Here is a 139,513-nt window from a genome sequence, read left to right on the forward strand (position 1 = left end):
CTGTAGTTTGTGTTTATTTGATTTAAAAAAAAAATAATTATTGTTATTATATTATTATAAATTAATAATTAATTAAGAAAAAATTTAATATGAGTCATATTTAATTAGAATAATAACTAGCTATTATTATAATAGTAAAATATTATTATATTATGATTTTATCAACTAGTAATACATATTATGTAAACGTAATTATTAAATTTAGAAATATTAATAATATCTAGAATTATTATATTTACGTTTTCAATTACTAACTTATTAAGTAAATCTTAATGTAAATTAAAATTATGGATCGTCCTATTATTACTGTTAACTAAAAATCTTATTGAACTTTATTAAGTCAATTAGTTCATTCACTTATTACGTCAATCAGTTAATTGAATTTAATTGATTCATATGAATTCAAGATTTTAGTAATTTTTCTAAATATTTTCAAGCACATAATAAGTAATCTATTAAAAATCATATACCTTGAAATCACATTCCTAAGTCGTATTCCTTAAAATCACATCCCATGAATCACATTTCATAGAATTACATTCCCAAAAAACATAATCCTCAACTTTAAAACAGCAATTTTAATTAGTTGATACAAAAATTAACTCTATATCCATTATAAATAAATAAAGATGAAACACTTAATATTTATCCCGGCCAGGGGTCCATAAATTTTTAGAAAATCCTGTAATCGACTTTTTACATGCATAAATCCTAGTAGTATTACTAACATTTAGGGTCTGGTCTATTCACTATGTTTGAGGTGGGCTATTAGAAAATAATAATGATGATTATAATGTTGAATTTATGTTTGATTAGTTCCAAATTCCAATGTTTTCAAAAGCAGTGGAAGAATTAGTGAAGCACATATATAACTCATTAGTGGATACTTAAATTAAGAAGACCATATATATTTTTATTGTGAAGATAATTTGTTATATTCACTAGCTAGTAGTATTACTGAAACTCAAACCAACTCCAACATATATACATAAAACTAGTACTCCATGAAATTAGCTGAGACCAAAAGAAAAGAAATATACTATGAAAGTTTGAATTTCAAGTTATGTGGAGTATGAATTTCTGGTTTCATTAAAACAAAATTCTTAATTAAGCAGAATCCACCATATAACTAGAGATAATCTTCAACAGAAATATTGAAATATATGTCTCCGATGATTCATGAGCATGAACTCCTGTGTAAGACCAAGCGGGCGTCGGTGGCTAATCCAGCGTCCGAGGCCGCTCTCTGCACGGAGCGGGGCGACAACCCGATACCGACACCTGGGGGCAACTGCAGCGTCTGGAAATTGAGATTCTGCAGCGACGAGTTCCCTCGCAGGCAGTAGAATGCCACGTCGTGTGCCACCGCGGCCGCCTCCGCGGTGGCATAGGAGCCCAGCCACAGTCGCTCTTGGGTGCCGGGGACCCTTATCTCCGACACCCATTTCCCCCACTTGCGCCGCCGCACGCCCTTGTACTTCCTCTCACACTCCTCTGATGATGAACTGCTCATTTTCTTTTTCTTTTCCTTTATGGAGTATAACAAAAAAAGAAAATAAAAGATTTGGTTGCATTCTGACTTGAATGTTGGGACTTTTATATTAGGTTGAAATATTGAAAGTCAACGATTTTCATAGTATAGTTAAATTTATTTTGAGGTGTAGTAACAAGTCAAGATTTTCAACGGTCAAAGTAAATCTTTTTTAAATTAATATCTTGAGCCCACTTGTGACCAAAATTTATGCACTGCTATGTATCAACTTGAAGAAATATTAATTCATTACTTCATCCAATCCATCAATTATTAATCGAAGGTTCCTACTATTGCTCATGATTACATATCGTGTTTATTTGTAGTATTTCATATTTAGTTGTCACTTTTTTCTCAAATATTTAATAATTCTTGCCCCGTCTTCTTAGCAGTGCTAAAATTAGACTGTTTCTGAAAATAATCTTATTTAATTTACGTTTAATGAAGTTATTGTTTATTGGTTAAGGAAGATACCAAATGTAACCCAAAATAGTGATATAGTCGTATTATGGTTTAATTTGAAATGGAGTCACGTGCTGCAATTTGGCAATATAAAACAATAGTGACGTCCTGGGTCAAAATGTAGACTTGCCCATATACTACGGAGTATGTGGTAATTTCCGTCATGCGTGACATCATTTCATTTGGTCGGCCGTAGAAGCATCATTTCGTTTCCGTCATGCGTGACATCATTTCATTATGTTGATGTAAATGTGGTTTTCATCAGTTTTGACTTTTGACGGGGTACAACGAATAACTAACTAGCTAGATCAAAGGAAACATTGTGAATGATTGCAATAATAAGTAATAACTCAGCTTCTTAACTGTGGTGTCAATGTCATTAATTCTCAAGAGCCCATATGGGTTGCATGCACCTTGTCTTGAACAGATACCATTATAATCGCTTAGTAATTATAAGATGAAGTGACCTTAAGGTTTATTAAAAAACGACCCACCAAAATTGTTTGTTTAGCTTCAACTCTTCAACAACAAATATTCTCGATCATCGATATACTATATAATATGAACCTTGTATTCCATCCCAAACCTATAAACACTTTTCATCCATAAAATTCAATATCATACACAGCCAAAAGTCCTCGCACTACAAGAAAAATTAGATATGACATCAGTTTTGTAACTATAAACGGTCAGCCAAGAAAGGGAAGCTCTGCAGCAGCCAAGTAACTCCTCTGATCACAACCTGCAAATATTCAGACATTTTAAGTGAAAATAGATTAGAATTTGGGTGTTTAGCTGAACTGCTTTATGGTTCATTAGTAATGGCAAGTATATTTGACATTCCCAAAACCTCTCTATAATTAACCGGTGCCTAATAGTATTTTATAATGGCTGTTGATTGAGTTAGAAAAGGCGTACCAAGGCCGTCTCTCCAGGCTTGATGGCAGGTTCCACAGCATCCCTTCCGAATCTGTGTCCACACCATATTCAAATCTTGGTCGAATAAAACAACAAACAGATTCTATATTTTCTTCTGAAAATTAGCCAGAAATATTCATGTTCTTCACTTGCATATGTATATGAATGATAGCCATCCAAAGCTTATATATATAGTCTTCCGCTTCCACACATACTAGAATAGTGTAGCTAATGCATTTGAAAAGGTAAAATGGATAAACGAATCTCCTAATGTACGATCATTCACTCGAGGAAAAATGTGGCCTAATATGTCATAAACAACTTCTAGGCTTGAGCATCTTTAGCAAAGCCTATTAACATCATTTCTAATAAGCCATCACAAAAATCAAAACAACCAAATTCACTCACACTATTTGTCTCTGCCCATTAATCACATCCAATCGATAGAAGCTGCATCCTCTGCTAAAGGGAAAAGGTTTTCCCTTCCATTCTGTTGCAATTTAACCTCAGGAACTCCGAAATATCAAAAGCATATGAGCAAAATGAAAAAAATAGTACTAGTAATATTATATTGCAAGTTACCAAGATGCCAAGTTACTCCTACAGCAGAGGTGTCTTCCTCAGATATATCGTCAATTGCAAACTGTAAATCCCCACTGATGGAATCACTAAACTGTTTGAAGAAATCAAGGATTGCCTGCGGAGATTATTGATGCTTTATATTTTAAGACCAAGCATGGAAAATGTTAAAACTAAAAGTGAAGATGACTTTTTTTTGTAGCTAGTTAGTACAGTGATTAATAGTATAACATCGTATGAATCTACTACCACCAAAAAAAGCATATGTCCTACTTTCTATTATGCTGTAAATTTAATGCTGAAATGAAATCCTTGTATTTTTATCTGTCAAAAATTGAATAAATTATAATCGGATTTAAGCTAAAATTAGGCCATTTCACAGATAATTGTTACAGAAATTAAAAAAAAAAAAGCTTCTAATCAGACTAAACCTAATTAAGAATTCCACTATAACAAAGAGGCGTCAATCTCCAATTTCATTATCATATCATTTGATTGAAAAGTGAAATTTTGGTAACCTTACGGCCGGAAAAAGGGTGAGAGAAGATGAGATCTTCGTAGACGCAATTGAGAGCGATGAGATCCTCCACCGACGATAAATCGCGGCGGTTAATGCCGTCGTAGAACTTCCTGACGGTGGTGGCCGCGGAATCTAGCTCAACGGTGATGGTCGGGGTACTCCAGCGGAGCACTGGTCGCCTGGTAGGTCGACTGCCGGAAGAAAGAGCAGAGCTTCCATAAGCGTGTGAAATCGTGGCGGAAGTTTGTGTTTGGTGGTGAGGGAGATAAGAAGCGACGGTTGGTATTGAGCGAATCATAGCTTCCGACTTCAAAGCTCAACTGTTTTGAGTCTTGAGATTGACCTATTTTTAATAAGAATATTAATAATTGGTCCATAATTATCACACTATCCATTTGGAATTAAGCACTCTGATTTCCACTTTAGCGCATATGCAATCATATAATTCACCTTTTATTATAAAATTAATATTTATAGATGAGACTCACATATTTTTTTTTTAAATAATCTTATTTTGATAAGTATTTTGGAATATGGACAAAAATAGTTTCATTTCTACAAATGGAAATTTCTGTTTTATATTTTATTCACTTTTTCTTCTTTTTCATACTATACTCACTTTTTCTTCATCTCTCTCTTACTTTACTTGATTTTTTTTTTCTTTTTTTCTAATTTTACTAATTTTTCATTAAAACATGTATCATCCACATCACAAATGAGATTATTTTTTTATGGATGAAAGGAGTATTTTCCCTAAACCCTATTTCTTAAAACTAAGATTGAACTAAATTGTGACTTCTAATAGCGAAAGAAAGGAGTATTAGTATATATTTATTCGTAAAGTTGATCGTCCAACCTCACTCACTGCAACACCCTCCTTTGTCAGCGGATTTTAATGTGCATATAGGTAGTAAGTTAAAGAAAAAATGTCGCGCGAGCATGGAGCGGTCTCAGCACACTCCTTGGCATATGGCCCGACACAAATTATGTAATCTAGATACTTAACTCCTACTACTATACTTAACCTGCTTTGCCAAATAAATCACAAAGATAGTAAGTGATGCTTTGTCCCATACTTTTTAAAATTGAAACAACAAAGAATTTCACAATTATCTCATCGTCATTTTTCCGATCGTCATTTTTCCGATAGTACACGTGATGATGTGCCACTGTTGCTAAGTAAACCAAACGACATCAACACATGGCACCACCGTTTTGTCCACAGTTATAAATTTGGTTCTGAATTTCAAAAACTTTGATTTATATTCCAGTTTTGAAAAATATAGGATAATGAGAATTTCACTATTCTTCATTATTTTTTGGCACTTTGCCATTTCATATATATGGAGTAAACAATTTTTTATTTAAAATTTTCTTATCCATTTCTTCACCAGAAGTTACATTAAATTCTTTTCTAAATCACCATTGAAATATGACTGATTACTACGAGCGGAGAAATATTTCAATTGCAAACACCAAACAAGATATAAAACCAAGATTGCACTATAATACCAAATTGATCAATAGATTCAATGATCATTCCACTAGCACATTATATTATGCATACTACCAATAAATATTGCCTTAGATTTCAAGGATTAATATGAGTAATTAAATTAAACTGGGATAATTTATAACAAACCAAACTAGTTCAATGGTTTTTAACAACTTTCGGTGGTCTTAAAATTAAAAAAAGAAAAGAAAAGAAGAGAGTACTCAGTAGATATCATAGGGAAGACACAGCACAAAATCCCATCATGTTCAAACCTCCTAAAAAAAATACAAATCCAAACCAAAACTGCTGCTCAATGTTCTTAACGATTGGCCTTGGCCACCCTCTCAATTTCATCCTTCTTCTTGATGGCATAGCTGCAGGTAAACAGAAAAATGGTGGTCAGCTGATGACAACACATGTATAGACAAACATAGGATAACTGTGAGTCTGTGACTATCCATTCTAACCTGTTAGATGATCCTTTAGCGGCATTGATGAGTTCATCAGCAAGACATTCAGCGATGGTTTTGACGTTCCTGAAGGAACTCTCTCTGGCACCAGTTGTCAGGAGGTATATAGCCTGATTAACACGACGAAGAGGTGAAATATCAACTGCTTGGCGTCTTACAACACCAGCAGAACCAATCCTGGTCGCATCTTCTCTTGGCCCACTACGAAGGAAAATAGAAGTGAACACCCACGTTTAGCCAAAACAAAAGACTATAATCTGTGGAATGAAGGACATATCTTTATGAATGATAGGAGCAATGAGCAATCTGACTGTTTTTATACCTGTTGATGACAGCATCAACAATGATTTGAATTGGGTTCTGGTCAGTTAGCAAGTGGATGATCTCCATTGCATGCTTGATAATGCGGACGGCCATGAGCTTCTTGCCATTGTTTCTTCCGTGCATCATGAGGGAGTTGGTCAGCCTTTCAACAATGGGGCACTGAGCCTTTCTGAACCGCCGAGCTTGGTACCTCCCAGCAGTGTGGGGCATGTAAATAGGGCGCTTTGAAGCAGTTGCAGTAATGTAATCCTCCACAGAAATGTCACTAACCTATATATCACATTTAAAAGGCTAAATTTCATAATTGCATTTGAGCTATAACTATCTTGCAACTAGGCATCTCGATATTGAACTTGTTTATCTCCACCAAACATCTTGTTATATTACATAATCATACAAATTCTGAGATTCACTGCAAAATTAATCACATGGACAGGCCAGCTACGCAGATTTAGCACAAACAGCAACAATCGAATTACTTCTTCAGCCAAATAATAGTAGTACTACTACTAACCAGTGGCGGAGCCACGCTGGGGCCTGGGGGGCCCTTGGGCCCCTCAGCCATTATACAATTACCTATATATTATATATGCATAAAGCTATGTTCAAATATGCTTCTAGCTCAGCTGGATCCTTTGTTCGCCTACCATCTGCGAGTCCAGAGATCGAAACCAGTTAAGGTCGGATTGTCTTGCATTTTTTATATGTATTTCTCTTTTATGTTTAATTCTCTATTAAGTTTTATAATAAAATGTGAGTGAAGTGAGTTAGTGGTTAAAAATGAGGTGTGACTCTTAATTGGGGACGGACCGAAATGAAAAAGTGTGATTCTTAATCGGAGATGAAGGGAGTATATTTATATCTATTCTCTTTCATTTAAAATTTAAAAACATACATATATCTAAGAATAAAATTATCCTTTAACCTCATAAATATGTGAAAAATAACATATATAGCATCGTTAATTTTATTGATAGGTTTTGATGATTTTCTCTTTTTATAGTTTCTATTGTTCATATTTTAATTATTTTTACTATATGTTCTCTTATCGATTCCTCCTATTGTTTATGTGGCTATGCCTCATCGGCTTTGGACTATATTACACCAAAAAAATTAAGTAATTATCTATAAGAAATTCGGGCCCCCCATTCGAAAATTTCTGGCTACGCCACTGCTACTAACCATTCTGCCTAAATTCTAATCAATAGCAAAAGAAACGTGGAGAAAAGCTACAGGAATCAACATCGTAAATCAAAAATCAATTACGCAATAAAAAATTATATCAAAGCAACGATCCGGCATAACCTACTAAAGGGGAATACAGACGGAGTACTATCATACCAACCATTCTGATGAAAATCGCAAGCAAGGAAATACCAATAATTCAACGCACTGTAAGTTAATGAACATGAAAAGATCGAATCGAATGGAATAAAATATGAAAACAAAGGAGAAAAGGTTACCTCAACACCGTCGTAAGACCAGCGGTTGAAGAGCATGATCTCGCTGCCGCTTTTTTCCTGACCTTCATCCACTACGGCGGGGACGGCGGCGACCTCCATGGCGTTGGATCTCTGTGCGGCGGCGGGGGAGGGAGCGTATGAGAACGTAAAACCTAGCTTTGGGCTTATTTTGGATTTATAGCTATTCTTCTATGGGCTTCTCTTCAATTTGTGATGACGTGGTTTGGGCTTACACTAGATTTGGGATAGTAAATAGTTTATAGGACATATAAATTAAAACTGAATAATTTACCTTCATTACACTGTGCCGGTGATAGTACTGATATAGTTAGGTCACTTTCGTTTTTGATGTTTATTGGGTTTTCTTGGATTGATGGATTAGAATGAACTTGTTGGATAGATTAATAAGTTGAATAATATATAGTAGTACAAATTTATATTGAAATCTCACTTCACCAACAAATATTTAATACAAAAGATCAAAACAACTTAAGCAAAATCTCTGAACACAAACTCTCTTCACCAAACAATATTTTTGAGCTCATATTCTCTGTCCCTCATACATGATTTACAAGCATTCACCTTCATTTCTCCCTCCTCCCAGTGCCCACCTCTCAGTCTACGAGAAGGCGTGATTTTTAAGGACTCATACGACATGATCAAACGGGACAAGAATGAGGGAGAGGTACATTGGTATGAGGAGAAGGAAATAAGACTTGTAGGTTGGGGAGTTGGCGGCCACGGCCTATGATGTCTACCTGAGAGCCTTGAGCAGATGGATGATGGCAAGCCAGCTCGCTACGACTCTAGCTTTCTCATTAATTTGTGTTGCTAACAGAGCAATGGTGAAAATTGTTGAACAAATCTGCACAACAAAATTCTATGCTTTCTCCAGGTTCAATTCTTAAGAAATCAAATAATATTCGTATTTGCGGCAAGACTAATCAAACATTCTTTATATTCACATAAACAGAGAGATCAAGCTTGAATATTCGAACATATAAAGCTTGAGGCTCCGCTCATCTACACACAGCTCTACCAAAACTCACAAAGTGAGGATTGAATACAAACTTGGAGTGTCTGCTTTCCAAGTCTCAAGCTATATTTGTTTCACAATTTTCGCATCTCCACCATGTCTACAAGAGCACTCATGATACGACCTTTTTCCAAGCTTTATATCGTATTGGTAGAGGTCTTATCAATGCTGCTATTATCGTCTTGGCTGCCACCATTCGATCAAGAATTGGTGGTACTGGTATGAGGCCTCCTCATCTCAGCATGACTCCTTGGCTTGCCCCCATAATATTTTCTAATTACTCCCTTAATATGAAGATGGAACAAATTCTGATCGGGCTAGAATTTGATACAAATCACATTCTAACTAACTCACTTGTCATCTTCGTAGCTGCACCCTTTCTTCCCAAGAAAAGGGGCAATTTTTTAAATAGGTTCTTTCAAAAGCCCAAAAAACTTACTGCTACAAGCAAATTGACCTTTTTTAAGCATATAGTAAGAGCAATAATAATAGAAACTCAAGCTCAAATCTTTCTAATGATTTATACTACTACTACTAGTAGATATGATAAATGATTTGTTTATTTAAATGTTTAGTCAACTAAAGCAATCAAAATGGATTATAAAATATGAGAAATATATAAGTTAACAAAAGAAAATGAACAAAAGACCAAAAAAAGAAAATTGGAGAAAAGAAGAAAAACAGAAAAATGTGAGAAAAGGAAACAATTCAACAGCATATAGTCATTGTCGGTCTTCACAAACAAACCCTACAAATTTGTCTCTATGGCGTCGTTTGAGGAAGCGCCGCCTGGAAACAAGGCCGTCGGAGAGAAGATTTTCAAGACCAAGTGCGCTCAGTGCCACACCGTCGATAAAGGAGCTGGCCACAAACAAGGTACTACACACTCTCTTTCTCAGCTTCTTTGCTTCCGATTCTACATCTCATCACATTTTTCTTAATGGATGTTGTTTATTGTATATATAAATTACCGTTTCTTTGGTTGGGTTTGGAGAGATCTTGTGTTGTATTCCTATTTTGAGCTAGCTATTGCCTATTGGGATTGTTAATTACTCCTACTATGTCAAGTTAGTTGGAATCTAGAAAACATCAATGAATTAGCTGCAACTTCGCAGATACATATTTTAGGATGATTGTACACTGAAAATCTATTGTTTTTTGGTGGTTTGGGTTTATATGCTGTTATTGCTACATTATGCTCACTAAATGTGGCATTTCTAAGACCTGTAGGCTGTCTTCTTTAAAAGGTTTTAGTTCAAAGATTGATAAACGAATGATACTGGATTAAAAGGCTTCAATTTGCAGGGCCTAATCTGAATGGTCTCTTCGGAAGGCAGTCTGGAACTACAGCTGGTTACTCCTACTCTGCTGCTAACAAGAACATGGCTGTCATTTGGGAAGACAAGACTCTCTATGATTACTTGTTGAATCCCAAAAAGGTGACTTTGTTTGGAAAATCGACATATTATTCTATGATGTTGTTTGTTAATATCCATGCCAAAACCATATCTTTTCATTGGTTTCCTTCATTGTTAATGGGATTGTGTTACTAATTAGATCACTTGGGACAAACTTTTTTCTTGTTTTGTTTCTGGCTTCTTTTCACTAATGCATCTTGCTATCCATATGGTCACTTGGTGTTTTCTGTTTTATGATACCTGTTGTTAGTTAGTCAAGTGTTCCTTCATGAATTCAGCTAAGCAAATGCAAACTAAGGCCTAAACAGAATGAGAATTCGCATTCGAAACCTTAGGGGTTGACTTCTCCATCTTTCCTTTTGACTAACCTAGCATTGCCCTTCTCATACTCAACTTGAGTCATCTTTTTTCATCTGATATCTCTTTCATCTTGTCCCTGCAGTATATCCCCGGCACTAAGATGGTTTTCCCAGGATTGAAGAAGCCTCAGGACCGTGCAGATCTCATTGCGTACCTCAAGGAGTCCACAGCTTAAGCGCCCAGCACTTTCCACACTTTTGTCATTTTGCAGTTGAGAGCCACAATTTACCTCTATTGAGTTGCGTAAAAACACAATACTCTCAAATAAATAATTCTTTGGACTACTTTTTGTTATCCCTAAGGCCCTAGTTTGAAGACCCTCCTGTAAGAGGTAATAGTTTGTCAGATGGAAATAAATCTGAGTAGATTATGTTTTATGCCCATCTAGCGTTATTAAAGGTTCAAAACAATGTTTGTTAGAACATTCTTTTCAATAGCAGCATTTACTTTGCTCTGTAAATATTTCATTATCACTTGTTACTTTCGTGATTAAATGCAAATTAATTCAACGAGTTGATCTTAAATTAATTCTTACTTTAATTTTTGTATATATATATATTTAGGAGTAGAATTTGTTGAGAAAGGAAATACTATGAAATTGATTCGGAGAAATCAATTCCAGATTAAAAATTGAATAGGCTATATAAATAGTCTTTTAGTTCAAGATAAATTGCAAGGGAGATATGATTCAGTTGGGCATAATGCAGCAACATTGAGTTTTACATAACAAAAAGGCAGAGTTTCATCCAACAACACATGATTCTCACTGCTGCTTGTTGAGGCGAAAAGCCAACGGCCTTGTTGATCAGTGTAGACCACGAAGAATTCCATGGAAATAGCCCCCAGTCATGACTAGCGAAACAAAAGAGACCACGCCAGTTGGAAAGATCTTCCCTGACTTCTTGAAACGCAGTCCCATCACTCCAAGAAGAGAAGCGGAGAGAAGAAGACCAACTGAAGACGCGAGAAAAGGGTTTGATGGAAGCATGGCGTACACAAAAAGCAGCACTGATGCTGACACTCCACCCGCAATTAGTGACTTCTGGCTTCCACCCTTGAGATATCCCATTGCTCCACCGAATCCAACTAAGGCAGCGTAGCCTAGTGTCAGTTTCTGGGACATCGACATGCCTCCCTTTTTCTCATGGCTTTGATCTTCATTTTGCCCATCTCCATTATCACCATTATTGTCACCACCTCCACCACCACCACCGTTGTCACCACCTCCACCAATGCTGTCATCAGATCCACCAGAGTCAGGTAGAATATCAACGCCTTCCCCAGCTGAATCAACTGTAAAGGTGGTAGGCACCTTGGAGTCAGAGACGACTCCAGCCACAGTCCTCCAAGAACACTGGTTCCGCCCACCGTTAGACAGGTGAGTGATGGGTGTAGTTACTGATAGCGATGACCGGCTGAAACAGGTGAAAAGATGATGATTCCTTGAAGAGCAGAGTGGTGACCGGGGTAGTAACAGCAGAGTCGACTGAGAAAATGCCAAGAGTTCTCCCATGTTGATTAAGGTATCTATGTCAGTATACTTGTCTCCAAAACTGTGTCGAAGAAATTATCGTGCAATCAGGAAGATGTTTCCGCGGGATTTGTGGTTTTTGCTAATTCTACAAAAATCAACCTGCTATTCACTACCTGCAGTTCCACACAACTGGACGAATCAGATAAGGTAATTCCACACAGATATTATTGATGCAGTTTTCATGAAGATAGGAGAAATGGAGAGGAGCACATTTGCAAGTCTTAGATTTAATCACCGTCGTCTACATGAACACTAAGAATATACTTTAACAACTTCAATACTTGGCAGTTGCCAAAGATCATGAAACACCAAAACTACGAAAGACAAGAAAACTGAAAGCAGAGATCAAGAACGCAAAGGACATACTTCATTTTGTTCCTAAAACCACGTCATTTTTAAGAACCAGTTCATGGTCTACGACACCATATAAAGGAGAATAATCTAAAATAACATTGATGAAACTTTGGTTGAACCAATGAAGAACAAGACTACAATCTATAATAGATCATCATGTACAAGAACAAAAGTAACTCAAAAAGTAAGAATGCAATTCAAAAGATGAGACAAAAATCAAATGAAGCATAACAACACTTAGCAAAAGGGCAATTACCCTGCCATTCATAGCCTTGAGTGCATTTTTAGCATCTATCTCACGTGCATATTTGATAAAACCGAAACCTTTAGGCCTTTGGGTCCTAGGATCTTTGACAAGCCTTACTGCAACATTAACATACATAATCCTAAGAAATATCTTCAGAAAAACAACCAATTCTTCAAAAATAGGTTTATCAATAACCTACACATATCAAAGACACGGTTGTTATGAAGTGAGACATAAATATAACAAATTTGTACCTTGTTCAATTAAGCCAAAGGGCGAGAATAGCTTCTCCAATTCTCCAGTTGTAATGTAAAACGACAACCCTAGTGACCAAATTAAGATGGAGATGATCAACGCAGAATAAATCAAAATCGAAAAAGCAATGAATAAGACATACTGCTTACAAACAGCTCTGAAGAAACTCTTCTAGCCATCCGATTTCGGTACTGCCATAATTTTGTGCAAAGTCAATTTGAGGTTAGGGTTTGTCAATTTATAATTATATTCTACTATGATGTATTTGACATATGTGTAAACAATGGGGGTTGGAACATAAATATATAGAGTTGAGAGAGTGAAACAAATAAAGAAGTACGCATCAGTCCATTTATTTAAGATTTAAGATTAAAGATGCAGACCTCAAGCGATCCGACCCGGAAACCGGATTCGTTCCGGGTGGGGCAGCGGGTGCACTTCGCTGGGCAGCCTAGAAGAGTCGGAACGGTGAGGTACGTGGGCCCCGTGGAGGGTTACGGCGGTGATTGGGTGGGAGTCGATTGGGACGAAGACGGCCAAGGCAAGCACGACGGATCGCACAATGGAGTCAGATACTTCACGGCGAGGGGCCTCCATACGGCGTCGTTCGTGCGATCTCACAATCTCAGCTCCGGCGTCTCGCTCTTGGAAGCACTGGAAACTCGCTATCGAGCTCAATCGACTAAAGAGGAAGAAGGTATGTCGCTCAACTGAAAGGAAGTTCCAAGTGCATTTGCTAATCAAAATGCTAACTTGTTTTGTGCATAAATTAAAGTAGACTTAGTATTTCCAGAGGTGAAGCCTTTATTTTATCTATAGGATGATGACTTGAATGAAAAATAAGATCCAAGTTCAAAACTTTGCTCATACCTGGAAATGTGGTTTGAATTTTTATTTGGTAATTGCAGCATGAATTGAGCAATATTTCTGTAATCGAACAAGTTAATGTGGTTTACTTATTGTCTTGTCACTACTGTGTTATGTTTGAAGGTCTTTTGATATTTAATCCACTTCAATTTTATCAACTTTGTCGTTTGATTTTTAACTTTAATATTCTTGTGAAATATCTTCTGAAACTGTTGCTGTTAGATGAGATGTATGTCCTTTCTGCAAGAAACAAAAAGGTGACCATTGAGCTTCTTGGGAAACACCAAATCGAAGACAAATTTAGTCGGTTTGAGGAGTTGACTACTGCATCCTTGGCTTATTTGGGGGTCAGTTTTCCTGGACCCAGGGACAAGATCAGTTCGACATTACCTAGTAAGTTGTTATTTCTTGAATATGGCCCCTTTTGGCCTATGTTGTGATTCCTATTAATCTGACACTGCCTGAAGTCATCTTTTATTCACTCAGAGACTCCTATATTTTTATGGCTGTGTATAGATTATCCTATATATCTCGATATGTCTGCGTCTTTGTAATACTATATTTGTTGGGTTTGTATATTTCCTCGGCAGATCTTAAAGAGCTGGACTTGACTGGAAATCTACTTTCTGATTGGAATGTATGTGCTCCTTTCCCGTTACACTATGCACCTATCAATTAGTCAGATGTGGTTAATAAGTTAGGGGATTCCTTGTATTGTCAATATTTTTGAGACTTTTTCTTACATGGTCTTATGCGGTACACAATCGATGATACTCCTGCTTTTTTAAATTCGCATTGTTGGATAAAAGTCATTTATTGGCTGTCATCGCAGGATATCAGCATCATCTGTGAAGGATTGCCTACTCTAACCGCACTTAATCTATCCAATGATTCCATGTCACCTGTTATACATTGCATGCCCCAACTAAGCAACATTCGCATTTTAGTCTTGAACCGAACTGGAGTCCTTTGGGATCAGGTAATGCTTTGAAGTTTGGTGTTTTCAAAAAAATTCTAACTCAATTGAATCATTTATAAGCATGATTCGTGTAAAATTCCAGATGGAAGCTCTAAAGGATGCACTCCCGCAAGTGGAAGAGCTACATCTCATGGGAAATCATTTAAGAAAAATAACGGTAAGCAGTTATTACACTACATTGCGCTGCAAGAAAGTTTTATCTTTCAAGTATGCCATATGTCTGTCATTATTATTCAGGATTACCAATATACATTGGTTTGTTTTATTTCTTTGTTTCTTCCCTTATTTCCAATAATATATTTTGTTTACTGTCCATTGTCCAGCCAATGTCTTCAGATTTTGTCCAAGGTTTTGATACCCTACGACTGCTTAACCTTGATAACAACTGCATATCAACTTGGGATGAAATCGTAAAATTCTCCCAGTTACACAGGTAGTGAGGATGAAGGAGTGCTCAGATTTTTTATTTTTTTTAATTTTAATAGAAATTGCAAAGTCTGCTTTGTTACTAAGATTACCTGAGGTTTCTATGTTTAGACTGGAGCAGCTCTTTTTGAACAACAATAATTTGAATCATATCTCATACCCTGATTGTGGTAAATTGGATAAACCATCCAATGAATGTGGCAATGGGTCTGAAGAAAGGAGTAGTATACCTTTCAAGAGTTTGTGTAGCCTTTATCTTGGTACAATCATTAAATTCTATAATGCATACTCTCTTTCATTAGTACCTTTTTCATTCAGAAGGGTCTTATTCCTCACTGTTTTCAGGGGGCAACAACATTGAAGACCTGGCATCTGTTGATTCACTCAACTCATTCCCTAACTTGATGGTGAGCATTACTTTTCTGGACAATATATCCTTAAAGATTGTGAAATGGTCGGAAAACTTGTAGGATCTAGTGAAAAATGATCGGAAAACTTCTAGGAGCTTGTGAATAATCGTTTGGTTTTGCTCATGAGCAATCTACTCTTGAATGTTCATATCAGTGCAGCTCATTCGCTTCACAGTTATTGATGTTTTCTGCGCAGGATTTTAGTCCGTTTAATCTTCTGCCAAGATAATATTTGTTCATTCGTTGTGAAATACACGTCCTTGATGGTAATTGCTATATATTCTGTATAGGATATTAGACTTTCTGGGAATCCAGTTGCAGATGTAGGGAAAGGTGGAGTTGCTATATTTGTCATTGTTGCTCGTATAGCAAAAATGAAAATGCTTAATGGAAGTGAGGTTAGCTCCAGATACTTAGTTCTTCGCTTTTATTTTGTTTCTTGGGTGACAGAAGGGTGGGGATCTCTTGTAATTAATGGTCATGTCTGTACATCTCTTTGTTCCAGGTTGGTCCTCGAGAACGAAAGGACTCTGAAATTAGGTATCATTTTCCCCCAAAGTTCTTGTCATGCGTCACATAATTGCTAGTGGTTTAAAATGTTGGAGAGCATTTTATTATAAGTTACACAAAAGGTGCTTTGTGTAAGGAGTACAATTAAGAGCTTGAACACTGAGAAAGCATCCCCTTTTGGCTTGCATTATACTATTCGGTATTGTTTTACGTGCAGGTACGTTCGTTTGGTCATGTCAAAATGTAATGGTGACCTGGAAGAAATTAGGAGACTCCATCCCAGGTAAACATCAGTTTAGCAAGCTCTTACAAATCCTGCTAGTTTAAGGAAAATCGGTTATACAGTTTTTTTGGTTTGTGCTCTTTATCACATTTCAGATATCCTGAAACAATTTGTTTCGTTATCCGAGGCACCTGTTATCTACACTTATTTTTTCCATACATAATGCTTGACAATCAATCGTAATGGAATAATGGAAGAAAGTTGAACAATGGCTACAGAGCTGAACTTGCAATTTATCAGTGGCATTTCATCTTAAATTAGTTGTCTGGTGAATCCAATTTTATGAACCTGATAAGCAGGTTTTATGAGCTTAAAAAGATCCATGGACTTGATGATGAAAGACCAACAACAGAGGCATCGGGCCCTCAAAAGATGGCTTCTGGATTGATTTGTATGACCCTTTTATTATGAATAATCTTTATGATATGAATTCTATTCTGAAGTTTAAATGTGCCAATGCAGCTATTACGTTGAAATGTGTTGGAGCATCGATGGGCGAGAAGACCCCTCTTGTTAAAAAGCTGCCTTCTACTGCCACGGTGATAGCTCTACTACCAGTTTCTCACAGACTTCTTCCCCTTTAATGAGATTTCTTAAGTTAAAAATGCATGCACACTTTTGAACAGGTTGGAAAGCTGAAGAACTTATGCTTGAGTTTCTTCAAGTTGAAATCCGTCAAACCTATACTTTTTCTTAAAGAAGAGGTTCGTGAAATTGAACAATTGCCTTAGTTCCCTTTTTCTTCCTTCAAATTCAATATTCCATTCACTGTTACTGTTCTCTCTGTTCAAGTATTTGCAAGAGCATGTCATTTGACAATTTTCAACTATTCATAGCGAATTGTTCACCACAGGAACGTCTGATTCAATGCAACCTCCTTTGCGTGGATCATGTGTGGTCTACTGATCTTATAGAACCAGTTTCTTAGCAATATATATTTGTGGTTTTGCAGGGTTCACCCTTACCTATATTGCTTGAAGATGATATGGCAACCCTTGTTGAGCTTGGGGTTGGCAATGATTCCACCATTCTTGTAGACGAGCTGTCCTAATGTTCATTTGTGCAAATGATCAACAACCCATTCTCAAAATCGAGAAAGCAGTGTCTTCCTCAAATAGGTCGAGGGTCCGCTCTTTGTTTGGGAAGCAATGGTTCTTTTTTGCTGCAACCCCACGAGTGAAATTTATTGTTCGAAGTTCTTTGCTCATCCTACCAACATATAGTATGATACTATTCGTTTCCATTATCAATAATATACTTGAGTAAAGGTTAAAATTGGTCCTGAACATATGTCCATTTTATGATTTTGGTCTTAGACTTTATCTTTTGAATTTTTTGGTCATGTACATTTCAAATCGGATCACAATTGGTCCTCCGTTAACAATTCCGTCAATTTTTAACAGTCAACCATTTTAATCCCTATTTTGACCAACTTAAGCATGTTAATTATGATTACCATCCCCTAATTCATCTTCCTCAATAATCCTAACCCCAAATTGATGAGAGAGGGCGGCGACAATTGAGGCGGTGCATAGAGGTGATGGCGGCGGAATCAGGGCGAGAGAGAGACGGAGGGATGCGACGCTGCGCGCACAGTAGCAGCGACGGCGGCGTGGACAGGTCCGAGAGAGGGAGAGATTAGGGGGAGCGGGAGAAAGAGGGAGAAAGGAAGGGGAGACGGAGAAGAGAAGAGGGGAAGACGGAGGAGAGAAGAGGACCGCCGCCGGAGGCGATGGCGGACGGCAGCGCTGGAGGGCGACGGCAGCAGCAGGTAGTGAGCATGAGGAGCTTCTCTCTCATCGATTTGGGGTTAGGATTATTGAGGAAGGCTCGCCCAGTAAAAGCCCTCTGGTGATGAGCGTCGAGTTCAATTTAGTCGGGAATCAAAACCCTAGATTCTTCATCCACTTCAAGCCCGAGTTGGGTGATTTCTCGCTGAAGAAATCACACTCGTCGGCCTCTGTGAAGAATCTGGGCGAGAAATTGAACGCCGGCCGCGAGGATTTCGTGGATAGCAACTATTTTAACGGGAACGGATTCTTCCCGGCGGCAGAGTCGAAGAAGGCAGGGATGGTGGTGGACGGGCTACTAAAGGGTGCTGAACTGACCACAAGGACGTCGGTGCCACTGTGAGATTTCGCGATGGTGAATCACAATTAACATGCTAAAGTTAGGTCAAAATAGGGATTAAAATGGTTGACTGTTGAGTTATTAATGGATGACCAATTGTGATCCGATTTGAAATGTACAGAACCAAAAAATTCAAAAGATAAAGTTTAGGACTAAAATCGTAAAATGAACATATGTTCAGGACGAGTTTTGACCTTTACTCTATATACTTTCAATCAACATTATTGTTTGGTTTATCATAAGAATTCAAACGATTGAGGTATGCAAGTAAATCTGATGCTATATTGAGTGAAGTGAAATGATTTAACAAAATTGAACCTTGGTTGAATCAAAGTCCTTTCTTTTTTTGCAACCCTAATTTTCAGAGAATTCAAAAAATGGAAAAAATGCCTCATCTCGGAAGCCCCAAATAGAACAACACAAGAGAGCATGGACTTGAAACAGAATGAAACTCTACAGGTGGAAAGGCTGAGTTACACAAATGCTTAAAATATATTGCCACAATAAAAATCAATAAATTATGAATCGAAATAGGAAATAGACTCAACGGCCATTTGCTTTAATGTCAAATTTTGCAGAATCTCTATAACATGGAGCCTACCAGAGAAGGGACTTCCAGTAGCAAGACGAAAGTAATCAGAACGACAATTGATTACATGTTTTAACTAATCATAAGATCAAATATATGAGCATTACTGGTACTGGATTGCACTGTTTGGAAGTCAGCAAGTTACTACAGCTATCGAGTCCACTCTAAAATACCTCCCTCACTCTCTTCCTGATTTCACTAACCAAAATTCAGCGATGTGCACCGTACATCTGACTAGAATCATATTGTTGATATGCAGCCTGGGGTGACGCACTCTTTCCATAAGCAGCTGCTGCTGGAGGCACATTTCCATAGCCACCAGACTGATCGTACGTAGGCTGAGTTTGAGCATAACCAGACTGTCCAGTAGCAGTTGCGGGATAAGCTGCTGTGGCTGGGGCAGCAGCACCATAGGCCTGATCTGTCGGGCCTTGGTACCCGTAGGTTGTATTATTGGCAGCTGGTTGCTCGGTATAACCAGGTTGAGCTGTGGGGTACGAACCGTAACCTGTTGCTGCAGGTGCTGATTGAGAATATGCAGGTGGCTGTTGAGCTCCTGGCTGACCATACCCAGGCTGACCACCTTGAGGAGGATATGCAGAAGCAGATGCTGTGGCAGGTGGATGGCCATACCCATCAGTGGTACCCCCGTATGGAGGATAGCTTTGTTGCATAGGTGCATTTGACCCATAGTGGTAAGACTGCTGAGATGGCATGTTCTGACCGTATGGTTGAGTGGCTGAACCAGGACCTTGGTAAGGCACTTCTCCAGGTTGATTAGGCCTAGGTTGAGTATAGGGCTGAGAATGAGGTGCTTGTCCGTACATGGGTGGCTTACCGTACTGGTCCTGATTACCATAACCTGAGTGTGCACCACCTGGAGCATACGGTGTTGGCTGAGAGTTCATGTGGCCATAATGTTGTGCTGAAGCAGGATGATCATATTTAGCCTCATTATACCCATGTCCATAGTGCTGTGAAGGAGCTTGAGGGTAAGGGGCTGAATGAGTGTAATCTGGGCCATGCTGCTGCCCGTAATTGTAATTGCCCTGATAAATGAAGGGTCACCAAATAGGTCACAGTCCAGGAGGTACTGATACCAAATAGATATAAGACATCAGCCAAAAATATATAAATAGCACCAACCTGAGGAGGTCCATGCATAGATGCTGGAGGTCTTTGCTCCCAGCTTGGACCGAAGTTGCCTCTTGGAGCCTGTGGGGGAGCGTAGTTACCATATGATGGAGGATATTGTGAACTCTGAGAAGGATATTGTCCTCTTTGTGGGTAGTCGTAACCAGAGAAATGGGCATGATGAGAGCCCCTTGGTCCCCATTGTTGAGCAATAGGCCCACGTGGACGATATCCCTGCTGGTTGTATCCTCCGGAGAGAGGTGATGGTCTTACAGTCTAAGCATAGAAATTGAGTAAGAATAAATAAGTAGCATAAAAAATGATAGAATAACCCAGAAGATCACCCCAGAAAAACGTAATTGCAAGCTGCAATAGCTCATAATACATGTTTAAGCTAAACAGCGTCAGAGGCTTAAACAGTAACAAAAACAAGTGACATAATTAATCAATGAACGTAAAGTGCTCTGGATTCACAAGAGCTCAATCATAATAACAAAACAGAAAATAGCAAAGATGCAACAATTACATATGTGGTCATATACAAAAATCCAATCTAAACCTTTTCAGCAGTTTGTAACTTGGGAATCATTTATCTTCCATCGGTGTTTATGGTGTACAAAGTCCCCAAATATCTTATAACCTTATTTCTAAGTTCACTACAGAAATTGCTGAGCCTTGAAGAAGCCAACCATGTGATTCACAATTAACAAGAAGAAGAAAGCTTTTCCTTCAAGAGAACTAATTCTGACAATGGTTAAAATGTGTAGACAGGCACACTATTCAGTAATCACTAAAAACTTGTGTAGGAGCAAACCAGTCTTCACTTAGAATTCAGAAACAGGTCAGCTTTAAAAAAAGTAAAAAAGAAGTAAATAACTCTAGCTGGGGAACTCATTTATAATCATGTCACAGACTCACAGGAATTCTCAAACAATTTAAAGGACAATATCAAAAGAGATTTCATCTTGAGCTTAAAAAAACTGACAGATGAACACAAAGCAGAATGATAAGTCTAAACATTTAGCCTAGTTACCAATAACCCATTAAGCACATATAAAAATGACAGATTTCATGTTCTCTAATACACCAAGTGGAATTGATTTCATTGTATAGATCCAAACTACTTCACAAAGACAATTTCACTATGTGAGTGAGGCATTGTTTTCCAATAAGTCCAAAAAATATGATATAAGGCATGCCATATAGCCTCACTAGTAGTATTATTATCAGCCTCTTAAGTCTCAAAGCAATCTTACCAACTATAAACATCCTGCAATGTCGAGGTTTAATGCTTGGTACCTCTCTTCTGGTGACGCAAGAGAATAGTGGTTGTTATTGGTACACCAAGAAGGCAATGCGAACTGGAAGTGAAAAGAAAAGCCAAATCTGCATTTTTTAAGTCATCCAATTCGAAAAATTGGCACCTTCAAGACAGATAAATCATGGCAACGGAAATCTTATTCTGAATTGCATCAGTTTAAGATGCAAAACCCTCTCAATTACACTCTAAGTGGGTCCAATGAAACCATCTACAGGTTGCTTTGATGCCCAATTTATTTATCAATGGCATGACATCAAAGTTTATTTAGATCAAACAAACATAGCAAATTCTACAAAGCATATGTTAAGACTGAAACATGTGGGCATCATGTATAACCCACAACCAATTATAGTTTTACTAAATTATCACCCATAAAGTAAGTCAATCTGTAATAGAAAGCAAATACTATAATATTCTCTGAAGAACTATATTAAAGGAAATAGGAAGCAGCCAGGAATGTCCAGTTATCTATCACACTACATTCTACTACGAAGGCCTTAACATTGGATTATAAAAACACTAGGTAGTACACACAGCCAAAAGTATTATTGATGAAAGATTCAACAATAAAATAAAGATAATCCATGCCGAAGAGATTTACTATGCAGACATACTAATGTTCGATATTGTACCAAGACAACATAGTTGCATAGAAAGTTACATAAATATGTGAAAGAAATATACATAAAATAGGTCATTATGCCACCCAGTTCAGAACAAGCACAACATGCAAAAATGGCACTTAGTAATTCCACATGCTTATTCAGGGATAACAGTTCCTGCCGGGCATTAAGTGGAGAGAAATCAACATGCACCAGTCTAAATGAAAGCTCATAAAAGAAGAAGAAACATCTACACAAACCTGATTCATAACTTCTTTAATCATTTCTCTTGCAGTCTCAATCTGCTTCTTGTTACCAGTCACACGGACCATCTTCTCACTAGATTGGTCTTCAGCACCATTTGGTTGAATTAGCTGCAGACAAAAATAGACTTAAACTTTTGGCTACAACAAGTGAACCAAAACTATCGAAAGTTATACAATACTCCCTCCGTCCCACTCTAAGTGGAGCATTTCTGTTCCGGCACGGGATTTTAGTGTTGTTTTGTGAGTTAAGTGGAGAGAATAAAGTAAGAGAGAGGGAAAAAGTAGAGAGAGTGATGTTTCTAATTTTAGAAATGTGTCATTTAGAGTGAGACATCCCAAAAAGGAAAATGATTCACTTAGAGTGGGACATCCCAAAAAGGAAAATGATTCACTTAGAGTGGGACAAAGGGAGTAACTATTACCTGAATGCGAGCTCCAGATCTTGTTTGCAAGTTTCTGATTGTTTCTCCACCCTTCCCAATGATTAAACCGACCTAAAGTAGCAGTACATAGATTAGTAACTCATTTCCACAAGTATAGTACATAGATATAAAACATATGCACACACATAAGTAGTGTGCATGTAGAAAAAGAGATAGCAGATAAGAGATCAAGAACAAACCTTTTCAATTGGGACTTGAATTTCAAGTTGCTCGCCACCACTGGCAGCCTGAACTGTGCTGAATCCTCGAGCAACAAGTGAGGGAGACCCTCCAGCATCAGCCTAACAGCACAGAATCAGTTCCAAATTCATGTCTTAGAGCCCAGGAATACAAGAAATAATTTCAAGAAAATCAAACAGTAAATACAACAAAACCCAACCTCTGCAATCACGTCCTTTATCAACCTTTCTGCCCGGTTTATACTTTCCAAGGTTCCAACTAGTTCCAAAGGCCTAGATACAGCTCGTGGATCGGCATCAGCATCCCTCACAATCTGAATTTTCGCACCAGAATTATCCTGCAGGGAACGGATTGTATCTCCTGCCTTACCTATAAGAACTCCAACCTGAAAAACAAAGATAAGCAAGCACGTTTTAGAGGCCTCTAAAATATATTAATTGCAGCTATACAGAACTCAACTATTTTTTTGACAAATTTCAGAATCGTCTTCAACATTTTGCAGACATACCGGGGTAAAAAAAACATTTGATACACACTGGGAGATAGACAGAATGCGCTAGTAAATCAGATAGAGGTGCAACTGTGCAAGACGTTCAAATTAGCTCTCATGGTTTAAATACTTATTGAGATAGATTTCTTTTATCAAAGAAGGTCAAACACTCAAACCGTAAAACAGAAACACTCATCAACACCCTGAACAAGTATCCACGACAATGTAAAAACACAGAGAGCAGGCTATGGCTTAGAAACTGATGGGACAATGCAAGACACAGAGTATAAATAGTAAACTGCACCGTTTATTTACCTTGTCATTAGGAACCTCCATTTTGCGCGACAGTATTGTATCTGAACCTGGCTGCCTGTCAGCAGACTCAACTGGAACATCCCCTTCTCTCGGAAGACTGGATGGCTCTTCTTCAGATTCTGCATTTGGTTGTTCAGCTTCTCCAACACTTCCAACATCAGTTTTCTCATTGTCATTAGGAGCTGTTTCTTCAGTGGCTGTCTCAATTGGCTCTTCAACAAGTTCTTGGGCCTCAATAGACTGGACGTTAATATCCTCAATTTCAGGCAGCTCAGACTCTTCTTTAGGTTCGTCTTCTTTCTCCTCTTTAGGTTCCTCCTCAGGATCCTCTTCCTCTTCAGGTTCATCTTCCATGTGTCCATTTTGTGGAACTGCTAAGAAGTTATACGAATACAGTCAGAAAAGTCTCCATTTCAACTTTTTTTGAAAGATAGAAGCTCAGCATCCCCTATATCAAACATAGTAGCACCTATTGTAAACAGATTGTAGTCATATAGTTTCAAAAGTAAAAACTTCACTGTAATATTTTTAGAAAAAAAATATAAATGAATTAGGAAATGTAACATTAGACTGTGTATCAAAAGCATACGCGCGCACACACACATACTAACACCTCGCAAGCCTACATAGCTGAAAAATGAAGAAAACAGCAGAATCTCACAACAGAGAAACCAATCAGCAAAAACCACCACCTGATTCATCAGCTTCGGCAACATTATCCCCATTGCTCTCCAAACGGGGCCGTTTAGTCTCAGATTCATCCACACCGCCATTCCCCTCCTCCTGCGACCCGTTCTTCACCGCGTCGCTGTTCTCAGACTCCGTAACAACCTCAGGAGCGTCAAAATCTTCGAGCTTCCTCTTGTGGCCATCTCCGGCGGATGCTACGGGGCTAGCTTCTGACGGCGTGATCACACTCTCATCCGCCATAGATGGATTTTGCTTCTCTCCACAGATCAGATAACCAGTTCCGATTAGGGTTTCCACTTGTTCGCTGCCAAATTGCTACGCGGGTGAATCGGGGATTAATAATTTTTTTTAATTTTTATTATCTCCACGCATTTCACTTTTATATTTTCTTGATACGGGTATTTGGGCTTAGGCCATCACTTGATTCACATGGGCCGGATTTTTATGCATACATATAATCAATAGTCGAGTTTGAAAGCTTTCCAATTCAAATTTCGGACAAATATTCAATTTTTTTAGATAATATAAATCCAAACTGATTCAAAATGTGAAATTTCAATTGATCAACAATATTTATGAAATGAAATTTGATAGGTCGTTGATCATTCATAAGTCGAATAAAAAAATACAGTAAATACTACCCCACATCACGTGAAGAACTATGGAATACTACTACTTTAATTTTTTTTTGGATTGGGGGACCTTTCTTTTTCCTAGTGTTTATATCACGAGATTCAGCCTCCAAAATTGTCATCCATCACCTATGTTACTTATCTCTATTTCAAATTCCCATATCTTCGAATGAATCTTCCCTGTGTTAGTAATAAATGTATATGTATACTATAAGGTTAACTAAATGAAGAATTATTTTCAGTCATTCAATCACGAAGATATATTGTGAATGTATGCAACACCTATGTTGAATCCTGGAACAAATAATTCCATTCTTTAAGTGTGGTTTGATATATATAGTACGTTTATTACATTGTTAGAGAAAATAAGAACAATTAAAAAACTATTACGTTTTTACATAGTTCATATAATAATCTCATTACTAGCTAGTTTGGAACCTTGGTTTATGGCATTATGCGTCTCTCACTCTATACACGTCATACGATTTCTCAGTCACATATTTATGGTCAAGTTATAAAATATGTTCATGTCACGTAACGTCAATCAATCACGATATTATGTGATTGTAAGAGACATGTCTATTCTACAATAGAAAGTATTGCATGTGAAAAAGATTACGATTCTCGTACCCTAATTTGTCATAGGTTTGTACGTTGTAATAATATATCACCCCATTTTTGTTGCTGCATGGAACATGTAAAATCAAAATATGACCTATCAATTATTGTATGTGAAAACATTAATGATGGAGTAAAATGCGGGGGTCAATAAATTATAAATCTATGCCACTTTTTATTTTCAATACAAGTCTAAAATATACTCACTCTCCGTCCCACTCTAAGTGAACTATTTTTCTTTTATGGATGTCTCACTCTAAATGACACATTTTTGTAAATAGAAACATCACTCTATCTACTTTTTCCTCTCTCTTACTGTGTTCTCTTCATTTAACTCACAAAACAACACTCCATAAAATTCCGTGCCGAAATAGAAATGCTCCACTTAAAGTGGGACAAAAGGAGTAATTAACATGAAGAATAGATTTGTGATATCATGAAATTGTTTTGGTAAGAATAAACAAAATTAATTATATTAATTAAAAAAGTCACGTATTACAACTTTACTTATTTTATTTTAATAATTTAGCAAGTGAGCAAATGTAATTTTTTATATATAAATTTCATACTATACAGTAAAATAAACGTATGGAATATTAATTTTTTAAAACAATAATGATATTGATTTATATTAACATATTTTCCAAAATTCACAATTTATACATACATCACAAAAAGAAAAATTACACGATTTCATCTAACTAATGTGAAGCCAAAGTCCAACAAGAACTGTCGATTTGATAAAACAAAGAAAAAATTATGAACATTACAAACTCCATAGTAGAAATTAAGGGGAAAAAAAACGAAATTTCGAAATCACTTTACAAAGCTGTATAAATCAAGCCATCACAGCAAACTTACTACATGTCTTTGACATGAAAGAGATTAGGGTTCTTGACAACGATGTCGTACATATAAACGGTGCTGAACTTGTTGAAGTCTTTGGGGAGAGAAATGAGGTCAATGGAGGAGTGTTTGTGGAACTGGTAGAGGTCGGGGTCGCCACCGTAGTACCTCTCCCACCCCAAATTCCGAAGAATTTGGTCAAGAGATTTGTACGAGGACACCACTTGCCCAGACGGTAGGTGCACCAACACCTTCTGCTTGGAGGCACCGCGCTTACCCTCAACATAGTCGGACCCGGGATTCTCCACGAGCTGCATCACCCCGTTGTTCTTGAAAACCCAGACGCCAGCCATGTCTCAACTTAGATGGTTGGAAATAAAAATTATGGTGTTTGGAGAAGTTGAAGTAAATTGTGATGTTTTGAAGTGAAGGGTTGGAAGGGTATTTATATATGCGATGAAGAAGAGGGGGTGGGTTAATTTTGATGGTGGAATGAAAAAGATGTGTAATGTTGATAGGTTTTGGGTAATATAGATATTGTGGGATCCATTACATTTTTATGTATAGATGTTTCTTCTATTCTTATTTTTTAGGAGAATCTATGGTTCGATTGTAGGCTTTTTCATTTTACTTTCTCTTTATAAGTTCATATTGGAGAATCTAAGGAGTGGGGGTACAATATTCGCACGCATTATGTTTGGAAAATATGTGTATTAATTATTATACATATATATATCTATTGGGGTGACCACTTACATCACATGTCCCACACGTGAAGGGGGGTTAAGAGAGGAATTTTTGTGATTGTTACTTTTTGATCAAAGTGAAATAAGACAAGTCATGTGTGAACTCAATTTTTGTTGTGGACATACATCACTACCATAGATAATGTATATTAAAAAATTTACTTTTTACATTAATCTCATGAGCTTCGGCACTTTAGGATGTTATTATTTTTGATTTTTTGATATTCAACATACTTGGCGAGTAACAACGAATGTACTGATCCACTAAAACGTGTTTGAAGACACTACCAACTAGGGGTGTCGAAACGGGTAGCGGGTAACGGGTATTCCCGAACCCGACCCGATACCCGTCGGGTAACGGGTACCCGATACCCGATGGAGTCGGGTAACGGGGCGGGATCGGGTATGACTATTTTGGATTTTGATACCCGCTCGGGTAACCCGTTAGTCCCGACATACCCGATATGTATATTAATATTTTATAATTTTTATTTTTAATTTTAATATTTGGTGACTTTTGGTTATAATTATTTACTACTTTTGATGAAAGTGAGACATTGTTGGTTACTTTGTTAATTTTTCATATTTAGTTGTTTGAATGGTGATTTGAATTTAGGAGTTTGGATTTTTTGGCATTCTAATTGAATTTGAATTTACATATTTACAGGTGGTAATTTGTAATATGAAAATTTGAAGCAGATATTTCAATTTCTTTAAAAAAAATATAAGTTTTTAATTCCTTATTTACAGTATGTAAACAATATAGAAGGGGAAATTAAGCATTTTAACTTAAAATTTTGGAAACACACGAAGGCAAATATTACAATTACATTGCATGCTTCATCTCAATTCTCAGCAAAATTAATTAATAAAGTTAAAGGGTTAAAGTGAGAATCTACTACATTCAACAAGTAGTATTTTGTAAAATATTATAAACTATACAAATAAATTAAAAAAAAAAAGAAGATTTGGAAGAAAAAAAAAATTGGCTTCGGGTCGGGTACCCGCGGTGTCGGGTGCGGGATACCCGACTCGGGTATCGGGTAATACCCGACTCACTGCGGGACGGGTATCGGGACAAAGTTTTCGGCCAAAGTCGGGTGCGGGTACCCGACTCGTCGGGTGCGGGTACCCGCGGGTACCCGTTTCGACACCCCTACTACCAACGTATAATCTATACTTTCTGATCATATATACTCCCTATGTTCCATGTTAATCTTCTGTACATTACTCTCTCTTTTACTTTACTATTTTTGCATTTAAACTATTTATTACTACTATTAATTTTCCAAAACGAGTGCAGAAAATGAAAAACATCTATTAAGACGGAACGAAGGGAGTAGTTAGCAACACACAAACATGTGTGATATGTTTATCCCAAATACATTACAAATCGTGTGCCTCCCACACTTGTACTCGTTAGAGAGTTCTTCATCCTAACTTGATCTATACCTTTCATAATAAATAGATATGAACATCATGCGTTGTCCCATAGTAAAAATCAGTCGAGTTTATTAGAAGTGTCGATAACTTACCAGTCATAGAATAAAGACAAATTTGGCCTACTAGCTAGCATATGACATGGATATACAAGATGTGAACACAAAAAAGATCTTAAAATTAAATTGATGCCATCAATATAAAAGAATTAATGTTCATCCGATATGTTTTACAAGAGGACCACAAACCAGCTTTCAAATCTATCACGTTGGTGCTTAAGTTATCTATGTTGTGGGAAAATTAAATACAGGCCTATGGCTCACATGTCATCACATGGAGATGTGTGGTTTTAATGGTCCTTCCCTCATCCATATATATGCATTGTTTGAACAACAACCAACTTTTATTACTAACAATGTCTCTTTAATTCCCATCAATCAATCATAGAATAAGTCAATTAAGGGCATTTCGTTCGAAAGATTATATTTAATGATGGAATATACATTATTTTTAGATAATCATAATCGTATAATAATAAATCATAGTCACCCCCTTCAACTAAAATAATATCAACTTCAAATTAACGGAAAATAAAGAAATAAGAGACATTTAAGTAAATTAGTAGGTATGTGCTCATGTTGGAATCGTGACCAGTCAAAGGGTTTTGACCGGGTCGTACATGTGAAGGAACATTTAATTTGTGAAATTAAATGATATAAGACCGATCTACATTCGGAGAACATGATTGTGGTACATTCATTTTCTCTAAACTGATTCCCGGTGAGTAAAAAATAATGGATTAAAGTTAATCATAAAAATAGAGCTATAAGAAAAATCAATGGATTAATTATAGAATAAAGGCCAAAATTGGTTCTGAACATATGACCATTTTACGTTTTTGGTCCTAAACATTATCTTTTGGATTTTGTGGTCCTGAACATATGGAAATTTGATCATTTTGGTCCTCCGTCAACATTTCCATTAAAAACTAACGGTCAACAGATTTAATATCGATTTTGACCAAATTAAACTTTTAATTCTGATTTTTTAATCCTTAATTAATTCTCTAATTATTTTTACACTTCAATCTCATCTTCTTCCTTTCTCTCATTTTTCATCTTCTTCCTCTCAAACTCTAAAGGAGAGAAGATAATAACATGGCCGATAAAAGTGATCAAAATTAAATACTAATATTAAAAGCAATTAATGGTGTGGTAAAGAACAAAGATTTTGAGGGGAAGGGAGTCTTCGACTTGGATTTTGTGGTAAAGAACAAAGATTTCATCACTGATTTCGTCAAAAAAGGTAGCTTCCTCATGGAGCCTACATCTGTGCTGGATTCTGCGAGAATTCGGAGCTCGCCTACTTCCTCTTCAACTCTGTCTTCATCTCTCAGCGGAGGTGGTGGAGCTTCTTCTACCGACACGGTCGGCGTGGCGGCTGTTTCGGACACTAAATGGCAGCAAGACTCCACCACTACCACCAGCTCCAATGCAACTGACTCCGACCTCCTCCCCGTTCCGCCGTCTCTAGAGATCCGAGGCAACCCGGAGAAATTCGCCATGGAGGACTGGGAGGGCGTGCTGTCGGAGTCTCCCAGCCAGGAACATGCATTCCTCCGCTATGTCACGGCTGATGTGGACGATCCTGCAATGGGGAATCTGACTAAGTTAGTCCAATTTGGCGGAGGCGCCGCCGCGGATTTCGATTTTAGCGGCGGCGGCGGCGGCTTTGGTGTGGTGGATCAAGGGTTCGGCGGGGAGCAATTTGGGGGAAGCAGCTTCACGCCCTCGCTCCCAATTTTCCCAAATACCAACAGATCCAGCGTTGAGAAGAATGGTTTGATTCCAATCCCATTTCTTCGAACCCTAATTTTAAATTTCCCCCAAATTTGATGAATTCATCTTCGGTTTCAAACAATCTCGGTGCAACAACGCTCCATCATCCGATTGCAGAAAGATGAGAGGAAGGAAGAAGATGAAATTGAAGTGTAAAAATAATTAGAAAATTAATTAGGGATTAAAAAATTAGAATTAAAAGTTTAATTTGGTCAAAATCGATATTAAACCTGTTGACCGTTAGTTTTTAACGGAAATGTTGACGGAGGACCAAAATGATCAAATTTCCATATGTTCAGGACCACAAAATCCAAAAGATAATGTTTAGGACAAAAAACGTAAAATGACCATATTCAGGACCAATTTTGACATTTACTCTTAATTATATCACATTGGTGGTGAGAGCCTCATGAAACATGTACTCTCTCTCTCTCAGTTCCTAACAATTTGTCACTATTTGATCTAGCACGAGTTTTATAAAATATAATAGAAAGTGGTTGAAAAAATTAGTGACACGTGAGTGCTATTTTTATATATTAATTTTATAATACAATGTGAGTGTGAATGAGTTAGTGGAGTTTGAGGACAACTACCAAAAATGGTAAAAGTGAAATGTGACAAATTTTTAGGGCCAAACAAAAATGGAAATAAGTGACAAATTTTCTGGGATGGAGGGAGTATTCAATACGCTAAATTATTAAGTATATGTAATAATTATAGTGGAGTAAGATGGATGGTAGAAACCAAACGTGCGCCGCCGCCCGCCCAACCGGGGCCGCGGACGCAAGCCACGTGGCCGTGTGCAGTGTGTCACGTGCGTCGTGTGCCTAGAGCTTGGATCTTGGCTATTGGTCGTTGGATTGGTAAAAGTGATGAAGCCAACCTATAAATCTTTCTTGGTAAACTTCAATTGCTTTTTGTATAGGAATCTGATGCTGTTAAAGCTTGCCAGTATTTTATGTAATAGGCATCAAGTATATATTGTAGTACTAAAAAATTATAGCTAAAGACGAAAGAGGCATTCTTTTTTGGTAGGGGATTCAGAGGAAAACTTCCACTACTTAGAGATATTAATGAAATAAATCATAAGATTATGCAATATGCATGAAGTTATTGGTAATAAAATAGTACCGCCAAAATTGTGATCAATTCCCTTTAATTTCTCATTAGCTTTAGCCTAAAGAAGCATTTTTTTTCGTAGGCATTCAAATGGAAACTTCCCTCCTACTTAGAGATAGATATAGAGATAGGGATGAAATAAAATGAGATTGCTATAAAATAATTCAGATAAATAAACTCTATTCTTTAGCAATAGTTTGCAATCCAATCAATATATATCTAGGTCTTCTTTTTACTGTGCGAATGTTGGAGTGATTTGTAAAAATGTTTGACTTTTGAAATCGCAAGATGCAAAAAAAGCCCAATGTTTCAAAAAATAATTAAAATATGACATGTGTTCAAGTTTATGGCACTCGAAATGATGAGTTGGAACGTTAGAATTCTAACACGTTTCATATTTTTAAATTTTTTAAAAAATGTAGTTGTTTACAAAATAGTTCTTCTTTCAGCGATCGAAATAAATTTACCGAAGCATTACATTATGGTATTTTTGCATATTTTAGGGTACAAAATGTCAATATATACTTAGAACTCACGTTTCTCGAACTCACGTTTCTCGGACAAGCAGGTTGTTTTCCACCTCTCACATAGATGATCAGCGGCGAAGCCAGGATTTTAATCTTGGGGCCCAAATTATTGTGAAAATTTATTGAATTATTTCAGTGTCAACGACATAGAAACAACTCGAACATGAGTAATAAAGAGTTGTGCGCAGGAGATAGATAATGATATAGAAATTAAAGAATGAGTAATAGAAATTAGAGATACAGAGACAATGTCGACATCAAAATAATCACTCCCTCCGTCCTACACTAAGTGACACATTTTTTCTTTTTGAGATGCCCCACTTTAAGTGACACATTTCTAAATATAGAACTCTCTACTTCTTACTCTCTCTTACTTTTATTCTCTCTACTTTACTCAAAAAAAAACAACACTACATAGAATCTCACGCTGAATTAGAAATGTTCCACTTAAAGTGGGATGGAGGGAGTATAAAATAGTTTTTTTTTATATAATAAAGAGCATAGTATATAAATTGATTTTGCTAATATTATATACTGGAGTAGTATTTATTTATGTGATTAAAGAACTATTTTTTATTTTAGTTTGTTAATAATAAAGAGCATATTGTTAATAATATTATATGCCGTACTCTATTTTACATAATTATGATTATATAAAATAAACAAAATTACCCAATGTTTAAATCGAATTAATCATTAATGAAGCCAAGAGAGGATACAAGCACACATAGAAAACAATCCAATTAAAAATCAGGAGTACTTGAACCTTGGATCTATAGGTTCCAAGTACGAAATCCAAACCAACTGTTGCATATATGTATTATATATAGGGAAAGGGGGGCACCGTAGCTCCGCCGGTGTATGATAATGGTGATTTTTTTCTGGTGGTAGTGAAATTTTAACACATCTTGAGTCACTCATTAGGGTACTCTTTTTCCTATTGGAATTTCTTTTTCATGGGGTTTTCTTCAATTTTTTACAAGAGGTTTTAACGAGGCCTGCCCACACTAGGTTACGGTGGGTGTCTGAGGACGGTGCTCTCTTAAATGCATCGATTTTGTTGTTCTTATGTATCTTCCATGGGCTTGCACATATTATTTTGGTATGCTTAGTCTCCTTGTAATATCGTATATGGGATTTTTTTTTGTTTTTGCATGGAGCATGCTTAAATATATAACAATTATTGTACGTGGAAACATTAATTATAGAGTAAAATGTGGGGGTCAATATTTATGACACTTTGTCTATCAATAAAATATAAAATTAAATAATAAATTAATATTGTGTGTGTTTTTTTTAATAATGTTATTTTAATAGTAGTATATGATTTTCAAATTCATAACACATCAGAAACATAATACGATTCCATCTAACTAAACTAACCGGAAGTCGAAATAAAATTAAATAATAAATTAATAGTATTGTGTTTTTTTTTAAATAATGTTATTTTAATAGTAGTATATGATTTTCAAATTCATAACGCATAAGAAACATAATACGATTCCATCTAACTAAACTAACCGGAAGTCGAAATCCAACAAGTGGTGTCGATTTGATGAAACAATTACAAATTATGATCATTACAAACTTCTATCTATCCTAGAAATCACACTTCAAGATCAAATAATTGTTCTTTACAAAGATACATAATTCTACCCATCACACCAAACCACGAAACCCACAAAAAAAAAAGAAAAAATACACATTTTTCTGAGAGAATCTGAAAGCCTAGGAAGAATGGAAGCTACATGTCCTTGACATGAAAGAGATTAGGGTTCTTGACAACGATGTCGTACATGTAAACAGAGCTGAACTTGTTGAAATCTTTGGGGAGAGAGATGAGGTCGATGGAGGAGTGTTTGTGGAACTGATAGAGGTCGGGGTCACCACCGTAGTACCTCTCCCACCCCAAATTTCGAAGAATTTGGTCGAGGGATTTGTACGAGGACACCACCTGCCCAGTTGGAAGGTGCACCAGAACCTTCCGCTTGGAGCCACACTTACTCTCAGCACAGTCGGCCCCAGGGTTCTCTACGAGCTGCATAACCCCGTTGTTCTTGAAAACCCAGACGCCAGCCATGTCTCAACTTATATGGTTGGAAATAAAAATTATGGTGTTTGGAGAAGTTGAAGTAAATTGTGATGTTTTGAAGTGGAGGGTTGGAAGAGTATTTATATGTGTGATGAGGGAGAGGGATCGAAAGAGAGATAATTTGGATATTGGAATGAAAAGGATGTGTAATGTTGATAGGGTTTTGTGTAATAAAACCTAGATAGATATCGTGGGACCCATTACATTTTTATGTTTGGTACACGAACAATATGGATGTTTCTTACATTCTTTTTTATAGGAGAATCTATTGCTTGATTGTGGGCTTTTTCAATTTCTTTCTCTTCAAAAGTTCGTATATATTGGAGAATCTGTATATATTGGAGAATCTAGGGAGTGGGAGAACAATATTCTCATGCACTATTATTATTATAGCTAGACCAAATGCAATAAATGTTTGGAAAATATATGTGTGTAGATTGTTGTGACCACTTACATCACATGCCCCACACGTGAAGGGGGGTTAGGAGAGGAATTTTGTGATTGTTACTCTTTGATCAAAGTGAATAAGGCTTGTCATTGTGAACTTTTCTATGTGGATATATATTGGTGGTGATTATTTGTGCATTGATTTTTATACCTCAAGTTTCAAGAACTCTTTTTTTTTTTCATGTTGACATGCATCACCTCAATAGATTATATGTATTTTATTTTACTTTTCATATTAATACCATAAGCTTCAATACAGGGGCGATTTTATATTTTATGATATTAATAACTTGGCGAGCAACAAAAATGTATTGGTTACACTAGCTATGATTAATCTACACTTCCTCATATGTAGATAACAACACACACATATGCGATATGTTTATCCCAAAAATTCATTATGAATTGTGTGCCTTCCATAATAGATCGATATGAACATATATCATGAGTTGTCCCGTAATAAAACCTGTTGAGTTTATCAGGATTGTCGAAAACTTATCAGCATGGAATAATAACAAGATCAAAATCTATCCTACTAGCACATGACATGGACACAGAGGATGTGATCACAAAAAGATCCTAAAATTGATGTAATGTCTATATATAAAGAAAGTTCATCCAATATGAATCAGGTAGAGAGGAGAGGACCACAAACCAGCTTTCAAATCTAGCACATTGGTGTTGAAGTTATATATATACATGCTGTGAGAAAATTAAATATTGGGCTATGGGCTCACATGTTATCACATGGATATGTGTGGTTTTAATGGTCCTTCCCTCATGTCTCTTTTATTCCCATCAATCATGGTATATACTTCAATTTGATAGCGAGGACTACATTGCACGTTCGAGATCTTCTGTTACAATCCAATTCTCATACTCTCATATAGAGAATGAGTCATATTATAGTTGTGCTGTAAAGTGAGATCGTACAGATGTTTGTAAAATGAGTGATGTGTTTGTTGCAAACTACTATGATTATCTTGCAATATTGACTTACATTCATGGTATTTCATGATTCTTTTAACGCATAAATCAACTAGTTTGTCCGTCTTCTTCCACTTAATATTACTTTCAATATAAATTTATAATTATGTTGCTGTCAGGTTTGGGTTGGGCAAAAAAATGCCATGTATGTATTCTCAACTCCGTGCCAATAGGATGATCCCTTTTTATACATTTTTAGGTATAATCATGAACAAATTATAAAGAAAGAATCAAATGCATCCACAAAGGAGATGCTTGAGTGGCAGATATTACTATAGATTATGAAGCCATCCATTCAAATAATTTCGGTTTGGTGCCAACTGCCAACCTATAAATCTTCCATGGTACATTATATTTTATCATGTGTCATATTTACAATTTTTGACAAAATGGTTCATAGAAAAGAAAAAAAAAAACAGTCCGGATCGGGAGGGAGAGAGTACCTATCATCAAAGCTAAATGGAGACGATTTATGAAAACTTGAGGACCTAGAAAAACATACTCCATTAAGGCATTTAAGGCCAAGAGGTATTTGAAGCCCAAAAAAATACGAAGTTGGTGTAAAAGTAAAGGTTTTATATTTGTGTAGATTTTCAATTAATAATTACTCCATTATTTAAGTACTTTATTATTCATTACTACTTAGCTAAATTGGTTAAAAAATCTTTAAAAAATCACATCCGAACCAACGAAGTAACAATTACTACTTTTTCAATAAATAAGCATTAAAGATGCTAATAAAATCACAATTTAAATTATAGTATTACATATGCCAAAAAAAATTTGTATTACAACTTAATTTATATCTATGCTTACTTAATTAGTAAGTGTTTAGGAGCTAACTCATTAACCACAATTCACAAGAGACTTAATCCATGTGATACATCGGATAATACTATTAGACTGAGAGTGGAACATCAAATACGTCGGATGATATCAAGTAGCTGACTGGTTCACTAAAGATAGTCTTATTTTACATGTAGATTTTCTTTTATTTTAATTCCACCTAGAGAGGTAGTTAAATTGCTTTTTGCAGATGTTATTGGTGTTTCTTTTTCAAGATTTGTTAGACATTCGTAATTTAATTTAAAGGGTTACGGCCCTCTTTAGCACCAAAAAAAAAATTCACAAGGATATAAAAGGTTTTTTTGACCCATTATCTTGAATGCTATCTTACTCCACCAAGCACCGTTGCTTGTTACACTGTCTAGGATCAACCATGCTAACTTATGGTGCATAGAGTTATCATATAATTGCTACCAAATATGCACTAAATAAATGATTGAATTTGATTTTCGAATCTTGAGATGAATCTCATCCAAGACTCCTCATGCTAATAAAAAGGTAATGTGGAAAAATGATGATACACCGTCATAGGGCACAACAATTTATCTATCTCCCTTATTTAAGAGAAGATATATAGAGAGAGCGGTACATAATTTTTTTTTTTTATGAATTAGTACCCAATTTACAGTTCATCTATCAATATTTTGATGCTTCTTTACTCGATATCTTTCACGGCATCCTGCATGACAACACAAACACATGTATCAGACGTGTCGGGATCCATCAGAGAGCACTCTTATCCGAGTCAATCATGCTCGTATAATGGCGTATTTGTAATTTTGGTAGTGTTTGGATCCGGATCTTGAGCCATAGACCACAATTTAGTAGGGTTACCTTGGCCAGTCGTGTTACATACGTTGCTGCGAACGCTGTCACTAATAGCCCAATCCCGAGTGTCCACAGCTGACCGTTCCCTCCACTTAACCCTCCTACCCCAGACTCCTCTTGCTGGACAAGCAAAAAGTCGGGTCGTTAGCTCGTGAACAAGCACGAAGAAATTAATCAATCTTGAACTCCAACATTTTTTAGGAGATAATTGATAAATAGTTGCAGTATGATTCTATCCTTGTCAGTAAAAATAGAAGCATAATCCCAAAATCTTGGATTGAGAAAACACGAGCAAACTTCACATGTGATACAAAAATTAAAGAGATAAACGCCCTTAAGGTTAGAGACTCACAAGTATTGCTCGACCAAACGCGCCAGCACTCACGTACGCCCATGTTCCAGGGAGCATACCTAACCAACTGCAAGAACAGGACTTCACGTCAAGACATATTTAATGGTTACTGTACTAAAATCACATGCCGTCTGCTCAAGAAAAAATCGAAGAAGCTATATTCTTCATAATAGACCCAAACATGCTAAGGTTTGATTTCATCTACAATAATTTCTCAGTTAATCAGCAATATTCACATCACTAAATAACTAGAAGATTATTGCAGCTTAGCTAATGTAAGTTTCGGTCTAATGGACGTTCTCACTTAATGTCTAATAGGACAAGAATATGTATAATGTGTCGAACAGACAATATCCGTTATCACTTATCACACTCATTGTACGCAGTATTATGAGCCATTTCACATTCACTTCCAAGAAAATGCATTAGTTTCAACAGCATAAAGAAGTACGTGAAAACTGAAAAAGAAAAAGGAGCTGACCTTGCTAAGACATATGGAACGAACTTGACTGATGTAAGTCCATAGAGGTAATTTCCAAGAGAGAATGGAAGCAGCGGACTCAAACGGAGAAGAGTAACAACCTTAAAACCGTTTTCCCCAATAGCTTTGTCTATTGCAAGAAATTTCTTGTTTCCTTTGACTAGCTTTAGAATTCGTTCACGAGCAAAATATCTGGCAATTAGGAATGCAACGCTGGCTGCCACCTGAAATGGAAGTAAGACGGCTTAATACTCAGTTTGCAGCATTACCCTTTCTATCTATCCAAGCTATTTGAAACTCACTGTGCCACTAATAGAGACGATAATGGTCCCAGTAAACGTGCCGAAAAGAAGACCGGCGGACATAGTCAATGGAATGGCTGGTATTGCAAGTATCTACACCACAGAAAATAATAACTCGCATAAATTCATTGTGAATTTCAGACTCTGACTCATGTGCAGGAACTGATGGTTCCAAGAGTCGAACAAACAATAAAGGTCATCCATAACATATATCAAGATTTGACGCCAGTATTTGCAGATCAAGATAACATAAGAAACGAACATTGAAGTAGTTAGAAGCAACAAATGCTCAACATGATATCTGGTTTCTTACTTCTAACCCGGCATAAACTGCAACGAAAAGGGCATATCCAGCTGCACCGTAACCTGTAATAGTAAACAACAACACATTAGAATCAAATACATTGTTTTTTAAACAAACAGATGAGGGTAACAATAGAGTGGATTTATTCAAGATTTACAAAGACGAAACTGATTATATAGCCCGTATAAGAAACTAGAGTTCGAATGGAAGAGTGTCAGTTATAGCAAGCAATAGCTAATTCTATACAAGTGCCTTACAATTGATAAACACAATTTTCTACAAAACTAGATGAAACTAATGGGATTGGAATAATACTCCTTAGTCATAATTCAAATACAGTAGGCCACATAAATTTAACAACTACAAGAAGTAATTGAAATATATTGATTTGGTAAATAATGAGCACAACATGAAAATTGCAATCCGAAATTCAAATTCTTGTATTCTGATTTCTGAACCTCGTATATTTAAATGTGAAGAATCTAACTTAGGGCCATCTGAAGTAATCCTCATTCCAATACTGAATCACAATGCTCATCTCAAACTAATCATAACAATGATCAAACTTCCAATCACATGCATCATTGCCAGATCAAACACATCTCACTATTCACAAGCATATGTCAAATCAAGAAAGCCTCAATTTCCCCAAACTCGTTAACGGTTACTTCCTACAACAGCCATTAGGGCTGAGATTGCTCTCCCATAAAGCAAAAAATTCCAATTCTAAATCACAATGCTCATCTCAAACTAATGTTCACAATGATCTATCAAACCTCCAACACACGTAACCAGTTAGCATGCATCATTGCCATCTTCAGACAAATCCCATTTTTCATAAGCATCATTTTCCCCAAATTTGTTCACGATTTATTTCTACAGCAGCCCTTCGAGCTGAGATTTCTCTGCCAACCACAGATATCAAGCAAAAGATCCAATCTTGAGCCTACAACCCAATTACTACTACTAATTATGAAAAAACAACAAACAAGGCTCGACAATCCCACCTTCAATGAAGCCAGAAAACTGGGTCAAGAAAGCATTGATCTGCTCTCTGTACACATACCCAACAACCCCAAATCCACCAACGACGCCCACAAGCAGAAGCCCAGCCAAGATTGTGCCTTTAATCGCGCCAGCGTCGTCTCCGCTTCCGCCATCCTCCTCCGCCGCATCGCCGTCCCTATTCTCATCATTCTCGCTCCTGGGGTTGAAATTCAAGAATCTCCTAAGGCTCTGTGGAGCTGTGTTGGGAGTCTTGGGGAGTGTTTGCTGCTGTGATTTCTTGGTTTCTCTTAGTGAAGAACATGGCTTCAGAAAATGGAAGCGTTTCGGCTTGAAACCCAATAGAGAGAAGCAAAAATTGGGTCTTTTTCTAGGAGCTGCGGCGGAGGCGGATGGAGAGGTGGAAGAGGAGAGGCTGACGCACGGCGGTCTTGGCGGCGCTGTTCTAGTTAAAGCAATGGAGGGCATTTTATGGGAAGGAGGTGGGAAATGGGAATGAGTGGTGATGAAGATTAAGGATAACACAAAATTGGGATGTAGATTTTTTATTTTCTTTATGTTTGTGGGAGTTGGATTAATGATCTTTGTTGCAGTTTTTGAGAGTTTGAGCTTTGTAAGATTGTTCGTTACAGAATCTACCAGTGGTATCTCTTCTGATTCTCTTACGCATTGGTTTATAGATTTTGAGGGAAAATCGAGTGATCTGCAAATTGAGTGGATACAAGAGATTGTGATCAGTATTGACGCACGTGTAGTCTAGTACACATTTTTCAATCTAGATTTGGGATTTTGACATTTTTGTAAATGTTCAACCATAAATTTGACATGAATTAGTAATAGGTACAGGCAGCTTTGTTAAATTTTCTTCCCCTTCGCAGTAATAATACTAATTGAAGAAAAAACGAGATATGTCAAACTTGCCTGTGCCGTTTCCGGTATCTACTACTAATAGAAATCAAGGAGAGACAACTAACAAGCAATGAAATATACTGCAGGTACAAAAAAATTCAAGAACTCTGTGAGAGAATCATATCATAAGAAAGAGAGATCAATACTGTGAAAAATATCCAGGCCAGGTACTAATTTAGCCTACATTCCCATCAGTATGTGATCCAGTGTTTCCTTTAGGCCGATCAGTCGGGATGGGAGTCGATTCCATCTTGCTACTTCTTGCCGGCGCCATAGTAACTAGTTTTGCATTATTTACAGAAGACTTGAATTTTTGCATTTGATGAGTGAGTGTGGCTTGAAGAGATTTGGGTGAGAGCAATTCTGGTCTTTCGAGGACTTCCAGTGTCGAACTCCCAACAAAGTTTACCTGTTGAAGAGCATATATGAATTTATCAGTTATCGATTTTTTAAAAGAAAAGCAAGATTTTGCAACAAAAATGACATTGTATATATGCAGTTCAAAAAAGGAATGTAGTAACGTTATATCGAGGGGGGTCAGAAGTCTATCAACAAAGTGAAGCTGATTATGAAGCGGATTAGAGAAAGTTCTGCAGCGTGAGATACGAAACAGGAATGCTAGTGTGTGATGTGAGAACTCTTTTACCAGGACCAACTAAGCAACAATCGCATCCAAATTCCAAGCCATGCCACACAGAGTGGACGGAGAGGAGTTGATCCTAATAATAAAATTGATGCTGGAATTACAGAGACCAATGGATGAGAGAGTATTCAACTACATATATAGGAATTCAGTACCCCATCATCAAGGCCAAGAAGAACCAGCTGGATAAACAATTTCACTGTTTTGCCTGAGACACAGAGCAGTAGCCTTAGCCGAGACATGACGAAACTTGAAAGTGAAACGAAGCCAAGAGAAGAGAGGGTGCTTTGCATTATCATGACACAGCAAGAAGATACTTCAGGAAGAATAGGATGCATGGACTAGAGCTCTTTTTATTTGCAAAAAATACAAACTTGTTTTCATGTGCCAATTTCTTTTTCTTGGCAATTAACCGTTATTATTTTATTGAACAAGGCTGCTTTTCTCCATTCTACATTAATCACACCTCTGATTTAGCATAGAAGAATGGTCTCTTCATGCCGATACAAATGATAAAGCATAATCCAATGCTTGCAGCTTCTTAGTCTAAGGGGATTGATCAGCATACTCTTTCAATAATCAACTCTGATTTCAGAGCGAACTAGACTTGGTTCCTCCACATTATTGGCCTTCGTTTCCTCACCACCCGAAGTAAACGACACTAAATCAAGCTCTAAATTCTCAGAGTTATCTTGACAAAAGAATACACTACCACCTTGACTGCACAGATGACCTATGATTTGGACATCATAACACTTATCAGTAATTCTCAAATTTCCCAATTACCTCTTAAATATATCATAATAAAACCTTTATTATTGGAAAAGCCTACCATTTAAATATGGAAGAATGAGGAATACCCATAATAACACCCCAACTGCAATGAAAGCCGTTTACTTCAGCAAGTAATCAGCCAAATCTAAAATGGGAAATAGCTATAATAACACCCCAAACTTCTACCAAATAAAACTCCAAATTATATTTACTTCAGCAAGCAATCAACCAAACAAAGGAAGCAAATATGGAGATTTGGGTTCTTACCGTTTCAGATGCCTTCTGAATCAATGTTTTTGCTAGAGGAATGACGCAGAACCTTCAAACGCAAATAAAAAACACCCAAATTTAAGTATTCTCTATCAGAAGTGAGCTCGAAATAAATTACTCATGAAATTACAGATTAATTTGTCTCGTAACCAAATAACATTTAGATGATTTTCAACAAGAAATATGAAAATTCATACATTCCGCGGCCACCAGATAAGGCTTCCACAGATGGCTCTTTCCACTCATCCAATCTGTAATTCAATTAATAGTGAGTATACTTCGACTGTAACAAAAACCGTAAGTAATTTATTACGACTTACATCCAACCGTAGCGACGGTCGAACAAGAGGCGTTTGGGAGGCGGTAAGGAAGCGGCAGCGACATTCACGGCGGCCGTCGGCATTTTTCTTCCAGCTGAAAACTAGGACTACTATAATTTTTATTTATTTTTATTTTTTACAAACCCTTTAATTAGAAATTACACTCAGCTATCTAAAGTTTTAGGATTTGTTTGGTTTGACAAATATGGTTTCTCAAGAAAAGGGATGGCTCTTGTTAGTGATTACCTTTTCATGGCAAGAGAGAAATATTTCTATTGTTTGGTTTGACTTTTATGGTTTCTATAGTTTATAATCGGATGTTTGGTTTGGATTTTAGGCAATTAAGAATAGCATGTAATACCATAAATGTCCTCATATATTTTTCTTATTTCCAATATTATCCTCATCTAACCCTAGAAATAAATTTAGTGATGCCCCGCCAAATTTCACAGCCTCCTCGCCATCTCTTCATCAAGATTTCGCCTCTTCGCAGGCTTGAGTATCGATTTCACTTCAATTTGCTGGAGAACCCGAGAAATCACATTTGTTGGTTCTCTCTTCGCGGTAATTCTGTTCTTGGCCAATTTTTAACTCTGATTTTCCCATTTTGTGAAGAGGTATACACAATAATAATATTGTTACCTTGAATGACGACGCACTGATTTCTCCTTGTATGACATTATTTCTGTAGATGACATCAAAGAGATCCCAACTGAGCTTGGAGAATTCCCAAAGCACTCAACGTATGTAGCCTACTTCATATCTCTTTATTCTCTTGTGTTAATTTGAGCTTTGCCCTACCTATATTGGTTTTACTCTCTTCATTTTAATTTCTACAAACTTTGCTTGTTGCTGTCTTGTTCGGCTTTAAAGAGATCAATGCTCATTTGGGACGTGTGAGGAAGCCGAAAGGAGATCGCACTAGGCGAAGCTGGACTGAACGAGAGGAGGAGGCCCTCGTCGTACATCTGAACGAGCTTGTTGCTACTGGCTGGAAGTCGGACAATGGGTTTCGAACTGGCTTCCTTACAAAGCTCGAAGATGCCATGCGCATTCAATTTCCCACAGCTAATATCAAAGGAACGCCGCACATCATGTCCAGACTTTCAGCGTGGAAAAAAAGCTCCGGGTTGTTGGAGAAAATTCTAAACAGGAGCGGCGTAGGGTTTAATTCGAAGGGGGACTACAAATTTGAGTGCGATGACGATCAATGGGACCAAATTGTGAAGGTTAGTTCTCTTATTGAATATATAATTGTTGTGTTGCAATGTGAATTATGACTTTAGGCAGTAGATAGAGTGTTTATGAAATGTGGCAACTGGATTGCACTTGCTACTTGTTGTTTTTTGGATATGTTAATATTATTTTTAGATTGCCGACTATATATTAATGATTGCATAAGGAATTGTGTAGTGATTAAATTTGATATGCATGCTAGGTGAAGTTACACGAAATTATTACTTCTCCAATGAGATGTTTGTTGAATAATTTATATTTAATGTTTCATGCATTGGTGATGGGTGTCACTGTGGGATTACATATGAAGAACCATGATTTGCTGATGGGTAGGTTGATATATGCAGGCTGAGCCTGAAGCTCGTTTCATGAGGGAGAAAGGCTGGCCGTTATGGCCGTATTGGCAAATCATATTTGGTAAAGATCGTGCTGTATTTGGATTTCATGGACAATGTGCCAGTGTCGACCTTAGGAGTAGTTGTGTGTAATGACATTTGTGATCTGTAGAACTTCTAAAGTATTTTGTCTGACTTTAACTTGTAATATACTATGTTTCTATGATAATGGTGTAGTTCAAATTATGCGGTGTATTTCAATTGTCATTAATTCCTGATTTCAAATGTCTGATAACTCAGTGACCATCATTTGGTGAATTTCAATTGTCATTAATTTATGATTGCAAATGTCTGATAACTTAGTGACCACCATTTGATATCAGAGTATCTGATATCAAATGTTAGAGATATAAATTGTATTTTCGAGCATGAACGAGTTGCAACTTAATGTGATTTTTAATATAAAAAGATCTTCATCTTATAATGCGGCAACCATCTTAAAAAAAGCATATGGATTTACATCAATCTTCCTTCTAATGCATTACGAATTTATTTTGTTTTTAATATTTGTACCGAACCTCGTTATGTATTTAAATCAAGCCTTCTCTATTGTGTTTGAAATCTGGACGCGAGATTAAAATGAAGATCAAGATATAGTTATTGAAGAATGCATAGTGGAAATAGAGAAATGTTCAAGAGTAAAGATCACAACAGTCTTCCTATTAAACACATGAATACTAAAACTCAAATCCAACTAAGCATCTCATTTGCAACTTTAATCCGAGAGAAAATCATCGTACCCCAATTTTTTCAAAAAGAAATTGTAAAATAAAATAAAATTATCAAACTTTATTTGCAATTTTTTTATGGGCAATGCAAGTATAGAAGTTTAAAACTTAGCGACCACAATGTGGTTGCAAATTATCCGGGTTGCCCCAAATCATTTGTTGCTTGCAAATCAAAGGGAAATCTTTGGAGTCTTCATCAACCCATGTCCATGGCCCAAACCCCCGATAAGAGTTTCTAGAGGATAAAAGGGACATCTCCCCCCGGACATAGTTGTGTAAAAAGAAACATGCACTAATTATCAATTTGCACCTTGAGGGGGAAGATGGGCTTCGGGTAGCCCCTCGCATTTGAGGAAGTCGTTCAAAAAATTTTTGCGCTTTGTATGGTTTTTCGCTCAACGGGGTTCGGGGCCCCGGTCGGGCCCTTCTTTTAGGGGGTATCTAACCCTCGGTAAGGTGTCAAAATCCTTTTATTGGCATAACCATTGTCACAAAAGGGAATAATTCCCCGGGTTGGGAATGGAATTTGTTTAGAAAAAAAATTCCAAAATTTAAATAAATATTTACCGAAAGATTGGAGACAATACCATTGGGGCTCCGGACCATGAGGTCGGTTTACCGCTCCCCAAAAGTAGGCTCCCCAGTCCCTCCCCACCCCCACGTTAAATCGTATCTCATCGCGCAAAGTATTCGTTGTTATCGTCCCCCGTTTTCCCAAATCGAGGTTTTTGGGCATTAGGAACCAAAATGCTAATAGCGTGCGGGGGAAAACATCCCCCAAAAAAATTTAAAGTATATAAAAAAAGCAAATGATCCGATTGCGATGAATGTATATTAACTAATTTAAATTATAAACAATACCTTGAAGTGTTTCCATCTCAAACGACACGCTGGACGGGTCGGGGTTCACAATGAATAACGTGTCTTTTTTTGATACGGAGAACTTCGTTACATAGAGGAAATGTTTGGGAAAAAAGGGAATCTAGTGATACGATTTTTTTTTTTGGTGTGCTAGTATCTTGGAATAGGCCAATTGTTCTTCAATATAAAAATTCTCACGAAGAGTTCCAAGCTATCGGGATAGGAAAATCACCAAACGCTTCCCTTCCCTTCTAAGGGACATCCGGTTTCTAAAAAATAACCCTTTTGATATGACTTGTAAGTCTACCCCTTTCCCTCGCTATAAAAAACAAATATTTCCTTTTTTTATTGAGAACGCTTTTGGGAGATCAAAAAAATGATCAAAATATAATAATTTTTCATTATCTCTTTAACATCTGCCAAAGGTCTTTCGATTTTTGGGGATCCTCTAAAAAATATGAGTAGACGGTTAAACCCCCTTCAAAAAAATTTACACACAAAAACAGGATATCAACCGGTTATCAAATTTTTTTCTTTGATAATCCATGTTTTGTTTCTTGATTTGTAGATAATTAAAACTCCAAATATGAAAACATCACAAAAATGAATAATAGGGAAAAGAATAAATAAAAAAAGAGTTATCGGGAAAAAGCTTTTCGATTAACACACAAGCATCATAGCTTAAAAAAACGCAAAACGATTATGCACAAAGACATCATAATTAAAAATTGATCCGAAAATTCTCCCTTTAACAATTAAATCGGGAAAAATATGGTTTTTACGGAAGCACAACTTCAATTAGGGAAGTTCACAAATATGATTTGAAATTTAGGAAAAAAGGGTATTTAATTCGATTGTAAAATGCATATATGATCTTTTGAGGGGGAATAATTGGGGTTTAAAAATTTCTAACCCCCAAACCCCCCAACTCCCCCTACTATGAATCAAAAAGGTATTTGACAAACCAAACATGAGAAAAGGTTTGTTTTTGGGCATTTAATACTCCTATTTGCCAAACCAAACATCTCCTTAATGTATTGCAAAACAACCCGATACAAATTTTGAAATAATTAAATTTTAGTCCCAAATCCTTCTTCCCGCCAAAGTGCGTATATATAGTTTCATTTTGGTCGCGGATTGCATCTTCTCTGCTTCGTCGAATGCCAATCTGCCGCAATCATGAATCCTGAGACAGATTACAGAGAATCAACACCTTCGCAACTATCAAATAACGGTGATTTGCTTTCTATTTACCGTATCGCGTTTGATAATCTGATTCCTGCATAATTTATGTTTTATTTGATTTTGTTCCGTTTTGGATTTTTTTTTAATTCTCGCATAGATATTCTTCCAGTGTTAGAAATTCTGGTTTTGTCTTTGGATCTGACGCTTATACACTAAATCAGCTTGGATTTCGAAATGTTGCTGCTGTCAGCTCAATTTTCGAAAATGCAGTAGAATTTATTATCAGCGATTGTGAGGAAATGGTTAGGTTATGCCTATTTCCTGCTCCTTCCAAATATAACTGGATGTAAAATCACACATTTTTAACAAAAAATATATGAGTACATAGATCTTATTATTATGAATCCAGCTTTTTGAGTTCGTCTTCTGATTGTCGGTGATTGGATTTCAATGTGGTGAAGGTTGCAATGGCGTTTGTATCATGAACACAACATGGAAAGATGAGCAGCATCCATCCTTTATCAGCTTCATCTCTTCGTTCCTCACTGAGAATTCTTTTAGACTGAATTTTGTGTCGATTGCTCCAGTACTCTCTTTTTCTCTAGCTCATGGATACCTCCGTATGCACCATGCTTAGGTTTAATGTTGCTTCATTTTCAGGATTTCATCTTCAACTGTGGAGGCGTGTCCGTTGCCTTTATATTCGTGGCCAGCTGGGATTCTGGCTGCACTGAATCCATCTTCAGCAAGTGAATAATGTTCACCTTCCAAATAATCAAGAAAAGAAGATGCAATCTTCTAAATTTTGTTATAAAATTGATTCTTATGAGGTTTCGTCTGCTGCTTGATGCAGAATTCAGAAGTTAAAGGAACAGTTTGCCCATTTCTATGTGGTTGTTACCCTCCCAACCAAGGACCAGAATGACTATTTCATACGCTCATATTTCAAGTTAGTTAATTCTCGGCTCATTCCAAACTATTTCAAGCTTTGTTAAGTACGTTCTTGGCTGAGAAATCTGCATTTTGTTTTTCAGACATGGCATGGAGTTTGGTAGGCCGACTTTCATCCCCGTGCAGGATTTGGAGATGGGATTCGAGAAGATCGTAAAGATAGCACATGCTCGTGGAGGTGAGATCGTTAATTAAGCATCGTTATTCAGGATCTTGAATTGTACATTTATCTAAGGCATGTTCTTGCAGTTTGTAAGAAACATGATGCTATAGCAAAACTGAAAACTGAGGTTCGTTGATCAATCCTTTTTCTTGTTACTGTTAATCGTTAAGAAGTCATGTCATCTGCATTGCATGCTTAAAAAATTGTTCATGTGAATTTAGAGGGAGAAGTCAGTTCAATCCATGGATGTCTACATCAAAGTGGTTACATCTATCCCTGGGATTGATAGCCATGATGCCATTGCGGTAATAATACAATTTGCTGATGATTTTCCCCTTTTCCATCCTTTGTTTGTTGTGGTATAAAAATGAGTTCCGATCTGCAGCTGAATCAAGCCATTGGTTCCATTGAAGCAATAGCAAAGGCATCAAAGGAGCACATTGTGGAGAACACCGATCTTTCAACTGAAAAGGCTGAAACTATTACCAGGTTTTTCAGAGACCCGAAATATTACCTTGGTATCAAAATGAAGTGATCATGCTGTAGTTTGTATATCTACCAGCTGAATTGAGGTTTCATGACTGCAATTTCTGCAGCAATACCGTTTTCATTTCGCATAATATCATGGTGTACATGAGAATTCATATTGCTGTCAAGAAAATAATCAACTTTTGCAAAGAGAGAATTAGCCAGACATACAACCCCATTCCTCTAGGATACCTCAACTATCTTAGTCATCGTTGAATACAAGTTACTTAGTACTTGCTCTTAAAAGCATCAAACATCACTATGAAGACTTACTCAACATGATCTGCTTATGAAGTTACAGTAGTTATGCCACTCATTGAGGCCACGAAAACTCATGGGAATAGGGTTTAGGGCTCGGGCTTGGACAGGGAAGAGATACAAAAAGGCAGGCATAAACTGGTTTAATTATAACCCTTCATCCAGTTCAAGATCAGCTGTCATTGAACTTACGATGGTGCACCAAGATATGATGCAAGGCGCAATATGTCGCTGAATACTCCACCAGCCGTCACCTCAGCTCCAGCACCAGGGCCACGAACAATCAGTGGCTGCTTCTCGTACCTCTGAGTTGAGAATGCTATTATGTTGTCAGATCCAGAAAGTTGGGCAAACGGATGCTCCTTCTTATATCTCCGCAGCTCAACTGTTCCTTTCTGGTTGACGACATCCACTACTCCAACGTATCTCAAGACCTTCAAATATTTCAAATCATGAGTGCATCAACCGGGAGGTGTGGCAGCAGAAGGAGATATATAGTTTCTTATTTCTTTCTTATATCCACCAAATCGCTGCAGGGTCACTCATCACCCAGAAACATTGGTACCCCTCACTAGGTGTTATTTTATGATTCAAGAGTTTTGCATGTTTTCTGAATATAAAGTATAAAAGTGCTTACTTCTCCAGTAGCTTCAGCCTCCTGCCTTTGCTTCGCGAGGTCTGGATCGTACTTATGGAGCTGCTCCATAAACTCCTCAGCCGATGCAACATCCTGGCACAAGGCATTAGAAAACCGAATCAGAGATACAGACTAGTGGTCGAGCCTCGTTAATTAAGTTTGTTCATGCCTTCAGTTGGTCCGGCACTAGACTCTGAATGGGAATGTCTGATAGTTCCAGCTTCAATCCAGATTCTCGGGCAAGGATTATCACCTGTGCCATTAAAAATCTCACTGGAGTTGCAGAAAAGAAATGAAACTAGTAGCAAAGGTAAAACGGGTAGCCCTCCGAGGAGAATTTGTTGTCTGAGGATTTTCTATTAATTTTTAGAGTTTAAAGACAATACCTTTCTAGCAACATCTGTCCCAGATAAATCGTCTCTTGGATCAGGTTCGGTATAACCTGCCTCTTTTGCCTCCTTCACCACTTCACTAAATGCTCGTGCACCCTCGAAGTTGTTAAATATGTAACTTAAAGTCCCACTGTATGAACACATTGTAAAGTAAAGTCAGTCCATAGAAACTTACAAATAGCCCGAAGCGTTCTCTTAGCTAACGAACTGAGAGATGACTGATGCCAAACTGCCTTGAAATAAAAGCTACAGAGGGAGCATGTCGAACACTAACCTAAAAATGCCTTCAATTTGTAATATTTTATCCCCAGTTTCAAGGAGTCCTTGCAAAGTGCTAATGATTGGTAAACCAGCTCCAACAGTTGCTTCGTAAAAGTAATGAGTGTACGACTGTCGTTGAAGAGTTCTCAGCTTCAAATACTACAAGATTACTATCCTTTTTCAAATGACAGAGGACCCGTGATATGTTTTCAAACAAATTAAGTACTTCAAACAATGAGGTAAACCTTCCAACATCAAAGAATGAATTCAATGAACACGAGATTATCTGCAACCGTCACTAAGGATTATGTAATCACACTACAAAACACTTACATTTTCTTTAAGCAGGCATGATGAAACTTTCATAGCAGTTCCTATACTTGCAGAAAATGTAAGTACCTGAGAAAGACGACCAGCACTCAAAGCCTCACGAAATCTAGACTCTAACGCTGCAGCAACAGCCCTGACTTCTTTTTCAGGCACAGCAAAACACACAGAATGCTCACTACTGGCCTGTGTTGAAGGATTCATGAGATCCTCAATAAAAAGCTAACATTTGCATCGGAGAAAGAAGTGAGTAAAACTACCTGGGATATCATAATCACATTTGCTCCGACGTCTTTCACAGCGCTAAAAATAGCACTAGCAGTACCTGGAACCCCAGCCATTCCAGTTCTGCAGAATAGAATTGTGACTAAGTGCCATGTAACAACAATGGAAGAACGAGCCGAGCATTGACTAAATAGTCCACAATTATCATAATTCTGTGAACGGAAAACTCACCCTTCAACATTTACAAGGGCCAAATTGTCGATTGTTGCAAACCCTTTAACAGCAGATCCCAACCCATCTTCACATTCATTGTCAGCAGGTCGGCAGATTGTTGTCCCCAGTGCAGAGAGGTTGAAAATATTTCTTATCACAATTGGAATGTCGTATTTCATGACAGGAATGATTGTTCGAGGGTGTAAAACATTTGCTCCAAAGTATGACTGCATATATGAAATTGGTTAATATATTGTTGATACATCGCCGAAACCTAGTACTCATTACTGGAAAAGTCTTACCATTTCCCATGCCTCCTGATAAGACAACTTGTTCAAAACCACAGCCTCACTAACTGCCATGGACGATGAAAAAAGAGGATATTACTGAAATGCCTTGAAATTCAGTGCACTATTATGAAAGAATTTATGTCCTCGACAAATTAAGTATGCAGATAATTAGTACATACCTTTTCTGGGATCTGCGCTGTAGACACCATCCACATCTGTCCAGATTGTGACTTGACGTGCTTTGAACAGGGCACCCATGATGGCAGCAGAAAAGTCGCTTCCGTCTCGCTTCAAAGTTGTGGGAATATTCTCAGGTGTACTGGCAATAAAACCAGTCGCAACAATTATGTCAGATGAATTTTTGGAGTACCACTTATCTAGTCTTCGACCTGACTCCACGTAATCTGGGTCAACTTGATCAGAACTTGTAGGGTTTACTATGAGGACATCTCTAGTGTCCATGCAAGCACATTTTAACCCACTCTACAAGAACCAAGCAATTACCATTAAGAAAAATCTACTAGAAAGTGAAAAAACTCATAAAATTAAATGCTTAGAAGATAAAGAGCACCTTTCTGATAACCGAAGACAGTAACTCTGCAGACCATAACTCACCATATCCAGCCACAAAGTCGGAAAAAGATTCAGTTGCGTGACCAGCTGCAGTACATCAAGAATTCTGGTCAATACTCGTGCAAGAATGAAGCAATGGGATCAAATGCAACTCAAACATCAAGAAAGGTCATCTCAGTGAGTGAAAGCAAATAAAGAAGAATGTATGCTTGAAACGTACATTATAACATGTGTAGCAATGCATATGCCACAAAATAAAATTACTACTTAATTCTTTCTTCCATTAGCAAGAGTGTAATTCGATAACATTGATAACTACGACTTTTGAGTAGTGCTTTTCTAGTATAGGTGAGACAGAGTAATTTGGTTTATAAGATCAAATCACATATTCCGCTTTTTGTTAGGGGAAGGAAACCGGAAATATCAAGTTGAGTTTGATCATTTCAGCTGAAAGTGTTGGGTGTTATCGACAAACATACATACCAATGTATATTGCACGCAGCATTGCCTTCAGGTTATTTACATCCTCATGCAACCGTGCCAAGAATTTATTCAGATCATCTCCCTTGAGCAGATCAGTTGCTGTCAACTGGTGCTTCTCCAGAACAGCATCCATGGCTGTTACATAGGAATCATCCCGAGCCTGAGCCTTTTGTATGAGATCGTACATCATATCCGTCACCTTTGACATTGCAGACACGACAACCAGTTTTCTCTGCGACTCATCCTTCACAACAATGTTTGCAACATTTTGTATTCTTTCAGAAGTTCCAACACAGGTGCCCCCAAATTTATGAATGGACCAAGTGTCACCTTTTGGAACTCTAACTTGCTCGACAGCATCGTCCAGTAAAACATCTAGGAATTCGGACATCTAATCAGTACTACAAGATACAGGCTCATGAGTTCTAGTAAAGCATTTCTGATTGCAAAAATTTAGAGAAACCTGCACTATTGACTGAAGCAAACAGATTAAAATTCGACGAGTCCCTTCCTTGTAACTGAGAACTGCAACTCACTCTGTGACAAAAAGCCCCAAATTTATCCTCACGAGTTGGGTTAGATAAATTAGAACCAAATGGCACAAAAATATCACCACAAAATTCCAACTTGGCAACTCAAGAAATTTAATTCAACATCAGCAATACAAAACGCACAACCTAAAACTGAAAAGCGTAAATTTTATCAACACTGTAAAGACATCATTTTTCATCCATTTTCTAAAGAGTTATTACTCTAAATACAGCTGTGGCATCAAACACTGCAAGCCCACATAGAATTCGGCCATTAATTGAAAAATCGATCATTCATAAAAGCTAGGAATTCAATAATTGGAGCTTATAGTAGTTGCATGAGTTGGCATACAACATATCACTGCAGAATCGTACACGAGATTTTTAAAAAAAGGGGGCCCATTGATTGAGAATCGAGTTTAGTGGTTGATACCTGAAAATGGGGGCGCGGTGGGGGAAAGAGAAAGGGTAGATCTTGTTGAGCGTTGTGATGGAATTCTTGGGCTTAGGAACAAGAGACGGTACGGAATAGGATGGAGAGAGGGAAGAGGCGAACGCCATTGTTGACGATTGATTTGCAGAGCCACAGCGCCCAATGAGTGTGTAGCGGCTGATTATATGAGATGTGGCGAAAATGAAAATATCAGCTCAAATCAGTGAGGATTGCTAATATTATACATTTTGTTTGTTTCTAATACGTAATTATTGGAATTTTTAATTTTACTATTTAAATCAAAGCTAAAATAGATCTATTCAAAGCACGATTATGAGCAAACACATAAATATACTCCTGAAATATAAGTGGATATAGGAAGTCGTGTTGTTGAGATCTCTTTAGCTGTAAAGATCTTTGGATTTTCTCCATTTTAATTTCCATTTGAATTAAAGGTAGAAGATTCGGGGGTTATCAAATGATACATAGTGCGATACAGTCAAAACAAAGTATTCTAGTAAAAAGAGATTTGCTCTTTCTTTCTACAATTTTAAATAAATAAATAAAATAATAAATTGAGTTTTGATTTTTATAAATCTTGTGAAATTAAAAATTTTAATAACATATTTAATGTATTATAATCAAACTAAATATATAAATCGAAATGAACAATACTAAATATACGTCAAACGAGAGCGATGCTCACACAAGGTATGTAGCATATCATTACTCATATTTTAAATTACGTAAACAGATGAAAATATGTTAGTCTACAACATAATCCAATACCTCGTTCTTTCCCAAAAACAGCATAAATATAGAATTAAATTCATAAAACTAGTACATAAATACGTACATACACGATGACAAGTACCTATAAAACAATGCCAATCATGTGTTTTTATGAAAACTGAATTTTGTTAACTATAATTAACTATTTAAAAATATCTCAAAGCTTCAAATTCATAAAATATCTTGATTTAAATTATTTTTTTACGAAACACATATCAAATTAAAGGTAATTTTATATAAGGATTCTAACAAGATCCTAATTGAATAAGTATGTTTTAATTATAAATTTTGATAGTTTTATTTAAATTTTTAATATTTTCGACTTTCATATTCATGTCAACACATAATACATATAATGTTAATCATATATGCATGCTCAATGTCAATCAAATTTAGTTGACATATTCAAGGCATTTAGTTGACGTTATTCTTGTTACGGGTTGATATTGTGAGAATGACAAAAGCTACCATGTACTATAAGGGATGATGAAAATGTCATTATCAAATTAATTAATACAAATTGAATTTTCACATGGCACCACCATATACCACTAGATCTTTTAAATCTAATGTATAGAAGAAATTGGTAGTAGTTAGCAATTACTCCATCCATCCTACTTAAAATGTCCATATTGTTGAATGGCGCGAGATTTTAGGAAGAGTTGTTAGGTAGTACGTAGAAGGAAAAAAGAAACTGAATATTTTAGTGAGAGAAACTTTATTTCTAAATATAGAAAATGAACAATCTCAAGTGGGGTGAAAGAATAGTAAATAGTTACCAATTAATCATATTTCTATGTAATTAAATCGTATATACAGACTTGATAAAAATATGTGGGTAAGCCCAAAAATCCAATAAATAGCATAACATAGTGCTTAATTAATAGTCTAACACCTCAATAAAAGCCCAACAAATCATCATTCCCTTTTGATTTGGCCTGAGCTAGATTAGCCACGGAATAAAATCATGTCATTTTGGATATATAGAAATATCTTTTCGGATTGTTTTTCCTTTATAAACAACTAAAAAATTGGATACTTAGCCCCAATTCCATCTACAAAGAACCTATAAATATTTCAAAAAATGATAAATGGGAATTACACAGTTTGGTATATTGATTTCATGTGAATTAAAATTGGCCCACCTGGCCCATTGTCATGCTAATTATGGATTACCGACAAACAGTTTAATTAATGCATTTAGCGAATTATACTTCATCCTAGGCTTAAACTCAAAATCGATTAAGGTCCATTAATAGAATTAAAATTGTGTTGACATTGGAATTCCATGAAACTGAATTTTAATGAATTATTTTTAATTTATTTAAAAAAAAATCGTCTGATAAAATTAAATAATTGGTCTGGAAATTGAAATGATATTCTAATTCCAAATATTTTGTTTGCCATGTGAAAAATCAATCAAAATAGCTATGTAATTTTGGCTCAAAATTTCTGATTGTTGTTGACTCTACTTTATCTGGTCAATTTGGGATGTGAAACAAAATACAAAAAAAAAACTTGAATAGAAATGGAAAGTGAATTAATTTTGGTAAAAGTCGTTCAGATTATTTATAATAATATTATAACACTGTACCTGAGCCATGCAAATCAAACAGTCGACATGACAAATTTGCCACCTATTTGGCTTTTAGCAGACAAATGAAATAAAGAGATATAATTGATGTGGTCAATTAAAATAAATAAATCATGACTTAATTTGATTTTGACAGGTGGAATAATGGCCTATCAGCCACCAGCCTCTCTCTAGGTTAACCAAATTTAATTACTGATTTATCATAGTTCTATAGAACTGATTGATCATGTTAAATAGTACTAAATACTATAGTTGCTACGAATTTTAATGCAATAAAATAAGAAAAAAGTTTTTAAAAAAGTATAATTAGTAAAAAATTAAACACATTTTATTATAAATAAATAGATATAGTACTATAAAAAGTATTAATGCTACTGTACAATCCTCTTGAATTAATAGTATTAAAACTTGTCCCAAGCTCGAGAGGTAGCTCATTTTGTATTAATGTCAAATAAAAAACGTTAAAATCACCATTTATTCCTATCTATGAAGGCTGCTTCGATATATTTTTCTGAATACCAAAATCCACTAAATTATAGTCTATCGAGCACACCATATTAAGGCCAGTTTATTTAAGTATGCGATTGTCAACTTGAAGAAACACAATAATAAAAAAAGGATGATAAGGAAGGCTAGCCAAATTTTAGTCTGTTACATAAACTTTAAATTACAAAGTTTAATTATTATTAATAAAAAAAGGATGATAAGGAAGAATATCTAGTTTGGATTTATTCCAATCTTTCTCAACAAATAAAGAAGCTTCTCTCTTCCACTCTCTCTCTCATCTCCTTAGTGATAAAAAATCATTCCCTCTCTTTCTCAATCTCTCCTCCCAAATTTTGATTCCACTGAGCATCAATGGATACTGTTGAGGCCGCAATTGAAATCCAAGACTGGGAGCTTCTCCAAACCAACTCGGACACAGAGGCGGCGCCGGTGACCTCCTCGGCTGCCTCGTTCGACGCAATTGACTCCACCGCCTTGATTCAGGCCAATTATTTCGCATCGGACCCTCACGATCGTTGCGAGGTGCCTGTGGATGATGGTGATTCGGTTGGGGATGGTAGCCCTAGCTGGAATGATCCGTTGTTGGGGGAGTATTCGCTCCACCGCCCTAACAAGGAGCCATCCGAATTTTGGCCGGATTCTGGCAGTGAGAGGTCTGGAGATCAGAAATTAGGCGAATTGGAGGGGGGAAACGAGTTAGGGTTTCGCGAAATTGAGGAAGACGCTAAATATGAGGCGATTGAGGTGAAAGGGGAGGATTTGGGGGATTCCGGCGTGGAATCGGTTGGAGTTGACGGCGATTCTGCTGAAATCGGCGATGTTTCCGAGATGAGCAGAGTTGATGGCGAGTCTGCTAAAATTAGCGATGTTTCTGAGGTGAGTGTGGAAGGAGACGTGGATATGCGCGCTGATTCGCAGGTTTCGAGCGATGAGATTGAGGGGATTGAAAGCGGAGGTGAAGTTGTTGACGTTGCGGCCGGGATGAAAAACGGCGGTGGTGAGCTTGAGAAGAGCGGCGTAGTGTGGTGGAAGATGCCAATGGAGTTTCTGAAGTACTGTATGATGAGAATGAATCCTGTTTGGACTGTCCCGGTCGCTGCTGCTTTTTTGGGGTTTGTGATTTTAGGCCGCAGGTTGTATAAGATGAAGAGGAAGTCTAAGGGGTTGAAGATCAATGTTGCTGTTGATGATAAGGTCAGTGTTCTTTTATGGACTGATATTATAGTCATCTTGCAGTTTATAAATCGTGTTAACTCGATTCTGGATTATGTCTTTTGCTTGTGTTGAAGCTTAATAGTTCAATGTTCAATATGAATTGTGAAGATAATTATGTGATATGCGTATATTGATAGGTGGAGTTAGTGAAATCTGTAGAAATGTTATTATGTTGGATTTTAGTTTAGAAGCTCCTTGGTTGCTAAGATGTTTGTTGCTCAAGATGGAGAGGTGTCAAGAATGCTAGTTGAGTACATCTATTGTGCATTGGTCTGATTCTGTGGTTTAGTTGCGTTATTACGTAGACTATACAGATTGAATGAAAGTTTGAGACATCGTGTGTTTGAATTGGTATCCCAAAGCTGGACATTTGATCCTCATAATTTGAAGCACATATTGATATTTTGGCTAACATAACTTATAACAATTGTCTAAGAATTTTACGAGAGTGTGCCCACCTCTTTAGGTATACTATAGGATTATTTTCTGCTTAAGTGAAGCTACTTGAGAAATCAGCTCAGTTATTTTTGACCGAGGAAATAAACGTTAGTCTAAGTGGATCAATGTTTGGTTGGATTTTTTTGAATGTAAAAGTCCATATGATATAACCATAATGAGAGTCCTTAACTTGATATAGAAAAATTGCTTAGTTATTGGCTAAGCAAAAGACTGTAAAGCCTGAGAATTGAGAAACATGGTTTAGTTTGGATTGTATGGATACTTTAGGTGCAGACGGTTAAACCCCTTTTTTTTAATCAGTTCTGACCTTTCAGGGGAGATGTATGGGTTAAGTCTCGTGATGTGTATTAAGCTTCTGACTATAACTTAATTAGTACTAGTATATCTTTGCTTTATAACCCAGGTATTGATCTGTCGTCTTTCAGTGTCAGCTACATCTATATAGTAAAATATATTGATTGAGTGAATTTGTTCCACGTATGGAGTTGCACTTATGGACAAGATGCATTTCCTTTTTTGGATAGAGTCCCACATCCAAGAGATCTGAGGTGTTTAAGTGGATAGATGTGTTAGTTGGTCAAATGATGGATTCAATCTCGTCCATTTGTTTCTATGGAATTTGGATGCATGAGTTGTATTAAGATGAAGTACAAAATAAGCATTTAAATCAATTTTGACATCTCAACAAGTTACACATACATTGAATGCCAACTTGAGTTTCTGGTAAATACGAAGGTGACCCGTTACATGTTTTTACCCGGTATAAAACAATGTGTGTCTCTCTATCTATATGCTATCATTTTTTCAATTTTATTCTGCAGAAGGCATCTCAGGTGATGAGCCGCGCCGCTCGTCTGAATGAAGCTTTCTCAGTCGTGAAACTGGTCCCAGTGATCCGCCCTGCACTGCCGTCTGTTGGCTCCACTAGCAGCTGGTCCGTGATGAGCATAAGATGAGGAGCCTAGGAAATTTTTATACTTGAAAGAAGTCATCGATGTTGAGCTTACGCTTAGATGCCAGTATATTTCTAGTTTATATCGTGTGCTAATATTAGTTTTCCTTTTACCTGTTTGCCATAAAAAGCTTCTGTTCCATTGGCTATGTATCTAAGACTCAAATGGCTTGGTTATTAAATCTGTTTTCTCAACAATGCTTTACAAATATCTGTAAGTCGTGTTGTTCGTTCCTCGCTTTTGACATTGGTGTGTTTGATACATGGGAAAAACCAAGAAAGTGTGATGAATAGCAAATAAAGACTTAACAAATTACTTCAAAATGTAGAAGTATGTTAGTATTCACAAGAAGCACCAAAGTAAAGTTTATTTGAAGGCAGCACGAAAACGGCTAGCCTCCACTTATAGGAGGTATGATAGCCAATTCATCTCGATCTTTAACAACGACGGACTCAAGGGCGTACTCCTCGTTTAGAGCAAGTACCATACAGTTACGGATCTCTTCAAGTCCAGGAAACTTGGACATAAGCTTATTCAAACAATCATGCGCGGTGGTACCTGGTGAAACTTCCAAAGACATGTCTGCCATTCCAGTTAGATCTCTTGCTCGGGCAAAGAACAACACCTTAACCTTAATAAACGCATCATCCTTTCCTCCTACTGCGTTATCCATCTTTTTGGATAGACTTTCAAAGCTGTTGGTAGACATTTCTGTCGAGAAAGATCAATTTCATTAGCAATGCACAGGTTCACTGAAACACATATTTAGAAATAGAGAGGTCGAATGGGAAATGTCTGTCTGGAGAAAAATAGTTTCGCTAGCAACTTCATTACTCCCTCTCCGGACAGGTTTGCAATAGTATATGATACAGCAGAAACTCACAAAAGCAACATCAAATAAGAAGAAATCTGTTGATTCTTACAAGAATAGCATGTTGCCCTAACGACCGAGCATTCTTAAATTGATCTAGTTTCTCTAAGTAGGCTATCACAACCTTGTCTGAACTTCTAGAAGAGCAACTAAACAAGTAGGCTATCAATTATGAAATTGGAACTTATGACCTTTATATATGAAGTTGCTGCTAACCTCACTCACTCCATTTAGCAGCATAACAAACGGAGGGCAGTACGTAAAGACTGCACTCCTCGGATTTTCAGAAAATCTACCCTTTGGTGAAGATACTCCACCAAATTATAGTAACCCCCCTTTCAGAATCTTATGTTCTTGACTATGCTGATTGTTCTTCATATTCTCGAATTCAGCCCGATCTATTTAGTCACCACACACCAATTACTAAAAGTTGAAATACTTGAGCATTGGAAAATCTGGAAATTCTCAAGTGATAACTACCCATTTTGGAATTGAGCCCAAACACAAGTTCCAAGCTTTTGAAGATGATAACATTGAACAAATACACAAGTTTAGCTCAGTAAGTAAGAAAGTTACGTGATGTTATAGTCATTACAAAAGGCAGATCCTTAAACTGAAAAGCACTAATTCATTAACCAAGCATCGTTTTGAAGGATAGCCATCCTAGTTACAATAAAGGGGGAAAAATTCTTATGCATCACCACTGAAAGTTCCAATAATGAAAAACCCAGATTCAAGATTTGAATTTGATACTTCCAATTTCTGCAATAATAAATCAGACTAAAAACACGACGACTTTTTCAGCTACAAAATCAGAATACCCATTTGAGAATTTGCAGAATCAACTGATGAAAAAATCAAAAGGAGAAAAAAGCCGTGCAAAAGGAGCAAAAAACAAGATAAAAATCGTACCTTTACGAATTCACCTCCGATAATCCCCCATTTTCAACCCTCAGTAATCAACAAATGAATAAGTGATGAGGAAATTTATGGCTGAGCTGTCAGTTAAATGTAAGGCTTGTTTGTTATTATCACAAGTCTTGGTAGTTAGATGCAAAACTCAGATAATTTGGGAAGTGATATGCAATTTGTCTTTTGTCTAGATCTTTACAGTAGAAAAAGCAGAATTTGATTCTACATAGGAGTATTAAAATTCATTTATTCATGAATTTGTTAATCGATTATACACATGAATCTTCAATTAAACCAGTATAGAGCATTCAGACTTAAGTAGAACCTTCAATTACATATGCACATCTTCAATAAATCTCAAGTAATATATTGAGAAAGAGCAAATTATGAATCTTTTTGGATTTTTAATAGGTCCGAACTTGAAAATCATTTATATGAATTTTAAACAAGCAGGACTCAAGTTCAAACTCGAAGACTAGACTGAATACCACACAAATTGAGCTCAAACCAAGTGATTGGTAGCAACCAGGGGCGGATCTACGTATATTGAAAGAGGGGCAATTGCTCCACCTCATGTTTTCCATCTCATGCATTATATACCTATTTTAAATTAATTTCTTTTAATCTTTTATTAAATGCACCACCTTAAAAGTGTAAAATTCTTTCATATGTAAATTTGCCCCTTTCCTACAAATTTCTATCTCCGCCTCTGATAGCAACCGAGGTCGAAGATTAAGACATAAGCTCGAGCCGGTCAGTGTTCGATTCGACACAACGGGTTTACGAGTTTACGGCACTCTCACGTAAACTGTTTTCCAGAACAAACTAATGCTATGCAGCCCACAGAATCCCATGGAGTTGAATTCAATTATTCAAAGATGACAACTCGTTGTCTAATCTTTTAATCATTTCAAAACCTTATGCAGACAAGATATGCCCGAAATTGACTTGCCTTTACTATCAACTCCAACTTCCAAGTGTGCCATTACTAAAAAGATGCGTGTATCATTTTTATAGTGTCTCTACTCACAAAGCCATGTGATTTTGGCATTAATGGCATTGATCCACAATACTCTATTCAATTCAATCCAATAAATCCCACTCTATTTATAGCAACTCCATACCACCAATTTCATTTCACATATCCAAACCCATCACAATGCATCGCTCGCTAGTACTCACCGCTTCCCTCCTTGTACTCTCCCTCCTCCGCCTCGCCCCGGCCGCGTCCGCGGCCGCCTGCCACCCGGACGACGAATCCGGGCTCCTCGGGTTCAAGTCGGGCATCACGGCCGACCCGTCCGGCATGCTAGCCTCGTGGAAAAAGGGCTCCGACTGCTGCCAATGGTTCGGCATCACCTGCCTGACGGGCCCCCGCGTCACGGCCCTATCCCTCGTGGGCCGGCCCGGAAACCTCACCACCTCCCTATCCGGTAAAATCTCCCCCTCTCTCTCCAAACTCAAATTCCTAGACAGCATCTATCTCCAAGATCTCAACAACCTCACCGGCCCGTTTCCCGATTTCATATTCACCCTCCCCAATTTCCTCATCATCTACATCGAAAACAACAAATTATCCGGCCCGATCCCGGCCCGAATCGGCAATTTGACCCAATTAATCGCATTCAGCGTCGAAGGAAACCGTTTCTCCGGCCCGATTCCGAGCTCCCTGGGAAACCTAGGCCAGCTGTCTCAGCTCAAACTCGGCGGAAACCGCCTCTCCGGCGCAATTCCGGCCACACTCAGCAGGCTGAGCAACCTCACCCTGCTGAGCCTGGACCGGAACCAACTATCCGGGCCAATCCCGGATATATTCCCGGGCCTCACCAGCCTCATAAGCCTAAGCTTCTCCCACAACAAATTAACCGGGAAAATTCCCAACAGCCTTTCAATTTTAGCGCCAAAATTAAGATTTCTCGAGCTCGGCCACAACTCGCTATCCGGAGCTATCCCGGGCTTTCTCGGAAAGTTTCAGGCCCTTGATACGCTGGATCTTTCCTGGAACAATTATACCGGGCCTGTCCCCAAATCTTTTGCAAATCTCACCAAAATTTTCAATCTTGATCTGTCCCACAACAGATTAACCGATCCATTTCCAGCTATGAATGTGAAAGGCATCGAATCGTTAGATTTATCCCACAATTTATTCAATTTGGGCTCGATTCCGAAGTGGGTGATCTCGTCTCCGATTATCTACTCTCTGAAGCTGGCGAAATGCGGGCTCAAGATAAAGCTAGATGATTTTCGGCCCGTGCAGACTTATTTTTACGACTACATCGATTTATCCGAGAACGAGATAACCGGAAGCCCGGTTCAGCTGGTGAACCGGACCGATTATTTGGTGGGTTTCTATGCTTCGGGTAATAAGTTGAGGTTCGATTTGGGGAGTTTAAGGTTTTCGAAGAGGCTAAGGTACTTGGATTTGTCGAGAAATATGATTTATGGGAAAGTGCCTAAGGCCGTCTCGGGTCTGTCCAAGTTGAATGTTAGTAGTAACCAATTGTGTGGGGCGTTGCCGCCGAACAAGTTCCCGGCAGCTTCGTTTGCCGGGAATAAATGCCTCTGCGGCTCTCCATTGGCGCCGTGCAAAGCTTAAGAAATGTGTAGTTGAGTGAGTTATGACCGATTATCTGTGTATAATAAGAGTGCATGAGTTTATTGTTCATGTAATTTTAATCCCTTGTTCTATCTTTGTTATGGAAGAAATTAACAAATGTTTTCTATGAGTATTTAGATTATTAAAATAGCACGATCAACATTAATAATATGCAAGGCAATCATTTCTTAGTTCATTTTAATATGTAACGAAGTCCTAATTTTGGATTGGATTGTTGCAATATAGTCACAAAGAAGCTGCATCATCGAATTATCCATTACAAAATTGACCATAATTACTCATGATATTTTTATGCGGAAAATGAAGTAGAGTGCTTTCAACAAAGGATCAAAATAGTGGGAACCATCCATTTTGCCATGATTGTTGTCTCACACTACTATTCCACTGTAATTAAATATTAGTAGTACAATCATACGTAGTGTGCACCAATTAATTTATTAGGAATTTATAGACAGTGTTCAATTTTCATTTTTTTTTATAATTTATTTTTGGAACTCTCATTTTTTTGGACTTAAAAACAAATAATGAACACTTCATCCGTTTATGAAAAATAATCTTAGCTATAAATGAGTACAAATTTTAATGTAAACATTGATGAAATAAGTGAGAGAGACAGAGAGTAAAATTTTTTGAAGTACTACTCATGAAAAAGAGATCCACATCCAACTCATAAAGATAAAAATGTTCCATAATTAAATTCTACTTATAAACTAATTTTGATGAATGGATCCAAGTAGACTATTTATTTACCCATGAGATACATTTTCCATCAACTAAGTATATTTACTCATATGGCATACTAAGATATTAGGATGCCACCCCCCTTAAAATAACATCATATCACCATTTCTAGCCAATTATTTGTACGCGTGAACGAATAATAAGCTGTCACGTGGCAAAAAAAAAAAAACTGAAAAAAAATTTGCTGGTCTTTATACATCAATATTTCTTGTCCAGCAATATTCAACATACTATTTCAATGTCATTTCCAAAATATAATGCCTGTACCTAGTATTCGTAAGATTGCTGTGTTGACTAATGTCACGGTGTCATTTTAAGAGGGGTTGTCATTTTAACACAAACCTTGACTCATATTGAAAACAGAAATTGAATCAATCCAAGTTCCACACCACCGACATAAGGAAAATGAAATCCACGATAAAATACAAAATGTGGAGTACATATTTAATAACAAAAGAAAGTGGGCTAAAATACATAAAACCTAAAAGTTGAGGGACCAAAAATCAGATAACCGAACTACCCCACAAAATTCCAACGTGGCATTCGGTTCCATTTATCATTTTGTTTTCGACGCCATGTAGAAAAATCAATTACACAAGTCTTCTTCTTCTTCCTTCAACAGCAAGAGAGAGAGAGGGTGAGATCTGAGCTCCGATCATCCCCAAATTCCAATCCTTCTCTCCAAAACCGCCGCCGCCGCCGCTTCTTCCACCGCCAATTTCATCCCCGAACTACCCTTGCCAAAAACCCCCAAATTCCAGAAATGTCCCTAAATATGAAAACCTTGACGCAGGCCTTCGCGAAGGCGTCGGCCGTGATCGAGAAGACCGTGCAAACCACAGTGCAGGAAGTGACCGGCCTCCCCAGGGCGATGCAGGAATACGACCTCCTCGATCAGATCGGATCGGCGGGGCCCGGCCTCGCCTGGAAATTGTACTCCGCCAAGTCACGAGACGGCCACGCGCCGGCGGTCTACCCTACCGTGTGCGTTTGGGTGCTGGACAAAAAGGCGCTTTCGGAGGCTCGGCAGCGGGCCGGGCTGTCCAAGGCTGCGGAGGATTCGTTTCTGGATGTGATTCGGGCCGATGCGGCCCGGCTCGTGAGGCTGAGGCACCCTGGGGTAGTGCACGTGGTCCAGGCGCTGGATGAGAGTAAGAGTACGATGGCCATGGTCACGGAGCCGCTGTTTGCGTCGGCAGCCAATGCGCTGGGGAATGTGGAGAATATCGCCACAGTTCCTAAGGAGCTCAAGGGGATGGTATGGTCTTCAATTGCAGCAATTTAGGTTTTCCTGAAGTTGAGGATTAGTTTTTTTGAGTTTGGATTGTCGTATTGGGTATTTCAGCTGGATAATGGATGCTAATTTGGAAATACTACTAATTAATTTTTGGCTAGGTGTTCTTTACGGAAGAAGAGAGGATTTTTTAACGACACTAAATGTGATGAGAGAATTGAATAAATTTTGTTGCTTAGTACTCATTTCAGTCATTTGCACTATCAACTCCGTTAAATTATCCCTTTTTTATTGCACTTTTCCAATTGGTAGTTTAAATATAGTTGCAATTCAGGAACGTGTTCATACTTGTGCTATTTCTTGCGAGTTCTGATTGATAGACTGTATCTGGTGCAGGAAATGGGAATATTGGAGATTAAGCATGGTCTGCTCCAGATTGCAGAGACATTAGATTTTCTTCATAATAATGCACATCTTATCCACCGGGCTATATCTCCGGAGGTAGTTTCTTCAATACAGTATAATACAAATGACTTCCATTCATTGTGTTTGTAGGATTGTCATTTATTTTCTGTTAATTTAAAATTTCGTCTTTTGAGTTTGTGGAATAGAAGAAGTTATAACCGTCAGTGTATACCAGTACGATTTTTAGAGGCATCTCTTTGATATGCAGTTTTCATTTCTTGGCGCTATATGGAGGCATAGAATTGAATTTTGTGTTGTACCATACACAGTCTAACATGTGCTTCTTTGTCATTTTTGCCTCCTCTATACCTCTGTTTCTGAAATTGGCCAGGAACCTAACTTGTTGCGACTTATAAATTATATAATTCAGTATATATATTCTGATAAAGTAAGGTTCATCTTTTAATGCTTGCTTCCAATTAAATAGCTTGTGATGTAAACATGTCCTACATGTCATGGTTATAAAACACTCTGTAGAAAGTTTTCCATGACGAACTGGTTGATATTTTAAATCATTTGTGTACTAATTGCCTGTTCACTTGGCATCGGTGCCATCCTGTCTCGGGCGGCTACATTGTGCCTATGGTTAAACTGATGTTCTTTCTCTATGTGGCAGACTATCCTTATTACGTCTAATGGAGCTTGGAAGCTTGGTGGCTTTGGTTTTTCCATTTCAGCTGATCAGTCTTCCAGTGATTCTGCTAGTGTGCAAGCATTCCATTACGCTGTGAGTCATCAATTTTTGTTAATTTTTGGCAAATATGGATATTATTTTCAACTCTCTTGTGGATTATGTTTATCTGCTGTGTTCTATGCACTCTCTAGATATATTATATGCAGTATTTTGTGCTTTTAGTTGGCTTGTATTCCACCATTTTTATAATATTCTTGTCTTATGAAAGAATATTTATATATGAGGATCTACTTCTAGTAGTTACTTGGTGATATTGCCCATAAAACAAGTAAAAGAATTAAAAAATAAATATGGCTTTACAGCATTCTCAATCTCTTAATTGTAGCTATCCTAGCAAAAAACTCCATGAATGCAATTATTATATATCTGCAGTTCTGCACTGCCAGGGTTCCACCTCCATGATGCCTTTTGTTGATAATACTCTCATAGGAATTAAAACTTTGTTCGACATCAGGCATTGTTTTATTGTTGGAGTAATTTAGAAGGCATAAACTGAGAATCTACCCTGATCCATTTTCTTAGAGTATTCTCTATATTGTTGTCCACTTGACCCAGTTTTTCGTATTGCAATTGCTAGTGCTCTTCTACTAATATTTGCTTCCTTTTGTTTTGAGGACTGTCTGGATTATTGCGAGTTTGAATCATGCATTACTGAATTCTTAACTGGCTTTGCTAACAGGAATACGATGTAGAAGATTCTATACTGCCCTTGCAGCCATCAATAAACTACACTGCCCCCCAACTGGTACGGAGTAAACAGCTTCGGTTGGGACTGCTGCTGATATTTTCAGTTTTGCATGCCTTGCCTACCACTTGGTGGCTCGGAAACCGTTATTTGATTGTAACAACAATGTGAAGATGGTAAGTTTTACTATCTTTGAACTTTGGCAATGCTGCATTGCTGATTGTTTGTTATGAGCTTTGACATCAGGAAATAGATGCTCCTTTTTAAGTTTTGATGTTTTCCTGCTAATATCATGTGCTTTTATTTACATCTCATTCTGCACATCTTCTGATTTTGATATAAAACCTTTATTAAGGAATAAGAAAATATCTGCCTCTATACGTAACTTGGTCAGGACTGAGTATATCATCTCTACTATGTTAAGCATGTAGTTATATATTCTGGTTTTCTAGGATGCTGCACTGCCTCTCCTGGCCACTTATATATCAAAAAAATGAAATTAGGGATGCTGTGTTTTTGTCTTTGTCTTTGTAAGTTTTATAGGTTTTTCCAGACATTTTGGGGTTTTCCACAAGCATGTGCTTGTTTAGAGAATAATTTTTCTTGGCTGGTTGCTTTTTGGCAGTACATGAATAGTTTAACGTACCTGACAAATGAGGCATTTACAAAAATTCCCAGGGGGCTAGTCCCAGATTTGCAGAGAATGCTCTCAACAAATGAGGCTTCAAGGCCAACTGCATTGGATTTCACAGGTTAGGATTTTACTCTGTTTGGTTATAGTTGTTTAGTATATCAACAAAATCTCTGATGGTGAATGTTAAGGTGCTAGATATCATTTTTTATTTGTTGTTTCAGGGCATGCTGACAGTACAGTGTATGTAAAAATTTCATGCATTACTTGATTTGTTTTATCAAATATCCCGCTCTTATTTGCAATTGCAGGTTCATCTTTTTTTCGTGAGGATACAAGGTTGCGTGCTCTTCGCTTTTGGATCACTTGCTTGTATGTAATCCATTATTTACCTCAGCTTGGACTTGGTATTAAAAGTTACATAGTAGAAGTTTTTTAATTTGGAATTTTCTCTGACTACTTCCAGGAGAGAGATAACATGCAGAAAACTGAATTTCTTAAAGCTTTATCCGATATGTGGAAAGATTTGAACCCCGTGTTTTGCGGTACAAGGTTTGAATATTTTATTTCCTTCAATTCTATTCAATTTGGAAAAATCTGTTATTGTATGTTGATATAGATCAAGTAGATATAGATCAAGTAATGCATTATACTTCATAGAGAATCAGATGTTGACTAATTTAAGTTTTTTAACCTTAAATTTACACTTCATTATAAGTCATGGTATCTGTCTTATGGTTTCTTTAACATGATGTCAGAAGTAAGCTCTGTCTTCCTTTTAATATGGGTGTACTTAGTTTTTCAAAATGTTTTTTGTTTGGACAAGTTAAAAAATTTATCCTTGGATTGCATTCTGTACACAGGTTCTCCCCACTTTGTGCTGAACTCCGAAAATTTTGGGGATGCAACCTATGATTCTGCCTATGGTTCTGACAATAGCGGAGTCACAGGTACAGTATTAATTCATCATTTTATTCTGAAGCCTTTGGCATGATTTATTTCTGTTTTGGAATTAGATTTGATTTTTCCTTTGCATGATGAATTTGTGACTTGAATAATCATTTAGCATCAGGCTCGAGACTATAGGCTTATGTTGTAAAATTTATTGTAGGACAAAATGACTTTGAGCAATCAACCTACCAGCTCTTGTACCTGTCTTTAGTGCAGCTGCTGGTGAGACATTATTGCTGCTTGTCAAGCATGCTGAGCTTATTATCCACAAGGTAGCAAATATCTACTAAACTACCATTTATGCACCACATCACTATTATCGAATCTTTTTGCTTATACCCTGAAAGATAAATTTATTACTAATTTCTTCTTTACACCTGGCAGGCTAGTCAGGAGCACCTTGTTTCACATATTCTTCCGATGCTTGTTCGAGCTTATGATGATACGGATGCTCGCTTGCAAGAGGAAGTTCTCAAAAAGACTGTTTCACTTGCAAAACAACTAGATGTTCAGGTAATTGATTTCTGGAAGTGCTCTTTGTTTCAGTTGCTTTTCCCAATGGAACTATTCACAATTTTTATCTCTTCATTTCTTTTTCCATCTTGCAGCTGGTGACGAAGCTATCCTGCCCCGTGTTCATGGTTTGGCCCTCAGAACAACTGTTGCAGCGGTATGTGATGTCGGTGAATGTTTTGTATTCCAACTACAGGAAATTTTAGCTTGTTAGACTCTACTGGACACAGATTCACAAGTTTTTATTCAAATTGCAGGTGAGAGTGAATGCCCTCTTATGTTTAAGTGACATGGTTCAGTTACTAGATAAGAATGCTGTTTTAGAAATCTTGCAAACTATTCAACGATGCACAGCTGTTGATCATTCTGCTCCAACGCTTTTGTGTACCCTTGGGGTTGAAATGCAATTTTGAAGCAGGTCTGTGTTTTTCACTGTCTTGGTGGATCTTGAATGAATTTATCAATACAGTACTCTTAATCTTACCTCCGTAAATTTACTCTTTGTACCAGTATGGAGTTGAATTGTAGCGGTGCATGTTCTTCCACTACTAATACCTCTTCTCACCACCCAACAATTGAATGTACAGCAGTTTGTAAGTATATGCTTTTCATCAAGGATGTATTAAGGTAAGATTGCCATCTTTTGTGTAGCTATGCTCACCTTCGAAGTTTCCTTTTTCTTTGTCTTCAGTTAACACCACTGCTGGTTAACTTGCTACTATGCAACTATGCAGTTTAAATTTTACTCGACTTTCCTCCTGTCTCTTTATAGGAGAATAGAAGAAAAACGAGGAGTAACCTTAACACAGTCTGGACAGGCGGAACCAAAACAATCACCTACAGTTGAAGGACTGCTATCAGGACAAACGAATAAACCTGTTCCCCTAGTGCTCCATCTAATACAAAGCGCAGTTCAGCATGGGATGAAGACGGGATACCGAATAGGAGCTGCAACTGCCCCGCAGTCGTCATCTGCAGCATCAGCTGCCCAGTCTGCAGTACCGAATCAGCCTCCGCAGAGCAACTTATCCTTGAAATCATCTGCTCCTTCCACTCAGCAACCAACATCTTCATGCCCTCCAGTTGATGTTGAATGGCCTCCCAAAAATTCATCAAACGTTTGCAGCTCAATTTGGTGGCTTGGACATTCTAAACGGAAACAAAGGCACCCCCAGATTCGAACTTGGATGATATAGATCCTTTTGCTAACTGGCCCCCCGGCCTAGTGGCACCACAATAATCCCGGCCCATGAACAATGGCTCCACGACATCATCAGTGAATAAATATGGGCTCAACAGCAGTTCAACATCTGCCAATGGTTCGAACACTCAATCCCCATCTTGGGCATTCAGCATGCCGACCCAGAATCAAGGAATCACTTCATCACCAAGCATTGGAAGTAGCAATGGTGGACTGAGTTCACAATCACTCTTGGGCAGGTGAAGCAAAACCACGGCGTTTAGGTTCTTCCAGTCAGAAGGCAGCAAATTTGGATTCAATATTTGCTTCCAACAAGAATGAGCATACTGCACTAAGGCTCGCTCCACCTCCTGCAACTGCTGTTGGCAGAGGGCGAGGTAGGGGGAAATCGAGGGCAAACGGCCAAACGAAGTCTAAAACCGATCAACCCCCCTCTATTGGACTTGCTGAATCTATACATACAACCACGCCTGCTCTGTCTCTGTAGTTGGTGTTCAAGGTTCAGATCCTTCGTCATTGTCTGCCGCGGCTTGAAGAGTTCCCTCTTTTTGTGCTTGATGCGTATTTTCCTCGAAATGGTGAGGTTTTTGTTGTTCAATAGCATGTAACCGAGTTTGTAGCATAGTGTGGGATAGACACCTTTCTAGAAAGTTCTTTTTTCTTTTTCCTTGGGGGTGGAATGAAATTCATTTATCGTTGATAATTCTTTTTATTCTTAGAAACTGGCAACTCCCATTAATGGGGACTATAAAAAATAAGTTGAGGTCATATTGTTGTTGTGTATATGTGTGGATCACTTTGGAAACTGTCAAATTTTGATTTACTCTACTATTGAAACAATATTAATTAGTGATTTGATGATTTTTTTTTGCTTAAAACTCTTTAGTTCAGTATGTATGTATTGTACTCAACTCAAATCTTTAATGTTATTAACTCAAATCTTTAATGTTATTATTATAGGCTCTTGTCTATAAAAATATAAAAGGAGAGTTTTGAGGATATTCACGTAAATACTATTTTAATTAAAAGCTATTTATTGATTAAAATTATTATTAGTTAGTGAGAAGTTATTTAAAGTTAATATGGAGTTAATGGGTGGTTATATCAATCATTATTATCTATAATAATTTATGTATACTTACTACTCGTATCCGAAGAAGCCCGAGGTGGCCATGTTTTGCTCATGAAGCCACCATAAGATTGATGATCAGGAAAGGCAAAGGCGAGCAATATGTCTGCAAGGTGTTTGATGCCCCGAATCTTCCCGAGGCCGAAGCAATATCCTTTCTCTCGCTTCTACATTTAATAAATTTCCATTTCTAATCTCATATATTTGAATTCCGATTTAGAACAATGTGGGTTTTCTTAACAAACAAGTTTATATCTCCAGGTGTAATTGTAACGCTAAGGATTGAGGCAAATACCGTATCTTTATGTTTTATTGATATTTGATTAGTTTCTATACTATGAAACATAAATGCTTTATTCAAACTTAATATGCTTTTGGTTAGGCTTCAGAGAGCAAACGAGGTACCTGAGGCGAAGATACGACAATTTGGCGACAACTAACGAGATTTTTCCAAGGCCAGAGTGAGAAGTGAAGGAGCATCACAATACTTCGTACAAATTGGAAGGAGAAGAGAGATATGATGAGACTTGAACATGAGCCGCCAGAAGATGTAAGCATTTAACCCTATTTTCAATTTTTATTGTATTGTTCGAATGAGTTAAAATTGAGTGATTATAGGGCCATCTTTTGTATAATTATTTATGCTTCTAAAATTAATATTGTAATTTGTCTATCAAGTGAGTTTTGCTCTCTCCATCCCCCTCTTTCTCTTTTAATTCATTTACTATATAAGTTTAATTTTATTTTAGCATTTTTTTTTATTTTTCAATATAGCAATTTTATTTTAATAATTTATTTATTTTTAAATTACATATAATTTTATTGTTTCTCATTTTAGTTACTACGAAAAAATTAAAATATGTCGTGCAACGCACACGGTGATACTAGTTTCTTTAAATCTAAACTTCAATCATTATATAAACACAACAATCATAGCAATATGAACTTTTCATCCCTTTCATTTCACAGGGTAATATGACCAAACAATGAACCTGTTATCACAAAACATGTGATCCAAAATCAAACCCCAATCTAGATACATCAGTTCCCAAAACCTTTTCATGGCGTTCCACGACGATGGGCCGGCTTGAACCCATGCGACGGGCCATGAGTCCCATTGGCAGCCAACGCACCCAAGGCATGAGCTTGCCTCGACATGATCCCAGCCGTTGATGTGCTCTGCGATAAGACGATCTCGACCCATCACCGCATGATTCCATCCCTTCCGCCATCACCTGCCAAACCAAGCTTCCACTCATTGTACCTCCATTTTGTGCATATCTATACACATCTCTGTACACATTTCCAATGTATGTGTCTCTCTTATTCAAAGTATACCCTGGATCTTTGCTTGATTTCCCAAACTCAGCAAGCACCAATGGCTTCTTCAATGTGTTTTTGCATCTTGCCAATGATTGAACAACCAGCTCTGCATGAATCTCACTTGTTCATCCTCACTTTTCCCACTTAGCCTGCAACAAAATATTCTATAAAGTTAATGGCCACATTCTCATTTTTTTCATGTGGCAAAAGGAAATTCTATCCATGTAGACAAATTATAGCCATTTTTACAAGTATATAATCATCGAATTTCCCGTATAGGGGTGTTACTACTCGATAATTTTATTTAGGGAAAATTGCTAAAAAAAACATAAAGTTTGGTCAAATTGTCGGCCTCGTAAATTTTAAAAATTGCAAGTTATGAACTTAACGTGACACGTGCATGTATAAAATTTAAACGCCGTCGTTGAGTAGTTGAACATTTTGGCCACATAGTATTTTCATTTGCAACCTCATTAATAAATTTCCTCAAATCTGAGATTATATGAGACAATTGAGAAAATGCGGAGTATATTGCCTAATTTTTAAAAATTGAAATTTGGCCCAAAAAAATTTGACCAAACTTAATGTTTCTATAGCAATTTGACCTATTATTTACATGACTAGTAAAGATGAAATGTGAGAAAACCTAAATTAAGAAAGTGTAGTAACAAACCAGATATCAGGATAAGCATGGATGGTGGCGAAGTCGATGTCTTTAACAAGATGGTTAGAAATGAAATCAGTCCCAACTTGAATATTATTAGGATTGGCTTGTTTTCTTTCTGGCACACTGTCTCCATAGAAACCTTCCATTCCTATCTCCAGCAAGTGTTTGTTGTCAATCGATTTCACGAAACTTGCCATTTCTTCAACCATCCCTATTCGATATCGAGAAATTCATGAATTAGGGTTTTGTCTTTTTTTTTCAGTCAATTCTTCGTTTGTCCCACAATAAATGTCTCATTTCGTATATAATATATTTACGATTACTCACGTTTACTGTTTTCCCGGGGTGGTCGGTTTCGCAACGGGCTCGCTTTATGAGTTCCCACGCCATGATTGTGGGTTCATCCTTGTAAGCAACCCTAGTAATGGTGTTTAATCTTGTCATCACTGTCTGCAAAAGAGATGAATTCATATTCAAAAGATTAAAAAGAATTCTCAATTTTAAACATTCCTTTATACTATATGGTGCATTATTTTTTGAATTAATATCTAAAATAACTTACTTACCTTAATGTGATTTTTGTAGTAATCTTTAATGATTTGATTTGTGTAAAAATCATCATCTCCACTGATTGTTGCTCCTGCATTTTTTGCCCATTGAGCATACTGTGGTCTACCTCCATAATCTTTGTAATTATTCACGAAGCTAAGAATGAGACGAATTCCATATTTCTTTGCTTCGGAAATAATAAAATCCAATCCCTGCAACATTTACACTCGTTAGTATTATTAATTATCTCGACGAAGGAAATTATTAATTTATCTAGACAAAGTCTAGGTCAAAAGGAAATTATTAATTTTTGTATTTAGACACAAATGTAGATCCACTAAAATTAAAGACCATTGCTAATTAAGGATAGTTATTAATTTAATTAAAGATAATAAGTTGTCTTTATTCTTGGTGTTGCAAATGGAAGTGTTTCAAAAAATAAAAAATTAGGTAGCTTTTATTTGCGTCCTAAATTTTTATATATTTTTTAAAAAATTCAATGCAAGTAATTAGCTCGTATATTGTAATCATGAATACCCGAAAGACATGTTTATCGTAGGTTCCCGGGAAATTTGGAGGGCGCGATCGCCTCCGTCCGCAAAGCCCAAGTCCGGCAGACACTCGAGACCGGCGGCGGAGGCATCCCGGAGAGCGGCGGAGACCTTGGCGGTCGTTGACGCTCGGAGGAGAGGTACATCATCCAATAGGAGTTGAATCCATTAAAGAGAAATGGAGATCCATCTATAACTAACTGGACCCACTTATTCCTACAAAAGATTGAAGTGGAACTGTGCCTTGGCAGACAATAGTCCTCACTGACAACATTAACATGCCTACAATCAAACCAATGGACCCCATTTTGGACGATGTTCTAAATCGTCACAAAGAAGAACGAAATATATAGAGAGACAACTCAATTAACAAGGAAGAAAAAATGGAAAACTTGAGTGTAAGTGTATCTTACGATTAATCTAATATAGACAAAGAAAATAGGGAAATAATTGTAAGAAGGAAAGCTAATTAACTACAATTATGTATATTGGGAAATCTAATTTGTATAAGAAAATCCAATTAATGCCGATTAATTAATATTTGGTCATAACTTTCCTACTAAGAAATAACTATTAAAATTGAATAATTAAACAAACTTTAATTTTCATCTATAATGAAAAATGAGAGAGGATTAAACTCACAATATTCTTGCCCATTAAAAAACGTGCCTTGCAATTCATCCAATATAGACAAATTAAATAAGGAAATATGTATAATTAATTAGACAATCAGGCAAATTGAAAATCTAATTTGTAGAAGAAAATTCAATTAATTCAAATTAATTAATGTTTGGTCAAAAACTTTCCTACTAAATAAATTACTATCTATAAAACAATTAAACCAGCCTTAATTAATTTCATCAAAAAAACCAATTTTTTGGGGTTCAATTCATTTTCTTAAAACAATTTATTCATAATGAAGGTGTGGACATGTGGCGTGTGGCAGATAGTTAATTTTATTAATCTCAAATTGGATACGAAATTTGGAATGGCTAAACTAAATCGTGACTTTGTCACGTTTGTTTGTTTGTTTAATTCACGTTTTCAACATTTTCTTTACTTGGGAAGTAAATACTATCATTATAATTTGATTTAGTGAGTCCCTTCCTCCCAATAACTTAAATTAAATTCTCAGTTATTACGCAATATACATTGATCACTACCCGTTAAATTATCAGTCAATTACTATTGTTATTATATTTTCGCAAATTAATATTCTATCCGTTCCAAAAAATAGAGCATGTTCGCTAGTCGCTAGCCAGTTTTTTTTATAATGTACAATGACCATCATCACATTCACATGTCACATGTGCTCTTTCTAACCAACTCAATACATAAATATTTTTTCTAAAATATTTATTGGAGAAAATCAGAGAATATATGATTTGCCTATGTACTTATTAATAAAGACTAATTTTTTAACTTCTAACTATTGAACACAAATCTTATACACTATCACAAATGTTAAAAGTTAATATTAAACTAAGCAAATAAATAAAATGTTGAAAAGATCTACACCTATTAAGCAAAGGAATCATAGGGTAATGATGATTTCATCAACTCTTCTTCACTTTTAGTTAGTTAGTTCTATGTTTATTCGAATTAAGCTTTATTTAATTGAACCCAACATTTTCAAATAAAAAACTAGAAAAGAAAATATAATAGGATAATGATTCTTAATGAATCATAATAATAAATCCTACTAATGACTATGATAATATACTAGTCATCGCAGCTTGTTAACCAACCTCCACGTGTCTACGCCTTTATCATTTTTTTTGTAAAATCAGGAAAATAAAAAGAAGAACAACAGAGAACAATGAATTGAATTAGATGAGTTGGGTTGAATCCCAAGTTGGCAAAAATGAAAACTAAAACTTAGGAAAAGAAGGTACTAGCCTAACTAATCAAGTTAAGACTTTTAATTTTTAATTTAATCTAGAGATAGTTAGTTAACACGTCTCTTTACATTATACTAGTAGTAGAAGTTTGAACCACTAAGCAACGTAGAAGTTCTGATTTCACACAATTACGTAATATTCATTGTATCTCATTATACTTAGAACATTATTTGGGACACAAAATTTACAGAAAAAAGTGATATACATAATTTAAGTGAAGATATAATAAAATATACAATAACAAAGAGTAAAAGGAATTTATGTTTCTTTTTTACTAAAAATGGATGAACTATAATAAAAGAAAGAAATATGATTCAATTATGATGAAGAAAAGAAAAATATAAAAATAACACATCTTTTTTTAATTTAATTATATTCAATGCCGACATGAGTTTATACATAGTACTAATTGGCTTCTTGAATTTTCTCCTAACTATTTCTTACGCACACGATACATGAACTTTCCAATTAGAGTCGGCCACACATACTTACATATGTTCAATTTAGTGCTAAATTTCCTAGTCCACGTGCATCCACACAATTGGTCACGTACTATAAGGTCGGCCAACAATTCTCAATTTTTAAATTCAACTCTTACAATAGTACTATTATTATTGATATATAGCTTGTCTTAATTATTATCCAATCCACTCTACCCTTCTTCATTAAAATAGTCTAAAATGGGGTCAATAACTACTTGGATTCTAGCCATGTTCCTATTGTTGGAAGCTCAATTTTGCCACGGCCGCATGCTTCCTTCAAGTCTAGATTTTGTGGGAAGCAATTTCCTTCTCCAAGGCTCACCGTTTCTCTTCAATGGCTTCAATTCCTATTGGATGATGAACGTAGCCTCCGACCCCGGCCGCCGCCACAAGGTCTCCGGTCTTCCGGGAAGCCTCCGCCACCGGGCTCACCGTGTGCCGGACTTGGGCTTTTGGAGACGGAGGCATCGCGCTCCAAATATCGCCAGGTGTTTACGACGAACGTGTCTTTCAGGTCTGTTATTGTTACGTATCGTAAGTTTGTTAAGACCGATAAATAAACAAAATATGATAAGAATTAAGAATGCATATTTTTAGGTCATTTTAGTAGTATAGTAACTTCAAGACGATGAGTTATCTATCTTACCAATGTACTCGTGGGATTAACACGTGTTCATATATTTATATAGGGATTGATTTTGTGATTTATGAAGCGAGAAAGTATGGAATTCGCCTCATTTTGAGTTTGGTGAATAATTTCAATGATTTTGGAGGTAAAGCGCAGTATGTTAAATGGGCTAGAAATGCAGGAGCACAAGTTAGTGATGATGATGATTTCTTCACAAATCCACTCATCAAAGATTACTACAAGAACCATGTTAAGGTAAGAAATAAAGAGTCACAACATGCATGACTAATTAAACTCGATCATATTGTAACATATTTAATTAAATAAAACTATAGGCATGATTAATTGGCTTGAATTAATTTGCAGAGAGTGGTGACAAGATTGAACACGATTACTAGAGTTGCTTACAAGGACGAGCCAACCATCATGGTGGGAACTCATCAACGAGCCAGCTGCCAAACCGACTACTCGGAAAAACACTCAACGTGAGACATCTTGTGGACGGGCGAAAATTTTTACAACACACAAAACCCTAATATGCATGCATTTTCTTGATTTTGAATAGGGATGGGTTCAAGAAATGGCAACTTTGTGAAATCCATTGACAATAACCATTTGTTGGAAATAGGAATGGAGGTTTCTATGGAGCTAGCATTCCACAAAGAGAACAACTAAATCCTGGCTTCCAAGTTGGGACTGATTTCATTACAAGCAATCTTGTTAAAGAGATCGACTTCGCCACCATCCATGCTTATCCAGATACCTGGTTCGTTATACTTGAATGCAAACCGTCCCAACTTTATTAGTACGGGGTCTTTTGAAAATGTCCTGAATGTAAAACGTACAGATCATACTAATGCAGAGTTCATGTGTCAGGCTCCCTGGAAAAGTGAGGATGAAAAAATGGAATTCATGGATAGATGGATTAGGAATCACTATGAGGATGCAAGAAACATATTGAAGAAGCCATTAGTGATTGCTGAATTTGGAAAGTGGAACAAAGCTGGTGTGGAGGAAAGAGACATGTACATGAGGAATGTGTATAGAGATATATATAGATATGCAAGAAGTGGGGGTATAATGAGTGGAAGCATGGTATGGCATGTGATGGCAGAAGGGATGGATGAGTATCATGATGGGTATGAGATCATCTTATCGGAGAGCCCATCAACGGCTGGGATCATGTCTAGGCAGTCTCATGCCATGAAAGCATTGATGTCTCGCAATGGAGTCATCATGCCCCATGATGATGATGATGGTGGTCATCATGCGAAGAAATCAACTCTATGGAAAATTTTGCGATGGATGATGATTCCTAATTTTTTCACATGATTCTTTGTATTCATTTCTCATTTATTGTATAGTTACCAACGTAATGGAATTGTATTTTTTTTTTTTTTGTATATAGTCAAAAGATGAGATCGCCAATTGGGAATATACCGGAATTTGCCGATTATTCGTAAAGTATAGAATAATATGGAGTATATAATTTATGTGCTAGTGGAATATTTTGAATCAATTAACGGATTTTGGACTGCATTGACATTCTAAGATGTTCCATGACCTATTGATGACGAAAATAAATTTTCAATTACTCCTACTACAATTTTATTTTTCTTGGTCTGGTACGATGATGTGTAATTTAAAGCATTATATTTTATTTATTTCATGAACACGACATGTTTATTTATTGTCCCTATAAGATAAGTGTGGCTAGTTAAACACATAATGTTTTCTCATCAAACTAAACTCTTTCAACAAAGAGTGATTTAACATATACTCCATCAAACATAAACATAAACATAAACATAAACATAAAATTGCATTGATAAATTTAAAATCAGTCCTATCATATTTTTTTAACTTTTATATTGTCGTTAGTGTGATGTTTTCAGCATCATTTCAAGTCATTATTGACTCCATTCCAAGACAAAATAGGACTAGTCGCCTATAATTATACTGATAATGTTGCTCTTGATATAGTACTAGAGTTGGTACCCAATTTTAGTTGCATGTTCATAATTATCCATCTAAATATAATTATGGCTATCATATAATTAGGTTTGAAATTCGAATGAATTCATAGAATCCATTTTAATCTTGTGAATGTTGGATATATGAATATGTACTTAAATAGAAATACCGAATTAAATTTGATTTTCGTAATTCAATTGTTCTTTATCCAAAATAGCATAAGATATTAAGATTGCATTAGTGGTCAAAAAATCTTTTTCCTTCCAAAAATGATGCAAATTACTAAATTTTCGGGAGAGGAGGATAACGATACTTGTAGTAAATGGTCAAATTCATGTTAAAAAAAGGAGACCTAATTTCTCCATAGAAATTAAACCAAGAAACAAGAACTCCAATACATAAATCAGATTAAGGTATTTGATTGCTATTAATCTTTCCAATCATGAAATGAGATTGCATGTAATTCAAAATACATGCAAGAATTCATGACTGGAATGGATTATAGAATATTGATTGCATCCAAAGAAGAAAGGAATTGATTTTCTATATAAACGAATTAAGCCTTTGTAGTTGGATAATTATCTCATCATCTCTTCAACTGCAACAATGTCTCTTTCCCAATTTTTACTTTTAGTCATCTTCTTCAATGTCTTCTCCTCTGCGTCCAATGCAACCCTGATTACAGAGATGCCCTTGCTAAATCCATCATCTTCTTCCAAGGCCAGAGGTCCGGCCCCTCCCGCTCGCAGGATATCAGCTGGAGAGGCAGCTCCGGCCTCTCCGACGGCAGCCTCGCCGGCGTAAGTGCACTTCACCTTTTCTTATGCATTGTTAGCATTTTATGTTGTGTAATTTGCTTTTAATAGAATTGATGAAATATATACTTATCCATAAAAAAAATAGTCTCATTTCCGAAAATCATAAGTTTTACTATGCAACTGATAAAGTATAATACTCCCTCCATCTAAAAAAAGAAAAGCACATTTGACATTTTTGGTTATCCATGAAAATAGAGCACATTCGAAAAGGAAAGTTTTCAACAACTTTTCTCTTACTTTTTCCCCTTATCTCTTACTAATAATTTGGACCCCATATTCCACTAACACTACTTCCTTACTTTACCAATTCACATTAAAATCGTGCCATTCACAATGTGTCCTATTTTTCATGGACGGAGAGAGTATAAAACTTTAAGATAAATGAGTTATCGTACCATTTTTTTTATAGGAAAACTCCATTTTTAATTTTGGAAACTAATTTTTTGGCTTGACCCTAATTGATTACAGGTGAACTTAACCGGAGGGTACTATGAGCGGGCGACAACGTGAAGTTCAACCTGCCATGGCGACACCCACGACATTGCGTCGTGGAGCGTCATTGAAAACAGCCGGAAGCTGGGCCCGCAGCTTCCGGCCGCGGACGCCATCCGGTGGGCCACCGACTACCTCCTCAAGTGCGCCGCGCCACACCGGGCGGCTCTATGTCGGCGTTGGAGACCCCAACGCCGACCACAAGTGTTGGGAGAGGCCGAGGATATGGACACGGCGAGAAGCGTCTACTACGTCACGCCGACAAGCCCGGGCTCGGACGTCGCCGGCGAGACCGCGACGCTGGCGCGGCTTCGATTGTGTTCAAGAAAGTGGACAAGGGCTACTCGAAGCTGCTGCTGTCGACCGCCAAAGATGTGTTGCAATTTGCAATGCAGCATAGAGGCTCTTATAGTGACTTCCTTGGCTCTAATGTTTGCCCCTTTTATTGCTCCTATTCGGCTACACGGTATATTATATTATATTATATTATATTAATGTCACGCGTTAGTGGGGATATGTATTTCATAGTATTGTATAATTGTTGTTGTTGTCGTCAGGATGAATTGCTCGGGAGCCGGGTGGCTTTACACGGCTACCAACGAAACATATTATCTTGATCTTCTTAAATCGGTGGGCGGGGAGACGGCGTCGACATTTTTAGCTGGGACAACAAGTATGCTGGTGCTCATGTGCTCCTAGCAAAGGTGAGACTAATTAATTGGTTAATTGGTTAATTGGGGACAAAATTATCAAGATTTAGTTGATTTTAATAAATGTTGTTTTTTTATCAGAAGAGTTTAGTGAATAAAGATGAGACATTTGGGGGATATAGGCAGAAAGCAGAGGATTTCATGTGTAAAATACTGCCTAATTCCCCTTCCTCCACCAAAATGTGCCTCTCAATATTCATTTAATTTCAATAATTTAATTAAATTGGTGATTGATATATACTATAGGTGGTTTGATGTACAAGATGGGGCTAGCAATCTACAATATGTGACATCCATAACTTTCTTGCTCACAACTTACTCCAAGTACATGGCTAAGGCTAACCACACCTTCACTTGTGGGAATCTTGTTGTCGCTCCCGATACCCTACGAAATACGGCTAGGAGACAGGTGAAATGTCTTGCCAACTGAACTTTATTTCGTAATGCATTTTACATATATAATTAATATAATTTTGCTTTTATGAATGTGTACATTGTAGGTGGACTACATATTAGGAGAAAATCCAATGAAGATGTCTTACATGGTGGGGTACGGGACGAAATATCCCAAGAGGATTCATCACAGAGGATCTTCACTGCCCTCGGTTGCGGTTCACTCTCAGGAGATCGGGTGTGAGGGTGGGTTTCAACCTTACTACTACGGTTCGGATCCAAATCCAAATACACTGATAGTGCGGTCGTTGGTGGGCCCGACCAGAATGATTTCTTCCCGGATGAGAGAGGAGATTATACTCACTCCGAGCCTACTACATATACCAATGCTGCATTAGTTGGGCCCTTGGCATCCTTTGCTAGGAAATCTTGATCGTACTGCCACAACTTTGAAATGTAAATATCAATGTGCTATGTATAATATATAAGTGCCCAGGTTATAATTGGGCATTTAATTTGTCACCAGATGCTGATCATCTAGGTGAAGTACATTTTAATGTAATGCAGCTAAATGCAGAAACCTATCAACTTTATTTGGTTTGAATGGTTGAAAGATATGATCAATCGATCTTTTAATTGATTCTTAATGGTGCAGTTTTTTCTTGAACATCAAAGATTCTCATTTGACAAAAAATGTTACTATGTTCTTTTCTCTAGTATTCATATGCAATCAATGGCGGATCAGAATTAAAAATCATGGGGTCAAACGAAAAATAAATATATTAATAAATAAATATATTACAAATGAAATATATCTCTCTTATAATTGGCTCTTACGTGTACGATACAAAATATTCACATCAAACCTATCAATATAATTTCATAATCTGAGATCAACTTTAATTTCTTTTTCATCAATTTCAATCTTGTCTGAATAATCATCAACTATCCCAGTTCTTCTAGTCGTTATGGTTCTTGTTTAATAGATTAGCTAGAACAACTAACATAAACTCAAGGTCTTTTTATGAAATTTAATCCATTAATATAAAATGGAAGGTAATTAAATTAATAATAAAAAATATATTGATCATATTTATTAAAATTAGGGAAAAATATACTTGCTATAATCAAATAAAAGTAAAAGACTGATAAAACATGAGTAAAGAGGTGAAACCAAATTTCAAAATAATAATAATGTTAGTAATATGAAAATAATTTGTTTATCGTTATGTTTGATTTTTCAAAATCAAATCACACCATAAAAAATGTGGAACCAAATTTCAAAAACTAATATTTTACTTAAAAATCCAAAAATATATTATCATGATATAATTATTATTATAATTTATAAATGATGCTACATAAAATATAGCTCTAGTATAATATTTTTTAATGTTGTTAACATTAGCCATGACTAGATCCGCCACCGAGTCAAGAACAAAATTCCAGAGGCCGTGGGGTCCGGACCCATTGGGAGGAATTTTCTGGCTGTTCTACGGGCGACTCGACCCCACCTCCCTCCGCCGCTGTATGCAATGGAACAATTTTTCTCCTTAAACTGCATTATTCACAAAAAATATTTATGGTAAGACTTTGAAAGAGGGCTTCTAGAACATTTACCCAAATGTATACCCATGATAAAAAAATTCACTTCTTCGTGAATAAGTGATGGAGTATAAATCTAAGTGTATAATTTTTTTGGAAAGGTGGTTTGTGTGCGTTGTTTATTTGAATAGGCTTGGATCCAATTAGTTGTATCATTTTCCATTATATATGATCTTGTGAATTACTTTTCATAAAAAATCATATGCCAAAAACACAACATTTCGTGATTAATTGACAAATCAACTTTGATTCTCTAGCAACCAATTATGTGGGGCTCTTAAAGTTAAAGCAAAGCATTGGCATTCTTTGCTGGGAGGTCTTGATCATATTTGGATTGTCAAAATGCTGCTTAATGCAGAAAGCTATCACCTTATTTGGTTTGAATGGTTAAATCTTAAAAACATGGTTAATCGATCTTTTCAATTCTTTTTAATGAGCTAATTATATATGCATTCTTTGTTAAATTTGGGCTATTCTTATTGAGAGTATCCAACGGAATATTTTGGGCCCAACCAACTAAATATTTATTTGGACATTAATTTTCTCAAATTTTTTTTATCATGTTCTTAAAATTAATTTTAATTTGTTCCGTTTTCCCGATTAGTCCACATCCATTTTTTAAAAAACCTTTCTATCTTGTGAGGCTTCATTCTCTATTAACGAAATTTTAAATTGCCTTTTCTCTCTATCTCCTCGTTTTATTAATTTTACGTCAAAATTCGTATATCCATAAAGTTAATACTTTATGAGACAACTGGTGTATAATAATGGATAAATTGACAAATAAATCACAAATGTTGATCAAATTCTGGTTTATCCATCTCTTTTCAACACTCGAAAAAAAATCATGAAGTTTGAGATTTGCGTAATTATCCTATTATTCCCTTTTTCGGTGAATTACGTATTGCTATGGAAGTCGGTTTAAATTACGTGGATAAAACAACGTCATGCATGATAACACATGTCGGCTAACATATCAACATGTAATATGTTAGAAAGGATGAGATAATCGTAAAAATCTCAAACTTTGTGAATTGCTCCATTTTTCTTATTTTAAAAGTTTGAAACATACACGAATTTGAACGATTTTATATGACAATTCATTTAAATTAATAATCATTTTATTTTATATATTCGTTGAAGATTTTAATGGGATTCCGAAGTAAAATATAATTATATTTGACCATAGTAGTAGAAAATTAGAGTAAATATTAATTTATGTAATTTAATTTTGAGGTCATTGTGATAAAATATAAACAAAAATAGATTTAGGGTTTCTCCGTTTCTTCTTCAGTGGTCTCATTTTCAGACGACAAATTAGGGTTTTATCGCCATTGTAGAGAGACGTTGAAGAAAAAAGATGAGGCCTATATTGATGAAAGGGCATGGGGGCCGCTGACGTTTCTCAAGTATAACCGCGACGCGATTTGCTCTTCTCCTCCCAAGGGTCCCACCGTCGGTTTCCCGCAACGGCAAGACTCCTATCCCGCGGCCCCAACCCCTGTTTGGACCTCGACATTTCCGTAATATCTCTTATTTTCCCCCAATTTATCCATTTGGAAAGGGGGAACCCCGAAATTTAATCCCGAAATTAAAGGATTTTAGGAGTATTAGTTTTTTTTTTGAATTCATTGCACGGAAAATTAATGCCGGAGATAAGTGCAATTTTGGGTTTTTGGTTTTATGGTTTATGATGGATGGGTGATTTTTTTTTTCCTTGTTTTAGCTTAAGTTTGTTGAATTGAGGAGAGTTTTTTTGGGTCGACAAAGTGATTATTTAAACAATTTTTGTAGAGGTTTCATAAACTCATATGGATGCTATCAAAATTAATGTGATAGCTTTACTTTTTTTTTTTTTATTCGTTGCTATTGGCTGTGCTATAGCTGTAAGTTTGTAGTTGTAGCTAACGAAGGATTTTCCCCGAGATCTTGGATGAGAAAAGATGTGATTTTTCTGCTTGTTGCTACCTTTTCTTTCATGTTTTCGGTTGCCTAGTTAGTGACTTGGTTATGTTATGATTTTGATGGAGTGTTTGTAATCTGAATAATGGATGAATCGGTTTTGTTGTATAGGGGATTCCACAAGGCTTATAACTATTAAGGTTTTGGAAATTTTATTAGAAGAATATTAAACAAATGAGTTTTTGACCTAAATGTTGATGTTAGAGTTCCCGAACTATGTTGGTAAATCTGTTCCCCCTTTAAGGGCCAAGGGAAGAATAAACAGAGCAGTTTGGGGCCCCCCTGAATACTACCATTATAAGTGGCGGTGAAGATTCAGTAATTCGTGTCTGGGATGCTGAGGTTATTTTTTAATTAAAACACAGTTCTTAATACATTTGATTTTTTTTTTCTAGCATGGTGAAAAAGATATCACCAAACCTGCTTTTATTTCCAAGAAAATAATCGATCCTTTTTTTTTTTTTGGAATTACAGACAGGAAAGTTGCTAAAAGAGCTGACAAGGATAAAGGCCATAAAAAAACTATTACATCACTTGCAAAGGCAGCAGATAGTTCGCATCTTCTCTGGGTTCATTGGTAAGTCTGAAAAGGTGGTTTATGCTTATATTAATGTCCTTTAATTATTCTATTGTTCTTGTTGTCATCTTGTATTGACTGATCCATTCCCATTTTTCAGCTTTGGGATTCCAGAACATTAAAACTTGTCAAAACCTACGTGACAGAACGGCCTGTGAATGCAGTTGCAATGTCTCCACTTCTTGATCATGTAAGCACCAAAAAAACATCTATTTGATTTTTGTATAATCTCTTGGTTTCTTTGTTATTTTCCATACCCCACTTTAGGCGCCTCCTGTGATTGGGATTTATGCTTTGAGATATCAGTTTGAAACTCCGCATCCTAATTTTACTGATTTCCAGAACAATTATGTTTGGATCGAGATCAAATTTTTGATGTTATGTTTCCCATTATTTTTTTTGCACACTTTTTTTTTTTACTTACAAAATGTTGTTTTTATCTTCCACATGTTATAAGATAGATGCTAGTTTTCGGGGCGTTGATTTTGACTTTTTGTTATAGATTGTGTTAGGAGGTGGTCAGGATGCATCATCTGTTACCACAACTGATCATCGTGCTGGAAAGTTTGAAAAAATTCTATGACAAGGTTAACTCCCTTTATATGTAACAAGATTATTGTATTTTACATAAGTAAAGAACTCTTTATTGATTTTTTTTTTTCGTTCTTTTTTTTTAGATCCTTACTGAAGAAATAGGAGGTGTTAAGGGCCATTTCGGACCTATCAATGCCTTGGGGTTCAATCAGACGGCCGGAGGGGATTTTCTCGTTCTTCACATCTCGAGAATGTTTTTAAGCTTCAATCTTGTTTTCTCCTTTTCCTCCTAGCTTTTTAATGGAGGGAAAATGGCTATGTTAGGGTTTCACCATTTTTATCAAGATTACTTCAACATCAAGATTTGAACTTGAAAATTTGGCCCTTGCTAGTTTCATCTTCACATTAGAGTACTATTCTTTTTTTGATGAAATTTTGGAGATTTGGGGTCAGATGTTTGTACTGTGGTATAGACTGAAATTATCTTCAATTTTGGTCCATTTTCTACCAGTACTATTTATGATTCTTGAAGGCCAATTCGTTCCAAATTCAATTTCAACATACTTATTTTCTTTTTTTAAACATAAAAATGATGTTCTAATTTTGATGTTTCTGTATTAACCTTAAATAGTGAGGTATTCATTTTCAAAAGGCAATTTGAAGAATTGGTGGCAAATATCTCAATGATTATAGAACTGTTATTCTAAATAAAATCCCAAAAAAAACAGTTACAAAATAACAGTTGTTTCCAGTGATCACAAGTTCTTGGAGGTGGTCATTCAAAGGGAAATGAATCAACTGCAACATTAGAAGCTAACTCACACACTATTGTTATGTAAATGACTGTATAAAGGGGTCAAAGCCCCCCTCCCCTCATTTGGGAAAAAAACCCGCCATGGACAGAAAAGATATTCAAACAATTGTGGGGGTGATGATGCTGGTGGTGGGATTGCTCAATGTTCGTCCCACGATGGCTCACTTGCCCCCGGAGCATGCATCGACCATTGCATGAAAGAATGCAGATCAAGCGGCATTGGTGTTGCAGCCTGCATGAAATACTGCCCGGTGCATTGTCTCCCTCCCGACACCTCCACCAAAGAGCATTACTGTAACCTTGGATGTATGCTCGACCAATGTGCCAAGTTCACTGGCGGTAGCACCTTCTCCTCTCCATTTCTCTAGTTTTGGGTTCTTGCATCGTATGAACTGTCATTTGTTGTTGCAGATGAGAGAGGATGACCGACTGTGTTTCAAATGCCGAAATTCCACTGCAAGATCAGTGCCAAGATTGTAGAGTGATTGCTCTGTGATGATTGAAGCAATAGTCTGCAGCCACTTAGACATTATTTAGTATACCTTTGTGATTCTCTGTGATGTTTTTGTTTCAAATAATGGCTGTAATAAACCTTCTTCAATGAATTTTGCCGCTTTGTTTGTAGCCAAAATCTCTGCAGGAACCAGCAAAAAAGCATAGCATTTTCCTCACAACAATATTCTAGTCACATCATAGCTAATGAAGTGTAAAAATTAACATCATATGAACTGAAATTTCACCAAGATACTAAGAGATTCAAAAGTGAAAAATTATTGTCACCAATAGCCGTTGCAAATGATGAAATCGATTAGCATCTCTGAAAACAATTGCCTTGCCGTGTCGTTTGATGCTATTCTCATGAAGTTATTGCAGTCCAAACAAATGCGTATGTTCTTCATTATCTTAATAAGGCTGCAGCTTGAACCGCCACCATTCATCAACGAGAAAACCAGCACGAGCTTTCGCGTGAAGATACCGATACGCTCTTCTTCTATACATCAAACAAGACAGAACTTTTGTCTGGAACATAGCCTATTTTCTTCAACTGCATCATCCAAATAGATGTGTATTGATTTTACCTGTGGGCATTGCTGCCCCAGAAGCAAATTCGTGCAACCTATGCCCGGCTTTCCTTTCTAACACCAGCTTTATCCATTTTCTTTCGTTTATCAAAGCTATTAGCTGAGCAATAGATATTTGAGATGATAACATATCCTAATTCTTGTTTCTCCATGTTTCCTACATGCTCCTAGAAAAGCATTCCAGATAACACAATCTGGTTGATGATAGAATATCTACCATACAAGCATAATGATCAAGTTGAGGAACTAGTATACTAAATGGGATCAAATACCTCACTCAGTCCATCCGTCTGAAGAAATCCAAACATTGAATTCCAAGGAAACAACATCCCTGGTTTGATCAGTGAGGTTGCCAATCCAACATCCAAGTTCAAGGCCGTTTAATGCTAGCTGAATGCAATTGCAAACAACACTTCATCCCCATATCTTTCCACTGCCTACATTCCTTATTAAAAGTGTAGGTGGTCAAAACAAAGTCCATCTGAAAGCATTTTCACCAACAAAACCATAGCTTCGTGGCCCTGCTTCCACTCCAGACTTTTCCAGTGGAATGCAATCAGAGCATTAGCTACATAAATCCAAGCATCAAGATCGGTTTTTGAGGCAACTTGCAAGCCATGATAGTGATTAGGCGAAGTCGTTGGGTCTGTGATGGGGTAGAATGAAACGACGTCATTTGAGCATATTCTTGTCCTAATTATTTCACAGTAACTAATTTCTTTCACACCAAAATTCTCGTAATTTTGATACACATTCTAAAATCATAATTTAGTTCGACAAAATTAACTGAATCGGGTTGATTATTATTATCCAGATTTTTCGAATTCGATTTGAAATACTTAGTCCTTTGTTCGAGAATGATCGCTTTCCCGTTTCATAACCTTTACATAAGCTACAAAAAGAAAAGGTAGCGTAGAAAATTCTACCGACGCCAAGCACATAATGAGAGCACTGGTGATGTATATAAAAACAAGGATCTCAAGAGAGAATACATTTCAGGGGACGCGGAATTCAGGTGAGTTAGTCTTTCGAATCTTTTATTTTTTTCAAAGATCTTGATTTTCAAAGATCGAGATTATTGGGAGCTTTATTTCTTGAATTTCGTTATTGATGAGGTGAATTCTCCCCACAGTTCTTGGAAACAGTGTAAGTGTTCCATATTCATGAAGTTCACGTCACTGCTAGGACATTTTGTGCTCAGTTAACTAAGCCAACTTCTTGACTTTGTCATCGGTCTTTGTTGGCAACCAAAATTACATGGTTCTAAACCATTTATATACTGTAATTATTTTTGGTGTTAGTAGATTGCATGTTTTTCATGATTTATCCTGTTCTATGCCTTTTTTTTCTTCTGATTTTGCCTTTAAGATAGCTATACTTCTTTATTCACTTTCTCTCTCTCTCTCTCTCTCTCTCTCTTCCTGGTATTTTTCTTTGCTGATTTTAATCATTGTATAGGAGGCTGGGATTTGGGTGTAAGTTGAGATTTGAAGTCTCATTTGCTATTTCTCGGTTCATTGTTATTGGATGATGAAAATTTGCGTTGCTCTAGTCCTTATTTTGTCCTTGCATTATCTAGCCATATGTATCCGTTTGTGGGATACATAATGATTATGTTGTTGTGTGGGAAGCTTATATGAAGATGTTCTTTGCTTATATGCTGATTGCTATATTGTTTTTTTTAAATAGATGAACTCCATCTCTCAGTAAATAAAGTACTGCTGTGGGGTAGAGCTGTTTTTGTTCTCTCCGATTCAGCTGTTCTGTGATCGGCAGCAAGCTGGATTGATGTGCAATGCAGAGGTCACGGAAAGCTCTTCTACAAAGAAGAGCTGTAAAGGAGGCAATTTGTGGTAGAAATCGCTTGTATAAGGTCTCTCTTTCTGTTGTTATCGTTCTATGGGGCCTTGTCTTCCTCTTAAACACATGGATAGGCCATGGAGATGGCCAAGCAGGTTGGTCGACTATCTAATATTGCATTTTACTGAATAGATTATTTTGGCCAACCTTCTTTTATTAGTCAGTTATTTTTGTTTACTAGTCAGTTGTTGTTTAGTACAGTACTTCAATATTCCAGTCAATGGTTGAATGCTGAAATTATTCATAAGCAGATTAGTATACCTTCAGGTTCAGTCCTTTCAATTTTAGTACTATTACTGTGTGTTATGATACTTCATTTCAGTTATATTCTTCAAGAGAAATTTTTACGCACCGCACCTACTTTGTAATTGCTCTTTACTTTACCTAAATCATTGTTGCCCATCTTTTGATTATTGGTATTGGTGACATTGACTATCACGATCTTTCTTTATTTTATAATCTGCAATTGCTTGCTTGGCAATTTAATCGATACATAACTCCATCTTCCTTATTGATGGTATGCAGAAAGATCAGAAGAGTACCATGTTAATGCAACAAGATGGGGTGAAGCGAAGTGTCTTTTGTCAGGGATGCGAATCAGAGATTATCTACAGACAAAGATCCATCAGATGGAACTACAAGGTGGGATGAAGACACAGCATCTCTTGAAAGGGATGTGAATGGAGATTAACAGATGGAACTGCACACCCATCAGATGGAACTACTAGATGGGCTGAAGATGAGGTGCCTTTTGATAGGGAAGTAAAGCGGGCAGTATCTGTAGAAGGGAATCCATTAGCTGAAGCCGTCTCTGAAAATGGTCATACTGATCATTATAAGAGTGAATCACTTGCTAAACTGGCAAAAGAAAATTCTGAATTGGTTGCCAAGGAAGATTCTGTAAGGAAGATTTGCCGGAAATGTGGAAAAGGACAAATCTTTAACTGATGGTTGTCCAGTGGAGTGCATATGGTCTTGATGAATTCAAGAATAAGGCATTTAGTTCAAAAACGAAATATGCAACGGGTAAACCTGGAAGCATAATGCATAGATCAGAGCCGGGTGGAGAGGACTACAATTATGCTGCTGCTTCTAAAGGAACAAAGGTCTTGTCTTCAATAAGGAAGCCAAGGGCGTTTCCCTAATATCTTGAACAGCGACAAGGACAAGTACCCCCGAAACCCATGTTCTACCGAAGAAATTTGTTGTGATAGAGCTTTCTGAAGAAAGCGTTGGTCGATGCCATTAAAATAGCAAACTTTGAGCATCACTCTTCTAATTTGAAAGATTTTGAGCTATTAGGCAGTGCTGTTTACCCTACTGATTCATGGGTCACGCTTGGAAAATTTAGTGCTCAAAACTGAAACATGCTCAAGACTTTGTGCTTCCGGGCCAAAATGGGCGAGATCCCCAAACTGAACTTGTTGAGTCATCATGGTGCGGAGTTCTACTGCACACTAACATTAATTGAAGTGTACGGCATTGACGCTGTTGAGAAAAGCTGAGGATCTGATTTCAGCTCAAGAAAAAGGTACCCCTATCTGGGGAAATATTAGATGATAAAAAGTCTGGTTCAAACCAGCACGCAAGCTCTGAAGGTATGGGTTATGAAGATCTAGTTAAAAGAACCCGATACTATGATCAGAACCCCTGATGTGAAACATGGAAGGTTGAAATCGGCGTGCCTGACCCAGTTGAAGAAATCCGTCATAAACAAGTAAATCGGATGCCTGGGGATACCGTTCTTAAAATTTTAATGAAAAAGGTTAGATCTTTGGATTTGAATCTAGCTATTCTTGAGCGGTACCTAGAGGAGTTAAGTACCAGATACGGAGACATTTCAAGGAATTTGATAAAGATATTGGACACAGGGCTACTTCTACAGGAGATAATATTTGAACTACGGAGTCTATCTAAAAGCAAAGAAGTTATGGTATGCAAAGCTTTATATTTGTTTCTTGATCCTTTCATATGTAGTCTTCTTCTAAGCATTCTCTCCTGTGCAGAGCGGGAGATCAGTGAGCTTTGTCTTGGAAATCTCTTGTTTCGGTGCAGCTGGAGAGTATACTCAAAACATGCCCTCCTCAGGTTCATCAATCTATCTTCTCTCCTTTATTTGCTGAATTTGGTTCTTGCTGAGTGTTTTCTTCTCTTTTTCTTTTGTTTGTTTGAATCTGCTCTGAACGGAAGTAACAACAACTATTTGAAAATAAATTTTGTGAAGAAACCTGCTTTGGTGTTAGTATCTGGGATCAACACTTGGTCTTAGATTCACACTCGAAAAATTCACACTTGGTCTGCCGCACAGCACTCACACTACATGCTTGTTTTTTCGGTGTTTATTTCAGTCCTATGCTGCATAAAGTAGCAAAGTAAACAAAGATCAAAACAAAATAACCTTGCAAATGTCTTGTGCTTACTCTCTCTCTTATCTCCTTTACATATGTATGCGTTGAATTCTGACATGGTTCGCTCGTTTCCCGCAGATCGGAAGTGGAGACAGTAAGGATGGAGCAGACACACATGGAGAACAAGGGAATTGTGATATTTCTTGTTTGTGTGGGATTTGGATTTATGCATTGTGAGGTCATTTGCAGATGTGGTGGTGGTACAGAATATGAATGTGAATAGTTGGAGTGATTGTGTTTCCAGGAAATTTTGTTCAGAGAAGTCATCCTGGTTTTACTTATTGCTCAGCTGTAGTATTATCATAATTATTCTTTCATTATAGAGATTTTCCATTATTTTTATACAGTATGAAATTTACCATTTGTTATGCTGCTATCATTTTTGGATCTTTTATATGAATAACTAATAGAGTTTTAGACATACCCAATAGTACTCTAAAATTCAAAATAAAGATATGCTCATTTTTGGGATTACACAATAATAAATCCATATAATAAATTAGTAAAGGTAAATTTTGGTCCTAAACATTTGACCGAAATACGAATTTGGCCAGAAACATTCACTTTTTGAAAAACAGATCCATAACAAAGGAAAATGTGGCCAAAGTAGTCTTTCTTTACGGTTCAGTCAAAAAACTAAAATGATTGTTAGTTTTTTTGGGACGAATAAGATTATTCCACAAGGATTTCATTATTATTCCGACAAGGATTTCATTTGTTATGAACCTATTTTTAAAAAATGAATGTTTTGGAGCAAATTAATTTGTCATATGTTTAGAACCAAAATTGACATTTATATGTAATAAATCCAAATCAATTTTGAATTTTACGAGTAAAAAAAAATTTTATAGAAATATTTGACGTTTAAAGGGGAAAAAAAGGGAGTTTAAATAAATTCGGTGAATAACATAAAAAGATACTATCTCTTTCCAAAAGTACTATGAACGGTTTAAATTTTGATCTAATTGATACAAAAAAGGGAAAAAAAAGATAAAGTAATTAAAGCATTTTCTAAATTTCATTAGAGTACCCACAATAGAACAAACCAAAAAAGGGAAAGTTTTGGGGCAAAACAAATGCCAATAACTGGATTTCCCCCCAACCGGCACCCATAAGGACTCCCTCCCCAATAATAAAGTAGTTTGGGGTCCTCCTAAATCAAACAAATTCAAAAAATTTAAAAATTGACAAGAAACGGAAAAAGGTGCAACCATTTTTTTTTCATAAAAAAACATACATGGTTAAAATTTTTAAAAAAAATACATAGACAACAAAAAAAAAACATCTCCCCCGGTCTTTTCTTCGGGGGCCCCTTGGCCACCCAAAAAAATTTTAAACTCGTTAACACAAGTGGGGGAAATGGGGTGGAGGAAGAAAACTCGTTAACCCCAAGGGGTTGGGGAAGAAAGGGTTTTCCAACAAAACAGTATATAAAAGTTAATTTAAAAAAAAAAATAAAAAATAGGTCGTTTGATCGTTCCCGTCGGCCGGCCAAGCGGAAAAGCAATGGCTAATGACGGCCCAACCCCCGTCGACCGCCCTAGCCCGCCCGCCCCCCCGTCCGTCCGTTCCCCAAAAGCCCAAGGGGCCGGACCCTGGGCCCCCTGAGCCGCTAGCCGGTGGCTAGGGCGTGCACCCTTTTCCTTTGGGGATGCTCTTGGGAAAGAAAATTTTTTAAAAATTTAAAAAATTTATTTTAAGGAAAGGTTTAAAAAAAAAGACACCATTCATAACCCTTCCTGTTAATTGATTTTTTTTTTCTATTTTAAAAAGTTCCAACAAAATTTGGTAATTTTATTTTTGAAAAAATTTTCCATTTGATTTATTTTCTCTTCTTTATTTTCATGCCCAATCCCTATTTAAAACTTTGTGCCCTAAAAAATGTCCTTATCTCAAAGGCAAATGTTTTCGAATTACCCAAATCCCCCCCAACCATTAAAATTTTTTTTAATATTTAATTCTTTTTATCTCCTCCACATCATCAATATTCACCCAAACCCAACCCCAAACCTATTTTAAGGTTTATAATGAAGGGGTCTATTATCATTTATTTTTATTAAATTTCTTAAATAATAATATTATTACATGAATATTTATTATTGCATAAAAAAATTTAAAAAAAAACAAATAAATGACAAACTAAAAATTATAGAGAAAAATTTAAAAAAAAAAACAAAAAACAAGAAGAAATACGAAATTGAAAATACAAAATTTTGGTATTTTCTACATAATATGCCAGACATTAATTAAAATTTTGGAATTGCCATATTTAACCAAATTTTTTGGGCCAACCCTTTTGAGCTTTTTTTGTTTTAAAATTTGGTTTTTTTTTTAAAATTAAGAAGCTAGACTCGCATCTTATTCGTAGAATATATGAAATCATTATTCGCATCTCCCCCTTTCACGACTACTTTGCCCAAGTCGATCTTGAATAAAATTGGGGGATCACAATAGTTGAATACGTGTTTCTTCTTTCATCTTCCACTATCATATTGTGCAAGATTTCAAGCAATCATTATTTTCCCCATAATATCATGACCCCAAAATAAGGGCACGGGCATTTGATAAAACCCAAAACAAAATTAAAAAAACCAAAAAGCTCGAACATCTTTTTGGGACTCTTGATGTCAGCAAACAACTTGTGCTTCATCGTTTTTGGATGGAATAGATTTGACAAATCCCGCCCTTTGAGGATATATGCCATTTAAAAAATAATACCCCAAAATTTTTTTCATGGCCATTTTTATGAATTAACCCCGGTTTCGACCTTCCAAATATCATCAAAAAAAAAGGGGGATTGATCAAGCCCTTAATATCATTTCTCAACTGGGGTTCCAAAAAAACTCCCATCCCCCATCTTTAGATGCTTGCCTTAAGGAAAGATTTCGGACTCCCCTTTTTTGGGGGTATTGTCCGGCCCCTTAAGTGGGACAATTTTTAAATTTCCCCAAACTTTTCAAACCCCCCCACGCCGGGAAACCCCGTTGTTCTCCAATAGCAGGAAGTCTTGCCAAGTCTTCTTGGTTGGGGGTTTTTAATAAAAATTTGGGGGCCGGGAAATTACACCTTCAACCAACTTGATGAGGGTTTTGAATGAGTTTTGCGGGTTTTTTGGGAAAATTGGGAAGTCGGGCCTCTTGTAGGCCCAACCCCCCCGGGGACATTTCGAATGGGGCGTATACCCGGCCCCACCCCGGAAAATCACGCTTTTGCACAAAAAAATTGTCGGTCTCCGACGTTAAATTTTTTTTCAACAAAGGTTTTTGCACGAAACCTTTTTCAAAATTGAGATGGGGGGGGTCTTCGGAAAAATGCTTTCGAAAATAAAATTTGACCCCCTACGTTTTCCCTTTTAAGTATCTCCTTCTAGATCTAACCGTGTGGGCCCCAAGGGGTTTTGGGAAAAGGGGTTGTTTAAATAGTTTTTGATTAGTTGATCGAGTTCCGATTTTTTTAAAAATTTTTTTTCCATTTCATTTCTTAAAAAAATTGGAAGCTTCAAAATTAAAAAATTGATGACATTTTTTGGGGGGAGTTGGCCCAAAAATTGTGGGGGATTTTGTGTAATTTTTGGAAGGGGTATAGGGAAATATAATTTTTTTGTTGAGCAAGGGCCCTTTTATCATTTATGGGGCCATGGGTTTTTTCCTTTGGGTTTAAACCCCTTTTTGATGGCGAATGGCTTGTCGTGTATAAAAATTTTTATTTTCGTGATCAAAGGGGTTTTTTTGGATTCCACCACCACTTTATTGGGGAATGGGGGTTCGAGGCGTACTTTGATATTCCTCGGCAAGGGGGTTTTTGGGTTAAAAACAAGGATAGAGAATGGGGTTTTCATTTTAGTTATACCCCTTTTTTTTTGGAAATGGATTTTGTGTTGGATTCCCCAAACCCCCTTTAATGGGAAAAGACTTTCGTAGCATCTCCAAATTTTTCGTCCATGGGTTTTTATCCGGATTAAAATTTGGTTAAAGCCTTGGTAAATTTGATTTTCTGATCACATGGGGTTTTATTGGAAATTACCACCACTTGTGAGTGGGGAAAAAGACTTGGGCCCTATTAAAATTTTTTATTTTTGATCGAGGGGTTTTATTGGATATTTTGGGTTAACCCCCCCAAGTGGAAATGGCTTTAATTTTTAAAAACTTTTTATTTTTCCCCTTGGGGTTTTTCCATTGGGGTTCCAACCCCTTTTTGATGGAGAATGGCTTGTCATGTAGTCATACTTTTTATTTTTTTATCCACGGGTTTTTATTGGGTTAAACCACTTTGAGGGAAAATGAGCCCTTTTGGCTACTTAAATTTTTTCGTGATCACCAAAATGGAAATCACATAAGCAAAAAAATTAAAAGGGTTTTATACTAAAAACGGAAATTGGAATTACATCTTAAAGAAAAAAAAAAAAGTTACAATAACCGGAAATTGAAAATTACATACTCCCCGGGCCCGGAAAAAGTTGGCCCCTTTCCTTTTGTTTGTCCCACAAAAGAAGTCACATTTCCCTTTTTAAAAAAATTTTCTCTAATATAAAAAATTTTATTTTCTCTCTCCATTTCCCCAAAAAAAAACCTCCAAAATCCCCCGAAAATTTTTAAAGTAGCCAACTTTTGGGCGGAAAAGGGGGACTAAACAATTTTTCAAACTACTAAGCAATACATTTAAAAACGGATAAACTTTAATTTTTTCCCCAAACAATTTACTTTTTTGAGCGTTTTATCTTCTTCTTTGGGTTAAGTCCCTCCCAGCCATCAACGGGGTAAGGATACCCCTTGATCTTGTTTTTGAAAATCACATTTCCTTTTCCCTGTTACTCTCATTTTCTGTTCGGGGGGGAAAACATTAAATTTTATATGATTTTTGCCTTTTGGGGTTTTTTTTTAAACCTTTTTCTTTAGCCTTTTTTCTCTCCCAATAGGGCGTTTGTTAATTGGAAAAAGCTCTCGGGGGTGGAGTCGTTTTAGGGCCTCCCTTCCTCAGTCCTCGACCTTTTTTAGCTCCCCCACTTTTTTGGATATCCCCTCTTGGGGGTTTTAAAAGGGGAACCGGTCTCTTCAATTTTAATTCCCACTTGGGGTTGTATTCATCACCTCCTCCAAAAAACCCTTTTGGTGAAAAACTTAACTTACCCTACGGGTTGAAAGGGTTTTCCCCAATGTCCTCTTTAAAACCGTCATTGGCCCATCTCGCATGTTTTGTAGCACCAATCCACTTTGAGACATTTGCATTGATTCGTTGAAAAGGGGTTGCCCCAAAGACTCCTTTTCTTGGGCCCTTGTTGGATTTTCTTTTTTTTGTTTTTTCTCATACAAAACGGAACATTCACCACAGATGGGGACTAGTTTGGGGGTCCAAAAATTGCATTTTTTGGGAAAAAAACACCAATCGGGCATTAAAAGCCATGTCTTCTTGCTCATTCCCAAACCCTGTGGAGTGTTTTAACTTTGGTTTTGGTTTTTTTTTTTCTTTTTTGCGGTTGGTTTTGAACCCAAGGTTTTTAAATTGATTAGAATTTCGGAAAATCATCATATTGGGGGAAAAATTTTTGGGAAGGATCGAAAAATTTTGGGGAAGGATTGATGTTTTGGGAAGGATTGGAAAATTTGGGGTGGGGAATATTTATAAAACCTCCATGTTTAAAAAAAAAAAGGAAAAAAAAAAAGAAATTGTATCAAACAAGAGGGGTTATGGGGGAGAAAAAATGATTTTTTTTTAATGCAAAACTATAAAAAATGTGGTCTTATTTATAGGAAGAAAAATTATGAATTTTGATATAATTTTTATAATTTTTTTAAAAGAATATTAAAGAAAATATAAAATTTTTAAAAAAAAATATATTAACCAATTAGATTTGGGATAATCCTTATGAGGAAAAAGGGGATCCCAAATTTTGGGGTTTGGGGTTGGGGAAAAGGCCCAAAGGTTGGGAGAGAGATATTTTATTCCCTTTTTTTTTTTTTTCTTTTTTTAAAAATTGGGTGGGTACAACCCGCACCCCTAAATGGTTAACAAGGAAAAGGGAGTGGACCCGGGTGGGAAAAAACGGGGTTTGGGTCCCGGGCCAAAAAAAACATTCAAACCGAAAAACTAAAAGTATCCAAAGGGTTCCCAAAAATATTTTCTGCGGATTTAAGACTTAGTATCCTATCCGGTTGGGATCCAAATACCCCCAAAATCTTTTTAGGTTAATAATTAATTAAAAAAAAAAAATTTTATATATTAATAGAAATATAGAAATATCTAAATTGACTAATCTCTTTAAGTTTATTTTTTTTTAGATAAAATAAAAAAAGGATCGCTTTTTTTTTAAAAAGATAAGATTATATTTAATGCAAAATGGCTAAACCTAATTTAAAATATGCTTTAAATAATCAATTGGGTATTCGGGAATACCCGATCCCCTTTGGGGTTTTCCAAACCCGATTTAAAACTTTATTTAATCCAACCTAAAATTTAATAGGGATCCAAATTGGATATGGGTCGGAAAATGGGGGTAAATCCCCTTCCCATATCCGGGATTCCCCCCCCTAGTAGGGGGTACTTTTTTAAGCAAATTTTATCCATAAATTTTAGCTAATGTTAATTCATCATACTACTACCTAATTTCAAGAAATAGATCCTTTTAAATAACGGATTAATTTTTGGTCATTAATATCACTAAAATTTTGCATTTAATAAATGAAATATGAGGGGGAACACTATAAAACGAAAAGCCTAATAGCAGTCTGAACCCTTTCATCTTTGGGCTGAAAAGAATCGTAATCGAAGCTCGAGGCAGCAATCGGCAATCGCTTTTAGACTGAAGTAGAAGAAAATGTTCAAGAAGGCAGTGGATGCCAAATCGCAGCAGCGGCTGTCGGGGGCCGACCGCAAAAAACTCAAACGCACTGTGAGAGAGCGATTTCCCGCTGTCTCCGATGCGGATATCGATCTTCTGCTTCCGCCCAAGGTCTTTCCTTTCCAACTTTTAATTCTATGTTTTTTGTTTTCTGTCCTTTCCAAGTTTTTCACCTCACTCCACCCGTTGATAATAGTTTTATAGTATATGTATTTTTTGTGCTATACTACTATATAAGAGTCTCTCGTGAACTCTTTATTTTATGTTTGTATTCTGATTAGTTGGGAGTCTCATTAGTGAAGACAAAAGCCTTTTTAGGTATATATGATATCCTTGTTTTTGACATGATTAATTATTTTCTCAGGCAGAGATTGTGGTAGCAAAGTATCCCAACCGAATTCTTGTATATGGCCTAGAAGGTGACTGTCCCTTGTTTTTTGATGCCGATGGACGTGGCTCAGAAATATTCCCTACGGGTATTGAGAAGCTAATGTCATACATGGATTGTGTTGTATACTTGTATATGCGCATAACTGCAGTTAGAGTTGTTTATCTCTGTTTTCCTATACTTGTGAACTAGTGTTATTGATTTTACTCATGTATTTGGCCGCAGTTTATGCTTTGTGGAAGGTTCCAGATCTTTTGCCTGCTTTCATGCTCAAAGGGGGGGAGGTTTCTAGATATGTGCTTGGTGGGGCTGACTTGATGTTTCCTGGCATATATATTCCCCCTGAAGGTCTTCCATCATTTTCTGCTGGTGAGCCATGGGCTGTCAAAGTTCCTGGAAATCCAGCTGCTATAGCTGTAAGTAATACAGTGATGTATTTAGCCATATTAAAGTGCTTAATGTTTCTTTTCTACTACTAATATTCTAATACATCATGCATTTCCTATACTCAGGTAGGCAGTACTACCATGAATAGCACAGAGGCATTGAAGGCTGGCTTGCGTGGGAAGGCATTAAAAATATGTCATTACTACCGTGATACACTTTGGTAATAGCACCCTGGAATTACCTTTAATCGGTAGACCTTTCCATTAAATATAAATATATTGAGTGGGTTGCCTTTATAATAGTTACTCTTGTTCTTTTTCTTTGTTTGTGCATTTGGTGATTTCCTCCAGGGAGTTGGCTGAAAATTGTTGTATTCCAAATGCTGGATTTTTGGAAGATGTTGTGTTTGAAGACCCTGCTTTATATTCTGCTAGCCCGGCTTCTGAGTCATTTGAAGATAATTCCTCAGCTGGCCATATGACTGCTATGACCCATGAGAGTACAGAAGACGCTAGTCGGGCTGATGGAGCCGCTCCTATTTCTGATTCTGTTCCTGGTACTGATCACAGTGTGGTCAATGAAATTGGTGAACAAGTAAACAGTGCAATGGCAGATTTACAGGTTGCAGAAAATGCATCAGGCAGTGATTCTAATGTGGATGACCAGCATCCATTGTCTGTTGAGGATGTAGACTCGCTATTGGACAAGTGCCTCTTGCAAGCCTTACATACAACCATCAAAGATAAAGATCTTCCTATGCTAGGAAGTATATTATGGTAAGGGAGAGAGAGATTTGTTTGTAGTTGTTTATAGTTGGAAGTAACTTAAATGAACGGGTTAAAACATTTCATTCAATATTTTACCTGGAGATGTCCTTTGTGGTATCTTGTATAAGTGTTTCTGTTGCCTGCTTTTCATGCTCAATGTGTGATGTTTCATACTGGTCTTGCTTATTTGTGCTGTTACAGGTCGAGTCATGTGCTACCATGTAGGCCTTCAGGTGTTACTTTGGACATCAAGAAGTCTTCTTACAAGAAGTTGTCCAAGTGGCTACAGTCGAAATCTACTGGTGGATTGGTCAGTCTTAGCCTATTTGCCTTTACTCTGTTAGTGTGTTGATGTTACTATTTCCTTGTGTTGATGCTACTAGGATTTGATTGCTTAAAAATGCATATTATGTATTTTGCATGGCAGATTTCTGTGAAAGAGGATAAGCATAAAAAGAGGCAACTCTAGTCTCAGTTAACCGCAAGCACTTGGAATACACATCTTTCAAGCCAGAGAAAGAAAGTTGATAACAACGAACAATCTGCAAAAACGTCAGTGGTGAAGGACAGTCAGAGAAAACTCTTGATGTTGTCGAGCTTTATAAGGCAAGCACACATGTGAACCCTATACTTGCTGCTGTTGGAGCAGAAACTGGAAACTGTATACTGCTTCAGAAGCTTCTCAAATTGTCTTTGCTTACATAGAGAAGGAAAATCTCGTGAAACAAACAAACAAGGCCATTGTAGTTTTAGATGCAACTTTGTGTGATGCTTTGTTTAAGGGTGCTATCAAGAAGGGTACAACATATCCAACTGAAATTCATAAAAAGATGTGGGACAAACCTTTATCAACCGAATGCAAGCTCATATTGGAGTGACAAGGGGAAATGATACGGTTGTGAGGAAAGGTGCACTGAAACCTATCCAGATAATTACAGAGCGAAGACAAGGGAACAAAAGGTTACCAAACTGTCTGGTTTGGAGTCCTTTTTGATAGATGCGAGGCATTGGCTTCAGAGCTTCAGAAAAAGTTTGCTTGTAGTACAACAGTTTCAGAACTCCCCGGTATGGCTAGTACTAGCATGTCATATTCTCTCTGTGCTTGTTAGAATAAGAATTTTATTCTCTTACTTGGTACATGATGTGCTCAATATCTCATTTTGCTTCTTCAAATTTACAAGCCCTCACACTCTTATCATGTGAGGGTGCTTGAGAAGATCTCATTTCCATCAGTGCTTTCATATTCTCTTTGTTCTTGTTCAAATTAGATTTTCATTTTGTGTAAAGAGGCCCTTTTGCTCTTTTGTTGAAATCTAATCAATTTTTAAATACAAATAGGTAAAGAGGCCCTTTTGCTCTTTTGTTGAAATCTAATCAATTTTTAAATACAAATAGGTAAAAAGGGGCTCGAGGTTTTGGTCCAAGGTGGTGTCATTGATGATCTCGGAAGACTTCTTGTTGAACAATATGGCGTCCAAAAGATACATCGAGGTTCTTGACAAGACAAGAAGATAAGTACTACGGTAAGTTCTTGTTTTTTTGGTTGGGCAGTTGAGGTTAAGCTGACTAGGCATTGTGACGTTTCTCTTTAAATTGGAAGCTCATTACACGTTAAATTTTCTCTTAGCTGAGACGTGTTCACATTTTACTCCTTCAGGTGTAGTGGCATGTCCTTTAAGGCTCGAAGGAGCAGTGGTGATGTGATGGCACTTCTTGTATCAGATGACTTCTCTGCTTATTTCAATAAGCACTTGTAGTCAGGATCTTATGTCTTGAATTTCAGAATGCAATATAGTACAAAACAGTTTTGTGTACAGTCACTAGAATTGTTGTTCTCAAGTCCAATTTTATTTGATGGACATCGTAATGGTGTTGTATCTTTGTTCTTCTTATGAATACATTTATCAGTCGTGACAATAAATCTGAATCAGAATTCAGATGTTAATTCCTCTATCTCTCTTGCCTCTGACATGCATTTGGAAGACATGGCAGGTTAGGTGGTGAAGGCCTTCTTTTAAGCTCTAATGTGTTTGGACAAGGAGTACTCGTTTCCGTTAGGGGATTATGGAGCGAAGTAACTCGAAGCCTAGGCAAGTATGGGACTAGGCGTTGAGTGATGATATTTTCAACAATAATGTGAGAGAAGACTGCAAATGAATCGAGATTATATAGACGGCACAGACATTGGTATTTTCCCTTTTTGTTTGTCTGCACAAACTGTGCTAAGAATGTCGAAAGCTACATCTTTAGAATTTCCTTCTACATTTCTTCTTCCTTAGGCACCTCACAAACTTATTAATCCAGCGCAACATTGTATTCCTCACCACATGAGCACCTCACGTTGTGTGAGATTTCCTGAAGAGGAAAAATTGTTGGTCGACAGATGTACAAAGTATATACTCCCTCCAAGACGATACACTTTTTTTTTTGGTCTTTTGGTCATGCCTAAAGATGATTCATTACTAAAAATGGATACAACTTTATCTTTAGCTCTACTTTATTCCTTATCTAGTTCTCCACTGAATACACAAAATAAAACGCATAAAATCTCGTGCGCCCAAGCGTGGCGGATCTAGGGGTAGGAGGGAGCGATCGCCTCCTTCGTGCGACTATTTTCCCCTTATTAGGACGCAAAATTACCATGTCGCTCCCTCCGTTTGCCTCGGTGTTGCCCCGAACAACGAAAAAATAGCTATGTTTTGCACTAAATCAAGCTAATACTATATATTCCGCTCCCTCCGTTTCGGATCCTGGATCCGCTATGCGCCAAGGAAGGGGTCATCTTCCTTGGGACAGAGGGAGTAGTACTTATTGGTCTACTAAAACATATTTCAGAGGGTTGATCACTGCCATGTGGTGAAGTCATGTAAGTATAGGATCGAGAAGCTTTAATGAGCAAAATGGCTAGTTCACATAAACTGACTGAAAACCTAAAGAAATTTTGCAATCTGAAGTTGAAGGGAATGCACGAACTCAGCTTCTCCAGCTTTATCGGATAAGAGTGCCTGAATCTCCTCTTCTAAGCTTTTTCTCACCCATTCCCTAAGTTCTGGCTGGAATCACTCAGCATCATCATCATCATCATCAAATTTCATTGTTTGTTCATTGAGTATGCTGCCATATAAACACGTTATATTCCAGAAAAGTCACAATGATTAGAAGAGAGGATGAATACAAGTGTACACACTGTTGGAAGTCACATTAAAGTCGGTCATATTAGCCTTCACTTGCTCAACAGGCTGCCGGTGAGGTCATGCAGAAATGTCAAATGTTAATTAATGTACTCGATTAACTTCATAGCTACATTGTGTCGAAAATAGTAGGCAGTTGAGTCATACATAATGAGTTAAAGAAATTATTTAAAAGTTTTTTAATATTTCATCCGTTCAGGAGCATCTCCACGGAAGAGGTAAATGGAGAGGTAAACTAATATAACTATCATATTTACCTTTTTTCATAAAAAATCGATCTACAGGAGAGAGTATTTGAGAAGGTATTAACACTTTATCTTTTTTAATGCTTTTGTATATTATTTTATTTTTTAAATGATATACCTTTTTGTATACCTTTTATCTTTGGAGTTGATTGATTTTTAGAAAGGTATATTCGACTTTTTGAGAAGGATATACCCTTTTTATTTATCTTCTCCCTTGGAGTTGCTCTTAGTACAATAAAAAAAGAAAGAAAGTATCTCTATGGACTATGGAGTAGCTCTGCTTCAAAACGACGCCGTAAAATGTTGGGTGGGTCTGATCCCCAAATTTCATTTAACCGACGGAGTCTGATCTGAAGCACCACGCAGAGGCAGAGCTATATCACCCAAAAATTTCAAATTAAACAGAACAATTCTTGATTTGAGCGCACGCAGCAGGAATCCATCAATCAGTACTCAAGCAAATCCACGCAGTGATGGCGAAACGCTTTGGATTTGGACTTTTAGTCTCATGGTTCCGTAGAAGAGTTGTGGACCCTCTTCACCAAATCCTTCTCCAGTAAATCTCTTTCCCGAATTTAATTTGTAGTATCTACATTAATTGCGGCAGCAGTGCTGGTTATGGTCACTGAAGTTTCGCAATTTGATTGATTTAATAGGGGAGCCGAGCCCAAGCAGCTCGCATTCTCCGCTGCGCTGGGAAGCACTTTAGGGCTCTTTCCCATCTGTGGTATGCTATGTTCCTTCTTCAGCTAATTGTTTTCACTCATTCAGCTCATTGCTATTATACAGTAATTTTCATTTTATTCGTATTATATCTCATCAAATTAATCGTTTTTAAGGGTTTTCTTCTTCCTGTTTTGAAAGATAGTGAATTTACTGTCGATTTTATATGTGAATCTCTGTCTATTTTTAGGATCTACGGCAGAGTATTATGATTATTTTCAAAACTTTCGTTGGTAACCATATTTATCTCCTATTCTAGAATAGGAAACAGAAAACTTGTTGTTTTTGGATTCAAAATCCTTAAGCTTTAGTACCAGTTTATGCTTTGATATTGTCTGTTTATTTCACTCCCTCAAAGATGGTATTGTAGTTGTGTTACTGATCTTGACAACCATCTTATACTTGGAACTTTTCAATTTCACTAGGGGTTCCTGTGTTTTTATGCGGGTTAGCTATTGCGGTACTTGGATCCCACTGTAATGCGCCAACTGTAATGCTCACTAACTTTATTGTTACTCCTGTTGAGTTGAGGTAATCCTTTAACTAGTTCAGCTCAATTATTAGTCCATTTTGTAATTCAGTTTATGCCCAATTCTACAAGAATTGACATATATTATAGTTCATTGCCCACCCTATGATAGTCTTTACTCTTGTTTCAATATTCATGACAAGAATTTCTGCTTTGATGCTTATTTTTGTCTGCCTTTACCATCAAATTGCCAAAGTGCATGATTCATTCTGAGTCAAATTGCCAAATTGCATGATTTTTCATGTTTTGCAGCTGACTTATGTACTGTGGTCGTGAGTTTTCTCTTATTCATATTGGTTGGGTGGGTATGCACAAATTTAATGTATAAACTTACACCTTTAGTCTGTTAGTGCAAGTAGAGAGATGTGTTTTATCATACTCCCACTAGTTATTTTGGACTTGGATTTCGACCTTAGCAGAAATTTGAACGATTAATCTCAGAGTTGTGGTTTTTGTCTAATTCATCTCTCAACAGTCTGATGTTTCCATTTCTACGATTTGGTGAGTTCATCACTGGGGGACCTCATTTCGCTCTAACTTCTGATGCTCTGAAGAAGGTGGTCTCCGGAAAAGCTTCATGGGAGTTCTGCAGAGCATTTTTCACGCGGTATGGTACCAAGTTGACATTTACATTTACTTTCACATTCTTATTCATTTCCAGCTGTCTAGTGTCTTTGAAAAAATAGGGCAACTGTGTGATTAAACTGATGGTATTGACATATGTGGCAGTTGCTGGGGTGGTCTGTTGCTGCACCATTTATTTTTGTCTGTTTCTACGTGCTATGCTTGCCATGTTTCAAGATGTTGGTTCATAGGTTTGCTGCTGCTCCTTCAAGCCGAACAAGCCACTCGGCTCAATTGCGAGTCCAAGAAAGGCTCTCAGCTCTCCCTCTGAAATCAGGCTAAAGGTCAGGGATGTGTGACCAAAGGATCGAGCGCTACGGTACGTCATTGCCATAAAATCGGACACACCTCAGATGTAACTGTTTCAAAAACATTTTTGTAAAGGCTGTTGGCTGTAAATGTTGTACCATAATTTGGCCCGAAGTGCTGAAACATTTATACATATATATATATAGAGGACTGTGATTACCAAACCAGTCTAAAACGCTAAATACCGAACAACATCATTATAAGATAATATGGAGTTCATTATAATGAACTAATAACAAATTTATAATAAACTTCGTATTTTTTAAATTGTTTTTAAATCTCTGAATTCCTATAATGAACTATAAATGAAGTTGTTAGAACTTCTGCTGTTTTATAATGATGTGTTTGATGTTTAGCGTTTAAAACGAGTTTGGTATATAATACAACTCAAGAGTTGTGATGAATGTCGAACCAATTTTTAAAGAACGAGTTAGAGACCAAATTAATGGATGAAATGCTCGCGTGTAAATTATTTTCTTCTTCATACAAACTCATTTTACTTTAGTCCGAGGCAATTAAGTCATAACTTATTAAGAGGTTTTTACTTCATGCAAGTAGATATTACTTCATACAGAGGTATTACTTTATTCAAATGGGTCATTACTTCATTTAGATGGGTTTTTTAGTTCATTCTAGTAGGTTTTCAAATGATTTAATACTTGGTTCATTCGAATTTATTGAACTAAGTTTTTACTTTATTTGAATTTAATTCAAATGTACATCGATATGATTATTATAGTTTGTGGTCAGTTGTAGCCCCAAGATCTTCATGGCAATTATCAGATCTATCAAAGTGATGGGGGTGCTAAACATATCTAAGTCAATTCCATGATTGAAGTTTTTGGAGTGGAAATTTGTATTACTTGAATAGGAGGAAGAGAATACAATAAAACATCTCCAATGGCTTTAGGCAAAGAAAGCCTAGAACAAAACTCCTCCGCTACATCATCTAGGACTAGAACCGCTTGCCACATCATCAAGACAAGAACTGACAAGAATACCACAAGCTAGCAAAATTATAAAAAACAAATAAATTACAATCACGCAAAATACTGAATTAAATTTTCGACACAAATATGGGAAAATGCGATAATTTTATTTAAATTAAAAAAAAGTAAAAAAAAATCATCCTCGCTTCCCACACGATCCCGCTCACTGCCGCCACCCCTCGGAACCCCAAATACTCCGCGACGAGTCCCCCGTCTCCCATGGCCCTACGCCGTGGGCTAAATCAGCCCGCATATTTCCGAAAGATCTAAAAGAAACCCCTTCTCCACGGTCATCCCCCGCTTCCATTGATTTACGATTTTCCACATGTTCAGCGCGTTTGTTGACGCGCGAGTGAGAGCTGCTAGGGCACGACTTGTCGAGAGGGGATGCCGACCGACCTCACGGACCCGGGCGACTCCCCAGAAGCCCGCTGCGCCATCCTTTGACCAACCGGGCGGGTGCGACGAGTAAACGATGGAGGGGCGGAAATCCCGAGCATCATCGGGAGGTCGTGGAACCACCGTTGCTCTGTAATCACGCAAGGTTAAACCGCCTTCCCTTTGGCCGCCAAGATCGACACCCGCCCGAAACTTCTCGAATCCATTAAGACCTTATAACGCCTTCAAGATGAACTCCTTATAAACCCCTTCAAGGGAACAAGCGCCTCCGCATCTCCCGACAACGTCGTTAGTTTGGCCGCCGGTCTTTGGTTGTTGGCGTACAACCGCGCAAATCGGAGACCGCAGCTCGATTTGGTCCCACTACTTCCGGCACTCCTCCCCACTGTGTGGCTTCCGTCCGGGCAATGTTCTTGTAGGATGCGCTATTTTAGCCCACAAGTTGATGACCTCGATTGTTCGACTTGAGGGATCATCGCAAACACTCACCCAAGCCATGACCGCGACAACCTCCTCATCCGTCCACTTCCTCCGTACCTTACCCGAACCCGTCATCGTCACGCGACGACTCGCCGACCAACCTTTGCTCTTGCCCTTCTTCTCGGGCGCCCGACCCCGACCCGACATACTCCCTGTTTAATAGAACGTCCGCATCCTCGAGATCTATCCCAACTCCCCTAAAGAGAAAGTTTCAACCCGCAGGGATTGCGTATCCGCCGGGTCGATGTGGGAGAAGGCAAAGTCAAGATCGGGACAATATTGTCCCCCGGCAATCCCGTGCGCCCGGCCTACATCCCCGACATCCCCGGCTGCCATCCCGCCATCATCTCGCATCCCCGACACCCCCGCCCACCCCCGCATCCCCTGCACCCGATACCACTACCCCGCTGCCATCCCCGACATCATCTCGGCCAAGGGTACATATTGTAGTACCAGCCATCGGACCCCATCCACCCCCACGGTACCGTGGAGTTACCCGCCGTCACCGGAGGAGAGTCGTTGTTGTTCTCCATTTCGCGTTATTGCTCTTGTAATTAAGAGAGAGAAACTCGTTAAAACAAGTGGTGCAAATAAAAATGACGTTCGACGCGTATATATAGAGGTTCGAAAAAAATGGGGCAGCGATCGCTAGCCGATCGGCGCTACAATGGCGGCTGGATCGGCAGCCAATCGGCCAGTCCGGGAATTGGCGTGGGCTAGCCGATGCTCGCGAAACGCCGCTCACCGTTCCCAATGGTCGGGCTAGCGGACCGGTTGGCGCCGAATCGGCTAGCCGGCCCGCTAGCTGCCATGGAGATGCTCTAAGCACCAATTTGTTTGGTCTCGAGTTCGATCTAACGAGGTTTCTTACGCAAATTAGAGTTGTTGTTCGAGGAACGATTTGTAGGAAAGATAGAGAAGATAAAACCCTAGTTGAAGTTCCAGAGGGCAATTTCCACAAGAGCCGTGAGTGAGAATAATTTGCAGTATAATTTCCACCAGGGCTGTTTACCCAAACCAAAATCATTAGAAACAGCATGAGCAAAGCGACAAAAGGAAAATAAGGAATTGACGGTGTCGTGGTGGAAAGTTACAGCCAGGCTCAAAATGAGGCTCCAGATTGTGACTCTCCAATCAGCCCATTGAATATGAGGCAGGGGTTTCTGGGTGACGTGGCAGTTTTGGATTCTTACAATCAAAATATACATACCGAACTGCATTGATATATCAACAAAATTGCAATCGATTTAGGACCACACGAAATCCCACCTCCAATTTGCATTATCCCATAATCCTCAATCCATCGCCTCTTTTCAGTTGTGTGTCAATCAGAAACGGAAAATGGCGGCAGAATCCGTGATGAAAATGTCATCCACCGCCATCTGCAACTTAAATCGGAGACCTCTGCCGCTTGTATCTCACTCCACTTCCTCTGCCGCAGTTCGTGTTGCGATTGCCTCTGCTTCCACAAATCTCTCAACTTTGCGCCAGAACCAGAAGAGGGGGAGCTTCTCTATCTTTGCCATGGCTGCAGGTATCTCTCCCCCCCCTCTCTCTGTGCGTGTGTGAAGTGTATCACTGCATTACAAGTATATTTTATGTGACTGTGTAAGCAATTGAGTTACAAATTCAGAAAAAGTGAGTTACATGTGCATACACACATTACGCACACACAAATAAGTGAATAACACACACTCACTAAATACACACACTACATGATACGATCCCACATCGGTTTCACACGAAAGTCATGTAGATCCCACATCGGTTTCACACGAAAGTGTGGAATAGCATATGATAGGAAGTCAACCTGTACCTTTTACCATGGTTTTGGGTTAAGTTAGGGCTTCCTATCTCATATGGGTTAAGTTGGGGCTTCCTATCTTATATGCTTATCAATTTGGTGCGGTGATCGTGGATGACTCGAGAAGTTCAGGGCAGAAATGCGGGCTGCTCTATTTTCCGGGAATCCGAACAACACTACTGGTTTGATCCCTAAAGATTCGTCTAACGGGCACAGCTCCAACACCAATGACAATCCCCACATTCGACGGATCCAATGCAATCGCGTGGCTCGCGGGCTGAACAGTTCTTCCTGGTGTCAAAATTCCACCAGAAAATTCCTGTTGTCCACCTCTAGCCTCGATATTCTAATGTTTCAACGTCCTTTTTCCCCCGGCTGCGGCATTTAGTTTCCGTGGCTGCTGCTAACCATACCAAACTCATGGTTTTATCGGCTCCGCCTACAACAGCCATGATGACAGCACCTCTGCTGTCCGCCAGCCCCGATAATTTGCAGATTCAGCCTCTGTTCTCTTCCTTGCTGAGATGTTAAGACAATTTGAGTAAGAATTGGCTTAATAGGAAATTAAACATTCAAAAGGCATACCAACCAATTATCACCACTTAAAATGTGGATAATAATAGTACAAAAACTGTATCCAAAAGCAATTTGAGTCTACGTTATTTCTTTCTCAGTTTGTTACTTGAAAATGCCTCTCACTTTAATCTCCTTATTACCCTTGTAATCCATCAATGCCACAGAGAGACCACTCTACACACCTCCAAAGCAATTTTATGTGAACTGTCGATTGGAAGCTCAAAACAGGAAAAATTGAACAAGTTATTTCCTCCAAATTCTTGAACATCATAAACGTATTGGTAAGAATGTTGATGAAATTGCAGAGCCAAAGATTTGGAGAAAGCTGGTTTCAACTTCGTTGGCTGCAGCTGTGATTTCCTTTACCACTGTTAACATGTCTGCCATGGCTGATCTGAATAAATTTGAGGCAGAAACTCGGGGAGAATTTGGGATTGGATCGGCTGCTCAATTTGGCTCTGCAGACCTCAAGTCAGTTTCTACTTAGTTTTTTAGTTTTTTTCAAATGTTTTTTTATATTTTTTGTTGTTGCTTTTTGGGCAGGAAAGCTGTTCATGTTAATGAAAATTTCAGGTAATTTTCCTTTTCTTTGACGATTAAAGCATAATTGTTACTCCACTAGACTGACTCAACTGTGGGCTTAAAACGATTAGTCCAATAAATTAACTTAGTGATAGTTCTAACACTATCTTCATTTCATATGTTATTCAAAGTTCATAGATTAACTTATTGACAATTTTAAACCGATGGTAATGATTTTCATCATTAGATGTAAACGAGTGAATTATGCTTCCAAAAATATGGAAATATAAACGATGATACACATGTATGAAATTAAGGGAAATGATGTTAACATCGAATGAGTTGTTATTCAATTTAACTTGAAATGGATGATACAGAAGAGCCAATTTCACAGCTGCTGATATGAGGGAATCGGATTTCAGTGGTTCCACTTTCAATGGGGCATATCTTGAGAAAGCTGTTGCCTTTAAAGCCAACTTCACAGGTTACTTACTGATTACATTGCTAATCATGTTAAGGGGTTTAGTTTAGATCAACCACAGTCATCCTACATTAGCCTCAAAGTTCTAATACGAATGTCCAAAGCACTGACTTGTAATAACATAACATGTAGTTCTATGGATTGAAAAAATTGGATAATCAATGAAAGTCAAAAAGTGTGAAACAAAAGCTATGCTGAGTTTCCGCTTTTCTCAAACTCCGTTTGTAAACATGTCGTTTCACAGGTGCGGATTTAGCGACACTCTAATGGATCGCATGGTAAGCTAATAGAAACACATCGGATTTCGTAGATAATTTCCTATTTCTTCAATTCTTGTATGGTACAAGTTGTTAAATGTAATATCCAACATTCCAGTGTAGCTTTTCCTGATTTTACGTCATCTGGTCTTTGTTGCAGGTGCTAAATGAAGCTAATCTGACGAATGCTGTCCTAGTTAGATCTGTGTTAACACGCAGCGATCTTGGTGGTGCTATAATCGAAGGCGCTGATTTCAGTGATGCCGTCTTAGACCTTCCTCAGAAACAGGTCTTTCTTTATCATCTTGCTCCACACTTACTTTCCACCATATTAAAATTGTTTGCCTTTTAGGGTGTGTTATCTCTGGTTGCAAACTTGTCATAAAAAAGAAGAGATATGAAAAGATAGAAATTTGGTCACACTTTAGTGATCCCACATTTATTTATCACATGTTCTCAAAGACGGTAAACATGGTAAGAAAAAAATGAGAGATGGACATGGAGGTGTGTGAATCTTTGAAATCCTTACAACCATGCTATGTTATCTTATGATGTTCAACACTAACCATGTTTTTGTTCGTGTTCGTGTTCGTGTAGGCGCTTTGCAAGTACGCCAATGGCACAAATCCAATAACAGGAGTAAGCACTAGAAAAAGCTTGGGGTGTGGGAATAGTAGAAGAAATGCATATGGTTCTCCATCCTCCCTCTGCTGAGTGCTCCTCCACCGAAGCTCCTCGATCGCGACGGTTTCTGCGATTCCGCCACCGGCCTTTGTGAGGCAAACTGACGGATGGTACTATCAAATAATGTTATGACCAAAGTAAATTGGATTAGATACTTTCACATTCATCTTTAAAACTTGGTTGAGTACCAATTTGTTTTAGGGAAAATTGTGTTTTAAATCATAAATTTTGTATATTTTTCAATGACCCCATAAAATTAAAATTTTGATAAAATTTGTTGTGACTTTTGTACTTTTGTCGCTGTATTTTAACCACTTACATTATAATCATCTAAATTGTATGGGACAATTGAGAAATGTACAAAAGGTATAGTATAATTTAATTGGTTGCTTGAAGTCAATAAAAAGTAACTCTCCCATCACCAATAGGAGTTCCATCTCTTTTCGCATAGTTTTAAAAAATATTAAAAAATGGATGAGAAAAAGTTAATGGAATATAGATCTCATTTGTATATACTCTTCCTGTCACAAAAAAATACGTGCATTTAAAATGTCACGAGAATTAATGCGTAATTGGTAAAGTAAGAGAAATGAGGAAACAATAATTAAAGTAGTGTTAGTGGATAATGAGACCCATATTATTATTAGTGTCCAATGAGTTGTAATGATGGACGTTCTGGTATAAGTTGTAAATAAATTGATATATATGAGTGATGAGTTGAGACAACTTTCCATAAATGGAAATGCTCATATTGTTATGAGACGTAAAAAAAGGAAAGCGCTAATATTTTTATGGGACAAAGGGAGTATTAGTTTTAAATGAAATTTAAGTGGAATGAGTTAATGGAATGTGAGACATACTTACCATTTATAGTAAAAATAAATCGAAACTTCTATTCGTGGATGGACTAAAATAGAAAAATGAGACTCTGATCATGGCAGAGATGAGGAAACATTATGTATGCTCATAATTGGATTATCTCTTCGTTGAGTTTTCTTGAACAGACCAGAGCTGATGCCTTCTTATTAAGACTAAATAAACGCAAAGATATCGAGTATATAAGTATAGCTATAGGTCGGTTCGGATATCGAACACGGGAATAAAATCACAGATTGTCTACCTTCTACTAAACTTCTTTTACTATTTGGAAAAACGAGCAGTTTTGAAAACAAAAACAACTTGAAAGCAATAAAACAACTAATTGCACCAAATTAGAGAGATAAGAGAATTTCGAGGATGTGCGTTCGGTTATGGTTATACAAGTTCCAACTACAATACCCGTCACGTTACTTCGATAGACGAGTCACACTAGTTATGCCCATGCGGTACAAGCGTAGATTACTAACACTAGGGTTGTCAATCCTAGATTCGTAACTCCTAAAAGCTCCTAAGACCCTTGAAAAGTCTCCATCTCAATTACAGTGCCATTTTAAGGAAGCTAATTGTAGTCTACTAAATGGAGCTAACTCGCCAACCTCCTCTCACGATTATGTAGCAAGTTATACTCCCTCCGTTTCTTCATAGTTGAGGCGGAACTTTTCGACACGAAGTTTTAGAAATAAATGTTGGGTGTGTTAAATAAATAGATAAAAAGTAAGAGGAGGAAAAGGTAGAAAATAAAGTATAAAGTGAATAAAGTAGAAAGAATAAAGTAAAGAGAGTAAAGTAAGGAAGAGAAAAAAGTTGCCATATATGGAAATGACTCAACTATGAAGAAACTTCCCGAAATAGAAAAATGATTCAACTATGAAGAAAGGAGGAGTATTAAATCTTTATCGAATGTGTCACTCAAGCATGAAGTATTCGAACAACTTAGGGAAGAAATGAAGTAAAACAAAAACGGATATTAAATAGAAAACGAAATTGTATAATAAAAGTCGTTACTAACACCTAGAATCCTATGAGTTTAGTTACACATAATTGAATGAACTAAAAACATAGAATGGAGGAAAAACAAAGTGAACATAAGAACTAAAACAGAGTAAAACCCAAGGTTGAATCCTTGTAGCCTTGATCTTCTCTTGATTAGTCTTCAACCTCTTGCATAATGAAGAACTCTCTCAATTTTATGCTCTAGAATTATGAGGCAAAAAAAGATCCAAATGAAGAGGTTTGAGGGTATCTATAGAGGAAATTTCGAGCTCTATCAAACAAGGTAAAAGTGGCTAAGTTTAAAAAATTTTGGGGAGAAAGTAGGTCAAATCATAAGTCACGTTTTCGCGGCGGGCGCTGCACCTTGGCCAGGGCGAGTCCGCATAAGAGTGCAGCCTCGACTCTTGGACACGGTCGCTACTGTGTTGCAGCGGTCGCGTAAATAATCTCGTAGCCGGAAGCTCTTGTAGCGGTCGTACGCACTCTCCAACGGTCATTTGGATGTCTTCTTAATTTCAGCACAACTTTCTCCGGACGGCCGCTACTTGTGCGGTGGTCGCTGGGCTCTAGCGGTCATTGTGCATGTTGCGCGGACCACTTGGACTTCGTGAATGCTCCAGATTTCCAACTTCGACTTTTTCTGTCTTTTTAGGCTTAAATATACACAAAATATCACAAAACACGTCAAAATACCAAAATAGAGAAAATATACAACATAGGGGCATGAATTGTGATTTTGACATTGAAAACAAACGAAATAAAAGGCCTTAAAACGTGCAAACTTATTTTTGTTTGTCCTCGAACAAAACAATAAAGACACAAGAATAGACGCATGGAATGCAAAATGAATAGACGTCGTAATTGCCTCAAAAGATGAAAGAATAGATTAAGCATGAATTAACGCAATCAAGTCAAACAAGGCTTATTAGTGCACTTTCATTACTAACTCGTGGAACACCTTGAATTTAATCACTCACATGTGGCAAACTTCCAAATATGGGAAGTGTTCTTTCTCTCTTTCTCTCAAAGTGTATACCACTCAAATCATACATATGTTAGATTTTAGTATATTGGAAAAGCATCTTTCGTATGCTTGTATATGTAATAACTCTTCTATCCATTTTTACCATTTAAAGAGAAAAGAATATTTTGTTACAATGTGTTTTGCTTATGGGTTACTTATGTATTTATGAGATGTTGAAATATGTTTTCCCTTTAAATATATAGTTTAAGCAAAATGAGTCTAAGTCTTCGCACAATAGACAAGTTGTGAGCGGCGTTCACGTAGGTAATTTGTCGGTTCTTGCAGAAGGAAAACTGTTTCACAACCTAGATAGGCACAATAGACAAGTTGTGAAACAGTTTTCCTTCTGCAAGAACTACATGTTACCTACTTTGAACCTATCAACTCCTACTATGCGAGAGACTTAGACTCATTTTGCTTAAGCTATGTCTTTAAATGGAAAACACATTTCAACATCTCATCATACATAGCAACACATAAGCAAAACAAATTGTAACAAAATAATCTTTTTCATTAAATGGTAAAATGGATAGAAGAGTTATTACATATACAAGCATTCGAAAGATACTTTTTCAGTATACTAAACTCTACGAGATGAAGATGCGGCATTACTTAGAGCATTATGAATGTGTATGGTTGTGTATATAGATTTGTTATTAATACGTGAAGCATTAATTTAATTATTTATTTGTTTACGAAGTTATTTTTAATTCATTTGAACTAATTTAATTAATTCTTTAGTGTTTGCCGATATTTAAATTATTTATTGTTTTTTTACTTACTACGTCTTAATAGATTTAATTTATTTAATACTTTATTTGCCTAAAATTTTATTTAATAATGTTCATTAATTATTGTTTGTTAGTCAATTGAACTATAAAATCAAATAATTCATAAATTTTTTTGATATTTAAACAAATAAAGTTGTGGTACTATGATTTATGTAATAGTAATGTATTTTAATTTATATTTCAATCTGATTGTAATATTTTTAATATATTCTAATTTTTTAAGTTAGCATAATTTTTTTATATAATATGGATATAAGAACTAAAATACCATTAAAAGTTTTCGAAAGATGAAACTTTGATGAAGTCAAATCAAATAAGTGTATGGTGTATTTTCCAAATATAATTGTAATTTACAAATTGAAATAAATCACAAATATCTTAATTTCTTACTAATAAATTTGTGTAAAGTAAATGTATTCAAAACTAATAAATTAATCTGTATTTTCACTTTGTCACCAATGGTTAATTATCATTAATAAAATAATTTTTATGTGAATTTTTATTATAGAGTAATATTTAATTATTATTGAAATTTTAAAATATCTATTCTAAATATACAATTTTAGTAGAATAATTTCAGATTTTACCTACTATCATGTGTTCAATTATTTGCCAATTTTTATTAAATTTGTTAATTTCTAATTGTTGTTTATATATATAATTATTTTTGTTTTGTGTAGTGTAGATATTGGATTATTATAAAGTAAATTAAGATGATGCACATGTGGTATATTAGTCTTTTAATCAGTACACTTTCCCACTAACTGGCAGTAAATTATGCTTATCCATTAAGGGTGAGGGGATTAACATATTTCCCGCAAAATATTGTAAACCACATTATTATTTATGATTAAAAAATTTGAAAGTATAACTAAAATGATTGGAATATAAATAAGTACTGTTTGAACCGGCAGTTGAATTGGAAATGGAAAAATGGTACCGTTAAATCCTCACCTCCCTCTCACTTTTACAATTCATTAACCAAATTAGGAAAAAAAAAACTAATCTCTATGAAACGCTGGATCTAATTCCCCCAAAATCCTAATTCGAAATTCCTAGAATTCAACTACATTGATTTGGAAGGGAAGAGGCTTTCCTCATTTGCCCAGAAATGGGGGATTTCAATTTAGCATTAGTGATCGTGGCCATTGTCGTCTGCGTTCTTGTGCTTATCGTCAATCTCTACCTCCTCGTCAATTACCAGCACCCAGATGATGCAAATCAGGCTTATATCCCCAAATTTATCGTCGTTTTGGGCCTCTCCATCGCCTCCATCTCCATTCTTATGCTCCCTGCCGACGTCGCCAACCGACAGGCCTGCCGCCACGCCATTTACAACGGTGCTTGCAATCTCACACTACCAATGAAAGAATTGTGGCTCGCTCTTTATATTCTGGATGCTATTCTTGTTTTCTTCGTCATTCCATTTGCGATGTTTTATTACGAAGGCGACCTGGACAAGTAATCAGTATTTTTATTCATGTTTCTTTACTTTTTCTTTGGACATTCGTGAATGGATATTGTTGCTGGGCTTCCAGGACGGTGTGGAAGAGGATGAAAAGCTCATTGTTGTGGGTGATTTCGACAGCTGTTATTTGTGTACTTCTTCTGGGAATTCTATATGGCAAGCTTTTTTTTTTTATCTTTTTTGGAAAAATAATCATACCTTATTTATAAGGGCAAGTATACTACTTTGAGTTTGACTATTTTTTCTTCGTTTTTATTTCTAAACCTAAATCTATTTTTGTGATTATAATTGGTAATTTATCAATAGTACCTTTTTGCTTGCCCCATTATTCTTATCTTATTGTTTTCCAAGTGACTGCTCATGTTACAAAACGGTTTAACCATCTTGATTATTTGCATCATATGATTCTTATGCATAGTGTTGGCATCTGAATTAGATGTGTTGTGTGGTATTTTGATTCCTTTCATGAAGGATAAAGGATAAAAAGAATATGGAAATCTAGCAAGTAGGGGCTAAACTTTTGCTCGAGTTGTCCTTGCGTCTCATTGTTTAAAACTTTTCATTTATTTTGTGATTAGGGTTTTTGGGTAAGGTGGATTTTACTGTTAGACACCTTTCCGCATCCACACAGGCATTCCCATCATCATGGGACTTCAGCAGTGGTCAACAATGTGTCGGTACTGGTGCTATACAAGTAGGTTAAGTTTATAACTTATTAGTACAATTTCTTGTTGGATTTGCTTTATAAGTTTTTACAACAACTATCATTTTCATTTTTAGTGCTCAGCATATTCTTCCAATGCTGCATCTATGACAACATGGACCACGCGCACTACCTTCCCTGAATATATTGTTGCTCTTACTACAGTCGCTGGATCTATTTTTTACTGTATGATCCTCCTTGCACCCTTCGCTACAATTCCATTTTGCATGCAATTTTTCAACTATTATTATGATCATGTTTTCTGCGTGCTCCAATATATAGATTTTTGGTGGCGTCGGTATAGCTTGTCTCCCACTGGGACTTATAACTGCATTTATCCACCGACCAAAATCTGTTATCACACCTCCCAGTATATCAAGGTATTTATGCTTCTTGTTTCATTATCTTTTTTCTAAATACACCTGATGGTAGAAGTTTATTTTTTGTAAAATTGAGCTTGTACACAAAATTTTAAGGTGGAGCATGTATTTTGTTTCACTTAGGAAGCAACTGAACTAGCAAAAAGGGCTAGAGAACTGAAGAAAGCAGGTGATGGACTTCACCAAGAAGAAAGGAGTGGCAATAAGGGAAGAAGATGGCGTAAAAATGTGAAAACTGTAGAAAAGGTTGGTTGTTACATCTTTTTGGACTCCATTGTCTATTGCAATTAAATCATTTGTAATAGTATATAATACTCCTTCGTTCCTAAAAGTATGAACTATTTCTTTATTAGTCAGCCCGAAAAGTTTGAAATTTCTAATTTTGGAATAGTTAAACAACACATTACCCTACGCGTCATTTTATTTAAACTTATACAATTCAACACTATTTATAATGTGGAGCCCACTCTCCACTAACACTACTTACCTTACCTTTTATATCTCTCTCTTACTTTACCAATTATACAAAACCATGCGCATACTTTTCAAGGACGGGGAGTATGATATTTTTTTTACATTGCATAGGAGTATTTTATTAGAAAATGTTTTTGACTGGATGTTGACCAGCTTGTGCAATTTTGATCTCTAAATCAGGCTAATTGCTATCTTTTGCAATTTCACATCGTTATAATAATAATTACTCTGGCGATTTAACTTGCTCGACAGCTTCGTCCAGTAGAACATCTAGGGATTTAGACACCTTATTAGTACAAGATACATGCTCATGAGTTCTAGTACACGAAAAATTCTAGGTGAACCTGCACTAGTGACTGAAGCAAACAGGTTAAAATTCGACGAGTCCCTTCCTTGCAACTGAGAATTGCAGCACACTCTGTGACGAAGAGACCCAAATCAGTCTTCAGAAGTTAGTTTAGATATATTAAAACTAAACAAAATCCAGAAAATCAATCACCACAAAACTCCAACCTGGAAACTCAAGAAATAAATTTCAAGATCATAAAGAATGCAAGTTTCCAGCTTTGAAGTTGAAAATATTGCCAAAGTATGAAATCTTAGCTTAAGTAAGAAAAGTGACTGCAATTTTGTGTGATGAAAAAATACAGAACCTAAAACTGAAAACCATAAATTTATCAATACATACATTCATCACCCTGTCAAGGTTATAGCTCCAAAATGCAGATGTGACGCCATTTACAGCAAGCCCACATAGAATTGAATCAAGAATTTATTAAAGCTAAAAATTAAATTGTGGGCTCTCAAAAAAAAAGCCAAACATAGCTGCATGCATTGGCATACACATATCACTGCAAAATCAACATATGATGAAACTCAAGAACTGAATCTTTAGTACTCAACTATCTAAAAAAAATCTTCAATCTTTAGACGCTAAAATCCAAAAAGAAAGAGCCCCATTGGTTGAGAATCTTATACCTGAAAATGGGGGGTCGATGTAGGAGAGAGGAAGGGTAGATCTTGTTGAGTGTTGTGATGGAATTCTTGGGCAAGGAAGAGAGATTTGGTAAGGAATATGATGGAGTGAGGGAAGATGCGAACGCCATTGTTGGTGATTGATTTGCAGAGCTAACTGAGTGTGTGTGTGTGTGTGTCTGGCGGCTGATTGTTACTGATAAATGTAATGAGGTGAAAAAGGAAACTCACCTTAATTTATTCTAATATTGTTTCTCTCTCCTCTCCTCCCCCTTATTTTGAAGAAAAAATCATTTTTTACTTAATAAAAATAAAATTTTCATTTAATACTTCCTTTGTTATGATTTACAGTCAAGTTTTATCTGGCATATATTTTTAATTTATAAAAGAATATCGATAGAAAAAATCAAATTAAAAAACTATGTCATAATATAATATGAGTAAAATGAATTAATAAAATAGAAAGTCCATTTATCATAAAAAAAACATTTAATACTACTATACATTCCAAAATGATATTAGGTTAGCACTCAAAACAGTATTGAGGTCTAATTATTACCAAAAGATGTGTATATTTTCAATGGACTAAAATTGTTGAAGATTGTTAGTTTGAGTACTGTGAATTACTGCATATTTAGGAAGGCAGTTGCATTCCTAACTGTCTCATGTTTATAATGATTTCAATTTACTCTGCTTTTCAAATTATGTCGTTATTTCTTGAGCATCCCTCTGTGGTGTCTAATGGCCACTTAGTGTTGCCGGTAGGATTCCCCTACGGCTAGCAAAAACATGTCATATTAAAATATAAGAAAACGACAGCACAAATAGTAGTACCACGTAGATAGGCATGTGATTAAATATGTTTTCATTCATTGAATACTCCACCCCCGATTAAGAGTTACATTTTTCCATTTCGGTCCTCCTCAATTAAGAATCACACTTTATTTTTATCATAAATAGTAAGAAGGTCTCACAATTCACTAACTCAATTCACTCACATTTTATTATAAAACCAATATATAAAAATGGGTTATATATTCCACTAACTTTTTCAACTAACTTTTCTTTACATTTTCCTAAAACTCGTGTTCGGTCAAAGTGTGACTCTTAATTGGAAATGGAAGGAGTATTATTTAGACAGTATCATTTATAAATTTATGTTGTCCTATGATTCCTATTGTAATTTCTATCAATATTATAAGTCAATTAGGAGCCACTTGGTCTAGCGGAATGAAATGATGTTCCTATTTCAATTCTATTTCTTTATTTTTTTTTTTTTTTTAATTTTAAGAACCAATGTTCTATTCTATATAGAAATAGTCATTCCTTCCATTATACCATACTAAGAAGTCTCTTAATATTTTATTTATAACTTTATGTAAAGAGAAAAAGGGGATTAATAAAATGGGATTTAAACAATTTGGTATTGGTTCCCTATGATTTTGTATTCATTAAAATCTAAGAGCATGGTGCTTTTGCTCAAGACCTTGGACAACATTATTCATGAGCTTTATACCATTTATATTACCTAAGGCACAAAACTTACAACAATTCATTCATTCCATCACTATTCATATATTTACTATTTTAGACTATCTCTGTCTTTGATAAATAGAAACTTTTGAAACGGCACGAGTTTTTAATATACAATTGATAAAATTAAAAACGAAGAATTGGTAAAGTAAGAGAGAGGACGGAGAAAAATAGTAAAGTAAGAGAGAGGACGGAGAAAAATAGTAAAGTAAGATAGATGAAGAGAAAAGGTAGTGGAGATAGAGTTAGTAGATTGTAGGATCCACTTCTTAAAATAGAAAGTTTGTATTTTTAAGAGACGACTCAATATGAAAATACTCCATCTCTTCCTTAAATTTTGTCATATTTTGACTGGACAAGGGTTTTAAGAATTGTGATGAAAAGTTAATTGAAAAAATTAGTGGAATGTGGATCCTACTTTTATATACTAGTTTTATAATATAATAATGTGAGTGCGAATAAGTTAGTGGAAAATGAGATCCACCACAAAAATTGGTCATAAGTAAAATTGCATAAAATTATCTCATGCTGAATAGGAAATGCTCCATTTTAGGTGAGCCAAAGGGAGTACTATAATATATAGGAGAGAATAAAGTAAAAGAGATAATAGAGAGTTAAGTATGAGAGAAAATGAAGTAAGTGAGATTAGATTACTTGTTTTTAGCCACAAAAAAAAAAATTAAGTAACATGGAACAATCTCAAATGAATCATGACTCAAGTAACTCGGAACGAAGGATGTAAAAGATTTGACAACACAAATAAAATAAATAGATCATACCAAAAACATCATTATTTGTATGGTTTAAAGCGTTGAATAGAACTTAGTGAAAATTGTCGTGGCTATTGTAACAATACACAATTACACATAAAATAGTCGATCAACTCACCTTAAACAATAGAGTGAACTACGTAAATGGTCTATGGACTGTCTCTAGACTTTTAAAATATCATGAAAAATCTCTAAACTTTGAGTCTTGCTCGTTTCAGATACTTTTGCACTTTTTGTTACTTTTTTCATGCTGTTGTTGAGCCCCAAACCATTGTCTCATGTTGGGCTACTGAAACCGACCCCTTCGTCAATAAAGAGTACGCGTTTCTCGTAAAAAGATGAAGCGCAATATGAGATTGCCAACCGATCGGGATACGAGGGTGTTGGGGATGATGTCGACGACTGGCTGAGCAACATGTAGAAGTGTGTAGAAGGTTTTTTTTTAATGAAGTACTCTCTCTCAAGTTACTTGAGTCGTATTTCATTTTAGGTTGTCCTAAGTTATTTGAGTCATAACAAAACATCTAACCACACATACTTTATACTTTCTTTTACTCTAGTCTCTCTTTCCTCTGTTACTTTATTCTCTTCTATATTTTATATTTATTTTATTTAACTCACTAAATACAATTTTTTAAAATATCTGATCGAAAAGAAACGCCTCAATTAACATGAAACGGATGGAGTATGTTTTGGTGTTTTCTAATCTGTTTTTTTTTTGTAATATTCTAATTAATTTTATTTTTATTATTTTAATATTTGATAAATATCAACAATAAAAATGAATTAAATTGGAGGCCGATGAGATATGATGATGTGAGAAATTTTTAGGAGCAAATTTTGGGAGGGTTCTCATTTCTCCATATTGTGAATGCTCAAAACCAGCAATCCGAACTACCCCACAAAATTCCGACGTGGCATTGGATGTGTTCGACGCCAGGTAGAATAGAAAAATCAAGTCTTCTTCTTCCTCCCTCAGGCCTCAACAGACATAGCGAGAAGAGAAGAGAAGAGAGAGGGAGAGATCTGAGCTGGATCATCTCAAAATTTCAACAATTCTCTTCAGCACCGGCACCACCACCGCCAATTATGTCCATAAATATGAAAACCTTAACGCAAAGCACAGTGCAGGACTATCAGATCGGCTGGGCGGGACCGGGTCTCGCCTGGAAATTGTAGTCCGCCAAGTCACGAGACGGCCACGCGCCGGCGGTATATGCGTTTGGGTGCTGGACAAGAAGGCGCTCTGTCTTCTCCAGATTGCAGAGATATTGGATTCTCTTCATAATATTATCCACCGGGCTATATCTCCTGAGGTACGGATTTCTATTCTTCACTGTAATTTAAAAATACTTGTATTTATTGTGAAGAGAAGTAATAAGCATCAATTTGTATACGTTGAACTTTTTAGAGGCACTCTTTGAAGCTATATGGAGGTAGAGAGCTGAGAATATTATATTAGCATTATTCTGTACGAAGTCGGTCAGGAACCTTGTTGCTACTTATACCTCGGTATCCATCTTTTAATGCCTGCCATTTGCCCGTTCACTTGGGCATCAATGCCATTCTGTCTTGGAGAGTACCTTGTACCTATGGATGAATTGATGTGCCTTGTCTATGTGGTAGACTATCCTTATTAGAAGCTTGGTGGTTTTTGGTTTTGCCATTTTAGCAGATCAGTCTTCCAGTGATTCTGCCAGCGTGCAAGCATTCCATTATGCTGTGAGTCATCGATTTGTTTAAACTTGTGGTAAATACTCATATTATTTCTTTAGATGTTGTGTTCTATGCTGAGTATGCGCTCTGGATATATTATAGTAGAGTATATTTTATGCTTTTAGCTGGTTTCTATTCGACCATTCTTTTAATGTATCATTCTTCTTGTCTTATTACTATGAAAGAACATAAGGATCTACTTCTAGACTTCTAGTAGTTGTGGTGGTGATATAGCCCATAAACTAGAAAATGAATTAGAAAAATTTTATGTATATTCATAACATTCACAAATCTCTTAGCTATCCTAGCAAAAAGCTCTATGATGATACAGATGCTCGCTTGCAAGAGGAAGTTCTCAAAAAGACAGTTTCGCTTGCAAAACAACTGGATGTTCAGGTAATTGCTTAGTTTTGTTACATCTGGTTTTCCCAATGAAGCTATTATTATTTCTAATCTTTTCCATCATGCAGCTTGTGACGAAAACTATCCTACCTCGTGTTCATGGTTTGGCCCTCAGAACAACTGTTGCTGCAGTATGTGGTGTTGGTAAATGTTTGTATTCCAAGCATTAAATGCATCCAGTATATGATTTCATAACTTTTTTCTCAAAAATTGCAGGTGATAGTGAATGCCCTCTTATGTTTAAGTGATATAGTTGTTGACCATTCTGCTCCAACACTCATGTGTACCCTTGGGGTTGCAAATGCAATATTGAAGCAGGTCTGTGTTTTTTTTGCGCTCTTGGACTTGGTTTGAAGGCATAATCAATACACTCTTCATCTGACATCAGTCATCTTTATTTCTCTTACTAGTTGAGTTCGCAGCTGTGGCAGGATTTCCATCTTTTGTGCAACTATGCTCGCATTGAAGTTCCATTATCTTCGTCTGTACAGTCTGGACATCCATGCAACTAATTATATTTGATTTTCCCCCATTGTCTGTGTAGGAAAATAGAAGAAAAACGAGGAGTAACGTTAACACAATCTGGACAGCCGGAACCAAAACCATCACCTACAGTTGAAGGACTCTATCAGGACAAATGAATTAACTTGTCCCCACTGCTCCGTCTAATACAAGGCGCAGTGCAGCATGGTACGAAGACTGGATACCTAATAGGGGAACTGCAACTGCCCCACCGTCGTCATCTTCAACACAAGCAGCTCAGCCTGCAGTATCGAATCAGTCTGCTCAAAGCAGCTTATCCTTGAAATCATCTGCTCCCTCCATTCAGCAACCACCTTCTTCATGCCCTGCAGTTGATGTTGAATGGCCTCCCAAAAATTCATCAAATGCTGCAGATCAATTTGGTGGCTTAGACATTCTAAACAGAAACAAAAGCATCTCAGATACAAATTTGGATGATATAGATCCTTTTCCTAACTGACGACCACGGCCTACTGGCACCGCAAATGATTCCTGCTCCATGAACAATGGCTCCACGCCATCATCCATGAACAAATATGGGTTCAACAGCAGTTCAACATCTACCAGTGGTTTGAACTCTCAATCTTGGGCATTTAGCACGCGGACCCAGAATCAAGGAAACAATTCATATAGCAATGGTGGACTCAGTTCACAATACCCTCATGGGCAGTTGAACCAAAACCACAGTGTTTCAGGTTCTTCCAATCAGAAGGCAGCAAATTTGGATTCGATATTTGCTTCTAACAAGAATGAGCACACTGCACTAAGGCTCGCTCCACCTCCTGCAACTGCTGTTGGTAGAGGGCTAGTTAGGGGAAGTCGAGGGCAAACTGGTCAAACGAAATCTAGAACCGAGCAGCCCCCTCTACTGGACTTGCTGTAATCTACATACAACTATGCCCGCTGTCTATAGTTGGTTTCCAAGGTTCAGATCTTTTGTCATCATCTGCCCCGGCTTGTAGAGTTCACTTTTTCCTTGAAATGTTGAGGTTTTGTTCTATAGAATGTAAACCGAGTTTGTAGCATAGTGTGGTATAGGCTATTTTTCTATAAAGTTTCTTTTTTTCTTTTTCCCATTGAATGAAATTTTATTTCTTGTTGATAATATTTTTATTCTTAGACTCGAGCAACTCCCATTGATGGGGACTACAAACAATAAATTGAAGTTTGATTGTTCTGAGATGGAATAGTTGTGTACAATGTGATGATCATGGGGTGGTTTTTAAATGAGTTGTCCAATGATCTATCTTATGGGCCTTGATTCTTCTCCGTATAAGTGTGAAAATTTAAGTAATCACCGTTCACGTATCATTATGCGCCTGTGTCTAAAAAAAGTTACCTATATCTCAAAAAGTTAGGACTCAATCTAAAATTGGTTTATTTAAAAGTTAACACGTGTCATTAAAACTATTGTACTACTAGGCCAGATCATTAAGCAAAGTGGCACACTGAAATTGTGATTTAGGCATGGATAAGGATATATTATTGTAAACATATATGATAACAAATTTAGGATAACACGTCCTTTTTGAAATATAATCCAAACCCACGACCAATATGACACCTATGTATTGTTATTGTCTTCATGAATTTGCTCTCTTTTATTCTTACACACACGTTACCATTGTTTGGAAGATTAATCAACATTCCAATCAGACCAAATACATACGTGATACGTACAGATGTTCCAATTTTGACCTAAATTACTAAGTCCACGTTCATCCACACTATTGGTCACCACTAGGTCGGCCAACACAATTCTTAACTTAAAAATGAGGACTGCCTCCATTCATTACTATACAACTTAGGAGTATTATTTATAGCAATTGACTCGACCGGCATATATCATTAAAATAGCCGAAAATGGTGTCAACTACTTGGATTATAGCTATGTTTCTCTTGTTAGAAGCTCAATTTAGCCAAGGCCGCATGGTTCCTTCAAATCTAGGTTTTCTTGTACAAGGATCGCCGTTTCTCTTCAATGGTTTCAACGCTTACTGGATGATGAAGGTCGCCTCCGACCCCGACAACCGCCACAAGGTCACCGATGCCTTCCGGGAAGCCTCCGCGGCTGGGCTCACTGTCTGCCGGACTTGGGCTTTCGGAGATGGAGGCGATCCCGCCCTCCAAATATCGCCCGGGGTTTACGACGAACGTGTCTTTCAGGTACAATTACATGTCATATTTCACTATTCACACATAGTTAACATATGCGGATATGACACAAAGGAAGAGGTCAAAGGACTTAATTTTCTACCAATATTTTTTTATTTTTGAATCTCCAAATTTATTCAAATTTTATGCAAAAACCTCCATCCATTCTCTCAATCATTTAAAAAGTGGAGTATATATATTTTCGAATGTAATTTAGAAAACACACTCTAGTTTGCACCAATGTTTTTTATCGGCGTGTGAGACTTACGAGTACTTTTTTATGTGCGTGTAGGGATTAGATTTTGTGATTTTTGAAGCTAGGAAGTATGGAGTACGTCTCATTTTGAGTTTTGTGAATAATTTTGATGATTTTGGAGGTAAAGCGCAGTATGTTGAATGGGCAAAAAAGGCAGGAGCAAACGTTAGCGGTGATGATGATTTTTACACAAATCCACTCATCAAAGATTACTACAGGAACCATATAAAGGTAATATGTAGGTTTGTTTAATTAAATTAGTAGGAGTACTATTGGTATTTGATAGTACTACATATTAATTTGCAGAGAGTGGTGACGAGATTGAACGTTTTTACTGGAGTTTCTTACAGAGACGAGGCAATGATCATGGCATGGGAACTCATGAACGAGCCTCGTTGCCAAACTGACTACTCTGGAGCAACACTCAACGTGAGTTCTCCTACACCAGATGAGATACTCAACTCAATATTTTAAAAACCAGATCGCTAAGGCTAAGCAAACCAACAAAACTATTTGATTCATAATTCAACCCGTTTAACCACTATTGGTTGAGCTGAATTGCCAGAGCAAATATATATAATTATATAAAATTTAGTGAATGATAAATTTGTTAGGGAGAATTCAAATATTGAACAAAACGGATAATCTGAAAGTCGTGAAGATATCACTTTCAGATCAATTCAATTTCGGTGGTTCTACCAAAATATTTGATCGGATAAAAAAATCAGAGCTTCTATATGTTAATGTTTTCGAAGTGTTTATTGAACCAGAAGAATCGATCAGATTTTGAAGAAGACGAACCAGTGCATCTGCTGATGAAACAGTGCATCTGTTGGGAACATAACCGAAAATAACTAATTTTCAAAAGGTTTTCGAAATTGCAAATTAGTCCTTTGACTTTCAGAAATTACATTTTCGGATGAATTTCTTATACAGCAACTTTGTTGCCATCCAGCCAGGGGCTGCCGCCCCTTGGACCCCGCTACCCGGGGGCGCTGCCCCCGGACCCCCGTTCATCTAACATCATAATGAATTCAAATAAGCGTGCACTCCGCACCTCCAGACTTATATGATGTCTCATTACGACAATACTGATCAATCAAGTTAATCCAATTACACTAAACTATCCAACAAAATTATGATTAAATAGTAATACTATATATAATAAACACATTGATTTAGTTAATAATACAATAAATAGAAATATTTAAATTAGTCAATTATTTTATACATAAATCAGTTAGTCACATGATTTATTTTATTAATTTTGAATTTGTGATTTAATTACTATCTATAATAATTAATCAATTTATGCATGTACTCCCTCCGTCCCCGATTAAGAGTCACACTTTTCCATTTCGATCTGTCCCCAATTAAGAGTCACACTTCATTTTTACCATAAATAGTAAGTAGGTCTCACATTCCACTAACTCAATTAACTCACATTTTATTATAAAACCAATATAAAAAAATGGGTCTCACGTTCCACTAACTTTTTCAACCAACTTTTCTTTACATTTCTTAAAACCCGTGTCCGGTCAAAGTGTGACCCCTAATAGGAGACGGAGGGAGTAATACACAAGAGATAAAAATATTAAATGATGAAATAGGAAAAAAAAAAGTAGATAAAAATACTATACTATGTGTCTAGTGAAAGTTACGAGAAACGGTTTCTTAATATCAAACACAAAATTAATAGCTAATGTAGATAATTTCAATGTTTTATAATAAGAATAATTAAAGCTCTGCCTCTGAATATGTTACGAGAGATTGTTCGAGTCACCAGTTGGTTCACGATCAAACCTTCCGATTTTACCGTTCAAGATGACTCAACTATTCAGAGATTTTATCGTGGTCGAATTGATAGAACCAGTATATAGGCGGGATCCGTTTTTTTTAAACACTATCCGACAAAAGCCTAGCTAATTAATTTGTTAATGTTGAATAGGGATGGGTTCAAGAAATGGCAAGTTATGTGAAATCTATTGACAAGAATCACTTGTTGGAGATAGGAATGGAAGGTTTCTATGGAGATAGCATCCCACAAAGAAAACAAGTGAATCCTGGGTACGAAATCGGGACCGATTTCATTAGTAACAATCTTGTTAAGGAGATCGACTTCGCCACCATCCATGCATATCCTGATGTCTGGTTCGTCATGAAATATTATGCTATCATTAATTGTTAATTAAGTAGGGTTAATTAACATACAATTTGGTGTAGGTTGCCTGGGAAAAGTGAGGATGAACAGAAGAAATTCATGGAGAGATGGATGTGGAATCATTGGGAAGATGCAAGGAACATATTAAAGAAGCCATTAGTGATTGCTGAATTTGGAAAGAGGAGCAAAGATGGTTTGGTTGAGAGAGACTTGTACATAGGGAGTATCTATAGAGATATATATAGATATGCAACAAGTGGAGGTACAATGAGTGGAAGCTTGGTATGGCAAGTGATGGCACAAGGGATGGATGATTATCACGATGGGTATGAGATCATCTTATCACAGAGCCCATCAACGGCTGGGATCATTTCTAGACAATCTCATGCCATGAACGCATTAATGTCTCAATTCTTCACTAGGGACAATAATAATATTATCAGATTAGCATGAAGGTTATATATTTGAAATCTTATATTGTAGTAGTAACTTTAAAGTTTTAATTTAGAGTAATGTTCTATATAATTTGTAGGTTAGGTTAGATAGTAATTGGAATTTGTGTGGTCAAACGTCAATTTCCCAATATTTCAGATTGAATTAATAGAAGACAACAATAACAAATGTGAAATGAGATCGAACAAGAAATATACTCCCAAGATTTACGTGGTTAAGCAATGAGCCAATGTCCAGAAGTGAGTTAGGGATATCTTAATAATGAACAACCAAGATTACAAAAACTAATTAGTACACCAAGAGTGTTCGGTTGACAAGACTAAATCTCATGATTAAATATGTATCATGTTTGGTTCATAAGATTGATCCCCTCAACTTAATTCTAGTTGGATAGTCTCATGATAATTAGTCATAGCTTCCCCCCAACTAAAATAATCCTACAACCTAATCCTAGATGGATAGTCTCATGATAATTAGTCATAGCCTCCTCCTTCCAACTAAAATAATCTCACAACTTAATCCTAGATGGATAGTTTCATGATTATTAGTCATGCCAACCGAACGCCACTCAAGAACATCTAAGAGCTTTTGATGAACACACTTTAACTCTCGTGCCGCCTTGAGGCTTAACTAAATGCAAAGTTCGCTAGCTAGCGCGATCTTCATATACACACGGCTCAGCTTACTTCTTGCATATAGCAACATGCATAAAACTCAATTGACTCACATTTTGTACTAGTCACTTAATACTACACACAACACACAATTGTATAGAGTAGTAGACAAGTAGTATATAACTTTTTAATAAAAATTTAATGCCCCCAAAATTTACTTGGGTTATCAAAATTACAAATTACATAAAAATCAAAGCTTAATTAATTAATCAAATGTTCATTTTTGCTTTTGTTTCATAAGGATCAAAACAATTACTCAAGCTTTAATTTATGTGGTGAACAAGGCAACAATTTATTATCAAGTACGGAGTAAAATGAAGTGGTATAAAAAGTTATTGTGAACTAAATGTTTGGGTATGGTGCTCACAAGAATTGGTATTCATACCCATATCATTAATCTATCCAAAGGAGACGAAGCATATATATATATATATATATATAGGGTTGCATTAGGGTCCTATTACACTCTTAGAGTCTTTCCTCTTTTTAATATCAACCATTAGATTGATGGAATGGATGGACTAGATTAAAAGGGCCAATCTGATCCCGTATTGCATTATTTGTGCATTTTCGTGCATTAAAAGGGTAAAGCAGTAAAATAACACACTACACAATCAGTTTCGAAACGGCAGGTCCGAAATTTACGCGGCATTTTCATCGACCTCTCAACTCCCCTCTCTCTCACTCCATCCCATCAACTCTCTCTTCTCAAAAATTCTCCCCCAATTCCACAAAACCCTAGCCGCCGCCGCGAAATCAAGTTGAAATCAAGTTCTACCAACGCTGCCTGCCGCGAAATCTCCGTTGGTGGACCATTCCCGCCGTGGAATCTACGTCGGTGGACGATTCCCGCCGTCAAATCACTACGCGCTCTCTGTTGAAAAGCGAAGCGTCGCCTTCCAAAAAAAAGGTTTGGTTCTGTTTTTTTTGTTTGGTAGGCAAAAACACTCCTAAACATCGATTGAAGTCAGAAACACTCTTAAACAGCGATTTATAGTTTATAATCGTAATAATTCACAAAAGTGTTTGGCGCGATTTTGTTGGAAAAGATGAATTTGTGGTTATTAGAGTTAAGGTTTTGCTCATACTTGCTATAAAAATTCGTGAAAATCCAGTTGGATCTGGGTTTCATCGATTTAATTTACAGTTGGTGTAATGCACAAAAGTTGTTGTTTTTTTGTTGGAGAAGTCGATATTGTGAGCATTTCTATGTACTGAATGCTTGATTTCTGGCCAATATGTACACTGTTGGTCATTTTTTTTGGGCGATACCACACTGATATATGGTTGAAAACTAACCGATTTTGGCACTCTCGTCGCGCAGATATAGAATGAATAAAAGAGCTCGCGCCTACAAAAGCCAGCCAGAACCCAATCAAGGTTATGCATCATTCCAACATTTTTTGTAGGTGATTGTTCTGTTCTGTAGGTTATTGTTCATTTTATTGGTTGGAAAAGGTGTTCATTTTCTGTAGCTAGTAATTGAGTAGTATAACTAGGTTTGTACATTAAATCTTCAGATCTGTGCATTGTTGAATAGAGGTCGTGCATCACTTGTCTTTAGCTTAGGTTATGCATCATTCCAACATTTTTGGTAGGTGATTGTTCTGTTCTGTAGGTTATTGTTCATTTTTTTGGTTGGAAAAGGTGTCATTTTCTGTAGCAAATAATTGAGTAGTATAACTAGATTTGTACATTACATCTTCAGATCTATGCATTACTTACTGTAACGCATAGATTATTTGTTGTTAACCATTGTTTTTCCTGTTCTGGACAGGGTCTAAGCACCATCGGATTGAGTTCGAGCAAGCAGTTGACGATGTTATTCCCTTAGCATTAGCTCAGAAACTTCGACAAAGGTTAGCCGCGGAAGAAGCTGGAACAAGTTTACGCAATGAAGACGTGGATAAAAAGAAACCGAGGGTGAAGAAAGCCGACCACCTGTATTGTCGACAGAACCCCACCGAGTTCATTTCATGTAGACAGAAGCTGACTTCCCGGCAAAGTGAATGATGCATAAAATATAATATTTAATGCATTGATATAAACGTGGTAATGCACATTAACAAATTTATCCAGTAATGGAATATATAAAGCGAAAGATGCATAGGATATAATATTTAATGCAATGATATAAACGCGGTAATGAACATTGACAAATTTCTGCAATAATGGAATGAATAAAGGAATTGATGCATATAATATAATATTTAATGCAATGATATAAACGCGGTAATGCACATTAACAAATGACTCCAGTAATGGAATAAATAAAGGGAATGATGCATAGAATATAATATTTGATGCAATAATATAAACATGGTAATGCACATTAACAAATGACTCCAGTAATGGAATAAATAAAGCGAATGATGCATAGAATTTAATATTTAATGCAATGACGTAAACGCGCAAATGCAATTTACGTACTAATGTTTCAACAGCGTTTTTTCTGGACGATGAAATATCTTCAACGGAGAAGAAGGGAGAAAAGATTGCACAGAAAATTTGGGTAGAATCGTTTATTTCTGTAGAAAAAACCGATACAATCATGAGAAGAGAAAATCAAGGACTTACCATAACTAACTATATTGTGTATTCCTAATCAGCCCTTTTCGTCAAATTCAATGATTAAAAATAAATAAATCAGCCTCTATTTTGGGCCATTAGATCTCTAAAATGGAAGGCCAAGATTAAAAAGGACAATAGAACATAATATTAGAAAAGGATATGAATACATCCCTATATATATATATATATATATATATATATCAATTAGTGATCCTAAAGAAAACACGTGACTAACCCTATCCGGCATATATTTGCAGAGTTAAGCAAAGAAAATTAATTTCAGTTTGGAGTAGAAAATCAAGTGCATCAAGATTTACGTTACTTCTTGCTTTAGCCAAAATATAGTTACGTTGATTATCCAAAGATATGAAGAGCCCTACACACACATATTGTATATTTTATAGATAATTTTTGTTTACATTTTGAAATAATAGTTGTAGTGTCCTTATATATATACGTATGAATTACTCAAGTTAAGCCCGTAGGGGCAGTGCAGTTGGCAACGGAGGGGCAAATCTTGCTACAATGAATAAATTAAGTTTTGATTAAACATGTTCATTAATCATTATTATTGATATGATACCCAAATGGCTCATTTCATTGCATGAAAATGCAAAGATGTGTAATTTCTAGAAAAAAAAAGGATGTAATAAAAAACATTTTTTTGCTTTAATCTGCGCACACACACACACACACACAAAATATTGCAACATTTAAGCTGCTAGCTTAATTTCTAATACATCTGCAATTAATATTGATCTAATACTAGTTAACTTTTCAAATAATCAAGTAATCCTTAAAAAGCCTACATTCTTGCGATTACTTGGACTATATCTATTTTTATGTATATATTTCCTCCTCAAAATGTTGCTTGATATATAGTCCATGTGTCTAATCCATCATTTATTTAATTACACGGGGAATTAGGACCATAATGCTTAATTATTTCATGGGATCCACAACTTTAATATAATCTATAATTATTGTTGCTTTTTTTTACTGTAAAAGATTTGTTCGATCACTTGAAAATTTATGTAGGAACAATAATTTATGAAAATGATCGATGGTATGAGCATTTTTTAATCCACTCTTAAAATACAAGTTGGTTTATTTTTATTTTTATAATTAACAAGAATATTGATCTAATTTCTAATAGATGTACGAATCTAAACTTAATTAGACACGAATCTTAAACATGTCTATTGCTGCAATCTGCACTGAAGACTTATCTATTGTTTTTATTCTATTTTTTCAAAATAGACGTTCCCCCAAAACTATTTACTACTGCATTTCTACTTTTTCCTCTTTTTTGTCGATTAGAGAGTAATTAAAGAGTGCAGAGCTTGTCGTTCGTGAAGGAATAAACATATGCACTTTAATTTGGCGCCCTTTTCAAACTATATAGTATAAACATTATTATGAGTGTTTTGCATATGATATACACCTACATATATTAAAAATGAATTGATATTTTACACTGCAACTTTATAATAGAAGAATAGGGGCGATGTTTTCAACAAAGGCGAATCAAAGTCTTAGTCTTAAAGATGGCTGAAAATATGGTTTTATTTCATAATCCCAAGAAGTCTTTATTGCTAGCATCATTTGTAATGTGTGTTTATACATGTACATATAGTGAGTGTAATTAAGGCATCCTACCCAACACGTCTTGGACTCACACTAATTGGTTGAAATATTCAATACTACTCTAAACTTTGAAAATATAAGATTTTGGTTTGGGTGCTTAAACTCCCCCTAAATTTTAAATTTTCCTATTTGCTAATCCAAATAAGCTTTTTTTTTGTAACTTAATTATTATACTACTCCACTTTGCAAGGGCGTTATTTAGGCGGTTTTCCAGTTAAGTGTTTCATTCTTTTTAATGAGTAATTTTATTTTTTGTCTGGTGTGCCCCAATCAAACCGGCCCACCACCATAATTAGTAGTAGGAGTACTATTCTTTTTTTTATTTCTTCTTCAACAAAGTGATTTAATACAAAAAGCAAAGGAATTACACTCAAACAATAATACTCATTAGCGAAAAACTTACCCAATAAAGTTTAAAATGAGTCCCATCATTTGTCTATTAAATTTTGCATCATCATTATTAAATCCTTTCCGTAAGTAGATGGGACACATCCTATAATTACTTCAAATCTTGCTCTTCAATCTCTTGATAGTTTTAGTGATTACAAAATAAAAAAAAAAGATTGAGATGGGTTAATTTGGTCAAAAAACAACGATTTTCGTAGAATGAAAGAATTGCGCAAGAATTAGGTGATTGAGTTGAATCAAGCGAAGCAGCAGTTAGAGCAGATGAAAAAGCCTTAATTTGCGTTGTTAATTCCGGCGCCAATCCAAATGAAAAGGGTTATATTTAATGATGCAAATCAATACATTCCCCCCCATATGTACATAGTATAAACTAAATGTGTATATAAAGCCATGCATGCCCCCAATCAAATTAAGCCATATAGGTAGAGCAGAGCATTTGTACTAGGAGAATTATCTTCAAGTACAATGGCAATGGCTCTTTCCCAATTCCTACTTTTTGTCATCTTGTTCAACATCTGTTTCTTCTGCGTCCAATGCAACCCTAATTACCGAGATGCCCTCGCCAAATCCATCATCTTCTTCCAAGGCCAGAGGTCAGGCCGCCTCCCGCCTCAAGAAATCAGCTGGAGACGCAGCTCCGGACTCTCCGACGGCAGCCTCGCTGGTGTAAGTGCAATTTTCAAATAATTTTTAAAAAAAACACTAGTACCATACAAATACAATAATACAATTGCAGGTGGACTTAACCGGAGGATACTACGATGCGGGCGACAACGTGAAGTTCAACCTTCCGATGGCGTACACGACGACAATGTTGTCGTGGAGCGTGATTGAATACGGGAAGAAGCTGGGCCCACAGGTGGCGGAGGCACGGGCAGCCATCCGGTGGGCCACGGACTATCTTCTCAAGTGCGCCCGTGCGACGCCGGGGCGACTCTATGTGGGCGTTGGAGACCCCAATGCCGACCACAAATGCTGGGAGAGGCCGGAGGATATGGACACGGTGAGAACCGTGTACTATGTCTCGGCTGGAAACCCGGGGTCGGACGTGGCCGGTGAAACGGCAGCGGCGCTGGCGGCGGCTTCCATTGTGTTCAAGAAAGTGGATCCTAGGTACTCGAGGCTGCTGCTGGCGACTGCTAAAAATGTGATGCAATTTGCAATGCAGCACAGGGGCTCATATAGTGACACTCTTGGCTCTGTTGTCTGCCCTTTCTATTGCTCTTATTCAGGCTACACGGTACTATTTTTCTATTCTATAGAAAGAGGATATAAATATATGTGATGGAGTACAATTAATTAAGATCTATATTATGTTCATTATTGTTGTAGGATGAGTTGCTTTGGGGAGCTGGCTGGCTGTTCAGAGCGACCAACCAGATGTATTACCTTAATTTTTTGAAATCAGTTGGCGGGAACGACGGCACCGACACTTTCAGCTGGGACAACAAGTATGCCGGTGCTCGTGTGCTCCTAGCCAGGGTCAGATTAATTAATTAAATTGAAATGGTAGTATATCATCAAAATTTGGTTGATTTTAATTAATCAATGTTAATTACTATTTTGCAGAGGAGTTTAGTGAATAATGATGAGACGTTTGGGGCATATAGACAACAAGCGGAGGATTTCCTATGCAGAATACTGCCTAATTCTCCTTCCTCCACCACACAGTACACCAAAGGTTGGGCGCCCTCAAATCTTATCTTCCTCTCTCTCAGTAGTAAGTGGAGTATTCAATTTTATTAATTGATTTATATATAGGAGGTTTGATGTACAAGATGGGGTCAAGTAATCTACAATATGTAACATCCATAACTTTCTTGCTCACAACTTACTCTAAATACATGGCCACGGCCAAACACTCCTTCTCTTGTGGGAATCTCCTCGTCACTTCTCGGACTCTGCGAAGTCTAGCCAAGAGACAGGTGAAACTAATGTCTGATTGCACTTATTACTCCATATATATATACTCCATGTGTACATAAATGATGTTGAATGCATATATATATTGTAGGTGGACTATATACTAGGAGATAATCCCATGAGGATGTCTTACATGGTGGGCTACGGCCCCAATTATCCAAAGAGGATTCACCACAGAGGATCTTCACTGCCCTCCGTGGCCGCTCACCCCCAGAGGTTGGGCTGTGAGGCCGGATTTCAGCCCTACTTCTACGGTTCGGCCCCAAATCCCAATACGCTCATAGGCGCCGTCGTTGGTGGGCCCAACCAAAATGATTTCTTCCCGGATGAAAGAAGAGATTATAGTCATTCTGAGCCTACTACTTATATCAATGCTGCATTAGTTGGACCCTTGGCATTCTTTGCTGGGAGGTCTTGATCTCAGCATACTCCTATATTATTGTGTCGTCACACCTTGCAAATGTAGATATGAATATTGCCATGTACGTTCGGGAAGTTAGGCATTTGTCACCAGATGTGATGATCATTTAGGTGCAGTTACAATGTAATGCAAATCATTACACAAAGCTTTCTTGATTTGGTTTAAATTTGAATGGCTGAATTGATTAATATGATCAATCGATTAAGAAATATTTGGCCCAGTCCACCAATTAACTGTTGTACTTTTTGTATTGCATGATCTTAAAATTACTCACAACATATATGTACCGAGGAAGATGAAGGACCTATTAAAAATTTTAGAAACTCGACTACAAGTGGGAGCTTTAAGAGAACCATTAACGCGGAAGAAAAATTGGGGCCGGACCGCACCTGGGGTCCGGCCTAAGCCCAACAGCGTTGGAGGTGGCGATGGAGAGGCCTGGGCCGCGCCTGAGGACGGGAGAGGGTCCCGGGGCCGCGCCCGGTTGCGGCTCGGCCTATGGTTACGGGGTGTTCGGGCCGGACACGAACCTCCAATTATTATTACTCCCTCCGTCCCACAAAAGATGTCACACTTGTGGTACGGCACGAGATTTTAGGAGGTTTTGTTTTGCGTGTTAAAAAGAGAGAGAAAATATAATTTTTATATTCATGTGAGAGAGAACTTTTTCTAAAAAGGGAAATGTGACATCTTTTGTGGGACAAACTAAAAAGGAAAGTGTGACATCTTTTGTGGGACGGAGGGAGTATTATTTTTTTAAAAATTTTGATACCTATTTATACCATTTGTTCAACATTCTTACACCAATTTCTTACTTTATTTTACCTCTACTTATAATTTTTATTTTCTAGGTTTTTTAATTTTTAATTTCTACCTTATATAATTTTTATTTTCTAGGATTTGTAATTTTTTATTTCTAAGGTTTGTAATCTTTT

The 139,513-nt window shown here is 36.7% G+C and overlaps 19 protein-coding genes, 1 long non-coding RNA gene and 10 pseudogenes across 28 annotated transcripts; 18 read left to right on the top strand and 12 right to left on the bottom strand.

Annotated features, from left to right (window-relative positions):
* Positions 1-1,010: 1,010 nt before the first annotated feature.
* Positions 1,011-1,537, bottom strand: LOC125203352 (ethylene-responsive transcription factor ERF019-like). The gene has a single exon (XM_048101676.1). It carries the CDS (start codon positions 1,511-1,513, stop codon positions 1,178-1,180), a length of 336 nt encoding a protein of 111 aa, XP_047957633.1. The 5' UTR covers positions 1,514-1,537; the 3' UTR covers positions 1,011-1,177.
* A 1,006-nt stretch (positions 1,538-2,543) lies between these two features.
* Positions 2,544-4,350, bottom strand: LOC125204445. Its single transcript, XM_048103107.1, has 5 exons — positions 4,009-4,350; positions 3,494-3,608; positions 3,320-3,401; positions 2,912-2,963; positions 2,544-2,735 (listed from the first exon to the last, which is right to left on the bottom strand). Exons 1-5 carry the CDS (start codon positions 4,306-4,308, stop codon positions 2,673-2,675), a joined length of 612 nt encoding a protein of 203 aa, XP_047959064.1. The 5' UTR covers positions 4,309-4,350; the 3' UTR covers positions 2,544-2,672.
* Positions 4,351-5,621: 1,271 nt separating this feature from the next.
* Positions 5,622-7,919, bottom strand: LOC125205932 (40S ribosomal protein S5-like). Its single transcript, XM_048105151.1, has 4 exons — positions 7,763-7,919; positions 6,298-6,569; positions 5,973-6,176; positions 5,622-5,879 (listed from the first exon to the last, which is right to left on the bottom strand). The coding sequence occupies exons 1-4, from the start codon at positions 7,859-7,861 to the stop codon at positions 5,825-5,827; spliced, it is 630 nt and encodes a 209-aa protein (XP_047961108.1). The 5' UTR covers positions 7,862-7,919; the 3' UTR covers positions 5,622-5,824.
* Positions 7,920-9,504: 1,585 nt separating this feature from the next.
* LOC125205933 (cytochrome c) lies at positions 9,505-11,036 on the top strand. Its single transcript, XM_048105152.1, has 3 exons — positions 9,505-9,674; positions 10,104-10,237; positions 10,659-11,036. Exons 1-3 carry the CDS (start codon positions 9,563-9,565, stop codon positions 10,749-10,751), a joined length of 339 nt encoding a protein of 112 aa, XP_047961109.1. The 5' UTR covers positions 9,505-9,562; the 3' UTR covers positions 10,752-11,036.
* A 161-nt stretch (positions 11,037-11,197) lies between these two features.
* On the bottom strand, positions 11,198-13,240 carry LOC125205931 (protein FATTY ACID EXPORT 2, chloroplastic-like). 4 transcript variants are annotated; one of them, XM_048105146.1, is made up of 4 exons: positions 13,109-13,240; positions 12,966-13,034; positions 12,721-12,827; positions 11,198-12,223 (listed from the first exon to the last, which is right to left on the bottom strand). In XM_048105146.1, the coding sequence occupies exon 4, from the start codon at positions 12,087-12,089 to the stop codon at positions 11,382-11,384; it is 708 nt and encodes a 235-aa protein (XP_047961103.1). In that variant the 5' UTR covers positions 12,090-12,223; positions 12,721-12,827; positions 12,966-13,034; positions 13,109-13,240; the 3' UTR covers positions 11,198-11,381. The 4 variants fall into 4 exon arrangements, with proteins under 4 accessions (XP_047961103.1, XP_047961105.1, XP_047961106.1 ...); XM_048105148.1 differs by having other exon boundaries at positions 13,116-13,226; XM_048105149.1 differs by lacking the exon at positions 12,721-12,827.
* Positions 13,241-13,314: 74 nt separating this feature from the next.
* LOC125205930 (tubulin-folding cofactor E) lies at positions 13,315-17,861 on the top strand. 2 transcript variants are annotated; one of them, XM_048105145.1, is made up of 15 exons: positions 13,318-13,663; positions 14,056-14,226; positions 14,424-14,470; positions 14,666-14,812; positions 14,895-14,969; positions 15,136-15,245; positions 15,350-15,498; positions 15,584-15,645; positions 15,939-16,046; positions 16,154-16,188; positions 16,376-16,441; positions 16,741-16,832; positions 16,904-16,980; positions 17,068-17,145; positions 17,394-17,861. In XM_048105145.1, exons 1-15 carry the CDS (start codon positions 13,342-13,344, stop codon positions 17,490-17,492), a joined length of 1,638 nt encoding a protein of 545 aa, XP_047961102.1. In that variant the 5' UTR covers positions 13,318-13,341; the 3' UTR covers positions 17,493-17,861. The 2 variants fall into 2 exon arrangements, 1 of the variants encoding a protein (XP_047961102.1); XR_007173869.1 differs by lacking the exon at positions 16,741-16,832 and having other exon boundaries at positions 13,315-13,663; positions 17,394-17,457.
* A 1,241-nt stretch (positions 17,862-19,102) lies between these two features.
* On the bottom strand, positions 19,103-24,936 carry LOC125205680 (far upstream element-binding protein 2-like). The gene is made up of 8 exons (XM_048104745.1): positions 24,604-24,936; positions 23,912-24,285; positions 23,306-23,491; positions 23,106-23,207; positions 22,906-22,977; positions 22,478-22,591; positions 20,307-20,570; positions 19,103-20,209 (listed from the first exon to the last, which is right to left on the bottom strand). Exons 1-8 carry the CDS (start codon positions 24,839-24,841, stop codon positions 19,370-19,372), a joined length of 2,190 nt encoding a protein of 729 aa, XP_047960702.1. The 5' UTR covers positions 24,842-24,936; the 3' UTR covers positions 19,103-19,369.
* Positions 24,937-26,569: 1,633 nt separating this feature from the next.
* Positions 26,570-27,098, bottom strand: LOC125205546 (flowering-promoting factor 1-like). The gene has a single exon (XM_048104565.1). It carries the CDS (start codon positions 27,048-27,050, stop codon positions 26,712-26,714), a length of 339 nt encoding a protein of 112 aa, XP_047960522.1. The 5' UTR covers positions 27,051-27,098; the 3' UTR covers positions 26,570-26,711.
* Positions 27,099-33,875: 6,777 nt separating this feature from the next.
* LOC125205547 (flowering-promoting factor 1-like) lies at positions 33,876-34,481 on the bottom strand. Its single transcript, XM_048104566.1, has one exon. It carries the CDS (start codon positions 34,445-34,447, stop codon positions 34,112-34,114), a length of 336 nt encoding a protein of 111 aa, XP_047960523.1. The 5' UTR covers positions 34,448-34,481; the 3' UTR covers positions 33,876-34,111.
* Positions 34,482-37,172: 2,691 nt separating this feature from the next.
* LOC125205544 (TVP38/TMEM64 family membrane protein slr0305) lies at positions 37,173-40,708 on the bottom strand. The gene is made up of 7 exons (XM_048104561.1): positions 40,014-40,708; positions 39,016-39,068; positions 38,703-38,795; positions 38,401-38,624; positions 37,920-37,986; positions 37,574-37,687; positions 37,173-37,418 (listed from the first exon to the last, which is right to left on the bottom strand). Exons 1-7 carry the CDS (start codon positions 40,477-40,479, stop codon positions 37,395-37,397), a joined length of 1,041 nt encoding a protein of 346 aa, XP_047960518.1. The 5' UTR covers positions 40,480-40,708; the 3' UTR covers positions 37,173-37,394.
* A 267-nt stretch (positions 40,709-40,975) lies between these two features.
* On the bottom strand, positions 40,976-43,177 carry LOC125205545. Of its 4 annotated transcripts, XR_007173773.1 has the most exons (7): positions 42,928-43,177; positions 42,805-42,858; positions 42,605-42,656; positions 42,424-42,440; positions 41,719-41,771; positions 41,567-41,639; positions 41,237-41,329 (listed from the first exon to the last, which is right to left on the bottom strand). XR_007173773.1 is itself a non-coding variant. In XM_048104563.1 (6 exons), the coding sequence occupies exons 1-5, from the start codon at positions 43,008-43,010 to the stop codon at positions 41,726-41,728; spliced, it is 252 nt and encodes an 83-aa protein (XP_047960520.1). In that variant the 5' UTR covers positions 43,011-43,177; the 3' UTR covers positions 41,210-41,329; positions 41,719-41,725. The 4 variants fall into 4 exon arrangements, 3 of the variants coding, with proteins under 3 accessions (XP_047960519.1, XP_047960520.1, XP_047960521.1); XM_048104563.1 differs by lacking the exon at positions 41,567-41,639 and having other exon boundaries at positions 41,210-41,329; XM_048104564.1 differs by lacking the exons at positions 41,237-41,329; positions 41,567-41,639; positions 41,719-41,771 and adding an exon at positions 41,778-42,224 and having other exon boundaries at positions 42,928-43,176.
* Positions 43,178-43,398: 221 nt separating this feature from the next.
* Positions 43,399-44,651, top strand: LOC125206753. The gene is made up of 4 exons (XM_048105986.1): positions 43,399-43,491; positions 43,619-43,670; positions 43,801-44,156; positions 44,511-44,651. The coding sequence occupies exons 2-4, from the start codon at positions 43,619-43,621 to the stop codon at positions 44,649-44,651; spliced, it is 549 nt and encodes a 182-aa protein (XP_047961943.1). The 5' UTR covers positions 43,399-43,491.
* A 2,543-nt stretch (positions 44,652-47,194) lies between these two features.
* On the top strand, positions 47,195-48,981 carry LOC125207167 (protein PARTING DANCERS). The gene is given in 8 exon segments (XM_048106392.1): positions 47,195-47,381; positions 47,794-47,918; positions 47,993-48,081; positions 48,186-48,281; positions 48,367-48,470; positions 48,473-48,573; positions 48,668-48,751; positions 48,832-48,981. Coding segments are annotated over 8 exon segments (804 nt in total). The 5' UTR covers positions 47,195-47,326.
* Positions 48,982-49,131: 150 nt separating this feature from the next.
* Positions 49,132-53,780, bottom strand: LOC125207168 (bifunctional aspartokinase/homoserine dehydrogenase, chloroplastic-like). Its single transcript, XM_048106394.1, is given in 15 exon segments — positions 49,132-49,666; positions 49,870-49,962; positions 50,039-50,122; positions 50,256-50,391; positions 50,536-50,687; positions 50,689-50,808; positions 50,922-51,035; positions 51,110-51,197; positions 51,306-51,514; positions 51,590-51,642; positions 51,757-52,060; positions 52,149-52,237; positions 52,634-53,008; positions 53,097-53,170; positions 53,597-53,780. Coding segments are annotated over 15 exon segments (2,265 nt in total). The 5' UTR covers positions 53,725-53,780; the 3' UTR covers positions 49,132-49,420.
* Positions 53,781-56,720: 2,940 nt separating this feature from the next.
* Positions 56,721-59,310, top strand: LOC125205031. Of its 2 annotated transcripts, none has more exons than XM_048103830.1 (2): positions 56,721-57,683; positions 58,988-59,310. In XM_048103830.1, the coding sequence occupies exons 1-2, from the start codon at positions 56,841-56,843 to the stop codon at positions 59,117-59,119; spliced, it is 975 nt and encodes a 324-aa protein (XP_047959787.1). In that variant the 5' UTR covers positions 56,721-56,840; the 3' UTR covers positions 59,120-59,310. The 2 variants fall into 2 exon arrangements, with proteins under 2 accessions (XP_047959787.1, XP_047959786.1); XM_048103829.1 differs by having other exon boundaries at positions 56,723-57,683; positions 58,985-59,310.
* A 92-nt stretch (positions 59,311-59,402) lies between these two features.
* LOC125205032 lies at positions 59,403-61,055 on the bottom strand. The gene is made up of 2 exons (XR_007173695.1): positions 60,900-61,055; positions 59,403-59,827 (listed from the first exon to the last, which is right to left on the bottom strand). It is a non-coding gene; the product is annotated as an uncharacterized LOC125205032 (long non-coding RNA).
* A 972-nt stretch (positions 61,056-62,027) lies between these two features.
* LOC125207339 (MDIS1-interacting receptor like kinase 2-like) lies at positions 62,028-63,622 on the top strand. The gene has a single exon (XM_048106634.1). The coding sequence runs from the start codon at positions 62,059-62,061 to the stop codon at positions 63,493-63,495; it is 1,437 nt and encodes a 478-aa protein (XP_047962591.1). The 5' UTR covers positions 62,028-62,058; the 3' UTR covers positions 63,496-63,622.
* A 1,212-nt stretch (positions 63,623-64,834) lies between these two features.
* Positions 64,835-71,118, top strand: LOC125206754 (annotated as a pseudogene).
* Positions 71,119-72,699: 1,581 nt separating this feature from the next.
* Positions 72,700-75,157, bottom strand: LOC125206755 (annotated as a pseudogene).
* Positions 75,158-77,422: 2,265 nt separating this feature from the next.
* LOC125205188 lies at positions 77,423-79,317 on the top strand (annotated as a pseudogene).
* LOC125206756 lies at positions 79,277-82,888 on the top strand (annotated as a pseudogene).
* A 3,118-nt stretch (positions 82,889-86,006) lies between these two features.
* Positions 86,007-87,219, top strand: LOC125206757 (annotated as a pseudogene).
* A 4,053-nt stretch (positions 87,220-91,272) lies between these two features.
* On the top strand, positions 91,273-93,313 carry LOC125206758 (annotated as a pseudogene).
* Positions 93,314-99,856: 6,543 nt separating this feature from the next.
* Positions 99,857-103,412, top strand: LOC125205186 (annotated as a pseudogene).
* A 1,854-nt stretch (positions 103,413-105,266) lies between these two features.
* LOC125205189 lies at positions 105,267-106,904 on the top strand. Its single transcript, XM_048104013.1, has 4 exons — positions 105,267-105,459; positions 105,560-105,630; positions 106,052-106,157; positions 106,631-106,904. Exons 1-4 carry the CDS (start codon positions 105,377-105,379, stop codon positions 106,839-106,841), a joined length of 471 nt encoding a protein of 156 aa, XP_047959970.1. The 5' UTR covers positions 105,267-105,376; the 3' UTR covers positions 106,842-106,904.
* A 4,264-nt stretch (positions 106,905-111,168) lies between these two features.
* LOC125205190 lies at positions 111,169-113,576 on the top strand (annotated as a pseudogene).
* Positions 113,577-117,991: 4,415 nt separating this feature from the next.
* Positions 117,992-119,809, top strand: LOC125206760 (annotated as a pseudogene).
* A 4,287-nt stretch (positions 119,810-124,096) lies between these two features.
* On the top strand, positions 124,097-126,986 carry LOC125205187 (annotated as a pseudogene).
* An 800-nt stretch (positions 126,987-127,786) lies between these two features.
* On the top strand, positions 127,787-130,934 carry LOC125206761 (mannan endo-1,4-beta-mannosidase 5-like). Its single transcript, XM_048105987.1, has 5 exons — positions 127,787-128,076; positions 128,357-128,551; positions 128,627-128,749; positions 130,269-130,471; positions 130,544-130,934. The coding sequence occupies exons 1-5, from the start codon at positions 127,801-127,803 to the stop codon at positions 130,932-130,934; spliced, it is 1,188 nt and encodes a 395-aa protein (XP_047961944.1). The 5' UTR covers positions 127,787-127,800.
* Positions 130,935-136,474: 5,540 nt separating this feature from the next.
* Positions 136,475-138,811, top strand: LOC125204006 (endoglucanase 9-like). Its single transcript, XM_048102544.1, has 6 exons — positions 136,475-136,900; positions 136,971-137,474; positions 137,567-137,716; positions 137,804-137,915; positions 137,996-138,159; positions 138,249-138,811. The coding sequence occupies exons 1-6, from the start codon at positions 136,700-136,702 to the stop codon at positions 138,573-138,575; spliced, it is 1,458 nt and encodes a 485-aa protein (XP_047958501.1). The 5' UTR covers positions 136,475-136,699; the 3' UTR covers positions 138,576-138,811.
* The last annotated feature ends 702 nt before the right edge of the window (positions 138,812-139,513 follow it).

The sequence above is a fragment of the Salvia hispanica genome, chromosome 2 (assembly GCF_023119035.1).
Source record: "Salvia hispanica cultivar TCC Black 2014 chromosome 2, UniMelb_Shisp_WGS_1.0, whole genome shotgun sequence".
In the NCBI taxonomy this organism is placed as follows: domain Eukaryota; kingdom Viridiplantae; phylum Streptophyta; class Magnoliopsida; order Lamiales; family Lamiaceae; genus Salvia; species Salvia hispanica.

Coding starts and splice junctions, on each gene's coding strand:
- LOC125206753 (XM_048105986.1), top strand. CDS start 43,619: ATGACATCAAAGAGATCCCAACTGAGCTTGGAGAATTCCCAAAGCACT. Junction 43,671..43,800: donor GAATTCCCAAAGCACTCAAC/GTATGTAGCCTA, acceptor TCGGCTTTAAAG/AGATCAATGCTCATTTGGGA. Junction 44,157..44,510: donor AATGGGACCAAATTGTGAAG/GTTAGTTCTCTT, acceptor TGATATATGCAG/GCTGAGCCTGAAGCTCGTTT.
- LOC125205680 (XM_048104745.1), bottom strand. CDS start 24,841: ATGGCGGATGAGAGTGTGATCACGCCGTCAGAAGCTAGCCCCGTAGCA. Junction 23,492..23,911: donor TGGAGGTTCCTAATGACAAG/GTAAATAAACGG, acceptor TTTGTTTTTCAG/GTTGGAGTTCTTATAGGTAA. Junction 22,592..22,905: donor GATCTGGAGCTCGCATTCAG/GTAATAGTTACT, acceptor TTTTGTCTGCAG/CTAATTCAACCAAATGGTGC.
- LOC125206761 (XM_048105987.1), top strand. CDS start 127,801: ATGTTTCTCTTGTTAGAAGCTCAATTTAGCCAAGGCCGCATGGTTCCT. Junction 128,552..128,626: donor ACTACAGGAACCATATAAAG/GTAATATGTAGG, acceptor ATTAATTTGCAG/AGAGTGGTGACGAGATTGAA. Junction 130,472..130,543: donor CATGCATATCCTGATGTCTG/GTTCGTCATGAA, acceptor AATTTGGTGTAG/GTTGCCTGGGAAAAGTGAGG.
- LOC125205031 (XM_048103829.1), top strand. CDS start 56,841: ATGGATACTGTTGAGGCCGCAATTGAAATCCAAGACTGGGAGCTTCTC. Junction 57,684..58,984: donor ATGTTGCTGTTGATGATAAG/GTCAGTGTTCTT, acceptor TTTATTCTGCAG/AAGGCATCTCAGGTGATGAG.
- LOC125205546 (XM_048104565.1), bottom strand. CDS start 27,050: ATGGCTGGCGTCTGGGTTTTCAAGAACAACGGGGTGATGCAGCTCGTG.
- LOC125204006 (XM_048102544.1), top strand. CDS start 136,700: ATGGCAATGGCTCTTTCCCAATTCCTACTTTTTGTCATCTTGTTCAAC. Junction 136,901..136,970: donor CCGACGGCAGCCTCGCTGGT/GTAAGTGCAATT, acceptor ATACAATTGCAG/GTGGACTTAACCGGAGGATA. Junction 137,475..137,566: donor GCTCTTATTCAGGCTACACG/GTACTATTTTTC, acceptor TTATTGTTGTAG/GATGAGTTGCTTTGGGGAGC.
- LOC125207339 (XM_048106634.1), top strand. CDS start 62,059: ATGCATCGCTCGCTAGTACTCACCGCTTCCCTCCTTGTACTCTCCCTC.
- LOC125205544 (XM_048104561.1), bottom strand. CDS start 40,479: ATGCCCTCCATTGCTTTAACTAGAACAGCGCCGCCAAGACCGCCGTGC. Junction 38,796..39,015: donor CAGTTTATGCCGGGTTAGAA/GTAAGAAACCAG, acceptor TCTGTGGTGTAG/ATACTTGCAATACCAGCCAT. Junction 37,987..38,400: donor GTTCCATATGTCTTAGCAAG/GTCAGCTCCTTT, acceptor CTGTTCTTGCAG/TTGGTTAGGTATGCTCCCTG.
- LOC125205189 (XM_048104013.1), top strand. CDS start 105,377: ATGGCGAAACGCTTTGGATTTGGACTTTTAGTCTCATGGTTCCGTAGA. Junction 105,631..106,051: donor AGGGCTCTTTCCCATCTGTG/GTATGCTATGTT, acceptor CAATTTCACTAG/GGGTTCCTGTGTTTTTATGC. Junction 106,158..106,630: donor GTTACTCCTGTTGAGTTGAG/GTAATCCTTTAA, acceptor ATCTCTCAACAG/TCTGATGTTTCCATTTCTAC.
- LOC125205545 (XM_048104562.1), bottom strand. CDS start 43,010: ATGCCGACGGCCGCCGTGAATGTCGCTGCCGCTTCCTTACCGCCTCCC. Junction 42,657..42,804: donor TTATCTGGTGGCCGCGGAAT/GTATGAATTTTC, acceptor TTGCGTTTGAAG/GTTCTGCGTCATTCCTCTAG. Junction 41,330..42,604: donor TTCAGAAGGCATCTGAAACG/GTAAGAACCCAA, acceptor GCTCTTCAACAG/GTAAACTTTGTTGGGAGTTC.
- LOC125205933 (XM_048105152.1), top strand. CDS start 9,563: ATGGCGTCGTTTGAGGAAGCGCCGCCTGGAAACAAGGCCGTCGGAGAG. Junction 9,675..10,103: donor AGGAGCTGGCCACAAACAAG/GTACTACACACT, acceptor TTCAATTTGCAG/GGCCTAATCTGAATGGTCTC. Junction 10,238..10,658: donor ACTTGTTGAATCCCAAAAAG/GTGACTTTGTTT, acceptor TTGTCCCTGCAG/TATATCCCCGGCACTAAGAT.
- LOC125205547 (XM_048104566.1), bottom strand. CDS start 34,447: ATGGCTGGCGTCTGGGTTTTCAAGAACAACGGGGTTATGCAGCTCGTA.
- LOC125204445 (XM_048103107.1), bottom strand. CDS start 4,308: ATGATTCGCTCAATACCAACCGTCGCTTCTTATCTCCCTCACCACCAA. Junction 3,609..4,008: donor ACCCTTTTTCCGGCCGTAAG/GTTACCAAAATT, acceptor TAATCTCCGCAG/GCAATCCTTGATTTCTTCAA. Junction 2,736..2,911: donor AGCCTGGAGAGACGGCCTTG/GTACGCCTTTTC, acceptor GAATATTTGCAG/GTTGTGATCAGAGGAGTTAC.
- LOC125205931 (XM_048105149.1), bottom strand. CDS start 12,089: ATGGGAGAACTCTTGGCATTTTCTCAGTCGACTCTGCTGTTACTACCC.
- LOC125205930 (XM_048105145.1), top strand. CDS start 13,342: ATGCAGACCTCAAGCGATCCGACCCGGAAACCGGATTCGTTCCGGGTG. Junction 13,664..14,055: donor ATCGACTAAAGAGGAAGAAG/GTATGTCGCTCA, acceptor TGTTGCTGTTAG/ATGAGATGTATGTCCTTTCT. Junction 16,047..16,153: donor AAATGCTTAATGGAAGTGAG/GTTAGCTCCAGA, acceptor TCTTTGTTCCAG/GTTGGTCCTCGAGAACGAAA.
- LOC125205932 (XM_048105151.1), bottom strand. CDS start 7,861: ATGGAGGTCGCCGCCGTCCCCGCCGTAGTGGATGAAGGTCAGGAAAAA. Junction 6,177..6,297: donor GTTGATGCTGTCATCAACAG/GTATAAAAACAG, acceptor TTTCCTTCGTAG/TGGGCCAAGAGAAGATGCGA. Junction 5,880..5,972: donor GCTAAAGGATCATCTAACAG/GTTAGAATGGAT, acceptor GTTTACCTGCAG/CTATGCCATCAAGAAGAAGG.
- LOC125203352 (XM_048101676.1), bottom strand. CDS start 1,513: ATGAGCAGTTCATCATCAGAGGAGTGTGAGAGGAAGTACAAGGGCGTG.